This window comes from Heliconius melpomene, chromosome 12 (assembly GCF_056956725.1).
Source record: "Heliconius melpomene rosina isolate 202511_hmr_F chromosome 12, ASM5695672v1, whole genome shotgun sequence".
In the NCBI taxonomy this organism is placed as follows: domain Eukaryota; kingdom Metazoa; phylum Arthropoda; class Insecta; order Lepidoptera; family Nymphalidae; genus Heliconius; species Heliconius melpomene.
In genome coordinates, this window is record NC_140400.1 from 11,366,504 (window position 1) to 11,510,682 (window position 144,179).

The 144,179-nt window shown below is 32.7% G+C and overlaps 1 protein-coding gene across 2 annotated transcripts; it reads left to right on the forward strand.

Moving 5' to 3' along the window:
- Positions 1-25,960: 25,960 nt before the first annotated feature.
- LOC146533881 (uncharacterized) lies at positions 25,961-91,299 on the forward strand. Of its 2 annotated transcripts, none has more exons than XM_085194606.1 (13): positions 25,961-26,341; positions 60,459-60,820; positions 68,893-69,029; positions 69,735-69,935; positions 75,436-75,672; positions 77,493-77,599; positions 78,548-78,767; positions 80,242-80,391; positions 82,781-82,927; positions 84,001-84,162; positions 88,560-88,774; positions 88,861-89,781; positions 89,925-91,299. In XM_085194606.1, exons 2-13 carry the CDS (start codon positions 60,511-60,513, stop codon positions 90,466-90,468), a joined length of 3,351 nt encoding a protein of 1,116 aa, XP_085050732.1. In that variant the 5' UTR covers positions 25,961-26,341; positions 60,459-60,510; the 3' UTR covers positions 90,469-91,299. The 2 variants fall into 2 exon arrangements, with proteins under 2 accessions (XP_085050732.1, XP_085050734.1); XM_085194608.1 differs by having other exon boundaries at positions 60,463-60,820.
- The last annotated feature ends 52,880 nt before the right edge of the window (positions 91,300-144,179 follow it).

Sequence of the window (144,179 nt, forward strand, 5' to 3'; positions counted from 1 at the left end):
GAAGATGGAGACTAGTGTTAAGTCCGCCCCCCATTTTCCACCGATATTAGGAGGCATTGTGACAAGAGGCAGTCTTTTATTAAGGCTGGATTCTTGACCGAATAATTTGACCCTTAATATCCAGGGTCACATTTTTTTCAAAAAAAAATTTTTTTTAAAATGTATCCCACGATTCACGCTGTATCCCGCACACAGCAGAGTAGGCAAAGGGAACCTACTGTTAAGACACTCCGACACACTGAAGTGAAGTTTCGAAATAAGACTATTATTATTTTTTCATCCAAGTAGTCATATAAAAAATATATATAAATATATTACACATTTTACAAAGCTAAATCCTAACCTACTTTCTTTTCCAATTCTAAAACTAGCGATTAAAGTAATAGTGCCTTTACTGAAAAGTTTCTACGTAATTTGAACATCAGTCTCACATTCCCAACTAAGGGTCCTCGAGTTAATTGAAAGAGATCGACCGTCAAGGGTTCCGTGTCGAGAGAACAAACAGCATCATACCACTTTTACTACGTACAAACAGAGATAAATTAGGAAAACTCCTTTGGCAAATGAAAAATCTTTTGAAAGGTAAAACTGAGCTGGCATTTTAGTGCCGTAAATAGAACACGAACTAGATTATTTTGTTATATTTCTCGCCGGAGAGTAGGCAGAGAGAGTCGAATATTTAAATATTCCGTTTTCCACTTTCTGTCGAAGTTCGAAATATTTTCGTTAAACAGACTGAAGTATAATCAATAAACTTAATAAACAAAAGTAAAACGTTGAAGGCAGCTTTCAACTAGAAAAAAATATATTAAATAAAAACGTAAGTAACATTTCTTAATAAATATAAACTGGAGAATAGAGTCACTGGTTTCTCTAGGTCTAACCTAAGTTAAAAGTGGAATTACATAATAAAACATATTTAGTGAATTTGTGGCAAAGTAGGTATTTGTCCCTGATTAGAAAATTTGTTTCTGATAGTAAGGTAGTCAGAGGAAATTTAGTGTTAAGACACTTCGTTCCCAACTTTTCGAGATTGACAAGCCTTTTGATTAGCGGAATTGCCTTTTGTCTTACTCGAGCAGAGAAATGATAATAATACCTACATTTGAGGGGACGAACCCAAAATCTTCGCAGACAGCTACAGCCAGAAGCTGTTAATTATAGTTTTTTCAGTGCAAAATATAGGTATTAATAATAAATAATAACTTTTTCCTTAAATTCCTACAATATATTGAAAAATTCCATTCATATCGCAAACAATATTAAATTATTATGCTTTAACGAAATATTAACTTGTATTAAGTGTGCCTGAATTAATCAATTTTAATATATTGAATATTTTCAATTAAATACTTCCTACTCATTGTTGAGTCGTTTTAATTAAACCTTTTATATAGATTCAGATATAAATTCAATTCACGTTTTTAATTAAAACTTTCTAGTTCTTTTACGATTTATTGCAAATGTTGGAAACTAAATTCTTTTTATGTTTAATACTTTAAAAACCGTTTTTTGTATTTAGCTTACCTTTGTATAGTGTTTTTCCATTATACATATCAAATTTATGTATGTTCCTATATATAAAATATTAGAAAAGTTATTTATGTACATGAATGATTTTAAAAAATAGTTATCGATAATAGAATGTAAAAACTTATCACCAGTTCTTTTGTTTGTCTGTTAGTTTGTTCACAAGTAATGCGGAAACTACTAGACAGAAGTTTTGGTGTGCCAATAGTCTGGAGTTATATCTTTTTCAGTTTCTATCTATCCTGCCGTTCAATGCAATTTCCGTAGAAAAAACAAATAAAGAGGTATAATTATTTGAAATACTACTGGTTATTAGGTGATTTTAGATTCGTAGCAGCTTATATAACAAAGACTATACAGGTAATTACGTCGATTTAATAAAAAAATGTAATATTTAATTTTAACTTATATTATTATTTAAGTGTCATAAATTACTTAATAATTATTACGGTCGCTGGTAAAAAATATACCTAGATAAGTTAAAATAAAAGTTATATTAGATACTTATATATGCCTAGGTTGTGTTTCTTATTTCGAAAGAAACAAATAATAATAAAAATAATACATTGAATATTAAAAAAAGCTTATAAATACATATATGCACAAGCGTAATTCAGTATTTTAAAGATATGATCTTATATCTGAAAGCGGGCGAAGCCCCGAGTTATATGTATTTGATGATTTAAATCGGATTTTGTCCAATTAGACCATGTTAATCTTTCTATACTATGGCCGTTAATAGTCCCAGTAAATCGTATTATAACTAATTGGAGTCTTTTAGGCTTAACTCAAACCACATACGTATATAAATATCTAGTTCAATATTTGTATATACATATATGCAGCTTCACGCTGTATCCCTCATGTAGCAGGGTAGGCAGAGGGAGCCTAGTGTTAAACACTCCGTTTTCTCTTTCTCCCACTTGACGCCAAATTCTTAACTGCATGTTGAATGGATGATGAGGTGGCGAACCCACAACCTCTCGCGCTTACAGTCACACATCTAAGTTCCTGCGCCACGACTGGCCTCAAATAAAGTACTTACTTTATATAACAGAAAATCTTACATAGTATGAGAGAGCACAACGGTGAAACATATACATCTGTTGCCGGCCAAATTACCTCTATATCGCAGACCTGAAGGCCGTAATCGTCTAGATTTTGTACCAGCAAGGTGTTATATTACTTAGAATATACCAAGCGAGACTCCAATACGGTTGCATTATAAATAGTACTTGACTTAAGTAATTACTTAAGGATTTCCATAGAAAGCTTATAAAAGATTTCTTTCCATTTTATTTTATAATAGTGTGGAGCACTTGGAATGAGCTAGATTAAAGAGTGGTCGTGGATTCAAATTGTTTTGACGTAATATAATTAATATTAACTGTACCTACCCCACATGCGGAATACAGTGTGGAGCTGAAAAAAGAGAAAATAATGATATTTAACACTAACTGCCCCAGCTATCCTGGGGCTTATACAAAAACAAGGTACTATATTTTCGTTTAGAGCCCCATTATTTTCGTTAAGCACATTACATAGGAAGAGAACGATTTAAAAACTATCAGATCACAGTGGATTGCGCAAATGGCGAGCAGAGGATACAAATTGTTTTTTTCCCAGCAACATTAACCAAATAACTGGTATTCCGCTCACGCAATCTGCCCCTAATGGTGCGTTAAGATGTGACTTAAACAACTCGATGACTAACGATTTCTTCCTGAACTACTCTGATCCTATGCTCCAGTAAACTAGCTGTTCGGAAGTGGCTTTCTAATTTTTACAATTGAATTTCTTTTTCGATATGTAAGAATGAAACTATTTTCTATTTCTGTGTTATAAACGCTCAAAAAACTATTTTTTACTCTACTTTACTTGTTATACGATTTGGAAACCTTTTGGAAATACAATTGAAACATACGCTAAGAAAATAATATAGATAATACGAGTTCTTACATGTTCATATTAAAACTTTATATATATACATATATATTTTATATATATTATATAATTTTATTATACATATAACGTCAACATCACAGCCCTGCCTTCCCTTTATAATAATGGCGTAACAACGAGATTGGGCATTCACTGACTGACTGAAAGAAATGAATGCTCCCCGCTGGCAAATGGAATGATTTCAGCTTTGCACATCTCTAATAACTATTAGTTTTGAATTTTGGTTACTAAGAATTGCAGCATACATTTTTAATAATATTCAATTTCTTATTTTATTTATTTATATGAGGCCACTCGAATTCAACCACTAAGCACGCAATGCCTCCAGAATTTGTGCGAAAGTGAGGAACGGAGTGTCTTAACATTAGGTTCCCTCTGTAAATACCAATTACCAACTAGACCAAAAAAAGCTTCATATTACTTCCAATATATTGCTTTACCTATAAGTTAAAGAATACTGAAACAACAAACATTTGTAATCTTCATTCTACAAAAGTTAATTGCACGGGTGTAAATTCAACAAAGTTTTTAATATAAACTCGAAATTCGAAAGTACATTAATGAGAAAATAACATAGAATTACTCGACTAAAGTTGGATTGAATAAACGATTCTGTTCCGACATTAGTGTCACAACTTTATGATTTAATTTTATGTTGACCATGTTTAAATTTAGTTTGTATTTTTGTTTTATATAACATATAAAAGGTGTTACCATACTTCCACATGTATCTCGCATACAGATTGGTAGGCAGAGGGAGCTTAGTGTTAACACTCTCTATTATCTCCGCACTATACAATTTATCAGACATTGCGAGTTGAATAGTGAATTCAACGCAGATTTTTTTCATTTTACCAAAGCAAGGAAATGAAAATAATTTATTTCTCCGTTTGGAAACCAAATTCGTAACCCTCAGTTCACGCTTTGTCACTGCACCACGACAGTCTCTAATTTTTTATATACTTTTTATATAAAGTGGGTACCGGTATTTGTAAAACAATAACAATTTACAAATCAATCCTCTAAATCAATAAATAATTTAATCCATAATCAAATCACGAAAAAAATCTACACCATCAGCAAAAATACCATCAAAACCTGAGCACCCAAGCCAATTATGCTTAGTTACGAAAATTAATATTTTAGTCACCCACGAATCGCGATGGCAAACTGCCACAGTGTCTAGAACAACCAGGATCTAGTGCTTCAACCGTGTAGACCGTGCAGACCGTGCAGACCATGCAGACCATGCAGACGGTGCGGTAAAAGCGTTAAAGTGATATATTATAGCACGAATACTAGTGAAATTATAAATACGACGTCGGACAAAGCTGTATCGCCGCCTGTTTTAATTTACAGCAGATATTGAAACCGCAGGCAGCCTCACGCGTCGTATCGTTGGAGTCCAAATTGTTGGCATTTGTTACTATAATTTCTTTGTTAATATTTTTGCTTGTTTTTTTTGTGTTTTTTATAGATGTGTTTATTGTATTTTTTTTGTATGCTCGGTATTCTAAAACCAATAGTAGGTTTTCATTTTTTTTTGTGGTACCGATACATTTTAACTTATTCAAGGCAACACACATATTATTATTACACGAATATAAAATACTAACATAACTTAAGACAGGTTTTTTACATAAAGGATTTTAAATATAAATGAGTCCACAAAATAAATGAAAACGTAGGTACATTTAAAAAAATATACGTTTCATGAAATATATTTAAAAAGCGTTAAAACATTAATTTCATGCAAATTAAGGTACCTTTTGACCGGATTTCCTTAGCCTTCGTGCCCCATAATGAGCCGAACGACCTCTTCCTCAAAAAAACTCAACTTTACATAAGTCAAGTGTTACATTATGCATACAAACTCGACATATTTAGCATCTTCTACTATGTTCACTTATTTCGTGTCAGTAGCCAGCCTTACATAGTAGTATAGTGTGTTAAAAGAACATGTAGATTATATTTATGTTGCCTCCAAATGCAATACCCAGATGGTGTTACATAGAAAACTATTAAGCTAAATTATACCTTAATAACTCCCACTCGAGGAAAAGAAATATTTATTTAAATTTATATTTCTTCTTTTTTTTTTCTTTTTTTAAAGAAAAGTTACAAGTATTTTCTCTATCGATTCTCTATCTCTATCGATTCTCTATATCTATTCTCGTCGAGGGCCACACGTCGACTCTTATTAACTCGGTCTGGTAAACACCTTATCACAAGTGTACGGTAAAGATAAAACAACACCACGCACCAATGACCATGTCTAGTGATATGCACTGAGTACAGTCGCATGGAACTTAGATTATAATATTATATAAATATTTTTAATATGTAACATTCAATCATCGACCACGGTTATTTAAAATACTTTTTAACTGACTTCTGTTGAATGAGGTTCAATTCGACTGGTATTTCTTATGTTTGTCACTTCAGAACCTTGGACTTGGACTGGGTGAACCGATTTTAATTATTCTTTGTTATTCGAAAGCTGGTGCTTCCCGTAACTTGATCCAGTTCTGACAGAAAATCACATAAGTCATAAATTTGCATAGTTTAAAATCGGTGTTTTTGTTAAAAAATAAGTTTAATAATAAACTTTCATTCATCATTTCATACTTTCCGTTCATTGATTTGTTATAAATCGTAACGCCTATATATAATATTTATTTTTCAGATTAGAAATAAGCTACGTGTTAAAAAAAACACTTTTGTCATTCACTGTACATCAAATAGGGTCGAATAGGAGACAAGCTTAAAGCGCTAGCTTCATTGCATGAAATTTGACAGCGTACTATATATACATTTAGTTGAGCTGGCTTTTATCAGCGCTTCGCCACGCAAATGAATACAGGTAATTGTGGTTCGCTTTAAATGAATAAAAACTGTTCTGGACACCCAGTGAAATTATTCAATTTGTAATATGCAAATTGGGTGATCGAAAATTGTAATTGTCTCCGATTTTAATTGTTGGACATGGATTGCTTTCATAAAAGTTTATGAAGTTATTAATTCATATATATCAGAAAAAATATCTGAGTAACCGATATGAACAAACAAAAGAAGTAAAAGTAACTAAAGGAAATTCTTAATATTAGAAAAAGTACCTAAAGTTTGCCGTGCGCGCTTACTAAACATTTTTCTATATTAAATAATTATTCATTTTTGCGAACAATATTAAATAAAATCTCAAATGATTAAAATTACGATATTTTAAGTGTATAACATCGGTATGGATAACCGAACTGAGATAAATTAATTATAAGCAGCAAATAATTACATAAAAAATAATAGTAATTCGAAAATATATAAAAATTTACAAAATCATCAAAGTCTGCCCGTTCGCGTCGGTCATACTATACCACTCGTAGGCTAGGTCATTTAGAATCATTGACATCTTATTTATTAGAATGTTATACAGTAAACTATAATTTCCATTAAGATGAAATGCTAAAAGTGACTATTATATTTATTTTCATAAGGATGAATATCAAATTATAGAAATCATCTAATTTTTGTTAATGTATACAAATCTATATCGGCGCGCGCCAAACTCACTTTGGGTGACGTTTTCTTAAAATAACAAACTTTGCAAAGTCGTTGCTTAGCAACGCGTAGCGACGATTGTTATTAACATGGCGGAATAAATTGCTTGTCAAATTAATTATTTTAATATTTTGGTATATATCGAAAATATTATAAATATGGGGAAAAAAAGTATCCTATGTTCATCCCGAGACCCTCAAGTATCTCTATATGAGTATTTTATCACAATTAAATTAGCGGTTTGACCCTGATTGCGTAAAAGACAGACAGACAGACAGACACACAGACAGACAGAGTTACTTTCCAATTTATAATATAGGTATGGATAACTTAATGAAACTTTAAGAGTGTAATAGTCCAACATCATGTATTGTTCTATTATTTACTTAATCATTTATCATTCCTATTCGCGATGGTCCCAGCCCGACTACGATGAACCCATAGAATGCTAGGTTATTTCCTCTCTTTCGTAAACGTAGAAAATCACAATTTCAAACAATATATGGATATTTTATATTGTACTCATTAATTTTACATACAATTCTAATAACATATTATACCCCTGAAAATATTATACGCTACAATATCGTAATACAAAAATGAAACATCGCAAAATATTATACTTCCCAAGTATTCTATTACAAAAGTACAAAAATTAGAAGATTAGGTGGAAATTAAACTTTTTCTATAACAATCCTCTGTAATAGTAAACTTTTGAAGAAAACATTCGGAATCAGCACAAAGGGGACTTCATAAAAACCCCGCAACTCTATTCGATGTACTGTAATCATCCCGAATTCCCAATCTCGAAACTTTTTTCATCTTCATCCACATCTGCTTTGCTTGCCGTATTTTGATTTGAATTGCTGTTTAAATTTACTTTGTATTTTTATTATTCTTATACTATTGTAAAATATGTATATTTTATAAGTAGTGGGCGCCTGCAACTTCAATTGAGCCAACTTAAGGACTCTTTTCATATTATTTCTATTAACTACCCTTTATTTTTAAAATTTAGAACCAAAATCTTTGCGTTATGTTTTGCGTGGTGGAATACAACGCCACACGCTGTTTGTCCACATTTCTAAGTTTCTAAAAATTTTATTCGTCTATAAAAAAAATAAGTTTATTATAATGTACAAAGAATAAATTTTGCTAAAGTGCCATTCTCTTATTTTTTTATAAGCCGGTCTATTATACAGGGTGAGTCATATTGAACTTTCCGGTTTTGGAAGGACGTTGCACGAAGAAGGGAAGGAGTAGAAGGGTGGGGATGGTGTCATTAGACGCGCCATGACATGCAGTTTTAGTGTGAGCAATGGCTTGGTCGGGACAACATCGTGCGTTCGTAGTTGAAGAGTTTATTAAAAATGGCGGCTCCGTGATCACAACACAGCGTGCGTTCCGTTTACATTTTGCTATTGGTCGACGTGATCCCATTCCCACTGGACCAACAATCAGAAATTGGGTATCAAATTTTAGAGCAACATCATCAGCATTAAAAACAAGACCACAAGGCCGAATTAGGACGTCAACGTCAGCGGAAAACGTGGATAGAGTGCGGGCTTCAATTCAACAATCCCCTCGGCGTTCTGTTCGGAAACATGCCGCTTCACTAGGATTATCTTTCAGTAGTGTCCGCAGAATACTGCATAGAGACCTTAAATTTCACCCATACAAGATTCAGGTAGTGCAAGAATTAACAGTTAGAGACTTAGACACACGAACAAATTTATGCCGCGACATTCAGCAGATCCCCAGCACTGCTGTTTTGATCTTCAGTGATGAGGCACATTTTCTTTCTCTGGGGTTACCTGAAGGAAAAGGTGTACACGCATCGTCCCCGAACCATCGATGAACTGAAGGCTGCAATCACGGAAGAAATCAATGCTATTCCGCTGAATATGACTCGACGAGTAATGGACAACTTCCGGGAAAGGCTTCAGCAGTGTGTGGTCAATGGAGGTAGACATTTACAGGATATCATTTTTAAAACCAACTAAATTAAAACTGCATGTTATGTGCTTTCAAACAATAAAATAATTTTTACTGCATGTCGCTTTGTTTTTAATACACACCTTATTGAAATCGGAAAGTTCAATATGACTCACCCTGTAGTTCTTCACGGGATGTTTCAGATCTTCAATTTTTATATGTCAATGAGAGATGCCTATCAGGCTTAAGAACGTAAGTGAACGTAAGTGGCATTTTTAAATAGGTGATCCAGATCTTTAATTTTTGCATGTCGTTGATATGGTACTACGTTAGATATGCTAATATTATTAATAAGTAAAGTAATATAAGTTTTATTAAAATCCATAGTAATGTGATTTTTTTATAAACAAAAAACACGCATACATTTTTTAAATATTATAGATTTGCATCTTATTACAATTGTCACTTCATTGTAAATATTTTTTTTTGTAAAAAGAAAATATTAAACTACATGTTGACACATTTTTATTACTGTTTTATTATCTAAATAGAATATGGACAAAATAGAAATCAAAACTACTTTATAGTACTAATCATAATAACAAGTAAATGTAACATTTTAAATGTGATAAACTCAATCACTAAAATTATCTAAAAAGTTAAATAGGGAACTAATTAGGTATTTTGCTATTGCAATAAATATTCCCAAAGTGTAGAAATTGGATGAAATTATAAAAGGAGCTGAGATAAAAACTCATAATTACTTAAAAAATAAAATTCTACTAAAATTAGATTAAACATGCAGTGAATTGCGCAAAGGAAATGAATATTGCACTTTGCAGGCAAATTGTGGCGGAATAAAATATTTTCAGTATCACGTATATGAGTATTAAAAAAAAAAAGAAAAAACAAATTTTTGAAATATCTTATTGCTTTCTCTGATAAATTTTCACTAATGTTAAATTTTCGAGTATATTCTTATTAGGAATTATTAGTAGAAAAAGTAGCTATTCATTGCCATACATTCATTTCGTTTTTTACCACCCAAGGCCTATGTATTACCAATATAAAAATATTGATTTATACCTAGGACATATTGAAGTTAGTGGTGAGGACATTGCGCCAAACGTAGCGCGTGAACGGCTCACTCATCATCAACGTGGGACGTAGTCTACAACAAGAGCCAGCCATTTATAGACATATTTCTGAAATAGAACAACTTTTCACACTTTTTATATATTCATGACAGACTTGTACCGTCAAAATAAATATATCAAAAATCCATTCTGGATTGTATTTTCAACATTAGTGTTAGGATTGGCAATTGTAAAATGACAACAGACAGTGTCTCTAATAATTAGTCAATTAAAGCATAGTTAAAATTAAGATTCCCATTATGATAATCCTTACCATTATATCAAACCATTATTTGAATAAATTATATAATAGTTTTTAAAGTAATGTTTATATTAATTATATTTTTTAAGACTTCCATTAAGTTAGACAGTGACACATCAATTAACCTACAAAATTCATAGAGCATTCTAGTAACCGCCTTTGTTTCTAAGGTAAGTAAAACTTCGAACTCGCCAGATAGCAGCAGTCGTTTAAAAGAGAGATGAGATATTCTTGTAATACTATATTCTATTAAAACTTTCCTCTTTCTTCGTTAATGACTTTTTAAGTCGCCTAGTCATATTCAAGAACAGATTAGGGTAAAATAGATCATTTAATAAATTTTATACATATAATGTCTTTTGTAACTCTGTTGGAATGAGAAAAAAGAGAAATTGCTCAAGTTTATTTAATTTATTAAAATTAAATTACTACGTTTCAGGTTTTGTCCTTATAGTAATATAAATGTAGTACTTTTATAATGTAGTTATTTTTTATTCACTGTCAAGAACAGAACTTTTTCAATTTGTTTTATTTTCAAAGCTCCACTGTAGAAAGCTTATCAACTTGTTGATATAAAAAAATGTTCAAGATTCATCTAAATCATTAGTTGTAGAATAATTTGCTTGATATTTCTTTTACGTCTCTATTTATTAATTATCAACTGTTGATGCAGAGGCCCCTTGGTACAGCGGCACATCCTCTGATTAAGTAAGACTGTTGTGAGTTCAATTTCGATTCAGGGATTCTTTTTTTTGGTGAGTATCACCACTCACACGGACGATTATTTATCGTAAGAAGATAATTATAAAGAATTTTAAACTCCTAAATTAGGGACTAACAAGTACAGTATATAACATATGATGTCGAATCAAACAAGTTGGTTGAAACATATTGTTTGTAACTTGAGATTAGTTACGTGGATTCATTCAGATACTCGTATGTATCCAAGACGTCCAGTGAGACGGGTCCTGGGTTGCCAGAATTAATTACCAAAGTTGTCCGCCAGTTACCTACACGAACTAACCTTCGAACGTACCTATCTCATTACTAGTTTATTCTGCTGGCTTTATTAATTTATATTGTGAATCTAGTGTTAAGACACTCTGTTCCCCACTTTCTGCTTAATTTTGGAGGCATTGTGTGTTTTGTGGCAGAACTCAACGCCGCGCTTTGCCTCGACACGAGAGCGAAGAAATGTAAATTTAAACGTAAATAAATATTTTACTTCCTCGATTGGGGATCGAACCTATAACCGTCGCGTTACAGTCACACACTTGTGCCACTGCGCTACATCGGTCTACATATTAAAAGTTGAAAACTAACAATGTAATACTAATATCACTTAATTAGCGAGTCGAGACTGGCTCTTTAACCCAGTGGAGGTAATTGCGCGGGTGTGGATCCTTTGGGAGTTTTTAATATAACCTCGAACTTCGAGAGGGCAGTAATGAGGAAATAACATCGAATTACTTGGGCCTATTTCGCTCACAAACTTAGATTAAATCAACGATTGTATTTTTACGTTAATATTATATTTTTGATAGCTTTTCTTGTGGAAAGGACAAGGCAAACGAGTGCATGGGTCACCTGGTGGTAATCTCTTCCTCCGCCTCTCCATGACTCCGTGGCTAGGGGCTACAGGTGCGTTGTCCGCTTTTCAGGTGGAGATAGCCTCACATATTGAAGGAATACTAAAAATGTACTAATATGAATAAATTTACTTAAATTTTACTTTAGTTAATTTTACATCTATGTCTATGATATCGTTATTCTATTGTCACAGGGATTACAGTCAACGCATATAGTGTAGAACATATACAAGTAGAAGAACATATAATAAATAATAATAATAATCAAAAATTCTAAAACATTAATTAACCATTTGTTTTTCCCATTACATTTTTTAGTAGAGCATAAAAATATAAGCACGCGTCACTATTAAGCCTCACAACAATGAGAATGAATTCAAGTGACCTAAATAAGACAACAATTGTTTTCATATAGCATGAAGCTCGTAATATAGACCAGCTCTTAATTAGAACTAGGTGGTATATTAAATATGTTTAAAATGGTACATTATTATAATTAATATTTAAATTGCATTGTTATTTATTGTTATCGTTATTATAAGCTGTTTTCTATGGCAACGATTGTGGGTTCGATTCCCATTGGAAGGACGAAATATTTTAATAATATGAGGAAGGAAAGTATATTAATGGGAGTGTCTTAACACTAAGTTCCGAGGTTTTTAGTGCTGAAGCTAAAAATAAATAATAATTGACCAAACTGTTAAGAACAATTTTATAGTGATCCAAAGTAATAGTCAAAATACGATTAACGATTATAAAATAGTGAAATAGTTTGTATCTTTAACCTTAACTTCTACTCTTTCTTTATATCTTTAACTTTAACTTTTACACTTTCTCTTCTTCTTATATTTATGTATGATATCCGGATTTGTATTTTATCTGTAATTAAATCAGTTAATTTTTCATACAACTAATGTCGTTTTCGCACTTTAAATTATCTTTTCATTAAAACCGCATGCGTTACGAGAACAATAAAGTAAATTTTAAAGACTGTTTGTTCCCTTTTATGTTCTAATATGTTATACTCCAGGCCGTTACGGTCACACACATCTTATTAGCATTTATATAGTTAATTAATCTTATGCGACGTGGCTAATCTAATGTTATTATTATACCCCTTTAAGATGAAATGGCTTTGTTGTTTACTCATCTTATTTAAACAACTTTATTATATCTTATAAGTTTAAATCAGCTTCATGCCGTATCACACGTATTGGAAGGTAGGCAGAGGGAACCTGATGTTAAGACACCTCGTTACTTTCCACCGAATTCTGGAGGCATTGCTTATTGAGTGGTGAGAAGTGCGAAGAAATGAAAATAAAAATTTAAATAAATATTTCATAACTCTGAACTCACTGGAACATATTATGTATATGAATTTTAAGTTATACACTCCACGTAAATGAAGTTGCGGACTATAGCTCGTTCAAGTATTATATTCTAGTTATTTTATAATAACTAACTTTAACTAAAGTTTTGTTTATGCAGAGTTGTGTTTGTTTGATAGTTTAACCGACGCGGAAAGTTTATTATTATATCGGCTACTAATTAACCGTTACTAAATGATTTATTAAATAAATACATATTTGTATTGATTTAGTTATAACCCAAATTTCGGGTGTAGTATAACTTTAACGAATCAAGCACAATTTGCTAGTACACTATGAAGAATAAACAAAAGTTTCGTTACTTTTTTAATATTTACTATAATGATTTCTTTGAGTTAGATATATTTATTGAAGATATAATAATGTATTAAGTTTAATAACTTTTAAAGGGCTTTCAATTTATATCAAGCTTAATTAAGTTTGATTACGCGTAGACCCTTGACTTCTGTCTGTCTACAATATACGAATAATTTTATATATATGAAATAAAGTTTACTTAAATACATTTTAATAATGTAGATAACTTGAAACAAAAAAATTAATTAAAACGTTTAAAATAATTAAAACCAATAAGGCCAATGTCAATATAATTATCATTTTGGTTGAAAATGGAAATGATAATATATGAAAGTTTCAAAAAGTAGCTTAAATCATTCTTAAATGGACAGAACTATTTACGTTAAATTTATTACTAAGCCTGAGTTTTTTTCTACTTCACACTCTATGTCTTTAGGTAAAATATTTCTCTGTCGTGTCCACTTACATATTTCTCTTTTACCGTATTAATAAGACTTTTAGAGATATGTAATATATTTTTAAATGCATTAAACAACTATTAACTTACATTGTTATATACAATTAATTATTACATTATATCAGTTTAATTTACTTATACACGAAAATATCCTCAGTAACTCGTCCACTGAGGCTTCCATACCAAATTTCAACGTTGTAGGTTAACGGGAAGTAAAGGTACTTCCCGTCAGTAATGGTACTGATCGCTTATTTAATAATGTAACCTTATTTATTTATAAATCTTCTTTAAACTTCAAACCCTATGCCATATATTGGTTGTATATTCTAAATTGTCTTTAGTAAACAGTGATATTTGTATTAGTTACAAATGTGTGCTGTGAGATTTTCGTTAAGCTTAATTTATGCTTGATCTTATAGTTAGTTAGTTTAACTGTATGCGTAAGATTAAATCATTGATCCTTATAAGTAAAAAGTTAAACCAGTGAACTTAAAAGTTAAATAATTTGAGTGTAATAGTACCTAAGTATGAAATTGAAAGGAGGAGACAACTTATTTAATTGTCTGACATTTTTAAAAGTGTTATAACACATTTAGGAAAGATATAGACATATTAAGAAAACGTCTAAAAAATGAAACGTAGCGGGAGTTCAAAATTGACACAGAACTTTTTTTATCCATCTTTTTTATCGTAAAAATACTCTTTTTCACATTGAAACTTATAAAATCTATGGACAGATTTACTGTTAATTCTTTTTATATTAATTATATAATAAAGTAAGATAAGAAGCCCAAACATATTCCTGTTCCAGACATTGGTCGCGATTGGTCGAAAAACACTGCAAGTGACTAGAGACGTGACGAGAATGGATCTTCGCTACGAAAACTTGATGAAGCTATGGGTTTTACGTCCGGGTTTACGACGTAACTTTATATTACGTGATATGTACTAAGAGTAACTGAGTAAGTGGGCTGCATGTAAGTCGAAAGTTTATACCGCTACACATAAATTATTATGATACAGAGTTAAGTAAAACGCGAACTTGGGATCACTATACGTTGTTCTAGTAATATAGGACTAAAGAAATTATTTAGGTCAGTTGAAGTTCACCTCGGGAAATGTTGCTTAGGTATACGAGAACCCTCGTGATGAATTGAAATTTTAATAATGTCTTAAGTATTTTACTCATATCTTGAAGGTCCCCACGGAGCTCTGTTAATTCTAGACCATGTAAAATAAATTCTTGCGAATCGCCACGTGTGCGCCTGGTACATGCACAATGTAGCTTCAATCAAGGAGCACTGCATGTAACTGTCATCCGAATCCGTCAGTAGTAAAAGCTTGCAATTATGGTCTACCCCCTAAAAAGGCCTACCATGGACCTCGTAACGTTCTATTCGATGAAGACTACAAACGGTACAATATAACAACAGCATGTACCAGCCGAGGGCTGCGTATCACAGGAGATGCTGTGGCGACTTCGTGGCATCTCTTTTTTTGGCACCCATTAAACTGGTGACCAAGCTACGGTCAGAGTTCTTCTTGCTACAAAACCCGGTGACGCTGCAGGGGCCATCAAGTCCAACTCTATACTACACGTTCGGAAAGAAAGAGACTGACTCGCACTTGACCGGTCTTTTTAACGTTAGTAGTACTGTAAATCTCAATCTCGAAAACATAATAAAAATATAATAACAGTTACGCAGAAATTCTTTCATACTAATATTATTTTGAAAATATTACTCAATGCAAACATGTTAACGAGAACAAGCTCTTCGACTAGAAACACCTATATTAAACCTTACCCTGGTGTATTATGAATAAATTTGAAGTACATACATATATAGATATATATTTTATTAAAATCCTTAAATTACAAAAAGAGTTACGAAAGGCCAAACCCAGAGGTTGACTCTCAAATTTCTCTCAACGAAATTATTTTGGCAAATTCGTATAACCTTCAATGGTTTTGTATTAAAGGATCCTTCCTAGTATAATTCCATTTCGGGTTTCTTTTCATCGAGTGAGATTAGGCTATAACTCCCTTTTAATATAACTTGGGATCAAAAAACATAGCAAATTAGCTATACATCAAAAATATTTTATACAATCAGTGAATTATGAATGCAATATCTGAAATATTTATTTGAAAAAAAAAAAAAAGAATAATTTTTAATAATTTACCTACTTTAATTAGAAATATTTAATGAAAATTGTGATTCATTAAAAGTCATAAAAAGTCTCATAAAATAATGATTAAATTCAGTAATAAGTTCTTGAGGCAGACGTATCGCCAGATCATATAAATAATATACGAGTGTAAGCTGAGAAGTTCGATACTTTTCCAGTTTGATTTATCGGGACTTGCCTCTAAGCTATTTTTGCTTTGTTAATGGAAGGGGCAACTCGGTGTCAGTGTTTTCACTTTCCTGAAATGACTTCGCTTAATGGTATGAAAAAGTTTAAGAATTCCTTTAAGATTTTTTTTCGGGTTGTTCCGGAGTTTATGTTTTAGGACGAAGGAAATTAGAAGTTAATGTACTGTGGGATAAATAGAAAATCACGAGAGAATATTATCACGAAACTTCTTCGTTCAAATACAATCTTTATTTTTTTATGAAATTAAAATATTTAAATTATAAGTACCTACTAGGCTGTTTTCCTTGCGCAAAATACTTACATATATCTTTAATTTTAATTAAAATAAATAATTTTAATTGAAATTTACGTCACTTTAAAACATATTGAGGCCATCGTGGTGCAATGTCACAAGCGTGTGACTGTAAACATGTCGGTTGTGGCTTCGATCCCCACTTGGGGGAATTAATAATTTTTTATTAATATTTTCATTTCTTTGCTGTGATAAGTAAATGCCTCCAGAACACTACGTTCCCTCTGCCTACCCTGCTGTGTGCGGGATACAACGTTTAGCTGATAATAATAAAGATACAGTTAAAAGCTATTTTTATATTTTTAGGGTTCCGTACATTTTAAGGCTAAAAGGAACCCTTATATGACAATATAAAGAACACTTTGTTGTTCGTCTGTCTATCTGTCAAGAGCCTTTATCTCAGGAATACTTGGAGATGTTGAGTTGAAATTCAATCTGTATACCTAGATCTACGGCCCCATGATTTCTTGATAAAAAGGGGCGATTCCGACTCGCGCTTGTTCCTTTTTTTTTAAATTATATTTCAATTTAACAAATATCTAATAAAAGTATGAAAAAAAAACGCGTAACAAATTTGGTAACACTCGAAATACGTACTTATAATATCGACTACTCTAGAACCTGAAGATAGGCTTAAAACAAGAGGTGTGAAGAGTAACATCAAAGTAAAATGTGAAAGAAATCTCTTCGTCAAATATTCAGGCCATTATGAGATGCATCTCAAAAAAGTATTCGTTTGAAGATGAAATAAAATCGGTCAAGTGCGTGCGAGAACGAAATTTACCAGCTTTATATCTGTGTGAAAAAAATATATAATATACCTATATATTGCATATGAAACATAATTTTATATTGAAAATCGTATTATATTGACATTTATATGGATACTAGTGGACCCGAACGCGGCTACGCCCGCTGGAACTATACGAATATTTATTAAATATATTTATGAAATTATTTTCAGTTTTCAATAGAGAGATGCGTTAAGCAAACTGATTTGACCCAAAATGATTTGGGTGACGTTTTCTAACAACAAACTTTGCAAATCGTTGCTTAACAACGACGGTTGTTATTAACATGGCGGAATAAATTGCATGTCAAATTAATAAGTATTTTAATATGTTGGTATATATCGATAATATTACAAACATGAGAAAAAAAAGTATCCTATGTTCATCCTGAGACCCTCAAGTATCTCTATATGAGTATTTTATCACAATTAAATTAGCGGTTTGGCCCTGATTGCGTAAAAAACAGACAGACAGACATACAGACAGACAGAGTTACTTTCGAATTTATAATATAGGTATGGATAAAACGACGAGATATAATCCGCAAGGCTTAGAGAAGTCTATATTATAACAGAATACTATGATACTTCACTAGTATTCCTTACTAACGTTATGAATAAAAATGATTTATGAAGCACTTATTCAATAAATAATTATTTTTATATTGAGTACAGCTTCCTGCTGGTGCATATCGTAGGCTAGTTATGGACGTACTTCACAAGGAGGTCAACTATCCTATAATTTCCTCGACAAACCACAAATCAGCCTGACCCCGATCGCGTATATTGTTACCAAGGGGTTTCTCATCCCTTTATTACAGAATAGTTCTTTTCTTATTACCTAGTAGGAACTTTCAATAGGAAATAGGCACTTCCATTACAAAGGGAATCAATCTTAGATGAAGTTTAAAAATACTTGTGCAAGTTTGTTTAGATCTTGTTTTGTGTATAATAAAAATTGTAATCCGTATAATCCAAAAGTAAGTCTATAATATATTTATCTCACAGCTATTGGTATTTGTGAAAAAGCGTTTTATTTCTTTAAATATAGTCTATATATTTGTTAAAAAACCAAAAATAATCAGTCTCCCTGCTTGTCAATCTGTCAACTATTTGTCAAGTAGGACATCGGGTATGCAAAAATATTTTTTGTATGTCTTAAAAGCAATTTTTTTATTGAAATTTCATGTTGAGTGGGGAATTCAGCGCCACGCTTTGCCTCAACCCAAAAGCGAAGAAATAAAAATATTAAATATTTCATTACCTTGAGTGAGAATCGAATATACAACCTGTCTCGTAAACAGTCACACGCTTCCACGACTGCCCTCTTTAGTCATAAAATTGTTTATTTAAAAATATATAGCCATAAACTTTGACACGTGCAGAGAATACAGTAAATTATTTTTTACAATCAACAGCAAAAGAATAAAAAAGTTAAGAGACGTTTTTTACATTTTAAGGAAGCAAAATGTCAATAGCGAATGTTGAATAACTGAAGTTGTTTAATATAATGTTAAAAGATTCCATCGAAAGTTTTTAAGACTGCTATTATTTATTCAGTCGGAGTAAGTTTAATTAAAAGGCACTCATTGTAGCTATTGAAGACCAAAATCAAGTATTTTAATTAATACAATCCTCGTCGTGTTCGTTTCAATTAATTTAAAGGTGGATTTGGCCTTTTTTAACCGGATTACATAATTGAGGTAAGATTGTGACAGTACTACAAGAAGATTTTAAATTATCATATTCTTATACTTGGATTTAAATTTGTAGTACAGGGATCTGGTCTGGTCTTGAGTTGGTCTGGTTGCTCTCGTATTCATGAGGCAAACGGAGAACGAAGGGTTTTGATAAAAAATCTTATATATATTATATACTTATTATTAAAACTCTTATATAATCCCGTAAGTTTTTTACCTCATATAGTAGAGATCTATTGACACAAGTTTTTATAGAAAAAAACCGTTTCTAAACAACACTTGGTAATAAAATAATTAACATCTTTGAAAATAATTAGAACGAGAAAAATAAAGTAGTGTGAAAGTAGTTCCAACGCAGTTTTACGTCAGTTTTGCCTTATAAAATAAAACAGTCTTAAGTAAATAAGTAAAGTAATAGTTTTGTATAAGCATTAACATTTTATTTACATAACCTTAAAATGTATTATCGCATACCTACATAAAAATGTACTTTATTTCAGATTGAATTTATGGTCCTTCTACATAATTATAAAATCATTTATACATGCAAAAAATATGTTTTAGCTTCACCATGTATCTCGCATGTAGTTAGGGTAGGTAGAGGGAGCCAAGTGTTAAGACACTCCATCTCTCAGGTTTCAGATTTCTAGAGGCATTGTGTGTTGGCGGCGATAGAACTCAATGCAACCATGCTTTGTCACGATACTAGAGTGAAGAAATGAAAATATAAAAAAAATCGGGAATCGACCCCAAACCCTGGCGAGTTTACAGTAACACGTTTGTGCCCCTATGTCACGACTGACCTTAGCTAATATAAAAAATGGTGACTTAAATATATATATTTTTTAATTAAATTTAATTAAATTATTTTTTTTTGGTGGATAAGAACTTATCGACCAAAACATAACATAATGTAATAATATCTTCCATGCGGGCGCGAGTGGAACTCTAGTATTGTATAAGAAAGCAGCTTTAGAGTTTCACAACAGGAAAATAGTAAGTGCCAAAGAAGCGGAATATTTTAATATTAATGAAGAACAATTTATGGCTAAGCTTTAATTCTTATAGTTTTCCTAATAAAAACTTTACTTAAATTATTAATCGACTTTTAATACTTCATGTGCTTTAAAAAGACGTTTTTTTATTTATTTTTTATTTTTTCTTTGTTTTTTTCGATATTATATGTTTGTATTACTCATTGTATTTTACTATAATGTTATAATCATAAAATATCGAGCTTGGTTTATATACCATCAGCGTACTATATAGATTAAGAGCGAAGTATAACACGTACATATAAAGCGTGACACCTTAGTACATACAGGGTCTCAGGGTCCAGTCCCTAATTCTATTTCTTTTTCCCGCAATGCACACTAACAAGTTCCTTCTTAATACTAAAATAAATAGCGTTTTACAATTCTTTTAAATATTGTATACACTTTGTAACAATAAATAATACCCAATGATGCAATAAAATATCTTTTTAAAAATAAAAACATAATATGCATGACATTTACAAATAAATAACAAAGTTAGTAAAAATTTATCGTTTATTACAATTGATATTATATAATAAGTATTAGAATACATGTTAAAACACTCTACTTTTTGCGCCCGACAACGTTAAATATCAATGACAGGCCAAAAGATTTATTACGTTTCGCAAGAAACGGAGTAAGTTTTGCTGCAGTCGGCTTACCGATAACTTGGCCGAGCTATTTAAGAGCTTTTAATCTGTCCGGTGTCAGTACAAACACTTCCGACTCGAATGTAAATTATATTTATTCACTAGAATTTATGGCGGAACTTTTGTTAACTTCCGGTGATAATTCTGAGACTGCATCCATGATTCATAACTTCTTTCGCTGGAAGGTTTTTATATAAGTAAATAATATTAAGTATTAACTTTTTTTTTATGATGATATTAAATGTTTCGCTTTAATTTGATTATTTAGAGTTTTTTTAATTTATATATTATGCATATATTTATTTAAAAGGAAAGATAAAAAGAAAAAAAATTTTAAGACATTATTAATATTATACGGGTAATTTTTTTAATATTTATTATCGTTTATCCTATTTTAATAATTATTTCTGAACCTTTGCTAATTTCGCTATTATTTACTTTTCCTTTATTTATACTGTGTAACTATATTATTCATATTAACAAGCATAAAATTAATAAACGATTAAATTGTACGCTGAGTGCCTGGTATGGTCCGTCATGCCATCCTGAACGTACAAAAACCTGTTTGCGAAAGGAGTGACAAAATGACAACTGATCTACATCGTAAAGCTATTGAAAATCGCGGCAGGTTTAATTATGAACTGGAAAAAATATTGTCGATTCCTTGGAGTAACGGGTCCGACAGACCCACTAGCACTCATAGGGTTAAAAATAAAATTAAACCACTTCATCTAAAGATAAAAAATCTTTAGTTTTCAATTTCTTTATTAATATTTCTATTTCAAGCGGGCGTAGCCCCGCACGGGCCCACTAGTATTAAATGAAATCACTTTGGAAACAAGCAATATAATACGTTTCATTTTCGGTAGCACTAAGCAGGTCATTCGAGTCACTAAAATCAATTCCAGACCAGCGACAAAGTCATTATCCGGTCAATATCTATTACGATTTCCCACAACTATAACGACAACATAATCAACCGATAACCAGTTAGATAATTCAATCCCTTAATCTACGAGTATTTCACAGTTGATCTACGAGAGCTACAATAGGTACAATACTAAGGATATTTCCCAACGTTCCCTTTTACGATAATTGCCCCGTGGCCTTCTGTTGCTTTGAACGGCACGAAAGCCTTTGATTTCTGTTTGCAAAACTATTTCTGTCGTGTTTTCCGTTAGCCAATGGCCCGTTTGATGGTCGTCATTGAATAGATTTCAATTTAAAAAGTTTATTAAATGCACCCGTTGAAAGGTTGAAAAAACTATAAACTTCATATTCCGTTTGAAATTATGCGTTGATTAAATGGAAATTTCTTTTTGTATTTGAAAGTTTTAATTAAATTTCTTGTTAAAAAAATATTGATTAAGTAAAAGATTTCTATCCATGCTTTTCTATTATTAAAAAAATTACAGAATAAAAAATATATTGTACATTGAGATTTTAGATACGAAAATGAAATTATATTTTTTTATTTTAAATATTGTTTTAAAATATTATGAAGTAGTATGGGTAAAATAACTTTTAAAATATTAAATGTTATTTTACCCATGTCAAGATTCATCTAATAACGTCCAGTTAAAAGAAAGTCCATTCGAAAAAGAATACCAGCGCATAGACGGTCGTTTAGCAAAGAAGAAAATGCGATTAAATTAAATTTCCGCCAGTAGGAAGTCTCAAAGGGTCCGATAGCCGCAATATCTTAAGCTGCCTTTATAGGAATCGCCGATCGACTTTCTGGACCGAGTGCTTTGGCGTTTTCAACATTATAGTTTTATTGGAAATTGAAATATTGCTTATTAGTAGTTTTGGTCATTACTCATGTTAACAAATAAAGAAAACATAGTAGCGCAGTGGGTCAGCTTTTGGTTCGAATGATACTCGTAATATAAGGACTTCGAATCCCATTCGAAGCTATTAATTATTTATTTCAAGAGCTATAAGTAATGTAGTTAAATGTGGTCACTGGTTCCTTGTACAGTTAACTATATTTCAAGCTTCATTAAAACAAAGCCAGGTTCTCGTCTCGTCAATCAACGTACTGTAGAGTTACGAGCAACGTAAACGATTCATGACACGTTGTCCTCGCACAAAGAAATTCTCAGTGTAACACGCTGTGTCCCGCTGAATAGGCAAAGAAAATCTTGGGTCAAGACACTCCGTTCTTCACTTTCTGTTTTTTTGCATATTAGGAGGTGGAACTCAACACCACCCTTCTGCTTGCTGGAACTAGGAGGTTAATATATTGCATTGCCTCACGAGTGGGTATGGAATTCACAGCTATCGCGTGTAAAGTCGTCAGTGGTTTCAAATAAGGTATTGATGACAATGTAAAATGCTGATGGAAACCATAAGAATATTAGAAACGAACTCCTTAAAGGGTAAGCACTGCCTGGAACAAATGGAACCTCCATTTGTTCCAGGCACTGGTGTAGTCTGCCTTCGCATAATACCAGCCAAGCGCAAAGGAGCTTGGACAAACAGAAAGACAGACAGAAAAAAAATTAAATTTTTGTTTTAGTATCATTTAAATAATTATATGTTTTTTATAATACATGGCTATTCTGAATTCACTGATAGACGCATCGATTTTATTTCTATTTACTTATCCATATACAACACTAGCGGCCCGCTCACGGTTACACCCGCGTGAACTATGTTATTATTAATTTCTGTCTCCATGACTACGTCCTAGTGACGTTCATGCAAAATTTGAGACTCCTAGCATTTAGTAACGAATGACGAAGACAAATGTCCATTAGTAACGAAGTTTCATACAAAATTTCAGATTCCTAGCACATGTAGTTTCTGAGATTTCGTGATGAGTGAGTGACCTTTCGATTTTATATATATAGATTAAAACATATGACATAATATACAGGTGGTAGTACAGACAAAAGCTTTTGAAATTATTGATTTTGAGTATAATAAGTAGGGTAACATTCATGACGAAGCTGAGAGGTGACTGTATTTTACTATAACTAATGATAATTGTAGGTTCAAGTTCAATTTGGGAAGACGTATTAAATCATTGCACTTGGCTTCATCGTGATGCAGTAGGACAGTAACTGACTGTAAACACGACGGCTATGGGTTCAATTTTACATTGAACGGACTGATTATATTTATTTTTCAATAATTAATTCTTTTCATTTCCCCGCTCTGACATGCAATGAGTTCTACTTCATGTGCAATGTCCATATTCGAATGGGAATTTGGGAAGAAAGTGGAAAATTAAGTTTCTTGACTCTGCCTTATTTTCTTCGTCTACGCCGTTGTTAGCAGAATATAGCGCGAGGCTGAAATAAAAGCGCTTTCATGATTTAGTTAAACAGAGTGATTCTCCACACAAAAGACGACTAGCAATAACGAAAAAACATTTCTCTCTAATATATCAAGATATATGAAGGTCTCCCTCGTATATACTATCTTTTGAAATACATTTTCAGTAATTACACATTATATTTGTGTATTCAATTTATACAATACGATTCGTTATAATGAGCTCGAAGGAACAGTTTCTGCGTAATATATGATTGAGATTGTGGCATTTCTGAATACCACTTTGTTATACATTCAATTGTATTGGAAGGGTTTCACTAATTCTGTTCAGATCTTCTGAGGCGCTCTCTCTCTATTATATATCAAAATTTCCATCTTATTTTACAATAATTACATTCACTTCAAAGTATTTATGTTTCTCCTTCAATTGGGTTAGTTAAGCCGATTTTACCTTGCCAGACCTAATTACGAAGTAAAATACTTGTTATTAATTACCAAAATATTGTTATTTTATAAGTAATTTAATAGTAACTAAAATTTATTACTGATTTCATATATTATATTATGTAGATATAAGACATTCTTCTTTGAAGTGTTTTATGCTTTCCCTTTGATATGAAAGTCCAATGAATGAAGCGCCTTAAGGCAATATTGATAAAAGAAGATCTTAGAGCATGTTAATACGAAATTAATAAGTATAACAAAAACAATTTTTGTATCACACAAAATTCTAAGTAAGAATCATTTTAAATAACAGCGAATAAGAATAAATAGAAAATAAAAATATGCAAATTTAACCATTATTAATACTCTAAAACAAACTTATAAATTTCAATTTACCTACACTAAATTTACTGTCCTAATTAACCCGTCCGAACAACTCAATATTTTGGGCGTCTAAGCATATTGATATACGCCCGGGGCAGATCGGTTCATGTTTAATGAAAAAACTTTTGTACATTTCTATTAGGGTCTTTCGAAGCCTGTAATTTTCGAACGTTAACGAGCTAAATTTTATTGAAAATTAATTGCAACATCTTCATAGAAAAGTTTTCAGCCAACTCTAATATCTTAAACATTTTCTCCTGGCAAAGTTTGACAATACTGTATATCTGACATGGGATGAGGGAGGGTGAAGGGAAGTGTCGGAGTAAATCTTCACGAATTTGTTCCGTCAAATATGAATTAGTGATGTTCATGTCTTATATTTCTGTAATATTATGTATGTAATTTTCTTATTGAATACGTGGAGTTAAATATGTGTACACTTAAAAACACACTTGAAGAGTAATAAAGCATGCGCGGCCCATAGTTTAGATATGATTGACAGTATAAAATAATAACATCATAATTGCTAATTAGCAAATGAAGAGAAACAATCTCAGTTACAAAAATTTACATTATCTTCCTGTTTTGTCCTCGAGGTTTGCAAACTGCTGCAAAATAAAATGTAAAGATAATACAAATCCTTTAAATTCAAATCATCGTTAGGGATTACAACTTAAAATAGCTTTCCTGTACAACAAGCTTATTAGTGTGTATACAAGACGCGCGTGTGTAAATGAATAACCGTTACTATATACATCATTTACAAGCTCAAAAATGTTACTTTCCCGCTTCCTCTCATGGACCTCCTATAGCGGCGTGTGTGTGTGCGTGTGTGCGCCTGTGTGGGTGCGCAGTCCGGGCGCTCGTAGCCCCCGCCAGTGGCGAGCCAGCCGTAGCGACGCTACGACGCGGCTACGGCGTAGCACCCCCGATCTACCCACATAATCGAACAATAGGCCCGGCGGCGAAATCAGTTTTGTTATTCTTCTCAAATGTGTACAAAAGCTTTGTGACTCGTAAAAATAGAAAGACAATATGCTACGAAGGGACACTCTTTGTTCTCTCAGAAAACAATTATTACGGTGCGTTTACGTAATATTTTCGTTTATTAATATGAAAATGATGTAAGAATAGTTCGGCCTGCCTATACTCGTTTAAAACTCAGTGCTCAGTACATTTCAGTGTGACGTTTCTGTGTTGTGAGAAAACTAGACGATAGACTGTTAACTAATAGTGTTCGGATGGAATTTTGAATTTTATTACAACTTTCAGGTAATATTTTTTTATTATTTTGTTTTTTTGGGTAACCAAAAATATACAATGAAAATAAATATATCACCTAGAAAATTCAGAAAAATAGTTTTATAGACAACTATTGAATACTTACTAGACTACTCGTGTATTTTATAAACATATATTTATAATGATTTCAGTCAGTTAATTATTTAATTAGTATATGTATAATTAAAAGTATATTAAAGTAAATTATTAGCTACTGTTCATAATTCATTTTATAGTCTGCGATAATTCTCACCGCAATTTTTTTTGTTGTAACAGTTGTTACAACAGATAACTACCTTGTTTCAATTTTACTTTACAACGTTGTAAGTAATTATTATGTATATTTATAATTTTAAGCTTTACACTTTTTGTCTATCATTATAATAATTATTATCTAGTAATCACGTAGGAAATAGTTCTATTATTAAGGATTTTCATAAATTTAAATGAATAAGAACACATTTAAAATTAAATTATCGTATTAGTGGTATTTTTTAACTTCAAATTAGATAATAAAATGATAATAATTACTATAATTTTATTATCTTATTTCAGAATTCTGAAGTTTATTTAAAGTTTAGTCGTAGGTAATTACCTAATCAAAATAAAAAAAACACAAATATAACTAATCAGATATATAATCACTATAAAAAATCGTCTTCTTTCACATTAAAATTAGGTTCCTTTTTAATTCGTATTCTGAATTTGAACCTATAGTATCTTCTGACTACTGGTCATCGTGCTACAAAGACGTAAGTTATAAATACTAGTACTTTTTTATCTATATTTCACTATATACCTGTGATTCGTTTGTTGGTTTGTCATAGACACATACTAGCTTCTCATTAGTAAATTCTATTGTTAAATTATATTTATAATCACTAGTGGACCCGAACGCGGCTACTCCCGCTTGAACTATACGAATATTTATTAAATATATTTATGAAATTATTTTCTATTTTTATTAGAGAGATGCGTTAAGGCAAGCTCATTTTGGGTGACGTTTTCTAACAACAAACTTTGCAAATCGTTGGCTAATCGGTCGCATAGCGACGGTTGTTATTAACATGGCAGAATAAATTGCATGTCAAATTAATAAGTATTTTAATATATTGGTATATATCGAAAATATTACAAATATAAGAAAAAAGTATCCTATGTTTATCCCGAGACCCTCAAGTATCTCTATGTGAGTATTTTATCACAATTAAATTAGCGGTTTGGCCCTGAGAGCGTAAAAGACAGACAGACAGAGTTACTTTCGAATTTATAATATAGATATGGATAACATATTTAACACAACAATTTGAACACAACGATATATCTACAAATAGAACAACACACAAATACATTTGTTAATTTGACATGAACGGATCAAGCTGCATACGACATTACTCAAATATTTATTCACTGAGCTAAACTAAATTAAACGTATTGCTCTAGCACTTTGAATTCTAGTTGTTAATTTAAGTTATTCAACGTTAGCAAAGTAACACGGAGCAGCCACGAATTAAGTTATGAAGCAAAGCGCGGTGTTGAGTTCCGCCACACAAACCCAATGCCTCCAGAACTGAGTGGAAATTGGGTAACCGAGTGTCTTAGCTACGTGGTTCCCTCTGCCTACCCTACTGTATGTGGGATACAGCGTGAAGCTGAAAAAAAAAGTGAGATCCTAGTGTCGAGATACTTTGTTTTCTTTTTTTCACCCAAATACGACACATTGCATGTTGAGTAACGTAACTCAACGTCTAACCAGTTCATAATATAACATTTTATAATATTTCCGCATTCTAATTCTTTATCCAAGCAAGGTCTTTTATTCCGTGAAATTGACGCTCACCGAAGCGAGCTTTACTATAGTCTCACCATTTTCGAAGAAAGCGTCGTATCTATATTTTAATGATACTGCGGCCCACAAAAGGCTTCCACTTACGGGCCGTGGCTATGAAAAACTTTTCTATGGACAAATTTTTATAATAGATGTTGTCATTTTAACGATCTTGGGCAACTTTCTTTTTAGAAATTTACGTTTTTATATAACCATTATGTTATGAAATATATTTTTTTTTCTTTAAAAAATTTAATTTAATTTTTAATTTAAAATTTAAAAAAAATTCTTAATCTAAATCTCTATTCTTATTGTGCGAATACAAGAGTTAATATTTAGAATGTTTATAATTTTTTGTCTTTTAGTTTTTGTTTAAAAGTTTTTATAACAATCGAATATTGTTACATGCTTTCATTAAGTATAATAAATGTTAGAAAATCTAAATTAAAATTTAACAATTAGAAAAATACATACAAATATATTATTCTATATTTATATATAGTAGCGTAATTGTAGTTTTATTTAAATTTTAATATACACTACCGAGTAGATATTGAAACTACAGCCGTCGCATTTACAATCACAGGCTGTGTCGTTGCACCTCAAAGGCTTCTTTAAGAGCTTTGTTAAAGTTTCTACAATGTTTTTTTTTGTAATTATAATTGTATGTAATAATATATGTATATCATAATTTTAAATATTTTTATGAAAAAATATCTGATGTTGTATTTCCATCCATCGTCCCTTCAACGTCCACTGTTGGACATAGGCCTCCCCTAATTCTCGCCACTCCGTCCAGTCCTGCGCCCTTTGAATCCAGCGGATTCCCGCTGTCTTCTTAAGGTCGTCGGTCCACCTGGTTGGAGGGCGGCCTGTGCTCCTTTTGCCGAGACGTGGTCGCCATTCGAGGACCTTTCTTCCCCATCGGTTGTTGGCTCTCCTGACAATATGGCCTGCCCATGATGTTGTACTTAATAAACGCCAACGCGGGAACTAACAAAATATAAAAATATACCACTCTATTTTACACATCACATACGTTTTTGCTTTTCAGTAAGTTTTTCAACAAACGAAAAAAGTTTGCATCCTAAAGCGAGAGAAAATTTGGCGTCAAGCCTAACCTTAATAAGTGTAAAATTGGCAGCGTCGACAAATATATGAAATGTGTTTTTTTTTTGTTATAATTGACATGAAAGGAAGCCCTTTAATCATAGACTCTATACATAAATTTTAAAAGTATATATTTTTAATTTACATATTTATTGTTACATAACTACTTTTTATATAAAAAAATACATAATAAATATTAATTACTATTTCTAAAACACATAAATAGAATATATTTTTCTTTAGTACAAACCTGCTTAATATTTTAGTGTATTCTGGAAACTTGTGTATTTTCTGTGTCTTTCCAAAGTTTGTGTTAGCCTGTGTTGGAACCTGTGTGTGTTCAGTATAAATAGTTTAGTACTTTGCAACGCTCACTTTGTCAAGGCTTATTTTGTAGTCCGTTCACCTGTTGTTATTATGCGACGTCTGTTGTCGACCAAAACTACAGTGTGAAAGGGAGTTTCAGGGAAGATTGATAGTTTACAGAAAAGCAGGTAAACTTATAAAGTATATTGAAAATAGAAACCTTTTTCTTGTTATTGTCTTTCTTTTTTATTTTAGGAAAAATGTATTGAGAATATAAAGGTATAAAAAGATAATATGAATAATTTTTTAGCTAATATTAATTTAAAAAAAAATCGTGGCTGCCTATTCTCCATTCTAAATAAATTAAAATTAAAACCTTATTAAAAAATAAACTATCTACTTTTTTATGATATTTGTTATATCTAAAAGCTTGAATTAAAAGCTCGTGAGAAAGGGTAAGAGTAACATTTGTTAAAGAGCTTTCCTGAAAAAGCAAGCTTGAATTTAGAGTTGACAGCCACACTCATGTAAAGAGGACGTACTAGAAGAAACAATGCCCCAAAGGAATTGCTAAGAATTTCAACTTAAAAATACACAATGAATGTCAAAAATTATGTTAAAAACAATGGAATCCTGGTGGAGTAGCATATACCGTCCAACTATAATGGTTGCGCGTTCAATTCCTATTTAGGGAAATGAAATAGTTTTTTTTTTCGCTATAGTAATATATAGCGGGGCGTTGAGTTGCGTAATGGCGCAAGGTTACAAGTGTGTGACTGTACACGAGACAGGTTCTGGGTTCAATTTCTGGATGAAATATTTGATACTTTTATTTATTTGCTCTGCTGACGAGGTAAGCGCGGCGTTAAGTTCCGCCGCTGAACATCTCAAAATTAGGCGGAAAATGGGAAGGGAAGTCTCAGGTCCCACTAGGATTCCAGGTTACCTCTACCTAAAAAAAGAGTTGCGTCTCTACGTTTCATTACGTTCTTTATGTCTTACAATACAATAATTCTAGATACACCGAAACAATAGAAAAATATTAAATTAATAAATATTATTTGAAACCTACGCTTTCTAAAATTGAGGGTGGTTTTAAGTTAAACAATATAAATTAGAAGCTCGCACCTCGTGCCACTCAACGCCCGCACATCGCGCTATTAAAGTATAAATTAATTTATGGCCGTATTATTGAAATAATGTAATATATGTATAGTTTAATTTGTAGTTAAAATATTTATTATTATTCAAATTCATAACTTAAATTAACGACTATTTTTAAATTTGACACTATTTAATTTTGTTGTTTTGAAACAAAATTGAATAGTACCGAACGAATACTATTTCATGTACAAGATATTAACCAATATACTTTCTTTACATTATAATATGATGAATGTTTTTAATAATGTTATTGCTTAAGAATAAAAAAAATATCACACGCCTGTTTAGATTAATATGTTTCAAAAGAACTATGGATAATTTTAACGCAGTATTTTTTTATAGCTTAACACTGTAACTCGCATAATATCCTGCTTTGGCAGAAACAGAGGAAGAGGGAACCTGGGAACCTAGTGTTAAGTTATCCGTTCCTATTAAGGCAATTCCGTTCCCCACTTTCCGCCAACTTTCCAAGCTCAACGCCGCACTTTGTCTTATTACCAGTGCACTCTTGTGCCTCTGCGCCACGACGGCCTCTACGTAGTACATTAGTTATGCCTAAAATGTACATTTATTTCTTTCTATAGAAAATATGTCAAACCTGGATTCATTAAGTTGTAAACAGCCATTAATTTTGAAAAATGTGAAATTAACGTTACCTGAAAAATGTGGACGAATTGCAGCTCAAATTAATTAGTTTTATTTGGGCCAAAACTTCTATATAAACAGGGTTTTTATGTGTTACGTTTAATAGGCTTGCAATTTTAGGATAGTATGAATTTGTTAAACTTATTAAAATTTTATTTCTACATTCCAATAAAAATGTTAACCTTATTTTATCATCAATTTTAACTATCGAGGCCGTCATGGCGCAGCGGCACTAGAGCGTGACTGTAACACGATGGTTGTGGGTTCGATCCCCACTCGAGGGAGTGAAATATTTATTTACGTTTATACTTCCATTTCTTCGCTCTGGTGCCGAGGCAAAGCGCGGCGTTGAGTTCTGCCATTCAACAACTTTCAGAATTTGGCAGAAAGTGGGGAATGAACTGTCTTAACAATAGGTTCCCTCTGCTTACCCTGCTGTGTGAGAGATGCAGTGTGAAACTGATCTATTTTTATTATTTAACTTTCGAAATTGAAATTGAAAATATATTAAAAATAACTACCATTTTTATTTTTAAGGGTGTATCGCTCTTACTAAAATAATCCTATACTGTAATCCACTTCGCCGCAACCCCCTTTGACTACTCGTACATACTAACATATAGCAACAAGCATTTGCATATTAAACTTTGCTTTGTTCGGTTTTGTATTGTGCCTCAATACTCGATATTCGATCCCTTATATTACTCTCAATACAATACAAAATTCAATAACGACTTCCGAAATGCAACGATAGTACTAGCGATACGTTTTCGTTGATATTATCGAAATATGCTTAAAGTTAACGGTTAGAATGTATGCTTTTAGTATTGTATAACATTTTAAAGCTATATATTGTCTTTATATAGTTTACTAGTAGTACAAGCGTAGCTTCGCCCGCTTAAATTTACTGTTATATTATAACCAAATTATACTAAATCTTTACAAAAACTGTATCCTATTATATATTATATATACTTATTCTGTTATATAAGCTTAAAGTTTTAACTTTAAAGTTTCATCTAAATTAATTCAGGAGTTTTTTGTGTGAAAGTGAAACAAACATCTATCTTCATAAACTTTCTCATCTATATGTATAAAATCGAAAGGTCACTCACTCATCAGGAAATCTCAGAAACTACATGTGCTAGGAATCTGAAATTTTGTTTAGGAGTTATTTATAGGACGCTAAGACGGGAATTTGCAATATTTGACTTCTAAGGGGTTATTTTTGGGGTTGAAAGTTTGTATGAAACTTCGTTACTACAAATGCTAGGAGTCTCAAATTTTTGCATGGACGTCACTTATAGGACGTAGGTACTCATGGAGACAGAAATTAATAATAACACAGGCAAAGCCGCGGGCGGGCCGCTAGTTTGTAATAATTGCAGGATAGTAGGATTGAACCTGCGAACACCGCATTTATGCCACGACCTCAATAGATCTAGGTTATGAACGAAGCATAAATCAATACCATAAGAAAATATATTGATGAAATAGCGAACATAAACGATGTTCCAACTTAAGAAAATACTACGTTCATAAGAAAAAGCAATAAGATGAAGAAAAATTATTCAACCATATTACGTATAAGAAATACAACACAATTCAGTTTAGTGTATTATTTTATTGTGTTTTTTTTTTTAATCTTTATTGTATTTATTTCATGTTATTATTTTTCACGTTTACAAAAAAAATTAATATGCATATATGCTACTAAACTAAAACTGAATGTTGAACATTTAAAACGAGGTTATTGCTAATATTTATCACCATGACGCAGTTGTACAGCTTAAACATATAAATGTGAAGGTTGTGGATTCAATCTTCATTTGACACAATTAATTATTTTTAATTGCTCTGCTCTGGTAGATAAAGTGCAACGTTGAACTCCACCACTCAACACAAAATGTTTTGAATTCAGGACGATTCATGGGGGGCCTACCTACCCTTTAAATCACAAAATAAAGAAAAAAAGCTAATTTTTTCCTAATTTTTCAAGGAAATTGCAACACTATCTATATTACACATCGTTCGTTCATACAAGTGTAGGCTCACTGACACGACCATACGAATACAGTTGTTTACGGAACAAGTGATACCTCGATGACTGAGGGCATTGTGTACTACGAACGTAACTCCATTGTGGAGAGAAACGTCATAGCCTGCCTCTATATCGAACATGTTAGTCGATATCGACTCTCAGTACATACATATACTAAGAGTAGAACTGTGAAACGAAATGCTTAGTTACATTTACAATAACTGTTTACTTTTTCTCCTTTTCTGTTGGATTTTGGGATGGAAAAGTTATTTTTTTATTTATGATGTTTTTTTTCGTTGAAATGTTGGTTTCTTATTCTGTCTGATAAAATGAGTGAACTGAGGCCCTAGTGGCCTATTGCAATTAAGAAATAACAAAGAAATATAAATATAATAAATGAATGAATAACTAAGGGAAAACAATTAATTTTAAGTTATATTTAATTAACTTAGCCTTAGCGTCCCGGTACTACCCCAATTTACAAAATATTAAAAAAATACGGATATAAAATATAAAAATTGGAATTGTTGATACATTATTTATATAAACTTTTATTTGTAATATCGATTTTGATATTTGGTATCACATAAAAAAATCATGTAACGAGTCGTTTTGTTTGCACATCCTTTTTCTGCCGTTTACAATATACATTTCAGCAATTACAGTCAATTTTCAACACTAAATATAGCTACTGATTTGAGAGTTTTAAATTAAAAATATTTTTACTCATATATATCTACAAATATTATTAATTTTATAGGTTTAGGTCGTAATATTTTGTTTTAGCTAATATTAGGGGACTTTAATTAAAATACCTATTTAGTTAGATATTGAATAGATAAATGAACTAATCTAATATTACCATAAAATATTTAGTGTTTGCAATATCTCAGTACTATCGTTAGAATCCCAGCTTGCATTTCTTCGGAGAGTCTTTGGCAGGAAATTGAATCGGATTTTCGAGGATACCACTTTTCCGAATGCTTCACTGAAAATGAGTCTAAATTGGGAAAATATTGTGACAGAACTCACGATATTTCTATGGAGCTTAGAAATTATATTGAGGAAATATAATACAACAAAAATAAATTCAGTTAAATTATGCTGTAAAATTACATTGTGTATTGTATTGAGAGTTTGAATTTTTTAAACTCAAACTATCGAATACGTACAACAAGTGGAGAAAAGAGTGCCTTAACTCTCTTCGTCTATACCGCTAAGCAGAATAAGCTGTGATACTGAAAAAAATTACAAATCTACAGTGAATATTTAAGTAAATTAACAATACTATATAACTTTATGAAAAGCAACTTTTTACATTTTGATCATATATACAACTTCGGAAATGTAAATTGATATATTTGAACGAAAAATTCATTTAAGCGTGCCCGTACTTTGGAAGGTAAAATACCCTCATGAATTTTTATATAGGCCGGGAATGTTTATGAGACTGTCAAATATGCCTGGCGGCCGAATATATCTTTGAACATAAATTATTTCTAAATTTTTGACTTAGGTCTCGTTTTTAAGTAAGATAACATAAAAGTGGACGAAAAGTGTGGAATTTAATATCTTAACAGATAGAGATTGAGAGGTTCACTCGGTATTTCAAATATAGTAGGGCAGATAGATATAGCGTGAAGCTGCTATTATAGTTAAATGTAAAAAAGTAAAATATATTATTATAATCCGTAGTTTGTTTTAAATTTATCTTCATATTTTTTAGCTAATTACGTTAAAAAAGAAGCCAGTCGTAGCGTGGCCAATTCAGATAATTTGAATTTCTATAGAATATTTATGTTTGTTACCTCTGAAAAAAGACAATAAATTGATACCGAAATATTTATTCATAATATTTGTTTTATCAAAACTACAAATATAGCAATTTATAAAACTTTTATTGACTCCTATAAAAAATTATATATTTTTTAAAATATTTTCCAATTGTATGAAAAATATAACAACCAGTAATAGCTTGTTATTAATAAATGTATAATTTTATTTCCCGGTTGAGGCCAGATACCCGGTTACGCAATTAAAGCGTATGAAACGGTCTCGTCCTCTGAGATTTGCATACAGATACGCCATTACAGTCAGCGGCGCTTTATGGTATGAACATGACATGTGTCATAAATGTTGACTATTTTTGTGTGGCACAGCTATGTATGTTAAAATGTTTATTTATCATAAGCATGATAGCATGCTCATTTTTAGGGTACCGTACTTCAAAAGGAAAAACAACGGAATCCTTATAGGATGACTGTGTTGTCTTTCTGGTTTTCTGTGAAAATCATTCAATATTCCGTGGATGTATCAATCTCAAATTAATATCATATATTTAGGTCTTTGGTGCCTTGGAATAGAGAAAAATCAAACTTTTAAGTCAACGCAATCAAAAAATACGAGGGGCTTATGCACTTTTTGCTGCATTTTGTAGGAAAATCGCCGCGTGTTCATAATATCCCTTGGACCGTTCTTACCTTTAGACATACGGAACCCTAAAAAATAACAATTTTATATTTATTATTAGTGTAGTTTGGAATATATTATAAACAGTCAAATTAATAACAAGGGGCGCGAATCGGACTTCAATTTTGACTCGCTGCTCTCGCAAAATCTCGGCAGTGTTCACATGTTGAGCGAAGCGTGAAATGAATTTTTGAATTTTTAGAAATATTTTTCGCTTAAAACCATCTACGTGGCCATATCTATATGTTTACAAATTTTCATCTTAATCGTTCAAACCGTTTGGGACAAAGAGTGTAAAAAGTCTCCAGTAGAGCGCTCCGTTCGCTTCGCTCAAATAATTTAAGATTATCTTAAAATTCTGTAAACATACGTATATCAATATAAAAATTAAACTCACAATCTGCCAAAAAAGCATTGATTACAAAATAAATCCACATTAGATTGGCCAGTTGGCTCCGATCGTAAATATAAAAACTGTGGAAAGAGAGCTATCAGAGGGAGATGCTATCGATTAACTGACCGTTCGGATCTCCCCCCGACCGAGGACGTGGACCCTGTTGTAATCAAAACAGTAATCAAACGCTATGAATTGGGGGCCGAATATAACTTTATTAGAATTTTAAACAAAACGGTAATAAAATTCGCATGTGAATAGTGGTTTTATCCGACTGCAATGAAAGGGGATTTGGATATGTATTTTTATGTTAATTTATTATTATTTATGCTTTTATTGTAAAAAGGATGCATTATAGTTATACTTTTTTCTAGATTCGCGTTGTATCCCGTTTATAGAACAGTAGGCAAAGGGATTTCCGCATTTGATTTGCAGAGGGAGCGACAAAATGAAAATATTTTTAATAATTCATTTTCCCGATTGGGAATAGAACCCACTACCGTCACTTTTCAGCCACGTGCTGTACCACTTCCCGGCCCGGCGTTGAGTTCCGCCACTCAACATTCGGCGGAAAATGAAGGTTTGGACTTATAGGAATACGAACCCATACATCCTATAAAATGAAAAAATAAACATAAAAAAACACGATTCAATACTTCTCTAGGATACCATAAAATATGCAGATAATTAAAGTATTTTTAATAACATATTCATACCACAGGCTATAGAAAAAAATGTGAAACATTCATAAATATTTACCATAATATTTTACCACCAAAGGGTTTGTTAGTGATACGAGTACACCATAATAATTTCCTTCGTTACCATCTGTTCAAACGGGCACGAAGCAAAATTATCTTCATCTCTTATTCTACCCGTTCATATTCTACGTCGAATTCAATAGATTTGACGTCGTATCATACGAATTGAATAAGTCATATAATTTCCATTTTGAGATTTAATATTTTGATGAAGTAGACCGCGGACGTCGCGTCCTAGCGGCTTCGTGGTTTAACAATGAAGTGTATATATTAAAGGTACTAGAGGGATTTGTTGAGATTTTATTTTTAAAGGATTTTAAAAGAATGTGAGAAACGCAAATATTGAATATAAGAATCAGTAATAAAAGAATCTATTAGTCTTTACGAACATTTTACCTTTTTTCTGGTACCGTACCTCAAAAGGACAAACCAGAACACTTTTAGGGTCACTTTGTAACTGTATGTCCATCTGTCATTAAAAATTAAAAATTAAATTAAATCAACTTCATGCTGTATCCCGCAAACAGCAGGGTAGGCAGAGGGAAGCTAGTGTTAAGACAGTCCGTTCCCCATTTTCTGCCGAATTCTGGAGGCATTGCGTGTTGAGTGGCAGAACTCAACGTTGTTGCCAGAGCAAACACACACACTTTTTCTCCCTACGCCACTAGCCTCATTTACCTCTATATCCAACTTAGATATAGAGGTAAACACAGTAAGAAGTCCAAGTACTATAACTACAGTTCCCATTCCGTTGTCGCGCCGGTAATCTGGACAGTGTTCGCTGGCCGACCAATTATCTACGTGAAATAGTGCCCTTATTACAGCTCTTACTTTGTACCAGCTTAAACAGGATTACGTCGGCGTAAGTAGCCGTCTGTATACCGAATTTAGTCGAAATAGTTTTATATTTTACTATTGTTTATGTGTGGTTTTTGCGAGCTGCAATTTTACTTCCGGTTTTTTGCAGGTTCAAATTGACCTATTTCTTATTAAGCAAACTATTTTTATTCTACAAATTATTTTTACTTCTGATGACGATGCAATTGCGTATTAGGTTGCGGAACTAAACGCCGTCATTTGCCTGGCAACCAAGCTAGGAAATGACAAAATGGGAATCGAATCTAAAACTAGTGCGTTTACAGTTGCCCGCTTGTGCTGCTATGTATTTTAGAGTCAAATTATAAAAGACTTTTTAACCTTAAACAACTATAACCACCAGCTTTTTCGGAAAATTTGGCTATTTCTCATTTGTTAGCGTTATGCGAAAAATTTTTATTCTAACTAATCTAAGCATACGATATCATAAAAAGTGATAAATGCGTTCTGAGGCCGTTCTGGCGCAGGAGCACAAGCGTGTGACTGTAAAGCGACGCTTGTGGATTCGATCCTACTCGGAGGAATGAAGTATTATTTATTAATAATTTCCATTCTTCGTACTGGTACCAAGGCAAAAGACCGGCGTTGAGTTCCGCCCTTCAAATGCCTCGAAAATTCAGCAGAAAATGGAGAACGGAGTGTCTTGAACTAGTATGCAGAGGCATACCTTACTATACGCTGTATCTTACAGTGTAAAGCAAGAAACAACTGTTATATGAACGAAACATTCCATTCTACAAGATTAATAAATAAATCATATATAGAATTTGAAAGCAATGAATACTATAATATTCGATAATTTAAGTAATACGAGTCCTTCATACACTAGACTACAGACTAGCCTTAGCACATGTACTCGTATTACGGTTATTACCGTGTTATTACTGTGTTATTACTTTTCAACATCATCTTGTGAGATTCTCGATGAATAGGAAAAGATTTTCTATTTTTGTTCTACCTGAGTGGGATATTTAGATTTTTTTTATGTACTTCCGTGTTATTACATTAATTAACCTGCATTTACTATGTGAGGCCAGTCGTGAAGCAGGGGCACAAATGTGTGAGTAAATGCGTAAGGTTGTGGATTCGATCCCCGCTCGAGGACATGAAATATTTATTTAAATTTATATTTCCATATCTTCGCTCTGGTGTCGAGGCAAAGTGCGGCGTTGAGTTCTGCCACTCAACACGCAATTATTGTAAACATGACATATTACACAAATACAAGAACTATCTACATGCAAGTAGTATCTATAATGGGCTGAAAGCGAAACCTCTGAAAAACGTGCCATTTTTTAAATAGCTGTCATTGAATGCAACATGCCTCTTGCTGCTAGTCTACAGTTTAGAGTAATGTGAGTAATAAAATACTGCAAGCAGTTCCAGTGTCTCGTCAGGTTGGCAGTTAGTGTGATGGTTGCCATTAGTTAGGTGGTGCCGCGCGGGTGCTACGCCGAGCTTACCACTTCGTAGGGCGTTAGGATCTGTTTTATATAAACTTTTTTTAGCTTAACTTCATAGGATTTCCCAATCTGGTAGACTAAAAGCACGGTGTTGGGTTCCGCTACTTAACACACTATGTTTCAAAATTGGGCAGAAATAACATTATACGAATAATAGCGTAAGGCTGAATTATATATGCAAGTTTGAGTAGTACGGGAGAAAGGTAAGACCTTTCACCTATATAAATACAGTGCCGATGATTATGGAAGAAGGTCATATGTACGGCTTGAGGACTCTATAATATATTGACGAAGGCGGACGAAACAGGTACCGTAACTCTCAGGAATATTGCTTAAACTGTGTACGCTTATATATTCGTTTTAAGGAATGTTTTTCTGTATATAGATACTATAAAGAAAATCGTATGACTATTAAGCAAGACAGGTGGTGGGTTCAATTCCTGCTCGAAGAAATGAAATATTTCATATTTTAATTTCTTCCCTCTGGTATCGAGGCAAAGCGCACTTAACATGCAATGCCTTCAAAATTTTCTTTATAAATATATAATATTCAGAAAAATCGGATTCTTTAATGATAATTTGGTATTCCTTAAGTTCCTCGTTATGGGTAGCATATAACCAACCTATTTTTTGGCAAATCAGGACAAAGATCTAATATTTCCCATAAGGCTCTTTACGTTAAGGGTTTATGTGATATAGGAAAATGTTTTCTTAAAATGATCCTTCCACAGTATTGACATAGATAATGTACTCTTAATCCTGTGAGACACGTTCGCCGGGCTCCAGAGAGGTTCTCTAAAACAAAGACATGGAAGGAGATTAGAGACTTATCAGACGGCCTCGCTAGAAATATCTTAACGGCGCGGTACAAATAAATAGGGTTGGATATTTTCGTATACCGTTTATCTTTATTATCTATAATGGTTTTGTGATGATGCTTTTCAATAAACTTTTTATGGGGTGATGGACTATCTAGAATCAGCTGTTGTTAGTTTAGTAAAATATCTTTGTTGATATTTTCGACCTTCATTTATTCTTTTGTTCTACAAAAGAATAAAAAAATATGTAAATTGAGATATTTCATATATTTCGACCTTGAGTTATATAAACTAAGCCTTGGTTATTACACGATTCTTAATAATGTTTTATGCTCTATATGACATTTTTACAAGAAACAATATAGCGTTCGCGTCGCCATTGTTCCTACATGTTTAAAGTACATATGAAGTCTGCAGACAAGTGAAAGTCTTTGTGAATAAAAACATTTCTTTTAGAGTCTGCGATCCAAGCACAAGCTCCATTGTAATGATAGACAGACGAGTGGAATTCTTGCATAATTCACGCGAGTGTCAGACAGAATGTACTATCCACGAATTTTTCATAATAACCTTCAAGTTTCGTACGCTAAGGATTATCATCCTTACTTTTATTTAATTACATATACTTTATTGTACGTCAGAGGCTACATGTGGCACAGGATCACAAAGTGGGTCTGTAATCACGACAGGTTGTGACATCGATTCTCACTCGGAAATTACATCTGTGATGTTTTCATTTCTTCGCTCTAGTGTCGAGGAAAAGTTCAGTTGCAATTGAACATGCAATGCCTTCAGAATTCCACGGAAAATGGAGTGGAGTGGAGTTTCTTAGCACTATGCTCTCTTTGCCTACGTTGCTGTGTGCGTGATGAAAAATATTTATTAAAATTGTATTTTTTTTATATTAATACAATTATATAATGACGTTGTAGTAATTTTTCGACTGCTTTACACTAAAATTAATTTTAACACTTCTTACGTAGAAAAAAACATCTTACGTAAAAAAAAACCTTGACAACAAGATTTAATTCTTCCTAACATTGACTAAAATAGTCCTTAAATGATGAATACACAAATTATCTATTGTTTAATCTATTTCATTTGTCTATGCTTGTATTGTTTAGGCTAGCGCCATGTGGCATTGTAAAAACAGACATTCGCTCTGGTCCCCTTAATCCCGCGCGGCACTTTACCCTTCACTCATTTGCATAAGTCCGTCCGTTACAAGATGGGTTGTTCACTTAAATAAGACCCGAATGTCCATTCACTCAGATTATTCAGTGTATTTAAAGTATCAATTGGGGAATTAATTAGAGAATGTTTTATGTATGAGTCTCAAATCTCTGGAGTGGTATGGTCGACTGAAAAGAAAGCTTACATTAAAATGTTAATGGTACTAAGTGAACTCAAGAAATGTTAAGTCAAATATTGAATATTGCTTACTTAAGAAATCTTTTTTTTTTCTATTTTCTTATAATATTAAACATATTATTTATTTTGAACGCGGTAATTTAAGGAGCTTCTGGATCGAATTGTAAAATTTGACTAGAGTTGCAACAGACACTATTTAAAATGTACGTATATAACAATACAGAATTCTTAGTAACCGTCGGTAAAAACCAGTATTTATACAAAATATATAATGTATGTAATATGTAGAAGCAGTTCTTATTAACGAAGGCCTTCTATATTACAAGAGATTTAATGTAAAGCTTAATTAGTCAACTTGTTTTATTCAATTTCAGTTTTCAATTTGTTTCTTGTTTCTACCTGTTACCTGTTTCTATTCTATATAAACTACCTACATATTTCTTAATACTTTTAGATATAGAAACATACAGGAAAACCGTTACTGAGATATCACTAAATTATTTATATTCCGTCCCAACGGAAATGGGTTGAGCCATAAATAAAATAACATTACAAAGAAAATAAGTTTTATAACTCTCACGAAAACAATGGAGCAGAACAAAAATATGCACAGAAGATTTCAATAGAAACGACAATTGAAGCTTCAGTAATGTTCGATATATCAGTAGAAAACATAAGACGGCGATACAAAAATGGCTACAATTGGCAAAAAAGCGGCGTCACGCCACAAGTTTACCCAATAAATATTCCTAACTGCCGTTTCGTAAGGAAGTGAATGCTCGAAAACACAATGATGGCCGCCAGCATAGTACAATACTGCCTGGAACAAGTGAGGCATGTCCAACATATTCTATTTGTTGAGAAAATTGCGGTCGCCTTGTTTATTTCTGTACATGTGTTTGTGTCTTTACGAATTTTGCTACCTTTGTGCGTGTTCACTATTTTATTAGCTAATAACTGATAAGTATTTTTAACCGACTTTATAAAAAGAGGAGGTTCTTAATACGTGGGAACCTTTTTTTTTTTAAAACTATTTAACCGGATTAAGGACGTATGTATACATATAACAAAGAAGTAAAAATGGCGTGTCTGTACAAATTAAATTAAATTAAAAATTCGGTATTTAATATACGTAAATAAGTCTCTACTATTATAACTGTACTGTTGTTATGTGAGGGGCATGTGAAATAACAGCTTATTCTGTTCAGATGTCCATATATAATATGTTGTGCGTTGATGAATCGGCCTTCTTATATATACTGGATGAATGTATGTCAGTCGACTTATCAACGGCCCATATGTTGAATTTGATACCTACGCTTGTTTTTGTTGTTCAGATATATAAAGGTTAAGGAAAATTTAAAAAAAAAATCGGATTCTTGAAATAATAAGTTTCCCTATTTTCCATAAAAAAAATGGTTTTAAGTCGCAAAATAGGGTCAATGTGTTGTCCTATCTCGCAATGTACTGATTTCCATACAATCTTCATCACCTCCTTCGCCAGATATTAATAAAAATATAAAGACTGTTTCTAAATATAAAATATATTAAAATAATCATTTTAACAATTATATTATTCGCTTTCTTATATTATTACGTTTTCATTCGAAACATAATTCATAATAGAAAAACTTTCTTACGGTACCGAAAAAAAATGAACCATTGCCGTAAATTGATGGCATCTAGTGTAATATAAAAACTAATAAAACTTGGAGTGATTTATCACAACTAAATATATTAGACACTATGAAAATTAACGTATAAATCTTTTGACAGGTAAGAAAAATTGGCAATATAGAAGACATGACTCTCAGTCGATAGAAGTTTGTGCCGTATAATGACAATCTATTTTTCCTCGTCTCTCCTATAATTTGGATGATGGTTAGACAGATAATTAACAAGTAAAGAAGAAGTTTTTATTGAATATAGGTTTTTTTTTTATAAATACAATTATACTTATGGCCGTCGTGGCGTAGTGGCACGAGCGTGTGACTGTAAACTCCTCGGTTGAGGGTTTGATTCCCACTTGTGGAAATGCGCTCAACGCACAGTGCTGCATTCACCCAACGGAAAGTGGGGAACGAGGTGGTATACAGCGTGAAGCTGAAAAAAAGTAGTTATATACTTACAAGACAAAATTAGAGTTCATTGTGGTACAGTAAAAATCTTGCTTTCTACTCAACGTCTTGCTTTTTTTCAAATTTTTTTTGGAAGAATATTTAATCTAGAATATAAATTAATTAACCCTACATATTTATCAAGAATTCCTTCCCAATTTATTAATTAAACCATAGTAAATGCAAATAAAAATAATAATTATAAATCAATTGATAATTATTATTAATCTTTTCGAATAAATTATATATAACTGCCGTCGCAACCATTAAACGCAAATTTAGGTTACCCGCAACGGCCGTTTCAGCATATAAAATAATATAGAAATATAACTATTTCCCATAAATTTGTAAATTACGCTTTTAATCTTTATTTCTATTAGTATATAAAAAAGGAAATCTTTAGTGATTTTTTTACATCACTAGTTGTACGCGGCTCATTTACATGTCAAAGGAGAATTAAAATTGAAAGCAAGCTGGGAAAAATGGAAATCAAAAATATCGTATATTCCTCATTAGCGCCCAGGGTACTTACTACAAAACAATATTCCCCAGTAGTGTGGTCCCCTATTTTCGAGATATTACGTGGCGGAACACAACGCCGTGATTTGTTTTTTTTTATTAGAGTGAAAAAATGGAATTGATTCATTCCTCTGAGTGGAAATCTAACCCACAATCGTCATATTTACAGACGTAAACTTATCTGTATATAAATCTATATAAAATAAAATAAAATCCAAAAAAAAGATTTAAATAACGATTTATTAAGCGTATAACGGCATAGATCCGTCTTACTGACTAGAATGTCTAGGTGAAATTGAAGAAGAACAGCTAAGGTTATTTATGCACATATTGAGAATGAGTGATGCTAGAATAGTAAGAAAGATTTATGTAGTAAAAGACAGCCATAAGAGAGGCACAGGGGACCTTGGTTGACCTACGAGTATACAGTATCGATGGCACTGTAGGAACGTCACGTAAAATGCATGAGGAGATATCCGAGATCATAATATATGTAGTGGTTAATGACAGTGACAGTGGACGAGGCGAAAGAGGTATGCAGAGGTCATAGTATTTGGCGCTACATTCTCTCTGGATATTCCGCAAGGGACAAAAAAATATAATATTTAAATAGTATAAAGATCTACACTGAAAGCAAATTACTTGTATGAAGTGAGTGCAGTGTATGCATGCAAAGACACGAGGAGAAACTAGTTAATATATAGTCCTTACGAAATTGTAAGCTAACAGCCCCTTTAGAATTCAAGGCTTTATGTAAAACATTTTGTCTTAATTATATTTCTAGATAAGAATTTTATAAGTACCTAGTTTTAACCTTTAATTTTACGTAGTAATATTTTTTCTTTTATCACTTTAGTTAACATAATTGTGTTAGAATGAATGTAAAATAACAGCAGTCTTTATTTAAGCATCATAAAAATACAAAACAGAATTGTTGAGCTTTTTAAATTATTAAAAATATAACTACAATTTTAATAAAATTTTTAAATGTCTAGAATATGTTAGTAATAAACTTACTAATACGAACCTATAGTAACCTGCATATTGCAGGGTAGGCAGAGGGAATCTAGTACTAAAACATTCCGTCTTCCATAATTCTCCCAACTCTGGAGACATTGAATATTGAATGGCGAAACTCAACACCGCACTTTGTCTTGATACATTCCCCAGCATTGAACTTATAACCGCGATGTTTGTAATGGTTTTTACAGTCACTGTGTTGCTTCGGCACGACGGCCTTAGAAACTTTTACTACAGTTGTTACATATGTATCAGATCTAACTGAAATGTTTCTGAAACAGGCAACTCTCAGTAGTTGCAAAGCAACCAATATAAACCTTGAGTCAGAAGGTCTATTATGCAGTTTTGTTTTGGAACGGAATACATTTCCTTAAGTAGAACATATTGCAATTGTTAACACCAGCAGTGCCTTAAAAATTTTTTTTATATACAAACGATAATTAAGTAACGGACAGTAGTTTCAAATTACTGCACTAAATACACTAATATCGCATAATTTCGTCTAAAGCTTATAATATGAATTATCTATAATAGATATAAGAAATATCATTTTTCATTTTCGTTTTGTTACTTGAGCGATAAAATAACTCATTATCTCGAATAGAAATTGAACCCATATCGAACAGATCGCTGTGATGTTGTGCCGCTGTACCACAAGTTAAAAATTTTCGGCCTTTATGGTCAACTAAATCACAAAAACTGTCTAAGAATTAATTCCCTAAATACAATTCTTGTCTAAACCTAGATATTTTTTACCCTTGTTACCATTTCAAAGGAGGATAATTGTGCTACGCATAATTTGGCTTTAGGAGAAAGGTACATCCCATCAAAAACATAAATGTAAAAAGAAAGCCAAGTTCTGTAATAAAACGTATGCTTTCAGCGATAAAAGAAGTGAGATGTAAATGTATGCCAAGTTCAATGGTCAGTCCTGAAATTTATTTTTAACAATATAAAATATTTTATAACAACTGAAAATGCCCATTCTTCTTACAACTTGGAGACTTTATTTATGTGTAATATCTGACTTGGCTAGTTTTCATATGAATTTACAATAGAATCTTAATAGAATAGAATAGAATTTGAATACATTCATTAATATCGATGTAAATTAATTTGAAAACTAGCCAAGTCAGATATTACACATAAATGAAGTCTCCAAGTTGTAAGAAGAATGGGCATTTTCAGTTGTTATAAAATATTTTATATTGTTAAAAATAAATTTCAGGACTGACCATTGAACTTGGCATACATTTACATCTCACTTCTTTTATCGCTGAAAGCATACGTTTTATTACAGAACTTGGCTTTCTTTTTACATTTATGTTTTTGATGGGATATCATTACTTTTTGTACAGAAATTATAAGTAGGAAGGTTCATAATGTTATCAAAATCAAAATATTCTTTATTCAATTTGGCCATTACAAGTACTTTTCCTATAGGAAGCTACTATAGCAAGAAACTCAAGAGTTGCTCTTTTTAAAACATAGTTTAGAGTAAGCGCTCCATAAGACATTTCTCTTCGCCGAAAAAACCAAGTAGGACACCATTGTGATAATACACTTCTATCTTAATATTGTACAAATCTACTGCAGCCTTTATTTCGGAAGTAGCTCCGTACGTAGTTAAGCAAAGCATGTCTTCTTTAGAAGAGTAAGGATTCCCATTTCGAGCGCTAGTGTAGATACTTAAACCATTCCAGTTACGACATACGTACTCTACTATAGTCTCGCGCAATTTATTAGTTTGTTGTATATCAATACGCTCAAAGAATATGCAAAAGCATGGAAGAGACAGCTCCCATCGGGAGGCATTGGAACAATTCGGTGTAAAGTTCTTGTTTCACCCACAAGTTCAATTCTATTGAACGACTCATTGTTCAACATGTCTTGGAAAAAATATAAACAATAAGTTTATTAAGTGCTGATGGTACCAATCTGAATTGATATGATCCCAAGGTTAACTTCGTTCTCTGCCGTTTTCACAAGTGTTCCTAAAACCAGTAAAATCATGAAACCCAGGCCAAAAAAACCATTAAAATATGAGCGCCTTCGTACAATAAAATGTATCTAATATAATTAGGTATTTACTTTTTTTATTATAGTCAATAATATTATGTTTTATTACTCTTAAGATGATATTTAATTATATATGAATTTAGATTATATTTATCTATGAATCTCGACTATAGTTTTTATTTTGTTGATTAAATGACAGTTGTCAGATTATAAAGTAATTAATGTATGCTGCGTTTAGAAATCTGATAAATTTATTATTATTTTTTTCTAATTTTATTATTTTGTTGGAATAACTCAACACGCAATGCCTCCAGAGTTCGAAGGAAAGAGGGGAACTGAGTGTCTTAACACTAGGTTCCCTCTGTCTACCCCGCTATGTGTGGGATACACCGTAAAGCGGATTTATTTATTGGAACGAAGTTCCTTACGGCAGGCTTGGAAGGGATAGGGATTTCGCTGCGTGAACGAACTGAAAAAAATGTGATAGTAAAACCGTAAGAAAAATGCGTGGAATAAAACCGTTAAATGAGACGTGCGCAGGCGCGACAGTCGCATACACAGACGAGTAGTGTATAATACCTTTCTCTTTCTCCCTCTTTCTTTTTTTAGTTGATAATTTGAATTACGATGTTTTTTTATTTTAAGTAATTTATTATTTCCTAAAATACTGAATTTTCTAAATACTTTCTTGTACTTAAATAAAAACAAATCAGCAAAATTTAAGAGAAAAATCAAGAAACCTACATAAAATTGAGCACGCCTTTTTTTGCAATTTGTGTCGATTCTACATTAGCCGAAGGACTCGTCGTTCGTCGAACTTCGTTCCTAACTGGTGTCCCACGACACCACATTTTGGTTTTTTTTATTATTTTGTTTAAGTAATTTTTAATTTTCTCTTTTTTTCTCTTATTTTTTTATTAACAATTACTTAAATTTTTACTGTTAATAATTACTTTATAATTACTTCTGTTAAGATAGCTGGTAGGCTGACAATGTTTCAAAATAAAAATCAAATCAGCTTCACTCTGTATCCCGCACACAGAAGAGTAGACAGAGAGAACCTAGTGTTAAAACACTCAGTAACTAGTAACCAGTAACCAGTCAGGTTTTACAGTCACACTTTATGCCCCTGTGCCACGACTGACCTTACAGATAGTATATTATTATTAAATTTTATATATATTTCTATCAATATAATTACTTTTTAAAAGCTTTTATTTATATTTATTTTTTAGTGTATTTTTTTCTGTTTTAGGATTCTGTACCTCGAAAGCAATAAAACAGAACCCTTATAGGACTTAGTACTTAAATATTGTAATAGTAATTTGTTATAATAATTTGTTATTTGTTATCATTGTGCCGATAGTGGTTTCGGTTAACGGTTTAATAGCGAAAAGCCTCGACCAACACCTTAAGAGACTATCGCTTAGCTGTTGGATCAAGAACCAGATACAGAAGGCAGTATTATTTGAGACGGCACGTATTGTGCGGAGGTTCCTCTCTCTGGAGCCCTAGCCACCGATGGCTTGGACCCTTGTCCCGCCCTCAGAAGAGTGGTTTTTTTATATTTTTAAATGTATCTTTTTTATAATAATTTATATTTAAAAATGTAAAAGTGATTCACTAATTTAATAAAAGTTCTTCAGGTATTTAATATCAAATACGTTAATCGACTATGCAAATGCTCTTAGTATAATAAGTACTAAAATGTTTAAATTATCTATATATATAAAAGGACTTGTCCTCACTGACTGAGATAAGACGCACGCACAGCCGTAACCGCTGATGGTAGAAACGTTAAATTTGGACAAAAGTTTACTTTCGTAATCTGGACATCCACTAAGAAGGGATTTCGAAAAATTTTAACCTTAAAGAGATGAAATAGCAGTTCAAAGTTTTTATGGAAAAAAATTTAAATCGGCACCGATTTTTATAAAATTTGAAATTTAGATTTTTAAAGGTATTTAATTGAACACGTGTTTCATCGTTTTCTAGAATTCTCCCCTCTTATTATTCCCCCCCTAGAGAGAACCTTTAGAGGTGCAAATATTCATAAATATTCATAAAATTTGAAATTCAGACTCTTAAACGTATATAATTAAACATATGTTGTATGGTTTTCTAGAATTCACCCCCTAAGGGTGCAAATAAGGGGTTGAATGTTTATATAGAAAAATTTTTAAAACGCCACCGATTATTATAAAATTTGAAATTTAGACTTAAAAATATTTCATTGAACACATGTTTTATGGGTTATTAGAATTCACCCTTAAATAGGCAAGCGAAGCTGCGCGCGTCCGCTAGTAATAAATAATAATGAAGGATGTTAATCCATTTATTATATTTTTATATTTTTACGTGAAGCCCTTGAAGTCCACATGATGACAGGCTTTCTCAGGACATAAATTAGAGTCATTTTCAGCTACAAATGGAGACATATCTTATCTTAAAATATACTTGAAAGCATCGTGTTGTTTGAGATGGCTTACGTAAGTAATAGTGAAGTTAGTCTACAAAACAAATAAAATATTTACTAACGTGTGACATAAATAAAAGCAAATATATATAAATAATGCATTGCTCTTATTTTGTTGGCAGGCGCTATGCCTAAAAATCAGTTATAATTAACTTTGATTGCTATGCTTTCATTACAGGTGCTATAAGTAAATGTTCCTAATTGAATCTATTTATTGAAAAATTATAAGAAAATATTTAAAAAAATACTAGTTTCGGATTTTTCCCTTGACATACACCCAATTACTTAACCGGATGCTAAATTTCGCCATTCTAGATCATCTGGAACTTGGTTAACATTAAGGTCTATAGGTCAGTCACCCCCCTAAAAATTTACGATTTTTGGACGTCATTATCTAAATAACTGTTTGAGCTGTGTTTATGAAATTTTATGCACGTATACAGGTAGGGGGTCTAAATATTTGAGCCAAATATGACAGCTTTAGGTGGAATAGTTTTTGAGTTACGAATAGGTAAAAAGTGGCTTCAAATGGTTCGTGTAAAATAACACACGGTGCTGCTCGCCAGTTCTGAAACCCAGAAACTTGGCACGCGCTCCGCGCGTTTTAAATGAAAGTAATTAGGCCTATTTATCACGAAGCTATTATACACATGCCGTGAAGAGGTCCCTAATGTTTAAAAATGAATAATTAAGGTAAAAATGAATGGTTGTGAAGATGATGTTTTTAGCTGCGGACGTTGAAAAAGGTCTTGGCTCGTATATTTTGTTTGATGAGAAATTAGTATGTTCGTTGTTAGTATATATGTATTTTATAGTATGAATTAATATTTGAATTGCTAATCTGCGTTTACATATTTCTATATTGCATCTAATATGTGTATAAACATATAAATTTGTTAATTTGTAAATAATCTTTTAAGCTTTGTGCTAAAGTTAGCTAGTTTATTTAGTTTTTGGCTAAGGCTTGGCTAAGTGTCTGACTGTAAATTCGTTAGATTGTGGGCTCAATTTTCACTTGAGGGGATGATATATTTTTATTTTTCCCTCTGGCAGGTAATGAGGCAAAACGCGGCGTTCACTTCCGCCACTAAACACGCAGTGCTTTCAGAGTTCTACGGAAAATGCGTAAAATTATTACATAATTATAAAATTTTCTGCGAATAATAAAGAAAATGAAATATTTTTATAAATATAAATATTATATTATAAGATTGGGGCGATCATTGATATATTGTTAAGACTCAAGTAGGATCCTCACTGAGATGTTAGTGAACTACTATGAAGCCACTTTAAATTAGAATTCAATGCATAATATTAATTAAAGTATTATTCTCTTTAAAAAAAGTAAATGGTGTCGAGGCAAACTTGGTGGTGTGCTAACCCTCTGCTTACTGTGTGAAGCTGATTTTAAATTAGGATGCATATTTATAAAGGAAAATACGAAAATATAAAAAAAAAGTATTTAAAAAGAAGAAAAAGAAAAATGATTTAATAGTATAAATGTCTATAAACTGGCGGAAGTGAAATATTGCCTCAATTATTCCAAAGTTTTGCAATAAGAAAGAAGCAAGGAACTCGATAACTTCAGCCAGCGAGTTGAATATCGAAATTGCCCTTCATGAGGGATTAAAGTCATGACCCTTACAGTTAGTTTGTCTACTGATATTTACTTTTGCCTAAATATACTCTGGGGCATTTGTAGATTTTATATTTCATTAGTTCTGGAAACAAGTTACAAAAGGTAATTTTTGGGTGATTTTCTATTTGGAATATTATTATTATAGATATTTATTTTTGCTTTATTATTTTTATATAGGCCGGGAATGTTTAGGAGACTGTCAAATATGTCTGGCGGCCGAATATATCTTGAACATAAATTATTTCTAAATTTTTGACTTTGTCTCATTTGTGAGTACGATAAAAGAACCAGAATTTTATTTATTCTTGTTATGTTTTCATTTAGCTTCACGTCGAATCTTTCTCAGTGCAGGGTACTTAGAGAGACTCTGGGAACCTAGAGAACCTTTCGCTGAATTCTCGAAGCATTGCATGGTGAGTGGCGTAATTCAACGCCGCGCCGGTTACCAGAGCGAGAAAATGAAAACATTAAATATATAATTCCTCCAAGTGCTCCAAACCATCACGTTTATGTTTTGTAAAACATTATTGTATAAAAAAAATAACAGACTTGCAAAACATCTGAAAAGTAAAAAAAAAAGATAAACAAGCATTCGTCATTTACTCAGGTTTAATATCTCATTAGTTTTATTTGCGTTGTCTCCAAAACTGCCGCAAACTTTGGCTCGGTTGCTATCTATTATGAAATTCAAGCTTCAAGAGCCTTAAGAGAAACGCAACTATCATGGAAGTCAAGTTTTCCACTCAACTATCTTTTAACGAGCGAAATGAATATAATTCAAGAATGTTTTATGTTCGGGCACCAAGTTTCATCTGCGGGTGCTTCTGAATAATGTGGAGCATTAATAAACAGGGTCGGTTCCACTGCAGTGAGACTGGAAGAGGATATAATTAATTATGTCACCCAGATAGCAACATCTACAGCGACCAGACACTAGGATTCAGATTATGGAAGTTGGTGATATGGTTAAAATCCTATGATTTTTAATTGCGATGGGCCTCGAATTCTTTAAAAATATTTATCTTCATACCCATAAATGTCATGTCCACACCAAAAGAAATCATCTGCACTCTATATCCCGCCTATAGCAGAGTAGGCAGAGGAAACATGTGCTAAGACACTCCTTTCTCCATTTTCCGCTGAATTTTTCGATGCATTACGTGTTGATTAAAATATTAATAAATAAAAATTAACTCCGCCGAATGGGGATCGTGAAATTATAATATTTAGATTTTGAATTTGTCACTATGCAAAATACACATAAATAGATGTATTTATGTGTATTTTGGTTTGAAATACAAATTTCAGCAAATATTTATGTTAATAAGTCAAATATATTTCTATCTAAATTATTCATACTAAATAGGTATGTATAACATAAAATACCTAGGCAAAATATATTAAAAAAAAACAAGAATAATGTCATTTTCCCGTTCTATAACTTTAATTTACATTTTAATACGAAAACCAACGTCCGTGAAATATATTTTTCTAACCCGCAAATAGGACTACAAGCATTACTGGTGTAGAATAAGATTTTTATTTCATATTGCAAAGTATTATTATAATACGAAACAACGCCTGCAATTTCATCGCACATGGAATGCAGCTAGGGATATTACGACCGAGTGTAGTGCGCCTAGAGTATATTGTTTTTCATAATTTTAAACTAGTATGTTGTTTCCTTTGTTCTGTAACAGTGAAGCTAGAAATAATTTACTACAATACTCTACATTTCCATTATATTTAGTTGTTATACTTGAATAATGTATTAATCATACTGAATATAATATACTGTGGCATAATATTACAGTACATTTATTTCAGAAAATGTCAGGATTTATTTCTAGAATTTATATTTCATTGTGTACGTATATATATTAGATAGTTTAGCTTCAAATATACTTTTAATTGTTATATTTATATTTATATTTGTTCGCTCTGGTGTCGAGGGTTGAATTCCGCCATTCAACATGCAATGCCTCTAGAATTCTGAGGAAAATTGGAAACAGAAGAGCCATAAATGGGAACGAAATGTCTGGGCCTTAGGTTTCTAGGTACCTGCCTACCCTGAAGAAAAAAGACATCTAAATTAAAATACCGTAGATAACAAATGAGAATAAGAAAATCAACACCACTAACAGAGTCGAATCTTAATATAAAGCCAATTTGTCTTGCTTCCGACATGAAAAATAGAAATGGAATGGCGACTTTATTTTTTCCTGGGATCACATTAATTTTTTACGTCATCATTGTCGGTCGGTGCGGACAGTTTCGCGTAGATCATTATCAACGTTTATTTAATCATTAATTTATCACTGCCATACAAATTATCCATTTAAAAAAACGGTCTCTTTGACAGGAAATAAATTGATGTGCGTTTTTTTAGTATAGATGGCTTAACTAAGGTTGTGAACGGTTTCAAAGCCTATAAGTTTTATGTAATGAAGCAAAAAGTGGCGTTAAGTTCCGATATTCATTATTCAATGTACCAAAGTCGATAAATGTATCGAATTCAGTTATCATTTATATGTGTCTACACTGTTATAAGGGGAAAAGGGTGAACATACTTTTTTTTAGCTTCCTGCTGTATACCTCACATAACAGGTTAGGCAGAGGTTTCCTGGGAACATGAGTGTGTTTTTAATTTCCCTCGAATTCTCGGTACATCGCGTGTTGAGTGGCGGAATTGAACGCTGCACTTTGCGAGGGATAATAAAATACTAAATATTTCTCTAATCCGTGTGGGAATCGATCCCACAACCGTCGCTATCGCCAGTCGATGTCCTCTAATTCGACGATTCGATTTAGTCGACGTTCTCTAATTTCGGCCTAACTGTTTTTTGATGTTGTTACAAATTAAAAATGAAAATATTGCAACTAATTAACTCGTATAGTATTTATCATAGAAATTAAGAACTTCATGTCACAAAAAAATAAAAATAGAGAAAGAAAACAGTGATATAATCTAATATAATTTCTTTGTCTCTCACAAAATAAAAGTGCGTAAAAATATGCTTAATTAGCAAATAAATTGTATAGCACCAGTTTGAATGCAGCTCGAATAAAATTTTCATTAATGTCACAGAGTGTTTGCCTTGTTTTTACTTCCTTTATGTTAAACATTGGCTTAAAGTCCACAATTAATGTGAGTTTTTCCGTACGTAGTAAAAAGTATTTTATAGTGGTATATTTTACGATTACGTAGCGTAATAAATTGTACTGGTGTCCATTTTTCCGTCCAAATGAAGAATTTGAGGATTTTATATCGCGTTTATTTTAATGTGCAAAAACATATTTTACGAGGAACGTTGAAGTTATATTTTTTTAAATGTTATGACTATTTTGATTTAATGGCACGTAAATTCATATTTATATATATTTCTCGCTGTATCCCACATGTAATAGGATAGGCAGAGGGAGAGAGAGTTAAGACCCTCTGTTCCCCATTTACCGCTGGATTCTGGAGGCATTGCGTATGGCGGAACTAAACGCCACGATTTGCCGACGCAAGAGCGAAGATATTAAAATATAATTTCAAATAAATATTTAATTTTCTGAAGTGGAGATCGAAACTACAACCAGTCGCATTCACATTCACACTTGGTGACCCTCCACCACAACTAGCTTCAAAAACAAAACTTCATTATAATAAATATTTAAAAAACATCACTTTGTTTGCAATACCCAGGAATGACCAGAGCTCCTCACCAATGGGCCCGATACCCGCAATTGCATAATGCATTGGAATACTAAATAAATTCTTCTCAAATACATGAATCTGTCGCATTTTATTGTAGGTAGTTACCTAGATTTAGTGATAACTCACTCTGTACTCTACTTACGTACTAAATACGTATTAAACATAAATATCTCGACATCCCATTACCACTACCTAAACAGACTACAAACACTATGAACATACTCATAACTTAACACAAATAATAAAATTAACAATACAAAATAGAAAATAAAAACTTTGAATGAAATTTCAATTCACAACAATTGTAAACAGATATATAACAAACATATATGACAAAGATACAGATATATAACAAACATATATGTATTTTCTATACTTAACAGCAAGTAGCTTAAAATCTGAATAACATCCACCCAATCAATTAAAAGCACAAAGACCAAATGAATTACTTATCATTCTCGCAACCAGTTAACTCCATTGACAGGAATGTAAAATGTAATACAGATGCAACTACATTCATCATTTTAATTAACTGAAGCACCGTTATACTGTATGGAATGTATAATAATATGACAAAACCACAAAAAAAAACTTTAATGGTATATTATAATTAAATATTATTGATTTATGTATTGGCGTATTACAAATAGATGTTAATGTTGACTTTTTAGGGTCCCGGATCTTTAATTAAAAAGAAACGGAACCCTTATCTTTAATTAAAAAGAAACGGAACCCTTATCGCATCTCTTTTTGTCTGTCTGTCCGAATGTCTGTCTTAACTTGCAATTCACCGAAATTGAAAGGCTGCGGGAACCTTCTCCTTCTCTTCTCTTCCTCGTATACTCGTATATCCGCACCTAGGTAGCCAGATGTCACCTTAAGATCTACTTTGTCATTTATAATATGCTTCATCGTAGGTATTTATCCCAGTGAGAATCGAATCCAATACCATCTCGTGTCAAAATTTATTTCAATTTACTTTTACGCTGATTCTATACAGATGCAAATATTTTTATTAAGCCAATGTGCGATCATAAACGCGACAGGTTGTGGGTTCGATTCCCACTTGAGAAAAAAAAATATTTTCATTTCCTTGCTCTGTAACGAGCAGCTGCTTGAGCTTTAAGGCAATGACGGATTCAGCGGAAAGAGGGGAAAGGAAATATCTGAATGGGAACAGAATGTCTCAACGCTAGGTTCCCAGGTTCCCTCTGTGTGCTCCCTACTATGTGCGGGATACAGCGTGAAAAAATAAAAAATAATAATTATAATAGAATACACAGTGACAAGGGATACATCACTCTGTTTATCATTTCATAATCTCTACACGTACTCGTAAATATCAAAAGAGATATTGTTATTTATCATTATATTTTAAACCAAATGCAGCAAAAATTTTAGGCATTTTTAATATAAAAATACAAGCAGTATTATTCAAACTGTTATTTTTATTACGTACATCGATGTCCCCGATAGATTAATGGATTCCATATATTCATGCTGGCTATAGAATAATATATAAATGTACATCTACTTTATTTACTTGCGTGTAATTTGTCGAGATATGTGGCTATAGTATTTACTATATGACCGACAAAAATCAATATCATTAATTACCTAATTATTATCATTGTTTTGTATGCTTAAAATGGATTGAGGCCAGTCGTGGCGCAGGAGCACAAAGTACGACTGTAAACGCAACTTGTTGTGGGTTCGATCCCCAAAGGCCTGATGAGCTCCGCCACTCAACACCTTTAGAAATCGGTGGAAAGTGGGGAACGGAGTGCCTTAACACTAAATTCCCTCTGCATACTATGCGCGAGATACAGTGTGAAGCTGATTTGACTTTTAAAATGGATATAAAATACATAAATAACTCATCACTCTGTCTACTAAAACCTTTAACACCTCACTGAACTGAACTGAACCTCATCGGACCAGCTAATCAGAATGCGAGCATCAAACTATCCACGATCTGCCATTCCAACGTATTATCTGCATCGCTTTTATGATAGAATTGCAAATTTAAACCCTTTGCAAGCACTTTGCATTTGGAAACACAAATTCGCTTTTACGCTTATTTGCATGCCGTGTCACAGTTGCGGGGACTTCCGAAACGTTGCAGCAAAATTGTCCACATCGTCCCCTTTATTAATATTATATGCTAACACCGTCCTCCTAAAGCGTCTGGTCTCGGCGCGAGATTTGTCCACTTAAATATTTATTTTACGTCAGACTTAGCTTAGCAGCAATTTACATTAATGGCTTGTCATAAATTCTTGCCTATCAAATGTTTATTGCATATTTCATTATAATGTTCATTTATAAATTGTCAGGGCGTAGGGTGCAGTCAGAACAGCGTTTGACTGTAAACGCGAAGGATGTGGGTTCCCAATCCTAACTCGGGGGAATTATTATATTAAAATTTATTTTAAATCCTCCGCTCTCACAATAAACGATGCTTGGAATATTGAACCGAAAGTGAATTCGCAATGTTTTGAAAATTAGGTAGAAAAGAGGGAACTGATAGTCTTAACTAGTTCCTTTCTTTTCTTGTTTTTAAATCATATGAAAAGTAAAAAGCATTCTATGATCTACACTACTGAGTAAGCGCCATTGATTCAGTAAATTCTAATCCTGACTAAAAAAACAATATGTTCCTAGAATTCAACAAAGTTCTAGGTGAATCAAATATTTAAAATGAGGAAGTAAGGTTTCTTGTAGAACTAAGTACTGAAACAAACACTAAAAGTTTTATAAAATCGAGCGTAAGAGGAATATCCTATTTTTTATTTCTACTACTCGTACTCTCGAGTGAGTATAATTACTTACTTACTATCCGTATATAGGATAAATTATATTTAAAATTGCTAATATTATGTTGTTTATGTATTTTATTTAATAAATGGTTTGTAGTGATCATCAGAAAGATGTTGAACGCTTCGCCTATGCAAGATTTTAAAATAAAGATTAAAGTAAGCAAGATTGTTGTTACAATATAATATTTTACTCCTAAGCCGTTTGAGGCTCTAAAGTGTACATGAAAACAATAATGAACAAAAACTATAACAAGCAAAATATTTAGAAACGTATAAAAAACTTAACAAGATAAAAAAATTAAAGCAAAACTCAAACCGGCACCTCTTAAAAATCTTAGTGCTCCAGCCAATTCAGCCACTACGTCGAAATGTATACGCTACGCTGTTACATAATTATTTTGCTTCCACTAAAAACATGCCACAGTATACATAAATCTGACCTTCCAACGCCAACCTAACATAAACATCTAGATTGGCTGATATAGGCACTCGACCCTCAGTAAGTGGGGCAATCCATTCAGCCCTTACCAGCATGTGGAGACCATAAATAATATTGCACACCTGTTAGTTGATTATATAGATAAAGAAATTTAGTGTACGCATTCACTACTTATATTTGGTTTATAGTAATGCTTAAGATTTCTCATAATACTGGTCGTGTTGTTGAGTCCAATATAGAAAATCGTGAAATCTTACGGTTCGACATTGTGCTCTGAGTTCTGATATGATGTCTCATTTAAACAGCATGAAGAAAATAATGTATTTTTTATATTCTGCTGCTTTTATGTGACAAAAAGCTCGAGTGCAGCTAAGAAAGCTAAATATTGTAAGCTAAGTAAGTGAATATACATTTTAAGTTTTAAGTAAATTTATATAAATTTTAAGAAAAGGCAAAATAACTATATATAGTATACATATTTATAATACAATTGTATTGTTTTATATATAATTCTCGATTGGTACATAATAAATTATTAAATTTTATAAAAAATAAAAAAATATATAAAAATAAAAGTACAAGTTCTGTAAATGCAGATGTATAGAATAGCTCCTTTACCTATGCTAGCCTTTAAATTTTAATTAGGTCCTTGCCGTTATGTTGCCTCAAGGGCGAGATCATTTACGTAGAAATATTTATTCGACTCAATGAGCCGAAGTAATTTTCATCTATTCTAGAAAATTTAAAGCTTCTTCGTGAATAACTCAAAATTTAATTTAAGAGCAATTTAATGTTGAAAGAACAAAAATTGACAAACAAATATTGGATTATTTGAAACTAGATTAAAATTTAAACAACTTGAATGATAATAGAAAATAAAAAAAAACAATTTCAAAACGCTTTATTAATATTTTAATATTTCTCTATTTTACACTTTTAACGTAACTCATATTCAATTTACAAAATAATTCTTCATTCATCTTAATGAAGTCTTCACATAGTAGAAATTAAATAATAACATTTTATTATTTAATTAATTTTTTTGTAGATCAACTCTACAATTTAATTTTAAATGTGAATTCTCACTCTCACAAGTAGCATTTCACCTTATACATCTTGTGCCTGTAAATTAACACGAATGTTTCTAGTTGCAAAAAATATAGTGATATCATAAAGAATGTTGTTGCATCAACCGCTGCGTGAACATGTTGTGTCCAAGTGTTTATAGCCCAAGATCTCAGGGCCCCCAGACCTACGTTTAAGTTGGAAAAATTTCGATAATCTTTGATATTTCACACATATATCATTAGTTTGAGTGAGACCTGTTCCAGGCATAATTTCCGTACACTTACAAAATCGAAATTTCTGTCGTAGTCCATTCGTAGCATTACAACCATGATATGTAGCCTATATATCACAAATAAGAATAATATTTTATTGGCATAAGCATATTCTATTTTATTTGTGTCTCTCTTCTTTCTCTAATATCAACATACTCGTACATTTAAAATATTACAATAAGTTAAACAAACGGAATGGATCATCCTTCAACTACAATACTCTATCAGACATGCATAGCCTCCATAAGCTATGGCGATACAGCCCATTGGTAGAGCAACAGGCTTAATGGAAAAGTTAATTTTAAACGAGCCAGCTTTACTACGCTTCAGTTGGGCCTGCGATTAATGGGGATTAACTATGGTTAATTGTTTTCGTGAGCCGGGTCACTGACGTCCCCTTATATTTGTAATTTGTTATGTACGTCCATTTGGCTCTCTCTGCTTTTGTAAATGTATTTATATACTTGTATGGTATAATAGGAATAATTTAGTTATCATGATGATAAATGTACTAGAGGTTAGTTGTGAAGCAGGGGCACAAACGCGTGCCTGTAAAAGTGACAGGACGTGGGTTCAATTCCTATTGGATGAAATTAAATAATAATGGTTATTTCATATCACCATTCTATTCATTTTGTTGAAATTATTTACAATATGCCAATTTCAAATTTATAGCTTTCAATAGCTTTCAAAATAAATTTAAGTCTTTAGTTTTCTGTTATAAGGATTAACTCTTTATTTGTATTAATAATAAAAAATATCTTGTTCCAGGTAGACTGTGAAACTGGATGAAGAATAATAATGTTGTGACAAAAGTGTGGCCATGTTATTAAAAATGAGTTTTTTCAAAATTTTCCATGATATATCAAATAATAGAACTATATTATTTATAATAGTGTTACTCTCGTTAAAACTGTGCAGCCCTCAGGACTTGAGCGAGGATTTTAATGAAGAAAACGTGGACTCAGATATAAGTATGGTGTCAGTGAAAACAAAGCTCCCTAGGAATGTAAACATTCCTTGTAGGTTGAGTGAACTGCTCTGTGATACGGGACAGTGCATATCCTTGGATAAGTATTGCAACGGAGAGGACGACTGTGGTGATAAGAGCGACGAACCGAAATCTTGTACACGTAAGTATTTAGTATATATAAATATTTAGTATATTAAAATCGTAATATCGTAAAGTATTTAGTATATTAAAATCGAAAGGTCACTGACTCATCACGAAATCTCAGAAACTACAAGTGCTAGGAATCTGAAATTTTGCATAGGAGTTACTTATAGGACGTAGGTGCTCGCTAAGACGGGAATTTGTAATATTCGACTTCACCATTCATCTTTAACATCCTCACACTACACTCCCAATATATTTACGACGACTTAGTATATGTGCATAAGAATATTAATAAATTTAATAAAAACAGTGACCTCCATCAATATAATTTAAGAAATAGAAATAAGCTTGCTGTGCCCTTCTCTAGGCTCCATAAAGTGTCTCACTCATTCGTAGGTCAAAGTATACACTTTTATAACAAACTTCCAAACGACGTGGTTAATTTATCACTGAACAAATTTAAAAAAGTGGTAAAGCACAGGCTCTGCCAAAAAGCTTATTACTCTGTTAAAGATTATGTTCGCGATAAAGATGTTTGGAAATGAGTTGCTCTATTTCTAAGTTAAAATTGTTAATTGTGATTTATAACAAATGTTGGCATTAAAAAAAAAGAGCGGCCATGAGTTTCTTTGCCTGTATCTTCTCATGAGCTCAACCATTTGAACGGGCTTTTTTGAAGTCAAAATTGCACATTTTTTTTTGGTTATTTTGTTTTGCATTTTTTTATCTTTTATGACATGTCCAAGTGAATGTTAAGCATTTTTATGGAATAAAGATATTTTGACTTTGACTTTGACTTTAAGGGGTTGTTTTTGGGGTTGAAGGTTTGTATGAGACTTCGTTACTAATGACATTTGCCTTTGTCATTCGTTCGGTTCGGTTCTTTATTTATGGCGCTTCGAGCGTGCCAGTTGAGCACTATTCACTTCGCCAATGTCACGTTGTATGGAAAACACACAAAGGAGATTGTACGGTAAAAAAGAGATTATATTACACAATAGGAGAATAATTGTCATTCGTTACTACAAACGCTAGGAGTGTCAAATTTTGCATAGACGTCACTAGGACGTAGTCATGGAGACAGAAATTAATAATAACATAGTTCATGTGGGTGTAACTGCGAGCGGGCCGCTAGTTTAGTATATATGTATTGACTTATTATATATAGGTTAGAGATTAAAAACAAATCTAGAAAGATTTTGATTTTTTTTGACACCGAAATATGACTTTGTAATTTTTTGTCATTTTGAGTATGATTTAGGGACAAGAGTAAGATTTATTAAGGCGACAAAAGGGAGATATTTTCTCTGAAATATTTTAAAATAGAAAACAATGTTTGTTATTTTTTAATAATCCATTTCTTTTTAAAGTTAAGCTAATTTTAAATAATATTGGGCAGAACTAAATGCAAAAACGTATCTCATTATTAATTAAAAGTAATATAATACAATTTAATAAAATTTAAAAATCTTATTTCTTTACTTAAGCTATACTTCCGGGCAAAATGTGAACCCAAGTAAACAAATAAATGTAATAGTGCCTATTATTGCTTAAACTTATATCCAGCATTGTCAGTAGGATAGACTCGCTGCGGTGGCTTTTATGTAATATTCATAACTTCTTACAATATCTCTGCCAAAACATATTAGATTTAACGTTTGCGGATCTCTATATAGAAAAGTTATAATTGTTTTTTGGCATTCAGCAGTATTCGTTGAATAGTCGATACTTCCTAAGTGAATATATACATACTCGTATATTTTTTGTTTCGTTCATTATCATTTTGGGCGGTTTTCCAATTTTTGTTATAACCAAAGTGTTAAAACTAAAATTTTATATCGGATATTGTATTGTATTGTTTTTCATATTGTAAAAAAATATCTTGTCGTTGTTTTTCGATTGATACCGTTATGCTGTTTTAAGATCTGTTCACTCTACAGATACGTTAAAAGTGAAAAGTTAACCTTCAAGTAGGTGTCTGGCTTCTTCCAATAGTCAAACAATATGAGTTATATATGCCTTTTCTCTAACTTTCATGTGATGTACAAATAACTTTTATTTTAATTATGGCCTAGTCTCCTAAAGGTAAATTTGTTACTATTTGAATCAAATTGGAGTTAAAAAAATATATATGCGACTTATATACCAACCTCATGACAGTAAAACACAATTTTTAAAGTTTAATTTGATAAAGCATGTAATTTTGTTCTGTACCCTAAGGGACTGTAGACCTGGACATTTGATATTAATTTCAACTTTATACCTTTACGTAATCTTGAGATAGATTACGTAATTTTTACGTAATCTTGAGAAGCGTGGCGTTAAGTTCCGCCACTTACACGCAATGCCCTAAGAATTCGGCAGAAAATGCAGTAAGTAATTAAAACAGAATGTACAACTACTGTTAACTACTAGTACTGTAAATACTAGGTAATACAATATTTCGTCTGTCTAACCTGCTATATGCGGGATACAGCGTGAAACAAAAAAAATATAATAATTAATCTACTCCTTTTAATTTAACGAACTCTACAAAAAACACTGACTTGTAAAGCTTTGCAGCCTTTAAATACGTTTCTACGCAAGAAACGTCCAGCGCGATAATTGTCTTACACAAAAGACTGCGCAGATGGCCTCACAAAGGGGATTGAAAGAACTAGATTATTCCGTTCCCACTGTTCTCGGGGGAACAACGTCGTTTGGGAAGATGGTAGACGTGATGGCCTCACTTCATTATCTTTCGACCTTTGATAACAGTTATCTACTACATTATTTATATTAACTGGTATTTTAAATAACCTGCTTTATAGATAGAGTTTGAATGTTTTTTTCTTAATATATCTCCTATGTAATTTATATAATTAACGTTGTACGTAAGAGTAGATTCTGAGATAAATTGTCTACCATGTTATATATATACTCTGTTATGTGAAAGAAAATATTGAATTGGAACAGCCATAGTAAATTATAGAAAGCCCTCTGTCAAAACTAACCCCGATTGCAATATTAGGTTGGGAATTTAATATTTAAGACGAAGTTCTAATTGGTGCCGTCTACACGGAAGCCCAGGTTCATTGAACGTTTATTTCAAGGAATATGTACTGGGACTGTTTCAATTCTGTATTTTCTTTCACGTAAAATAGTATTTTGACGTGACTTTAAGACAGAAAGAACAATGAACAAGTAGTAAACTTGTTAATAGATAATTCTTAAATACTATACAAAAAAAATGAATGAAGTTTATACACCTATGTAAGAAAAAATTTAGGTGGTCCAATTCCCACGATTCATTTCACACTTCGATTTTCATTTCCCTGGCTTGGCAAAATGTGATATTGGGTTTTGCCACTAAAATACTTCTCTTTTTCCATGCAGAACAAAATGCAAATAAAAAGAACCATTTATGTACCAACCACTTTATTTTAACGACCCCAATAAAAACATATTATATATTTAACATGACAAGTCCATAACACAAACATATCCGAGTATCACATTCTAAGCACTCAAAAACGAAGAACAATTAAGCTCCTTTAATTATGGCGGCAGGTGAAAACGAGCTTTCGCTTTTATCGTCCCCACGTACGTAGTCATTAGCCCGAAATGTGGCTACAATTAACGGAAAAAACGCCGCGTACGTTTAATAAGGTGTTAAGTTTGCTGGCTGTTTCCGAAACTGTTTTAATTTGTCACGATATCCTTTTTGTTATTTATTATTTCATTTTTTGTATATAAGGTTTATTAGCTGTATCCCACATATAACAGAAGGCAGAGGGAACCTTGTGTTGAGATACTCCGTTCAACATTTTCCGGAGGATTCTGGAGGCATTGCTTATTGAGAGGTGGAACTAAACGCCACGGTTTGCCTCGACACCAGAGATCATTTCCTAAAGTGAGAATCGAACCCACAACCTGTAGTGTTTACAGTTTCAAGCTTGTGCCCCTGCGCCTGGAGTGGCTTTTAACATCTTACATATAAAAAAATATACTATATTACATTAATTTTTTTAGGAACCGAAATTTGTGAAAATTTTAAAGCCAAGAAAACTTCCCTTCCCTTAATTAAAATTATACCAAATAACAATTCTAATGTATTTATTTATGTGACATTATCTTTTTTTATCAATGAAAACAATTCGTATATAGAGGAGGTTTAAGCCCTGTAAACCACCTTCAATTGAAAATGCATATTTTCTTATAATTTTGCCAGAAAGTAAATATATTAGGAACAACAAAGTCTTTAGTTTCGTTTCTTAATATTAAATTTACCTATAAAAATATCGATTTTTCTATATATATGACACTCGAAAGAATAAGAAGAGAAAACTCGTTACTTTAGTTTAGCTTTTGTCTCCAACTCGACACAACTCTCGACATAAGCACACTATTGTCTATGTAAGGCTTGAAAAAACTTTACTTGAGCATAGACAATTGCATTTATAAATGTAGAACCTTAGGGAGTTCCGTATTACCTAAATATTAAACATAAATTACTATCAAATGAATAAATTTACGTAAATTTAAATACTTCCATTTATTCACTCTGATGTCGAGGCAAAGCGAGATACTGCGTGCAACTGAAAAAAATAGCAAAAAAATGAATATATTTAATTTTAAAAAATAAAAATACAGAATACAGATTTTTAAGTCCATATTTCATTAGTATTTTATTCTACTAGATTATCCTACTTTACAGGTATTAGGTGCTATTTAACTATCATATTTGAATATTAAAGCCGTTTTAATCACTGACACGTCAGCGCTGTTACATATTCAGGCGCATAGTTTGCACGTAATTACAGTTGGGGCTGTTTGTAGTAGAAAGTAACTTTCTGATAAATTGACAGATATACTATCGCTTAGAATGTTGGTTCGATAGTTTATCTATAGCTCGTTTAGTATGTAATATTTATTTATGACTCATATTGTGGCTTAAAAAATGCTTAATATTTTTTCTAGGTGATGAGCAAACTATGACTATGGCTGTAATTTTGATAGGCGAATGAGAAATTACTTTTGCTATTTTACCATGAGCGCCATTACATTCAATATCGTTAAATATAAATTTAAATGTATTAATATAATGTTATTCGTAGTGAAAATGGTGGACAAATACACTTTATACTTCCAACAAAAAAAAAAATATATGATTGAGGCCAAGCGCAGGGGCAAGCATAAATGTGATTTAATGTAAATTTTCGATTACTTAAAAGGTTCTTGGTGGTAGATTGGCCCAGCAACAACGAAAACGTATCTTAAATACTAAATTATATGCAAACAAATTTAAATACTAAATTATATTAAATAAGATTAACATACATTTCTTTTAATATATCAAAATCTACAGGTACAGGTACATAATATATAAAATCTTTTTTTTATGTTTCAGTTTATCTTTCAGTATAATAATAATTCAATCACGTGCTCAGAGCAACTTTACAACGTGCTAATCTTAACTTTTAACAAACGTAATAAAAGTAAGATTTATTGCAAAATAAATGAGCGGGATCATCATTGTGTGGTTTCTACATAGAATTTCTCATTTCGTTCGTTCAGTTATTTCAGCTTTGTAGGAGGAACGAAAGTAATTTTGTATTATATATTTGTTTTCAATGTTTTATATAGTATTGAAAACAACCATGTAATTACGAAGTATAAAATACGTGGTTGTATTGGAAGCTTTGTATTTCTTTAGATTTTTGTGTAGTATTTTTTTTTAATCATGCTAGAAAGTCTTATTTTAAAAATAAGTTATTAAACCGTTCCTAACATATACAATGAGTTCTATATGTTTATTTTTTACTTTTACTTAGTAATACCATGTAGATTGGAATAGGGATGGAAAATATAAATAAAAAATATAGAAATATATTCAACATTAATTGAATAAACCATTAATTTATAATGAACTTCAAGTACGACACTTGTTCCATGTGACGAGTGCATTTACGAAGCAAGTACCTACTTATTGAAATATGCATTCCACTTTATAGGTATAGTTTGCATTAAAAATTTGATTTAATATTATATTTTATAAAAGTATTATAAATGCGTTTTATTATAAAATGAAGGAACCATTTTAAATTGTACAAAAGTTTAGTTTTATTTGCTGTTCAAATGTTCTCCGTTGTAAATTATAAGCATTCCAGTTTTTTATATTCCCGTCGCATTTTAGTTATGCCAATTATGGTCAAAAAAAGAATTTTATTTTCTCATTTCAATAGTACAACCATATTGAATTACTTCCATTTATCTAAATATTTTAACTAACAGTGTTGAACTTAGTGATAAGATATTCCATTGTTCTTTGATTGAGTTGACTAAAAAAAAAATTTTTTTCAGGTCATTTTAACTCTAATATTGGTTATAATCATATTCAAAGGCTCATCCAACACTGGCGTTAAAAATTAGGTAATATATCGTAAAAGAAGTGGTTTCTAAATTCAAATTCAAAATATTCTTTATTCAAATATACTATTTATTATAAGCACTTTTGAATCGGCACAGGAATATATAAACAAAAAAGCTATCACTGGTTCGGAAGGCAGTTCTGCTGAGAAGAGCCGGCAAGAACAGTTGCTCTTTCAAAAAAAGAAAGAATAGAAATAATAAAATATTATTTCAGTTTTAAAATCATTGTTTTATTGAAGCATATACTTGTAATGCATAAATATTGTCCATACAAATTTAATTTACCTACCCAAAAAATATGAAAATTAAAATAACATTCACTAATATCAAATAGTAGAATAAAATCATAAAAAACTAACAACTATAACATTTTTAATGGTTATAGCTTGAAAAAAAATAATATTTTAAGACAAAAGGACGACAACGGTCTCCAATAGCTGCATTTGTGTTAGTAGGTCAAATTGTTTCAACATTAAACTGTAGATAAAATGATATCACAAAATCGTGATAGAAATTTGGGCCTCAAGAACAAAAGATTACAATAATGTTCCACGCCGAAGTGAACACTTGTCTTATGCTGTGTACTTAATGCGCTGTCAGGACAGACAAAAGGCTTTTTTAAAAGATTGTAAAAATATGGCTGACTCCCCATTGTGCGCCTCGCTTTATTCAAATTCTTTTCCTGCTCATTTCCCTATTTTTGTTGAAAGGATTAACAATAGTACAGGTACTGAGTGGTATTGTACGAAATTTGATAGCATTTTACAAGTAAAATATGCTTAGTGGTTATTATAGGGAGGGCTTTTAGGAGGTATTTGTGATTATATGTACATATTTACACATGTTTATTTAGTTATTTAGTACTTTTGTATAATCAAGCTTGAATTTTATCCCGAGCCACATATATCTTCCAATATTCTGTCGATATAGTCGAGAACGATGCATTAGTTAACATTTTAATTGGCTCTCTTATCACATTTACTTTTTTTATGTACATACGTACTATGTGTCCTCTCGCCTGTAATAAAAACTACAAAATATATATTATACAAACCAAATTTAATGAAAATATATTTTCAGCTAAAAATATGAAAACTTTTTAAAAGACTTGCCTAAAATATATGATATACGTAAATCACATTGTTATGTACAATATCGTAAATCGACTGAGGGGAACAATCGAACCCCTGTACCTAACGGCTGGGCAGTGGCTAACATAAAGGCTGTATTTAACGATCGTCGCTTGATTTCACAAAAGAGCGACCGAACTACTACTACTTTATCGCTTGAATGTGTGTAATAACAGGTTCATAAGTCGGCTCGAACTCGCACAAAATTTCAAAGGAAATGCTTGGTACAAGCTCACATAAAACTATATAGGTGCAACATCTAGGCGAGTCGTGGTGCAGGGGATCAATGTGGTTGTAAACGCGGCAAGTTGTAAGTTCGATGCCCTATCGAAATTAAATATTAAATGTTTTCATTTCTTCGCTTTGATATCGAGGCAAAGCGCGGTGTTGAACTCTGCCATTCAACTCGCAGTCCCTCCAGAATTCGATGGAAAATAGAAAATGGAGAGTTTTAATGCAATAATAATTAAAAACCATACATTTCTTTCTTGATTGTTATAACGATTTTTGTAGGTATCTTTTTTAATATGCTTTTTTTTCACTACAGCATGTAACAGAACGTATATGGGGGATGTCGGAAGAACATATGAACTAGAAGTTAGGAGGCCGAGGGAAGACCACCTACCTTTCGTGTGTCATCTCAACTTTACCGCAAACGGCGGAAACTATGGTGATATTATTCAAGTAAGTTTAATTTGTACATTTAGAAACAGCTAACCCGAATTTACATTAATATCATAAATTCTAAATGTTTTTGAGAACAGAGTTTCGAACTAATACTGTATTTCGTTGATTTTTCACATAAGTTTTATTTTATCTAATAGAGTATATTGTCTAGAGTTGATGAAATTGTTATTTTAACTTATAATAACAATATATAAAAAAGCAAAAGCTTACAATCTTAGGCAGAGCATTCATTCATTCAAGGTGACTAAGACCTAAACTAAACAAACTACTTTTCAGCTTCACACTGTATCCCAACTGTTTGCTACTGAGCAGAGCAGGGTAGGCAGAGGGAGTCTAGTGTTGAGACACTCCGCTTTCCATTTTCCGCCTAAATCTATAGGCATTGCGTGTCGAGTGGCGGTATTCAACGCCGCGCTTTGCCTCGACACCAGAACAAAGAATTGAAAATGTTATATATATAATTTCCTTGCCTGGGAATCGAACCCATACACGCTTGTGGCTGTGTGCCACGGCTAGCCCAACTCTGCTACAGCTAAATAGTTCAATACTAGCGATATTGTATCTAATATTAGAAGCATTATATCTAACAGATCGTACTAGATCTATATCTAGATGCCTAGATATCTACATAGCCCATTCATAACTGATATTACGGAATGCCTATAACTCCTCACAAAGGCTAACTGCAGAACCTTGTTACAGCTTACCTTCGACACGTTCACAGTTGGCAAATTTGTATCATTTACATCTGATGGATGTCCAGATGGACATATGACTATTGTTGAGAAGAGTCCGTCTCCACCCACTGGGCAATGGTGTGGTTCAGCTTGGGGCTATACGGTGTATTTCAGTGAATCTGATTCTATCAATATGACGCTCAGATTGGATAGATTGAGCCAACAGGTATTTATTGCATATATTATATTAAGAATTGTTATTATATTTTTATACGAATTAAATTTTTAATTAATTAATTGTTATTAGAATCGGGCGAAAATGGCTAAATATTATTTTATAATATAAAAATAGGCCACATAAAGAAAAATCTTTTTTCACGGTATAGATAAATTATGATATATTTAAACGTAATAAAATGATGATATTTAATTTTTATATTGAAACGAATTGAAATAGATACATTCAAAAGCAATTATCTAAAGTGGTTTTTATCTAATAATATTATTGGTAGGTAAATAAATAATTTTATAGTAAATAAAAATTAAACTATTAAAAAAACAAATAGTCAAGTTAATATAATACTTGTGAAAAGTTGATGAAAATGAAGTATCTCTATTTTTTTTAACTCTAACAATATTTTATTGATATTCTGTCTCTTCATTTTTGAGATTATTTTGACATTTTTATGTTTATGTTAGTGTATCCGCCCAATTTTGCAGATATTATGTATTGGGTGGTGGTTTAATCTCGCGGTTTAATTTGTTTCAAGAGAGAGAAAATAAAAAAAAATATTTCTCCAACTGAGAAGCAAATACACAATCGTCGCACTTAAAGTTACTATGCTACTAAAAAAAATCTGCTTAATCCCGCGTACAGAAGGATAGGCGGCGGGAATCTTGTGATAAGATACTCTGTTCCCCACTTTTCACAGATTTTTTCGAGGCAAAGCGTGATCAGTGTCTTTCGCCTTGGTGCCAGAGCGAAGAATTAATAATAATAATAATTAATTCCCACGAATGGGGATCAAACCTACAACCATCACACCTTGTGCCTGCACCAAGACGACCTGAACAACAACTAGACAACGACGACCCCATTACAAAGACCTTGGCTAATGGAAATAAATCCATAATATCCACATGCTATAGATGTTTTAGTAACATATTCATTATTATCATCGAGGCTCATTTTGTTATTTCTCCGACCCATCATTACTAACAACTAAGCATATAATTCAAAAGCTTTTACATTTTCTATCCGTGAACAAATCGAAAACAACAATAAAACAATGTAGTACAGAGCAAAGATAATTTGTGGCGGCCATTATTTATTCGGCTGCGTCAACATTAGTAATTATAAAGTAGTTATGTTGGTATAATTAAGTTCGGATCGATGGGATAGTGCTGGTTGGGCCGAAGTTTTGTTATGGAAAAAACAAACTTTCTACGTTTGTTTGTTATTTGTTTTATTAGGTAGTTTTCGTTGTGTAAATATCCATTTTGATGAAGAAATATTTTTGTATTATATTTATTTAAAGTTAAATATTTCTGTTATTATAAGCTTCTATCAAATATAAGTAGAATATCCGCTCAAGAAATTAAATAAATATTTACATTTATATTATCATTTCTTCGCTCTAGTGTCCAGGTAAAGCGCGGCGTTAGTTCCGTCACTCAACACACAATGCCTCCAGAACTCGGTGAAAAGTGGGGAACGGAGGTTCTCTCTATCTATCCTGCTGTGTGCGGGATACAGCGTGAAGCTGACTTTAGTTTCCTCGAACGGAAATCGAACCCACAACCTATCGCTAAAATCGCACACCTGAATTCTAATTAGTATGCATAAACATGATAACACTAATTAAGCATTCACAACATACACTTATATCTACGAGTATATCCATACATCTAGAGCGATCCTTGCACCGTCGGCGTCTAATTAACAGTTTCGGCATATCCCAAAGTTAATCCTTATATAAACGAACAACAGTATTTATCTTCATTAAGAGTATCTAAGCACCCTTTTATGTTGGAATGACGTGACGCGACCTAACTAACTACATGTTTTCGCTTGTGACTTGACTAATATTCCACATCGCTTCGCTTTTAACGCTCCGTTGCGTTTATCTCGCTTTAGCAGCCGTATTATCTGAACCAAGGGTTGAACTTTCGATCAATTAATTAAGGGATGATTACGGACACCCTCCGCTCGTCAGATACGATCAATTATGATAATGAATATTATTATGGTCTAATTCAATAATTTTATAATGGGAATTTTGGTTCCCGTCAAGTTCCTTTTGGTCAAACGTTTCAATGTCATTTCTTATTATATCAAATGTTCACAATGTATTCCACTCATAGCAATAATCGAGTTTTTCATATAATTATAGACATAATCATTTACACTATACTATACTAATAAAAAATATAAACAAACGATTTTAAAATTTTTTGTCTGTCGGTCTGTCTTTATATTTGTCCAGGCTAATCTCAGAAACAGCTGAACCGATTTTTATTCACTACAACCACAGGAAAGACTATAAGTTTATTAAAAAGGGATATAGAGAGTCAGTAAGTGTTAGTGTTAAGATAGTAGTATAGTAACAGTAGGAAACCTTACTTTCCGAGATATACTCGTAACTCTACGCCAACAGAACGGGGATAGAAAATTATCTCGAATTAATAATAAACCCATAACCAATGCACTTGCAAATTGCAAACAATTGCGCCACGATGGTTTCAAATTAAAATATTTTAGGCTAATATATTAAAATAACTGCTATGTATTTTTTTACTCACTATATTAACTAAGTTTAATTTTATTAATGTTTATGTTTCATTAGCCCGTTATTAGTTATATTTTAGTAAGAAGCGTTATTGTTATCTTTTCATTAGATAGCAACTGAATTTGTGCATGTAATTTCATGACAGACAATAATGTTGTGACAACAGTTTGTTGAATTACTAGTATATTTAGTTTAATTTAGTTTTATTAACAAATATAAATAATTTATGTATATATTACTGAGAATATTTATTTATTTTTCATTATCTGTATAAGAAATTAATGTGCTTTTAAATTATAATACTTTATAAATATTCTTTAATTTTTGAGATTTACCGAAAAATAGGAAACGTAATCATTTAGGAAATTGTATATTATATGAAATAATAATTACTTATATTGAAAATATTTTTTGCATGTAAAATACCTACTAACCCATGAATTTGAAAACAATTCAGTAGGTACCTAATCGAAAGAAGAGGAATTCATCTTTACCTAACTCGTTTCCTTTATCAGCTACGGAAGATATGTACATAAATAATAATATTTCACTGATTTTTAGACAGAGGCAGTCCAGTGTTAAGACATTCCATCCCCCACTTTCCGCCGAATTCTGGAGGCATTGTGTGCTGAGTAGCGGATATCAACCTCGATTGTCGTCGACACCAGAGTGAAGAAATGAAAATATTAAATATTTCATTTCCTCAAGTAGGAATTGAACCCACAACCTGTCACGTATACAATCACACGCATGTACACCTGCGCCACGACTGGCCTCATATTTCACTGAATGATGCTTAAATACCACAAAAACTGCTTTTACTCAGACAGAACATGAAAGTAAATGTTAAATTAAATGGGTAAAGCTGTAATTACTCTGACAATTACAGGACCGTGCAACAAAGACCAACTAAGTTAAAACATTTACATATTTATTTGTACAAAAATTATTCAAATACCTTAATGTAGTAATTAACAATTAGACTCTTATATATGAGAGAAAGAGTAAATACTAAAAGTACCTAAGTCAATTTTAGTAGTGTTTAAATTATTGTAATAGGTATATTTTATAGAGACAGTCGTGCTGTAGGGACATAAGCATGTAACGTGAGTTGTTAGTTCGATTGCCACTCGGGGAAATTAATTATTATTTATCCTATCCTATATCTTATAAAACAAAGTCGCTTTTTGTGTCTGTCTGAACTTTCTAACTCTTCTTCTTCTAAACCACCCAACGGATTTGGATGCGGTTTTCACCATTAGGTCGAGTATTTCTCAGGGACAAGATTTATATATAGTTTATTATTTGTACATTCTTATGTAAATTAACATAAATACGATAAATGTGTATAAAGTCCTACCCGCTGAGACACTTTGGCGCATGCGCTGCTTTAATGGTAAATACTACATGAAAAAAATGTACTGGAGTATTGTTCCTCTTAATAAGATCTACAAAAAAGTCTGCGATGGCATATTCGTATCTTTTAAGAATAACGTGTAGTGATCATATTTCTGTCTAAAAATAGTAATTTCAATATATTTTTTATTGTGAGGGATATTTCTCCATAATGGTATTAATCCTTATCCTTTAAAATACTTTATTAAATTTCTACGTTAAACGAAGATAAAATTTGCTTTTTAAACTATTTCGAAATTGCGAATAGTTTTAGAGAAAAACGCATTTAATTATTGACACATCACGCCGTTCACACATCAACTGTATCGAGTCAAGTTTCACTTATCCCTTACTCTCAGCATATAAATAAGTATATTAGTTGGCCATTTAATGTAGATCAAAACTGTCTTTTCTGTTTTTCATTTTAATAAGTACTTTAGAAGTTGTTACAATATCAAAAAATCCTTGCTGCGAAACGCGCCTCGCGACGTTATGCTTATACAAGCGAGTCCGCCGCGCCCGCCTGCCTTACACGCATCGATGGTTCAGTGGTAGAATGCTCGCCTGCCACGCGGGCAGCCCGGGTTCAATTCCCGGCCGATGCATTCTATTTAATTTTCATCACAGGCAGCCACGTAGTGCTTGCTTTTCATCAGGGACAGAAGACCCTCTTCAGCATTAACCAAAAGCTCGAAAAAAAAAAACCCTGCCTGCTTTTATAGCAACGAAGATTTGGATGCGTTTGCACGTATTGGATAATCGAATGTATTATTTAATGTCATTTAACTATCTAAAAATAGTAATTTAAATATATTTTAATAAGTACTTGAAAAGATTAGTATCACAGATATAAAATTACGGTACCTACTAAAAAATCCTTGCTGTGTAAAACAATTGGAAAATCCTTATTGAAACTACGAAAATGCGGGTTGCATTAAGGTTTAATTAATTTTCATATTATCTTAAGTGCTTTGCAAACATACATTATATGAATAATCCAGTAGTAAAAGCGGGCGAAGCCGCAATAGGGTCGCTAGTTATTAATATGTTCGTTCTTCGCTCTGGCACCGAGGCAAAGCGCGAGTGAGTAGCGCCACTCACACGTAGTGTCTTAACACTGTCGTAACCCTTTGCCTATCCTGCTACATGCGGGATAAAGCGTGAAGCTGATGTAAAAATGTATATAAATAACACGAAGTACGTCACAAAAAACTTATATTAGGTCCTTATTTTAGGATCCATCATGAGATTGTTCTCATGATAGCCGATAGAATAGCTGTTATTGCTTATTGCGATGATATAGAAAGAACGGACTTCGAGTTTATAGCCATAAGAAGAACTTATGTTTCTCAAATATTATAAGTGCTCTGTTACTGAAATTATTTAGCTTTAAGTGAGAAAAAAATAATTAAACATATAAGAAAAAAAATTGTTATACTGTCCTTACATATCAGAATATATACTCGTATGTATATATTATAACTTTGCCATGACATCTACGATAGACTCTGTAGCAATTAACAGTTGGACCTTCTATTTTAGGGTGTTGGATACAATTTCGACTTCAAGTTGGCGTACAAGTTTCTAAGGCGGAGTGAGGCTCGGCTGCGGTACGGTAACGCGACACTGGGGGCGTGGAGGGGAGAGAGGGTCCCGGGAACCTATTGTGATAGGATACTCACCGACTGCGATTTACGCGCCTGTCGTATACAGTCACCTAATTTTCCTGGGGTGTATCCTCGAAATGCTACTTGTACGTACCGGATTGAGCATACAAAGGTGAGTTCTTATAATTTTTACAAGAAAAATATATCTTTTCATAAAATCCTCCAATAATACTTGTATTACATATACACATATACTTTATTAATGAGAAAAATATGTTTGTTTTGTTGCTAATTACAGATTATATGAGATAAGTTGTTCTTGTTGTTATTTTCTTGTTACTTGTACTAGTGAGCTATATTAAAGAAATAATGACAGTAAGTCTTGGTTATAGTAATATACAAAAATACTTGTTTGCATTTCTTAAATAATATAGGCCAGTCACAACACATATGAATATAAACGCGAAAGATAGTGGGTTCGAATCCCATCCGAGGAAATTGAATATTAAATATTTTCATTTCTTCGATGTGGCGTCGAGGCAAAGTGTGTTGAGTGCCGCCACTCAACACGCAATGCATCCAAAATTCAGCGGAAAGTGGGGTACGAGAGTATCGTAGCACTAGGTTCCCAAGTTCCCCCTGCCTATGTACGAGATACAGCATGACAAATAGCGTTTTCATACATACAAAATACAATATTACCAACCCCATATAACTTATCAACAAATTTCAAAATATAATATATCAACGTGTCTCTATAACAAACTGAAGCAATTACAGTGATAGATACAAGTTCATACAAACTTTATACAAGTTTCCAACAAAATATGAAACACGCTTGTAGAATATTTGCAAGAATCTATGGCTGTGGGCGTTGGGGGGGAACGGCTTAGTAACAATGTGTATGTCAAATTATTGTGGTTATTGAACCTGAAAATACTTATATAAGTTATTAATTGTCTAAATTACTATAAATTTGTAATTATTCAAATCTCGCATTCATTGAAATGTAGGTAATATATATATCGCTTTTTAGTCTGGGGAAATAAATTTACTGTACAGGTTTCCAGCAAGCAGAATTACAAGAATTTTGATAAAAACAACAACTTTTTTAGTGGCAATACTTAATACGGCTTCAGTACGATTTATCTAAGCTTTCTAAAAACAAAAAAAAGATATTTATATTTTAAGCACGAGGCCAGTCGTGGTGTGGAAGCTTGTATGTGATTATAAACGCGACAGGTTATGGGTTCAATTTTGACTCTAGAAAATGAATTAATTAATATTTCATTTGCCGGACGATTTCGACGGAAAGTAGAGAACGAAGTATCTTAACACTAGGTTCCCTCTGCCAATCCTGCTACAACAGGGATACAGAGGGAAACAAGAAAAAAAATTAAGCATCTCGAACTCTCTACACCATAACGATGTCATTAACATTACCCTAAACACACTCCTAATGTTCCCACACTGTCTTTTAAATTTCTTATATAATACCCGTAAAATTAAGAGCCGCCCCTAACAGACGTACAAAATTACGCAACCCTTTACATCTGGGTTAAGGGTGTCGCGAATTTACATTAAAACGGGTTCACACGTCGGGTAGGCTCGTGTGGTTGTTTGTATTAATATTTAATTTAAAATTCGCACCAGACCCCGCCATACTCGTATGTACGAGTACAAACAATGAAGATTATTTATGAACGATATCACTGTGAATACAAATGGAAAAAAGACTATAAAATATAAAAAGGTCAGTAGTGCCGCAATGTCACAAGCGTGACAGGTTGTGGGTTCGATTCCATTCGAGGAAATTAAATATTTAATATACACATTTCTTCGATCTTGTTCGATCCACTTAACAGCAATGCCTTCAAAGTTCGGCAGAACGAAGGGAACGAGTGTCTTTACACTAGGTTCCTAAATTTCCCCTGACTATCTTCAAAATCCTCACTCTAGCGTCCACAGGCTAAATGATAAATATTTTTCCAGATACCCGCCGACAAACACGTCCTGTTGGCGGTGAGACAAACGAACAGCCACAAAATACATATCAAAGATCAGATAGTGAAGTATGATAGGAGTCAGCGAGTACTCAAGTGAGTATGAGAAATAGTGGAAATGTACCCAGCCAGTTGAAGGGAATAACTTATTCTGAAAATGATTTTATAGAGACGCGTACGTTATAATAAAACCAAAAGAAAACTTATTGAATTATTTACATTTATTTACTTTTTGTTTATATGTATAAAGCCAATCATAGTGCAGTGTTACAAACGTGCTAATGTAAACACGACTGGTTTTGGGTTCGATTACCATTCGAAGAAATGAAAATATTAAATATTTCATTTGGTAAAGAGGTGAGTTCCGTCACTCAACATGCAATTTCTCCAAAACTGTAAAATGGAAGTGTCTTAAAGGGAACGTATTGTCTTAACAATAGGTTCCTTCCATTTCCCACTGCCATCCCTGTTATTTGCGAGGTACGGCGTGAAGCTAAAAAATAAATTACGTCATATATATTTTTCATTATATTTCTTTACATTTTGAGTAGACATATTTACATATTTTATGCAAAAAATTGAACAGTAATTTACTTCGACAATTTATTACGTTATTCAATAACTATTATATACACGCTTTACGAAGCACCGAAATGTAAAAAAAAACACTATTAAAATTCAAATAGAATTTTAATAGTGAAACGAGAGAATTTTCCACGTGACCATATCATGAAATGATAAAATATTCCACATCCAATATACATTGATTTGCATTGCTACGTATTCGAAAATAATATTTGACCCAATTGGTTGGTTTGGTTTTATAATATTCATTACTTTTTATTAGTCGCATTTTGGTTAAAACTGAATTATAATGAAATATTACTATTATTATAACTTAGATATGGGTTTTCATTAAAAACTTTTAATTAATGTATTCTATTTGTTTTCATATAAGTAATATGTATAAATACATATAATAAATCGTCACTGATCTGTATTAACGTTTATAACCAAAAATATTAATAGTATTTAATGTTTTAGGATTTGGGATCAGTGCAATGTGGTACAAGACTATCTTACAGTATGGGACGGTCCCACTCGGGACTCACCAGTGCTGGTACGCCTGTGCGGAGGAGATGCTGTACCAGACATAGTTACTAGAGGACCAAATATGCTGCTTGAATTTCATACATCACCGTACGACAATCCATTTCATCCAGTTCCCTTGAGCTATCTGCCTGGATTTGAATTAGAAGTCCAGGTAATATATTTTATTAAGCTAAAAATAAATTATACTAACTACTATCCAAACGCGGCTTCGCCCGCATAAATTTATTATTTTATGTGTGTGTATTACAGCCAAATTATCCAAAGTTTTTACATAAGCTGTAGCCTATGTGGTATTCTAATTTATAAGCTGTACTACTATAAAGTTTTATCTAAATTCGTTCAGTAGTTTTTGTATGTAAGTGAAAGAAGCACCCATCCTCCCAAATTTTCACATTTATACTATGATATATATAAAAAAAAATATGCCACATACATGCATGCATGTACTACAGCTGGAGTCATATATATTGATATATGACTCCAGCTGTAGTTGTTTGCTTTAACATATATTACATGTATGTGGAACATGATGTAGAATAGTAAACATGAACTATACTCGTATCGTGTTTCTATAATACACAATACTTTACATTTAATAATAAAGACCAGTAACTCGTGTTCTATTTTACTCAGCTGTGAAACTTTGTAAATATATATCTTCAATGTCTCTTGCATGGAAGTATTTCGATCATTTTTTTATCAGCTTCACTCGTTATCTCGCATGTAGCAGGGTAGGCAGTGGGAACCTAGTGTTAATACACTCCGTTCCCCATTTTCCGCCGATTTCTGGAGGCATTGTGTATTGAGTGCCATGCTTTGCCTTGACACCAGAACGAAGAAAATGGAAATATAAAATATTTTATTTCGTCGAGTGGGAATCAAACTGTCTACTGATTTAAAACAAAATTACACTAGACAACTGTTTGGTAGTCAATATTTTTGATACAAATCTAATTCAAATTTTAAATTTACGCAAGCCATTGAAAGTTACTATGGAAATTTATATTACAGGAAGCGATCTAAAATATTTAAATATTATATAAGATATTAGTCTAACGAAGGCTTTCAATCTCTGCCTCTTGGATATCGTCCAAGCGCCATAATCAATTACGTTCAAATTTTTATATGAAATTTCAATATATTCATAATTTTACGTACTATCAGCGTTTAAAAACATGAGACCATTCCTGGAGCAGGGGCACAAAGTGTTACAGTAAACGCTACAGGTTGTGGGTTTGATTCCCACTCGAAGAAATAAAATATTTATTTTAATATTTCCATTTTCTCCGTTCTGGTGTCGAAGCAAAGCATGGCACTTAGTTGTGCCCCTCAACAAGCAATGCCACCAAAATTCGGCGAAAAGAACGGAGTGTATTAACACTAGTTTCCCTCCGCTTATCCTGTGTGCGAGATACAGCGTGATACAAAAAATAATAATAAAAAAATAGAACTAAAATATTTATTTTACCTGTAACTTCACATAGCAGTACATTTTTCACATAAGACATTGCAAAATCACCAATGAATACAAATAGACAACTTGGCAGACGACAAAATAAAACTAAAAACTACCTTCAACAAATCGCACTCACGAGTGTTTGTATTACCAATATAATTCTTGGCAGGTGCTGTACGTGGACAAAGATTCACATTCGTACGTGAGCTCGGATGGCCGGTGTCGCTTCGTATTGCGCTCGTCTGACAAAACCAGTGGGGTGCTGAGGAATCCACGGCACTCCTTGCCACCGAATACCTCTTGCGTTTATTATTTTCAAGTAAGTCTATTTGCTATTAAATGTATATCTATATGACTATGGTATTTTTTATAGAATTATGTGTTTTTTATTTTTGTTGTAGGAGGCAAAATTTTCTACTTTCAGCAAAATTTCAAGATATTGCGTATTTAACAGAAGACTTTGTTTTGTCTTAAAAAATCAAATGATGTAAATATAATTATTCTCCGTGTAAATCAGAAACATCATCATCATTTTTAGGGTTCCGCACTCGTAAGGGTAAAACGGGATCTTATTACTGAGACTCGATCCTCTGTCTGTTTTCTCTACGAGTATCTCAGGAACTAGAAAAGCAGAATTTGCTGTTTTTATAGATAACCACGCCACGGAATCCATCGTGCCTGTGACCAACTCGCACTTGGCCATTTTTACACTCAGACGCTACGCAATCCCAATGATTGATCGAATATCGTTAACAAACAAATAATAATATTTTTCGCTTATTTTCTCTACAAACAAACATGGAAATTAATTAATCAAATCGACCTCAACTTTTTGTTTTAAATCTATATGTATAAAATTATTCTAAATTAACAAATATTCCATTGTGTACCATTTCGTTAATTGGGGATAAACACAGTATATTTGTATTTTTATACATTTTATTTATCAATAGGCATCATGTTATACAATTAATTGAATCTCATTAAACGAAATTATTATGTCTGAGATATCAATATTTTTTTTTATTAATTAATGTGTATATTTAAAAGCAGCAAATAATAGCTATGGGCTCAAAATCAGATAAACAAGGCACAATCGAAACCATTTGGTGTAAGAAGCTGGAATTTAGTATTTTTGTTTCCTTGATTCCTTTCTTAGACTCCAGATGGACTAAGAGATTCCTAGAATATGCATATAGATCTCGTGGACTTTTTACAATCCAAGCATATTATGAACCTTAAGCATGTTTATAAATATGAAAAACGAAAAAAAATTAAATTATCTGTGACACCGAGTTTAGAAATATCTATTTATATTTGTGTGTAAGACAAATATATTATCACAGTTGGGGTAACCCTGACGACGAACAAGCTGATGAGTAAGCTCATAGAAGTAATACGACGGTGAAAGACAACAAAATCATTTTAATTTAAATTGAAATTAATCTATCGGACAAAGAGATGCTTTCGAGGAAAACATTTTCAATTATCGGGAAATTACGTGATCTGTTGTTTCGAAATTAAATTAGTGAAATTATGGCTTCTCAAATAGATTGTATAACGTATACAGTTCATGTACTTCTAAGTATAACTGTGAATCATTTTAATAATACAGAAAGATTAACAACTTATTTATCTGTCATAATTAAAGATATTTAATAGATAAAAGATAAAATAATCTCATAGTATGAAATACATACAAAAATTTTATATTCTAGTTAACAAAGATTTATTTTTTTTTATTCACGCTGTATCTCGCGTATAACGGAATAAGCAGAGAGAACCTACTCTACTATATGCAGAATACGTTCGTAAACAAATATATGTAATACTTATAATTAATTTCGTAAGTACATTGACATATAAATAAATGTCAAACTCTATTTCCTGCGTTGGAAAGTCCAAAATTAAACGAAATAACTATTGTACAATGGTATAAATAAAGTACCTCTAATAGTACCTGATCGTGAAGCAATTTACAGGATTTATGTTTTAAGGGTTGAAACGGAATGGGTATGGGTTTCACTTGTAACGTAATGCGCGGGCACCAAATTGTAGGGTTCGAACAACATAAAAATATATTTTTATGTTTAGTTATATCACGTCAAGAGCAACCATAGAGAAAACTATCACTTTTTTTATTTTTATAGCTTGGGTAAATTTTAAGACCACACAAAAAATGTACTTAGATTATATTTATTATTATTTGATTATAACCATATATTGTAAATATTATAATATTCAAAATATTTTATATTTCACTGCGTTCCGCACACAGTAGAATAGGCAAAGAGAAGCTAGTGTTAAGACACTCCGTTTCCCGTTCCATATATATTTTTTTAATATTATATTTCAAATATTGTTAATTTTATGTTTGCATATTTCATTCATTTCATGCGATGGGCAAACAGTCTAGTCTTGTTGTCTCTCGAGCTAGCAGATTCCGCTGCACTTTGCCTAATTAGTCTGAGCAAACGTTCTTAGAACAAATATGAACATATCTCGAGAGCAATTTGGATTAAAAATCATCGCGCTTTAGATATACCATAAAATTACAACGTATTTAGGACATTACAGGTTTATATAATTATATCATTCATTCATCATTAGGTCATTGAAGTAAATAAGAAGTGATAGCGAAGTTCTTTTTGTATAAGATTTTTCTTAATAAGTGTGAACCTACATTATATAATTTCTTATGTTATTAGGGTCGCCCAAATGAAATAGTATGGGTGTCCTTTGTGAAATACCACGCGGCTGGGACTGAACCGGCGGGCTTCGATCAACAAAAGGATTGTTCTTCTCAACTGACCATATGGGATGGGGCGGCTCCGGATGCTGACCTTGATAGAAAGGTAAGTCCTTTATATAAAGTTATTATATAAGTAAATTTAATGTATTTTGATTCAAGATAATGATGATTGAAGAGATCGTAATGCCTGCTAATTATGTTATTGTAAATAAAAAATTGTTGCAAATATTTTAATTGAAGATATGATTTCAACTTTCATTTTATATTTTAGCTATTATTACTGTTTTTCAAGAAAAAAATGCAAAATTAGACCGCAACCCAACAAAAAAAAACTTTGGAACCGATAAGGAATTCCAACAAACTACTCTAAAATAATAAATAGAGAAATAACTTAACGCACAAAAAACTATAGAATACAAATATAAGGAAGGAGCTATATAAAATTGGGTGGCGTTCCCGCTTTTATTCGTACCATTTCACTTCGCCAACTACCCGGTCCCACTTGACGTCGGGAGCCAAACATTAATTTTCTTTAATGTGTCTGAGTACTCTCACCGACTAGTGACTTCTCTCACTGCACTGCGGTGTTTCGTTCCATTCATTCATTCATTCGTTCCACCGTTTGCATTAAGAATGGATGAGCTACGCTGAAGTTATTTTTTGTTGGCACTTTAATCAGAAAAGTTTCCTCGCTACCAGATAGTTTGAGCAAATAGTGCACCTGGAGCAAATCACTTCCTGCCCGTAGATTGTGTACTTCGGAAGTGGGTCACGGCTTATTCTTTGAGAAAAACATTATTGCAACCGTGTTTAAATATAGCTGTTACAAATAAAACTGTGTTGCAACGTTTTCTTTAAAAACTTTTAAATATTTATTAAATGTTAAGTGGTTTACGTTTTTTGAAATTTTGAAAAGGGCAAGATGGACCTTTTTGATAACACGTTATAGCACTCTGGCCAATTAAACCCGAATTGAAATTTTTATACAAGCGTTACAATTTTATTCCTCCGTATACTTCTAGTACGAAGATTTATATAACTCTGCTTAAGAACTCTTACCTATTAATAATTTACAGTTTATTGAAAAATTAACATACGTCAATACATTCAACACGTCTCGCCTCTGAAATATAATAAGGTAAAATAATTTGGTTAATTCTCTTCTTTTGTTCCAAGTTGGAGATGACAGACAAGAAGTCACTCTTGGGCTCATTCTGCAGAGAGGAGTCGCCTCGCCTATGTGATCATGCTCTGTTGTCCAACGCCACTCGAGCCACCCGGCCGTGCGCGCCGAGCGAAAGCTACATTACTACAGGTTCCGCATTAACTATATTACAGGTAAATACCATATACAATGTTTGTGTAAAAAACAATGTTTCTGTCATTAAAATTATAATTGTCATTATTATGATAATTATTAATTATCATTAAAATTGCGTAACCCAGAAAAAAAATGAGAATAGATGTTTTTAATTGACATTAGCTGTTTTATAATCGTTGCAGAAACTAAACTCAGGCATATGAATTGAATTTTGACTGAAATATGTTTCGGAACCGATCCAAGATAGAGGGATTCTAGTGCGAAGACACTCCGCTCCCTACTTTTAGCCTAATTTTGTAGGCATTGTGTGTAGAGTGGTAAAAATCACCGTTGCGCTTCTACACCAGAAAGAAAATGTTAAAATTATTATGAAAATATTAAATACTTCATTTCCTTGACTGGGAATCGAATCGACAACCTATCGCGCTTAAAATCACACGTTTGTGCCTGTCACTTATCGATTTCATGTAATATTACTGGGGCTTTCAAAATTCAGAGCAGCAACTTGTATCAATCATATATATGTCTAATAGCGAATTGTGGCTGACACAATTAATGTGCTTTCGATGTATTCGCACCATGTGTTTCTAATGTGAAATTTGTATTCCATTTAGCTTTACTATTATTATTTTATAAATACGTATTTTGCCTCTGGAAAATGTGTTATTATGGAATCCTTAAATAGGTTTTGGTCGACTTCGTTTACTATATGATTATTTTATATATAAAATATTTGTTTTTCAAATGAAAACAGCAATATTGTAGATATTACCATTAAAATTTCTTATTGTTACGTTTCATCAAAATTAATTCTTAATTTCTCAAGAGACACTCAATATCTCCTTGTAATTAATTTCAATATTTTCTATATTTCTGAGAGAATATCAGACGAGGTCAACAAGAATATTTATATATTTATCTAATCTTCTATTGAACTTATACACTAATTATACCATATATTTAGTAGTTCAGTCTTTTTATTTTGTTTCCTAAGTGAATATTATGAACCCACGTACCCTATTTACAAAGTGACACGGTTGTCAACTTCTTAGCCACGGCGCTATAAAGATTAATATCACGTTTACTTCTTAGATTTTGAAGAGAATCCTAAATAAGCTTGCTCTTGTGACTCAAACAGGGTCGCATAGAAATCCTTTTCTGAAGGTCTTTTCGGTCTTTTCATTACATCGCAAACACTACGCTTCTATTTTGGTTCGCTCAGCTATGCATAGAGGTTGATGCTGCTTGCACTCCATGAAAAATGTAACGCACAAACACGAGACGTGGATGTCATTAGTTTCAGAGCTGCTGCGAGTTGTACCATGTTCCGTATAAACGTAGCGAAAAGGAGGATTTTTTTAGAATCACTCAGCGAACTTAGTGTTAAAACACTCTGTTCTTCTGTCCATTTGCCAACGAATTCTGGAGGCATTGCGTGTTGAGGTCGGTTGTCGGGAGTCAACGCCGTGCTTTGCCTCGACACCAGAATGAAGATAATATTAAGTATTTTATTTTTCCGAGTGGAAATCGAACCCACAGTTTGTCACGTTTACACTTTGTGCCCTCTGGCCACAACTGGCCTTATGAAAAGAAAGATTTGGTGAATTTTATTTCAGATATAATTTAAGAAGTGTCTTGTTGTTAACTTGCTTGAACTTATTATTGTCACTCGTTGCAGGTGGCATTGGTCTTATTTAAATTAACTATAATTAACTATACATATAACATGAAAGTATAAAATAATAATTATTTAGAGTAAGCTATTTAAACTAGGCTTTTCCATAATACACAAACGAAGGTATTTTATTACGTTTTATACGAATGCGTTTTAGACTAATTTGAATAACATGCTCATATGAAATTAAATAGCTCTCAAAAAGCTTATTTCCATACAAAGGTACCACATTAAAATGTTGTAATTAATTATTTTTATTGCATAAAAGCAGAAACGGTGCAATTAAATCTTCTTCTTGCTAAAAGTATATAAATATGAAAAATACTATACAGATCTTCTGCATATATTATGTTAGTATATTATATCAGTATGTATTATGCTGTTTTCATTAAGATCAAATGTTAAAAGCGAGCAATTACTTGATTAAAAATAACATGAATGAATGGAATGAACGGAGCGATTTTTAAAAAGGAGAAAAGAAAACTAATTTTTAAATTATCTCTCGTTCACTTTTTTAACTATAATATTTTTTTACTATAAAATATAATATATATATATATTTACAGATATACCATATACAGATATACCATATATTTACAGATATAATGGATTGCCTCTGGAAAAATTAAGAATTAATTTTAATGAAACGTAATAATAAAAATCTTGCTGATAGATGCTAATGTAGGCAATATTGCTATGTTTTCATTAAAACAAAAAGCAACCGTTTTATATTTTTATATAGAAAATTATATAGTAATAATAAAGCCGAATAAAACCTATTTAAAGATTCTACAATAATATATTATCGCTCGCTTGCTCTTTTAACTGTATCATTTTTGCTATAAAATATAATAAATATAAGGCCATTCGTGGCGCACAGGCACAAGTGTGTGACTGTAAACTTAACTAATTGTGGGTTCGATTCCCACTGGAGTAAATGAAATATTTATTTAAGTGTACATTTTTATTTATTCACTGCGTCGAGGCAAAGCGCGGCGTTGAGTTCCGCCACTCAACACACAATGCCCCCAGAATTCGACAGAAAATAAAAGAAACAAACGTTCCCTTTGCCTATTGTATTGTAGTGTGTGGGATAAAGCGTGAAGCTGATATACTAAATATACATTTAACGCTTCCCAAAGTTTAATAGTAATTTCTATATTTGCTGATCCATAATACCCGGCTTTCACCGATCCACGCACGAGACAAGCCACAAATCGCTCTCGACGCTGACATATTCCCAGCTTTTGTCGATTACGTGAACTGAATACTCGTATAGTATAATAAAGGTTTCGATACCGTTAAACTCGCTATAAGGTTACGCAATCGTATAAAATTTTCTATTATAAATATATTTTGTTCAGTTTGTTTAAGAGAAATGTGATGTTTTAAGAAAGAAAGAAAAATATAATATTAACAATTTATTTTAAATAAATATTATAATATAATAAGAAATATTTTTTTCTATAATATATATTTGCGTATTTGTAGGCATGGTTTAGTAAGACTTTGGTGCGTATAGCAATAAATATAAATATACAGCAATAATTTTTTAAAATATGAATATATATATCTCATATTAAAAATGTTAAAACTACAACATTCTATTTAGAACAAATATACTTAACTTTATACAGCTTTATCAGATTTATAACCATTAAAATATCACAAAAGATAACTCCATTGAGCTATACGAGTGTACGCTACGACTTCCCTCATACAAACATCCATACACAAACATGAACACAAAATTAGCTGTCACACCAAAGCACGAGACGGATGACGCGAATTTTTCAAGTTTTCATTGTGAGTTGAATTTTTCCGCTGTGCGACATATTCAGTGGGAGTCAGATAAGTCACGCGCAGACTTGCATCCAGGGTGAATAATGCAACGAGCACGTGCACTCTCCGTTTTCTGCTTTCATACGTGATGGAACGCCTTACTTGTGTTAAATTATTAGAACTAGATTGAATGCAATATATGCATTTCTTTTAAAATTATTTGGAATTTGTAAGAAACAATTGTGAAATCGAAATGTCTTTGTACATATGTTTTACGGGTAGTACGTTTTAAAGGTATTAAGAATTTATTTTTCTTATAATATGTATTTGTTGTTAAGGTTTAGCAAGACAATAGATATTACATTTTTATAATATACTCGTATGTCAAATTTTATCTATGACTGAACTATCTAAATTATTACAGCTTAAAATATATTATATTTAGTGAAATAATCATAGATGTTATAATAAAACAAGCTCATTAACAATAGTATTCTTAACGACTGACGCGTAAAGCAGCGCGTCCCAGTTAATACGGGAAACCTGACTTTAAGTAAGTTGTTAAAGTCACAAGCCGAGAACTGCTTTATTATTCAATATTAAATTCCACTCTGAAGGACTGTACCAAGTTCCTTAACTAAATATTTGAAGTTTAAAAGTAATTGCTCACAATTTTGTTTGGCATAATTATTAACTTTTCATCGACCTACGTATGGTTTCCTGATTAAAAAGTTGCAGCGTAGTAAGTTTTAATTATCGCAAATTCTATTGTGATGCCGACATTCTTATTTAGGAGTAAATAATATAAGACCAAAAATGTTTAGCTTTAGCGTATTTTGTTGATTTAAGGGCAAATTCAAAGTAAACAGCTAATTTACTCAGTAGAAGCCCGTTAATAAACTTTGCACAGATGTCAGCCAGACTAACAAAAGCTAAGTAAATAATATTTTCCCGCAGGAGCTGCGTCAAGGATCAGCATTATATCCTGTCTCTTTCGTACTACGGTACGAATTCGTAGATGTGAGCGAGCAAGGGCAACCTTTGGTGGACTCTCAGTCGGCATGCGACAGGGTCTTTAAGTCAGCTCTCACGTATTCAGGGAGATTTCAAGCACCACGTGCCATATTTTACTATGGGAGGGGTGGTTCACAAAATCTCACTTGTATTTTGAGGTAATTACGTTCGTCGCTACGAATAGTTGCTATTTCTTTAATATATATAACAGACAAAATGAAATATATATTACATTTTCTTACAGATTCGAAGCAAAACACGGCGAAAGAATACAACTGACATTTACCAATACGTATTTTGGCAATAAACTTTGTAGCACTCATAAAGATTCTCGCACTAGCCGTTGGAAATGTGACAGACCGGCGAGAAGGATAATTGGCGGCGAGGGTCTAGCCGAAATTATTATTACAGAATATCCCTGGGAAGGAATTCCAATTGAAAGAGATTGCTTATGTACAAACCGTTCTGAACCTTTAAACATTCATACATTAACGGCCCCAGTGGTCGAAATAAATTTTACGGTTACTATGATGAATATAACGGAAGATTACGATGATTTTGCGTTTGAAGGTGAATATAAATTTATTCCGATTGGGCCGGGAGACGAAACGGTATGCTCTACTGGCTGGGGGAATAGACGGCTTAGAGGAAGTAGTGGCGAAATAAGGTTATTTGATAAAAGAGAGGCTTCTATAGCACCAGAAATCGTTGGCGATAGAAATGTTATATCTGAGAGTGTTAGAGCTGAAGTTGCATGTGTTCATAGACCATGGCTAATTGAACCTGGAGGAGATGGGGTAACACCTGTACAAGGTCGCTATTTATATGTTAAAATTCCCGGCTATGATATAAATTCAGCGTCTCCTTTTTGTCCAACACCTAACCGTTTATTTATATACGAGGCTCGAGATACTTCTTCATATAGAGAAATTTGCCCTGATATTGCTAGTACCATTGAATTATATTCTCCTGGCTGGAAATCATCACAAACAACCATAGAATCCTCGTTAAAACCACATGCTAAAAGCTATGTTATAGATTTCCTTCAACATGAGCAGGCAGATTATTCTATTAAGTGGATAGAAGTAATGAAAAAACCGTCGATTGAGCATGATCCCGACTCAAATATACTGCCTGCATCTGCAACTCTCGACTGTAAATACAAGTAAGTGCTATTAACTGTTTGTTGTTCTTTCTCCAATTGATTATCTATAAACCTGATGATACTGACTTTTTTCTTTTTTATATATGTGTTTATGGTTTTTATTGACTCTAGGAAATTAAAATACTTAAATTATTTTTTTTTAGTTGCCCGGAACTGAATGCTTGCATTCCTTTGACATTATGGTGTGACGGCAGTGCTCATTGTCCCTCAGGATATGATGAAGATGATTCCAATTGTTCATTTAAATTATCCTTACCACCACCTTATGTTGCTGTAGTTGCTGGAATCGGCCTTCTTATATGCGCCATAGCCATAGCGCTTTGTGCATGTAAGAGAAGGAAAAGAAAAGATAAAGAATTTAAAGCCAGATTAGATGGTGCTTTGCCACCTGAAGAAAGGCCTTATGATCGTGCTAAAGTTAATGGAGGCCCAGATAATACACGACAATATGCAACTGTGCAGAAATATGCAACAATAGATAAATACAGCTTAAGCCAGAAGTACAGCGCTGGTTTAAATGATGCCAGATATTACGATGAAGTTGCACAAAAAGATAAACTCGATACAAGATACGCTAGCTTAGGAAGAGCTGGTCGTGGTCTCCGAATGGAAAACAATAGAGGTAACGGTTCAAGGAGACCTATGCCAGACCTGAGTTACCCAGATTTAAAAGACGGTTTCTGTTGACCCTCACCAGACCTTTTAGAAACAACTTTATAATATCGAATCTGAACAAAGATACCAACATTTCATGTTATGTTCATTGTATAAATATATAATGAAGACTGAATTTGGCAGGAGTGCCACCTTTAACATTTCAATCCATTAATATTAACAAAACATCATGTGCTGTTACAGTGTTATATCGTTATGCAGTAAAGGTTTTTATCCTTGGCTTCGAATTCAATGTCGTGAAGATGGTATTTATCAGTAGTCGATATATTCTACTCTTTATTATTTTGTACATAGTTCACTAGTAAGTTTCATACGTTGCCTCCAGACGACATTGTTTGTAAAATTTTCTAATTTTTGTACTTGGTATGGCGAATATAAATATTTCATCAAATAACATATCTGAATGTACATAAAATGCTTGACAATACAATTTTAAGATACAAGTTAATAAAAAACATTATAAAATGTAATACTACTAGGAGTTAGCGATTAAAATGAACAGAACGTTTACAAATTGGAAACACTACAATCTAACATGGTACTAAACTGATTATTTTGTATGGCGATATTTCTTCGCAATTCCTTTGTAATATTCACGAGTAATATAAATATTTTAGCTATAAAATGAAATGTGATATAGGTTGTAAAAAATAGATAAGTCAACAAGAACTGTGTAACTTCAAATGGTTAAATTTCCTTGTGTATCATATAGTTTCTTGAAATGTGTGTAAATGTATTAAATAGGTATCAATAATGTTAATTGTAAATAAATTATTGAATAAGAATTTTTAAAGTCTGTAAGTAATTTCCAAATAAAATGAACATTAAAGTCATTTCTAAAAATATTTTTGTTTATTTTCCTTCTTTTCTTATTTAATTTGAATATTACCAAAGACAGAATATGTCTAGGTTTTACTAAACTATAAACGAAAATACACATCTAGTGTGGCATATACATAATTTTGTATTTATTGCTTTGATTAAGTAATAACACAGTAATAAAAATCCCGTCAAAAACATAAATGTAAAATGAAAGCCAAGTTCAGTAATAAAACATATGGCTTCAGCGATAAAAGAAGTGAGATGTAAATGTATGCCAAGTTCAATGGTCAGTCCTGAAATTTATTTTTAACAATATAAAATATTTTATAACAACTGAAAATGCCCATTCTTCTTACAACTTGGAGACTTTATTTATGTGTAATATCTGATTTGGCTAGTTTTCAAATTAATTTACATCGATATAAATGAATGTATTCAAATTTTATTCTATTCAGATTCTATTGTAAATTCATATGAAAACTAGCCAAATCAGATATTACACATAAATAAAGTCTCCAAGTTGTAAGAAGAATGGGCATTTTCAGTTGTTATAAAATATTTTATATTGTTAAAAATAAATTTCAGGACTGACCATTGAACTTGGCATACATTTACATCTCACTTCTTTTATCGCTGAAGCCATATGTTTTATTACTGAACTTGGCTTTCATTTTACATTTATGTTTTTGACGGGATATCATTACTTTTTGTACAGAAATCATAAGTAGAAAGGTTCATAATGTAATCAAAATCAAAATATTCTTTATTCAATTTGGCCATTATAAGTACTTTTCCTATAGGAAGCTACTACGGAAAGAAACTCAATAGTTGCTCTTTTTAAAACATAGTTTAGAGTAAGCGCTTCATAGGACATTTCTCTTCGCCGAATAAACCAAGTAGGACACCATTGTGATAATACACTTCTATCTTAATATTGTACAAATCTACTGCAGCCTTTATTAAGGAAGTAGCTCCTTACGTAGTTAAGCAAAGCATGTCTTCTTTAGAAGAGTAAGGATTCCCGTTTCGAGCGCTAGTGTAGATATTTAAATCATTCCAGTTACGACATACGTACTCTACTATAGTCTCGCGCAATTTGTTAGTTTGTTGTATATCAATACGCTCAAGCAAAGAATATGCAATAGCATGGAAGAGACCGCTCCCATCGGGAGGCATTGAAACAATTCGGTGTAAGGTTCTTGTTTCAACCACAAGCAATTCTTTTGAACGACTCATTGTTCAACATGTCTTGGAAAAAATATAGACAATAAATTTATTAAGTGCTGACGGTACAAATCTGAATTGATATGATCCCAAGGTCGACTTCGTTCTCTGCCGTTTTCACAAGTGTTCCTAAAACCAGTAAAATCATGAAACCCAAGCCAAAAAACCATTAAAATATGAGCGCTTTCGTACAATAAAATATATCTAATATAATTAGGTATTTACTTTTTTATTATGGTCAATAATATTATGTTTTATTACTCTTAAGATGATATTTAATTATATATGAAAATAGATTATATTTATCTATGAATCTCGACCATAGTTTTTATTTTGTTGATTAAATGACAGTTGTCAGATTAGAAAGTAATTAATGTATGCTGCGTTTACAAATCTGATATATTTATTATTATTTTTTTCTAATTTTATTATTTTATTGGAATAACTCAACACGCAATGCCTCCAGAATACGATGGAAAGTGGAGTTACTGAGTGTCTTAACACTAGGTTCCCTCTGTCTATCCCGCTATGTGTGGGATACACAGTAAAGCGGATTTATTTATTTTTTATTATTTTGTTTAAGTAATTTCTAATTTTCTCTTTTTTTCTCTTATTTTTTTTATTAACAATTACTTAAGTTTTTACTGTTAATTATATTAACTTTATAATTACTTCTGTTAAGATAGCTGGTAGGCTGACAATATATCAAAATAAAAATCAAATCAGCTTCACGCTGTATCCCGCACACAGAAGAGTAGACAGAGAGAACCTAGTTTCCATCGGATTCTGGAGGCATTGCGTGTTGAGTGGCGGAACTCTAGTCCGCGCCTTGCCTCGACACCAGAGCGAAGAAATGGAAATATAAGTTTAAATAAATATTTCATTTCCTCGAGTGGGAATCGAACTCACAACCAGTCAGGTTTTACAGTCACACTTTGTGCCCCTGTGCCACGACTGACCTTACAGATAGTATATTATTATTAATTTTTATATATATTTCTATCAATATAATTATTTTTTAAAAGCTTTTATTTATATTTATTTTTTAGAGTATTTTTTTTCTGTTTTAGGATTCTGTACCTCGAAAGCAATAAAACAGAACCCTTATAGGATCTTATATAGCACTTAGTACTTAAATATTGTAATAATAATTTAATATCAAATACGTTAATCGACTATGCAAATACTCTTAGTATAATAAGTACTAAAATGTTTAAATTATCTATATATATAAAAAGGACTTGTCCTCACTGACTGAGGTAAGACGCACGCACAGCCTTAACCGCTGATGGTAGAAACGTGAAATTTGGACAAAACTTTACTTTCGTAATCTGTACATCCACTAAGAAGGGATTTTTATAAAATTTGAAATTTAGACTTAAAAATATTTCATTGAACACACGTTTCATGGGTTATTAGAATTCACCCTTAAAAAGGCAAGCGAAGCTGCGCGCGTCCGCTAGTAATAAATAATAATGAAGGATGTTAATCCATTTATTATGTTTTTATATGGTTACGTGAAGCCCTTGAAGTCCACATGATCACAGGCTTTCTCAGGACATAAATTAGAGTCATTTTCAGCTACAAATGGAGACATATCTTATCTTAAAATATACTTGAAAGCATCGTGTTGTTTTAGATGGCTTACGTAAGTAATAGTGAAGTTAGTCTACAAAACAAATAAAATATTTACTAACGCGTGACATAAATTAAAGCAACATATATAAATAATGCATTTGCTCTTATTTTTTTGGCCGGCGCTAAGCCTAAAAATCAATTATCATGAACTTTGATTGCTATGCTTTCATTACAGGCGCTATAAGTAAATGTTCCTAATTGAATCTATTTATTGAAAAATTATAAGAAAATATTTAAAAAATACTAGTTTCGGATTTTTCCCTTGACATACACCCAATTACTTAACCGGATGCTAAATTTCACCATTCTAGGTCATCTGGAACTTGGTTAACATTAAGGTCTATAGGTCAGTCACCCCCCTAAAAATTAACGATTTTTGGACGTCATTATCTAAATAACTGTTTGAGCTGTGTTCATGAAATTTAATGCACGTATACAGGTAGGGGGTCTAAATATTTGAGCCAAATATGACAGCTTTAAGTGGAATAGTTTTTGAGTTACGAATAGGTAAAAAGTGGCTTCAAATGGTTCGTGTAAAATAACACACGGTGCTGCTCGCCAGTTCTGTTTGTAAAAACTACTTGGCTACGCGCTCCGCGCGTTTTAAAAATCATGAAATGCTAAAAAGAAATCAATTTGGCAGTTTATTTACTTTTAAAACAAGTGAAGAAGAAGAACAAATGAGAACCGAATAGATGTCAATCAAACCATTAAAAACTCATAGAGACGTCACCCGTAACTCGGGTAATTTGTATTTGTCTCGTTTCATAATCAGATTATAGGCTCGGGCTGCATTAGTCTGTCCACTTCGCCGACGTAACGAGCGCTGCGCAAACTGAATTATCAGATGAACTAATTAAAGCTGCGATGGAAACAGACTTGGGAATAACAAGAGAAACATGTAATGTCATTTTTGCCACGTTGTTCCTGAAGTTTCGATGATCTATTGTAAGGTTATATTTTATTAGTTAATATGTTTTGAATATAAAATTAAATCAGCTTCACGCTGTATCCTGCACATAGCAGGGTAGGCAGAGGGAACCTAGTGTTAAGACACTCCGTTCCCCACTTTCTGCCGAATTCTGGGGCATTGCGTGTTCAGGGGCAGAAGTCAACACATATATAATCTTCTATAATATAACAACTAACTAACGTTAACGGTAAACTACTCTAAAAATAGAATTAATGAGGAATTTTTTTTACTATTACTATTTTTTTATCAAAAAATGTTACTTATTTTGTGTAAGAACATGTTTTATAATAGAAGCAAATCAAATAATATTCTGTATACGGTATCTTGATCTTGACTAGAGGTTAAATAAAGCATAACCCTTTTGTTTGCTACTTTTCACATACTTAACGATAGTGTACTTTGGATGGCGGCCAACATTGTACCTTAATCATGGAAAGAAAAATATACGTTTCTCATGGTTTTCCATAAGAGACGTGTAGGAAACTATTATTTATATTTATAGTTTATTTATTTATCATTTATATACATACATATATTTAATAGAATTTATATATTTTATATTAAGTATTAGCATAATTATAGTATATTTATATGAAAACACTTGCTGTCGTCGACTGAACCGGTACGGTATCCTAATATTTACGCCTACCCTCCTGTCGACGGCATATTTTTTTATAACAGTCGACGCTTGCCACTCGATGCGTTTTATAACCGTTCCGTTGTTTTCTCAGTTATTTGTTAATATTATTGTAATTATCGTGTTTTCTTTTGTATACATATATGTTTGTGGTTGACTTTTGTATAAAATGTGTGTGTGTCTATTTGTGTTCAAACTATATGAACTTTAAAGTGGTGTTGAATATACGCAGTGTTAACTGTAAGTAGACTTTTTATTATTAACCATCAACACTACAGACGTATATTTTTCTTATATACCATACCTTTTAATGGTATAAAACTCTAACACTATCATTTATTATTTTGGGGAATTATAGTCATTATAGTAACTCTATTGGCATATTAACTGGATCCTCACTAGAAAGATTGGTAATTTTATTTAGAAATATTTTTATTACTCAGATTTGCATAATAGCATATTAAAACGTTTATTTAGCAGGATTTGAACCCACGCCTTCCGAAAACCGTTGAAATCTAGTGATAGAAACATTTGAAACTACCTACAATCTGCTTATATGTTATTTATTGTTTATCAAGACTTTTTACTGTCGAAATTATTTTCTTACGTTGATTGATTAAAACATAAATAGTGATGTTTTACAACCGCATTTAATATTTAAAAAGATAATACAATATTTAATATTTTTTTTATAAAAAAGTACATTTTTAAGCTTCGCGGCCTGTCCCTAGCGGAAGAGTAAGAAAGAAAGGAGCGCCAAACGCCACGATCTCTGCGTACCTCTTTCACCTTTTCCTCTGTCAATTACCTCTTTAAAATAGCCCTCCGTGGTGTTTTTATACTTCTTACGTGCCCCATCGATACTGTGTTTTTGAAAATCAATCACTTATAATAACTAAAACAATTATATAATAATCAAACTATAAAATAAATAATATATAAATAAAAAAATAGAATTGAAAGCAAAGAGATAAATCTCTCGCAAATGCCCGAGCACAAATAGCTATCGAACATTTTTAGTGTCTAACACACCGAATGCGGTATACGACAGTATACACGATCTAAATTTCCATATCTAAATGGAAAACGGCCCTACACAATCAATTTTGTTCCCACATTCCATTTGAAAAGTGCACCTGTATCTACTGAGGATATACGCTTTTTTGTTTTTGCACGAATTGGAATTGAGGCCTGGATTCTATATGTATATATGTATAATATATGGCTTACAATATCGCTTTTTAGAAAAAATGTAAAAATAAAATATTCCTTTTTTCCGATTATCTGAAGATGATATCTTCAGAAAGCGATGGTGTATAAGGGATTCGATCCCAAATCGGGGGAATTTTTATTAATTTTATTTTTATTTCCACGCTCTAGGAAAATAAAGCGGAGGGTTAAATTCCGTTTTACAATATGCTGTTAAAAATTTTGGCAAAGATTACGTTCTTAATGCTTATACCTACCCTAATATGCTGGAAAAATGTAAAGATAAAAAGAATGTCACGCGTAATGTAATACACTAAACTTTTGTTAGAACATCCATATTGAAAATCAAAGTACCTACATATTAAAATGATTTCAGTACAGCCTGTCTCTTACAAATTTATTATATTAAAAAAATTGTATAACTCGTACCGACAGCCCTATAATATGAGACTAGTCGTGGCACAGGGGCACAAGTGTTTCACTGTAAAGGCGATTGGTTGTGGGTTCGATCTTCACTCGAGGAAATGAAATATTTATTTAACTTATATTTTCATTTCTTCGCTCTGATTTTGAGGGAAAGCGCGACGTTAAGCTCCGCCAATCAACACGCAATATCTCCAGAACTCAGCAGCAAGTAAATGGAATGATTGAACACTAGATTTCCTCTTCCTACCCTGGTATACACTACACAAACAGTCCTATTAAATACCTACAAATACTGTGGAGTTTACAAATAAAACAACAATTTTAGTTATTTATTATTTCATCAATATTTTCCACTAATCAAATAAATATAATAAAACATATGTTCACTGCAATAACGTTATTAGTGTTCGATACGCATAGAAATTTAATCAACAAAGTGCTTTTATCGTTTATTGCTTAGAGTGCACGTAAAAATCAATAAATAATAATACACGTTCAATAGCTTTATGTAGGTTTCTAAATGAATATACTTTTGAGATGAAGACATTGATGTTATACCAATTTCAAGACAGACAACTTAAATATAGATTCTTATTTAATTAAATGCTTTCTTAATACAATGTGAATCAAGATATAGTGGAAAAACGAAGACCTAACACCACCTTGAATAAGTAAGAATTATATCATTTTCCACGCAACTCAACACGAAATGTCTTCAAAATTGAGCGGAGATTGGAGAGCGGAGTGATTTAACACTATATTCATTGTACATACCTGCGTAGGTACGTACTACGCACGTAGTATACAGAGTAAAGCTAAAAAAATTCAATAATATTTTTTTTATTCTCCATAAAACCAAAACAAATTTATTTTTATATCGAAAAATATTTTTTGAAAGTTATTCTCATAGAAAAAATACTAGATTGAATGTTTTAGTTGTTAGTTTCATAAATAACAATTAAAATATAGAGTTCACGCCACCGTTTTGGGTTTTCTCATTTACAGGAAACGACTTTTATGCTGACAACTGCGGTACAATAACCATGTTCAAAAATAGAAAGTTAAAAATATTATATAGTTATGAATATTTGTACTGGTATACATATATATATTTTTATTATTTTTAATTTCACGTTTTATTAGGGCACAGACAATTTAGTGCTGTGCTGTGAAAAGTTATCACTTCAAAAAATCCGCTAAGATGGGGTCATACGACAGGACCTCTTGCGACAGGATAGATTTATCACTGGTAGTATCTTAGAAAATAGGTTCCCAGGTTATCCTGAGAACCTAGTTTTAAGATACTTGGTTTCCATTAAGACACTTTCGTTCGCTACTTTCCACCGGATTCTTGAGGCATTGCGTGTTGAGTGGCGAAACTTAACGCCGCGCTGCCCCGTAATCACAGACAAGTGATGATAAAATTAAATATTAATAAATATTCTCTCGATTGGAGATCGAATCTGCAACTGTCGCGTTAGCCTTGTGCCCCTGCGCCAGGACAGCCTCAGCCCACTTAAACTTGGTACATAATATAAAATTGTATATAGTGCATATATAATAATCACATTTATTTACGAAAAAAACTATGACAATAGCAAACAGAAATACCATTATTGCTTGCAATAAATCGCCATAATTAAACGTATCACCCAATCGAGTGCGCAATATTTCCCTTTGATGTTACAGTTAAATGAATATTTCCATGCATTATTTGTTAATTAAAAGGCTTATACTCTTACTGCCACTGTAATAACTTATTATGTCATAATTACAAAGAAAAATGAGTATTTATTTAATGTATAATCCAAAAGAAATAACTGATTCAGTTCATCATATTTCTCAAACTTTATATAAAACTTGTATTAATTTTATACATTAATGAATATAAAAATCCTGAAATAAATTATATTTTTTTTAAAAAATACAAAATAAAAAGAGAAGGCACTCTCCGCGTCACTTTTGCGTGTCAAGTGGCTGAATTCAAAGCCAGACTTTGCCTTATCAGAATTTGAAAAAGGAATCAATATAATCTAACTAATCCAGTTGGAGATTGAATCTAACCTTTTCTTCCAGCGTTTACAATCACGAACTGTCTGATTGCGCCAGGAATGCCTTATTCTATGTCAGAGCTATCGTGCTCGTTTTTTCTTATACTATTAACAAACAAATATAATATTTCACTAGTATCCATAATCTAAGGCTTCCCTTAATATAAACTAATTAAACTAAATTTTTTAATAATTAATCCTGAAAAAAAATTCCAAATCATTCCCTTTCCATTACATCACTATTAGATACCGTAGCATAGTTTTTACTTAGTTCGAGTTGAGCCCTTTGGCGTTAATAACAAGTTATTCCGGCGTAACATGAACTTTCGACTAAATGTAGCATGTGTTTAACCACGGCCATAATTTTAGAGTAACGACCTTCTACGTGAGGGAGATAAGTCGAAGTTTTCGGCGGGAAAGGTATTTGACTGGTTTATCGCACGAACGTTTGAAGAAATTTTAATGAATGCCTTATATTATAGCTTGATAACCCTGAAATTTCTGTTAGCGTTGATGATATAATTAGGGTTCATAGATTTTTTAGGGTGCAAGATCGACTCGCACGGAGCAGGGAAGGCAGAGGGAACCTAATGTTAAGACACTTTGTTCATCAGGTTTCATAGTTATGCGCAATTAATGATTTGGGAAGATAAAAATCTTTTACTGAGTGAAAAAAATGAGTAACAATTTATTATAATAATAGAAATGATTGAATATCATTGAAATATCTACATACGAGTACATAATCGTGGTATATGAATACGACAATCATGAGTTGGAATCGAGTATTTTTGAATATTTGGAATATTTTTTATACTAATTGGCTATTTCAAAGACGTTGCCTATTGAGTGGCGTAACTGAACGCCACGCTTTATCTTATGAAAGCGGGAAAATGAAAATAACTTACATATAATCATTTAAATCGGGATCAAACTTAGAATTACCGCGCTAATAGCCTGATACTTGTACCACTTTGCTAGGTTGGCCACAATTGCAAAATAATTGAAATTAAAATAATTTTGCGGAATCGTCAGTATTTTAGCTTTGACAATTAAAATATAACCATAATTTTTATCTACACTCTACGAACAGTTAGAATACAAAGGTAAAAAAAAACCTATAAACCATTAATTGAGTTTCAAATTAATACCAACCAAAAAAAAAAATCAACCATTACCAATACTAGCACCTATACAAATTAAATAATATATATCTAGGTAATAAACCAAAAATTTAATAATTCTCCCGCTTCCAGCAGTAAGGTGAACCGTGCGTTTTCCAGCACAGTTACCGCAAGATTTATTACATCAGGCCGTATTGCGTGCTACTGAATTAGCTACATTGATTTATAAATGGAAGTTAATGGCATTATTATGTCTTTATTTAAATAAGGGCCCCGAGTTTTTGGGTGGGGGAGCAGGTATGTTAATATTATTTTTTTTTGTGTATCTATTGACCCTGTATAATATATTGTACCGTATTGTATAATTATGTGGAAGTAGCGTTGAGTGTGCTTATAATTAAGATAATTGTTTTGTGGTTTTATAATTGAACTGCTTTGATAATTCCTCGTGGTGTAGGGGCACAAGGGTGTGATTGTAACGCGACAATTGTGGGTTCGATCTCCACTCGGGGGAATGAATTATTCATTTATTTTGGCAGCAAGGCGAAAACCCGGCATTTGACCCGCCACTGGACACTCAAGGCCTCGAAAAATTCGGCGGAAAGTGTGGAACGGAGTGTCTTAACAATAGGTTCCATCTGTCTACCCTGATGTGCGCGGGATAAAGCGTGAAGCTGATATTATCATTGCTTTGATTTTTTTTTGATTTGGATATATAAAATGGATGTATAAGTCCAAAAAATATTTTTTCGTACATGTGAACAAACCCATAAAGAGGTACGTATATACTCTTGGAAAATATTAAAAGAGAAAACTTCAATACTTTACAAATTTTTAATACCTCAATAAGAGGTTTACAATTTCAAGCTTTTATTTTTAATGTATTATTAAAGAAGCTTGACAAAGCGTTCGAATTCTTAAACCCCCCACAAGTCAATAAGGAACGCATAAAGCGCATCAAAAGTGATAAATAATGCACGAACATAAGTGAAGTAAGCACATTCACCCCTCCATTCAAAACGGAGGGTGGTTTGAGTACTTTAAACTTTTAGTGTGTCGAAATGTCCCCAATCTATTTGTTAGGCACATTTGCTCTATACTCATAAACGATTAAATAGTATTTATTTTTAGTCTTTTGTGCCTTTTGTTTAGTGTAAATTTTCCCAAGTTTCTAAGAGGCGCGGGTTCGAAACCCAGTATGTTAATTTTTTATACCATTTTAAAAAAGCATTTATCTTTTCTTCGTGTGGAATACAATTTAAAAATGTTAAAAATATTAAACTATCTGAATAGCACCAATCGAGCTTAGTTCCTTTGTTGGAGAATGTCTCATATACTTTATCACATCTTATTAATATTGTCAATCTTTACTAAGACAAATATTATATTGTCTTTGATTATAATTAAATCAAAGATGTTTCTTAATATACAAGATGTATAATTTTAACGGTAAATCCTCGAGTGGGAATCAAAACTACGCCACGACTGTCCTTTTTCGTATTCCATTGGCTGAATAAAATAAGAATAAATTCTTCATTCATTCGAATGCTGTTAAGAATGAATAAGAATATCAATTTGATGCGAACGCAAGAGATAATTTCTCCCCCTAGTTTTGGGGTTCTAAACAAAAGTCAATTTCAATTATCTATCCTTACTTAAACCTTAGGGAAAACGCAAGTATATTTATAATAATTACGCATTCCACTTCAATTATTATTTAACAGTTGAAGTGTAATATCTGACGTGTTATTCGGAATAAGTTTCGAGCTTTCTGCAAAGTTCAATTTTGATACTACGGCTTTTACTTAATATTATTATAATTGTTAAATATTCAATGTAACTGAATAGAATAAAGTAAAATATATTAATTATATATGTTATATATAATATTTTAATATGTTATTGACACCAATATATAAACTGTTAATATATTTTTAATAGAAATAGATGGCAGTTTTGGGCATAGTGTAATGAAAAATGTTATATTTTCATTTCACTTTGCTGGAGGCATTTAAACGTGGCGTTGAGTTCCACCGTTCAACACGTAATACCTCTAGACTTCAGCAGAAAGTGGGGAGCAGAGAGTTTTAACGCTAGGGTCCCTACCCTGCTAATGCGGGATACAGGGAGAAGCTGGAAGACAGACAAACAGACGGACAACAAAGCGATGTTATAAGGGTTCCTTTTTTCCCTAAAAGGTACGGAACCCTAAAAAAATTGAAAAAAAAATCTACCTATTCTTTACCGGCACTAGATATATAAAAATATTCTATAAAACTCAGCAAACAAGACATAACATGTTATCTGAGTCTCTCTGACATCCAAAATGGTGAACGACACTCGAGTCCACTGTGATATATAATTGTAAAGTGACCCTCGGGTTTTAACGGATTACTGGCTACTGCTGTCATGGGCCCAAGAGGCCCCAAGAGTATTGAAACCTTCCCTTTTTCCTTTTCATAATATTTTGCGAGGGGACGAGAAATGAGTTTTACGGTTTTCGTAGAACATTTGTGCTCGCATTAGCAGTTTAATTGATAATTTTGGGGATAGGGTGTGCCATGACCGAATTTGTGCGTTTCCAATTGCTTTATGCTTCCATGTTTTATTTTAATAGGGTAGCAAATTATTTGTGTTTATCGAGAAATAATTATTTTGAGTTATATAGAAAATTTATTTTATTATTATTTGAGGTCGTCATAGCGCAGGTGTACAAGAATATCACTGTAACGTGATTGTTGTGGGTTCGAGCCCCACTGGAGGGAAATATATATAATGAATAAATATTTTCATTTCTTCACTTTAGCACCAAGGCAATAGCCCGGCGTTGAGTTCCACCACGGCGTTCGATTCGTTCGTTCGTTATTTCATCAAATAAGAAAAAAAAATACAAATATTAAACTTTTTTATAAGCTTTTTTTTACTTTAACAGCTTATCATTAATATATTTAATTAAGTCCTTTGAGAAGATCGTTGGTACAAAAACCATTTTCTAAGAGTAATTTAAGTTTAGCATCAGCCACAAGTTCAAATTGCCTAATTGGGAATCGGGCAATAAACTAAGTCGTTAAACCGCAATCCTTAAGGAGTATGTCCAAAGTTTATATTGAAAAAAAAATCTAAAGTCATTCAAAGAGAATTGTGAAAGGTCATTTGCGAAATACGCTCCGATGAACCGTCACTTGTTTTCTTGTAATATTCAAGTTGACCTTTATAAAGCAATCTTACAAGTCAAATCAAAATATTATTTAGAAAAAATTGAGAAAAGCTGTAGAAAAGAGTTGGTTTTTATTTTCTATCGACGTTATAGAAATTTAAATGATTCAAGATTTTTTACTTTAATTTCAAAAGAAAGAAGAAGAAAAAGATCTAGTTCCAATATTGGGGGTGCTCTGTTTAGAAGTCCAAATTTTTGAAGTTGATTTAGTTTTACCCTCGAAATGATAATAGAAATCAATATCGTTTGAAATATAGATATAGAGACGATATCTATTTTGTCGAAAGAGAAAGAAGAGATCTAATGCTAGACTATGCTAAGGTTTGGGTTCTTCGCGCTAAACCGCGACAGCGATTTGGACCTTACGCCTATCGATAAAACTGGCGACCCATTTTCAATGTTTCTCTGGGAGTCCATAAGATGGTTGCAAAGAAGTATCTTGTGTTAAATCTGATTAGCAAATGGCAATATGGAAAATTAATATATCGCTTCAGTTCTTATAACGCATACAGCAGGCTAGGCGGAATAAACCTAATATTATTCAACTTCACGCTGTATCCCGCATAATGCAGTGTGTTGAGTGGCGGAACTCAACGCCGCACTTACCACCAGAGCGATAAATTTAAATAAATATTTAATTTCCTCGAACCCACAACCAGTCGCGTTTGTTGCCGCTGCGCCATTACGGCCTCTTTTTCTTTTGTATTCAATTGAAACTGATTAATAATACTAAATAATTCAAGACGACAAAGCTTTTTCAATCAACAACACCATTAAAAAGCACAATGACGAAAATCTATTTGTTAACATTTCGTTTGACAATTGAAATATAGGCGTACTATTTAGACATAAAGAACTCAAAATACAAGAGAGAGGTACAAAGGGAAGTACAGGCGAAAATAAATCGAGGTAATAATTTTAAGTGTAAAATAAAAATGTTAACAAAATATGATTGATGAGACTGTGATGGTATTACTATTTTTCCAATTAATTAAGAAAAAATTGTGACTCGTAAAAGTAATAAGATAAAAAATAAATTTATATTTATGTAAATATAAATAAAGGCATCGATTTTGGAAAAATCTGGAATTGTGTTACGTTGTTATTGATAAGCCGTACACTGTATTCCATATAAAGCATAGAAGGCAGAGAAAACCTAGGAACCTAGTGTTCCCTTTTAAGATACTTCCGTTACCCACTTTTAGTCAAATTCTTAACATGTAAAATATCACACATAGGAAAGAAAAACAATGTTTTTTTTAAATAGCTAACAATATAAAATACATGAGGTATCTTTTAGTTTTCGAATTATAAAATTGGCGTTTTCAATAGTTGCTACTTAGAAGCTTCAACTAGATTTTCAAAGAGGGTAACACCTTGATTTATTGGCCTTGAATTCCCCGTCGTGGCGTCCGACCAACTTTGCTAATTAAGAGAAAGATTAATTTCCTTTCCTTTAAACAATTTCCCCAAAAAGTAGCAAATTCAATCTTTTTTAATTCGTAATATTAAGTTAATTTGACAGTCTTAATTAAAGCCTCTAGATTATAGATGGATTTCTTAATATAATAAACATTTTATAGTATGTACTAATAGTGATAATTGTTTTAGTTTTTGTAATTGTGTATACAGAGAAAGTTAGTCCATAACTGAATATGCGGGTAAAACCGTTACAAGGCAGTATTACTGTATACATATTTGGTGGCTTCGGTAGTCTTCTCGTATTAGTTTGCCAACAAAGTTTCGCTGATGTTGGCGCTCAATTTAACTAGTAAAATAAAAATATAATTTTTATTCCTTGTACATTAAATTTTGAAATCAATATAAAAATAGGTAATCTTTGTTTTTTAATTAACCTTTAACTATGGACGTGATTTTTTTATAACACACATATGGACGTCGGGTCTGTCAGACCAGTGTATTTATTGGTCATATTCCGTCTGTTTTTTAAAGGAAGAAGACAATTTTATGTTTTAGTTTACATGAATAGCCTCAAATCAAACAAAATCAATATAAATAAAATCGCTTTTTATTAAACTTTACGCATCACAACGATTTAAGTAACTTAAAGTCACAATTTCAGTCTTTGGCCACATGGGATGACTCTTAAGAAAATAATACTATAAAAAAAAGACAGATAATAAAATAAATATTTTTTTAACAAAATATAAAGTCTAACAAATAAAAAAAATAAAGAAATGACATCTTATGGTATAAAATAAAAATTTTGACAACACCTCAAGATAAGGTACAATTGAACATCGATACACAATGGCTTTTAACATTGTTGGCTAACAGGACGATTGCAGTCAACATAAGTATGTTTTGTCTTTCTATATATCTTATGGGGGCAAAGTATACATATTTTTCAAGAACCCTAAACTATTTTTTTAGCTTCATATTCAATAAATGATAGATCAGATCGCGAAACGCGAGTCAAAGTCATTCTCAATTCTTAGAGTAGTTTAGTATACGAAACGCGTCTTTTTATTTGATAAAGTGCTATTTTCTTTATAAAATGTCGTCGTCCAATTATTTTGTTTGATGTTGATTATAAAGTACCGATATATTTGTCCCTGACGTGCTTGGTCGATAATTTTTTTCCATTTTATCATAAACACTAAAAAAATCGAATCTTTTTTTAGGTAAATAATATCTATATTACTAAAATATATGACAAACAATGCAAAATAATATATGATATATAACAATAAAAACATTTGAATACAAATAATACAATAAAAATATTAAAGTATATTTTGTAATATTATAAAAATATATGGTTTTTGAAATCATTCATGTATGGGAAACATGGACGTCGGGTCTGACAGACCCAGGCCCCGTTTAGAAAGTTAAATACTCACGTGTTTTGAACCCAAAGACACAACCACTGCTATCTACATTCATTTTGTCATTAATACGAAAGGTACTGAGCGACTCAGTGGCGGAGGTCACCGAGAAGTGGCCGATTTGTAGAATTCATAGACCTAGATGGGTCTGTGAGACCCGACGTCCATACTTAAAGGTTAATATTAATTCCAATCCTTAGATTATCAAACTAAAGACAATCAAATATGACATGGCAGTCGTGGCGCTGGAGCACAAGAGTGCGAGTTTTCATTTTCTCACTCTCGTAACTCTCATTTTTCAACGGAAAAAACAACGTTTAAAAGTTAACAGTGTGAAATGAATAAAAATAATACAAATAAAAATTTATTATATTTATTTTCTATGAAATATCTATAGATTGTCACTTTTTCAATTTTTTCCTTTATTTATATTGTAAGTTCTCACTTTGTATCAAATTTCATACTTGTATGCTATAGGTTATAATTACAAAATGCAGCATAATCGATGCATAAAGCCTAGACCTAATGGCATTTTTTGTTCACCGGCCACCGGCCTTCACCTTTATAAATAACGTGTTACCGTATCGCCCATCGCCCTGGAGTTTGATAAAAAATATATTTTATAATAATATTTTATTTAACTATCGGCGCTGTAAAATATTATATTTTCGGTGGCCCATGAGTAATATTGTAAGCGAGATTATAACTTAAAGTATAAGGGAGAAGTTGGAGCTTATAAGATTTCGTATGTTGATTGTGGGCTTAATACAAAATGTTCATTGAAATGAAATTTATTAAATATTACTTTATGGAACTTTTTTTATATATAATAAGTAAGAGAAATACAAAATATTAAATATATTAATGCAACAAAAAAAATAGCATTAATTCCAATATTTTAATTTTAAACTACGCAGCAGACGATTGAGGATCAAATTCTTAATATTTTATACGTGAAAATTTTGTTTCTAACCATCGCAGTGTAGTAGGCACGTATCGGACAACACACACTACGGTGTGAATTCAAATCGTATTCCCTACTCAGCGTGCTGCACGGCGTTTAGTTCCGCAGCTCCAAACTCAGTCTACAGCAGGTGGAAAGTGAAAAAGATGACCTAGGTCGTAGGTACCTCAGATTTTACCATATTTTCCTGAATGCTAAACAAATAACAAAATACTAAATATAGCTCAAATAAGCAAGTCAATAACAAATAACAGCGTTAGGGTTCCGCAGTACCTAATAACACAATGAGGGCAAATTATTACCACGCTATAAACTCATTTGCTACCGCGTCCATAATCTTGCCTCGGAGTAGTTAGTTTCTCATTAAACGGAACGAACAGATACGGTGGCGAGCCAAGTTATCTATTAATATATTTTAGGTATACATTGACGACTCTGGGATATTTTATGGGATTATGTACATGTGTACTTTTTAACTGTTTTTTGTAAGAGAAGTTATCAATTAGACTAGATTTTTGTTATGTTGTTGCCTCAGAAATTTTTATTGGGTAAACCGATTTTGATGATTCTTTTTTCATGTGAAAGTTGGTGCTTCCCGTGGGGTTCCATTTTAATTTGGTTCATTTGTGACAATGTTATCCATGAGAAAAACAGATAAGACTTAAATTTGCATTTAGTAAGTGCGCGACAAATGGACGAATAACTCTTTATCACACCAGCTGATATTGATAATTCTTTTTTTATAGGAGAGGATACAAAAGCATACACACTTCAAGGATGGATTGTTGTAAGTTTGAGTATGATCTAATTATGAGATCCAATGAAGTCGCTTTTTTTGTTAAAAATTATAATTATAGAATCATTATATATATAACTTAACCATACCTTAACTAGTAGTCAAATAAATAATTAACATCAAAAAATATTATACATACACAACTATCGATGTATAACGAACATTTAAACACCGTCGCTCAAGGAGCAATACAGCTTATACTGTATTGTATTGTAAGAAGGAGAGTTAGCGTGTTACTTCCAAGGAATTAATATAGGCTTATAGCGTTAATGAACCACGAAACTCCATCGAATGTACGTGTTTGATTTAGATTACACGTATTTGTGCATGTGGAATTTATATTTAGTGTTACCTATTAATATTTGGATTAACGAAATTATTTGATCACATAATATGGCGGTGGCATATTGAGTATTAATTATAAGGTTATAAGGAATAAGTTGTACTTATATAATAAGTAATTAGTAATGTATATAAGTATGGGTTTAAACGATTTTCTTACTTAGGCACAATCATAACTATTGGGTTGATTGTACTCGTGTATTTTTAATGAACGTAGCAGGACTCGAACCTGCTACTCTGTGATACAAAAACAACGTTTATATTTCTATTTACGTATTTTTCTAACTTTAGTGTGGAATGTAACCATAAAAATAAGCAAAAAGTTATAAATAGTATTCCGTCTTCCAAATAACCATTCTTAGCACCTTTGGGTAACGCACACTTGCAAAAATCTCCCTCCAACGTAAATAAGTTTTATAATAAAAACGTATGGCTTAGTAGTTAGTGCGCTTAGTTGGATGGTTTCCAAGAGGCATGGGTTCGAGTCCCGCTATGTTCAAATCACTGTATATTTACAAAAATATTTTTCTTTCCTTACCGTGGAATAACATTTAAAAAATATGAATAATTATGAAAAATTCAATAACTAATTTTTAAAATCACCAATAGCCCAAGTAGCCTAACAAATAACAAACAAATATAAAACTATAAGTCCACCAGCAAAGTGCTATCTTTAAATAAGCATTTATAGACCATCAAGAAGGCTGTCACGTCCAAGTGGCTACGGAATTATTGCTTAACTTTCAAACTTACCTACTCCTGTCGTAACTTAAACTGAAGTGTCTCGATGTTTGAAATGTCTCGATGCCTGAAATGTCTCGGAACATAAATAACACATAAACGCCATTCGATAGTATTATATTTGATTGATCCTGATAATATGCGGCAGTAGCTGCTTTTTGGTCATTTTGCTAGTATTTAGTAATATTTAATTTATTAGGGTTCCGTACATTTTTAGGAACCATTATACAATCACTTTTCTGTCCGTCTGTCTGTTTGTCGGTCATCCGTCGATCTATCTAGAAAATAAGAAATGGTAAATGGATTGCATGATAAATGCACTTACATAGTGCTTCCTCGTTCACGTTATTCTTGATTTCTTAAAAAATACTAATAATATTTAAAAAATATTATCAATACATTTTCAACCTTAACAATTTTCTTGAAAAATTCTCATCTCAGCAGCACTTTTTCCAAGAAAGCATAAGAAAAAGGTATTTTCCATTTACTAAGATATTTGCATTCACCTAGAGATTTAAAGTTAAAAAAACTCTCCATAGAACATTACTGGATCTTAGAAAAAAGATGGCTGAGGGAAAACGATTTTCGTTATAAATGGATTTCCCGAAGGTTTTATTCTACGTATACGCGAACAGTGGACGTACGCACATCGAATTCAGATCACTGCCGCTGCCACTTGATGGGGTTTTGATGTCAGCATCGCCAGTACTTATTTCGAGCTCATTGATTATTCTGTTTCGGATATAACCAAGGATCTTTCTAGATATATAAATATTTAGCTTTTTTAAAACGTTCTATCGATTATTAGAAAGCAATCATGGGGTAGAGGCCACGATTGACCTCCTTATAATTTATCTAGCGTTAATGCGATTAATGTGATGGTTGTGAGTTCGATTTAAAGCGTGAAAGTAAAAAAGAAAAAAAAAATCAATAAAACGTAAGGTTTTTACACTATTGTTATCTTTGAAGATGATATATTATGATAATCATTATAAGGATAAATCTTATAAAAGACAAACTTACTAGAAAAAAAAACACTGGAAACCTATTGTTATTATTTAATAGTTAATTTATTATTTCAGCGAATGTAAAGTGTCTAAAACTTTAAGTGAAATGCTTGTAGTTTTTATTTTTACGGTTCCCAGAGACCAATCTCGGTTCTCGTAGTCGGCGGATAAGGAAGATATTTCAGATACCGCAGTAACAGTTCTGCTGAGTTTGCACTTTACTAACAAGATCTGAACAAAGTCGAACGTTTCCATTCAACTGGATATATTCGTATATTTCATTGAATAACGGTGGTTAGATAATTAAAAGTAATTAGTCAATATAGAAATGTGTGTTTGGTTTGTTCTCTTAATTGTTTTAGCAGAGAAGAAGAAGAAGAAGTAGAAGCCTAGTGCTAAGACACTCCATTCTCAATTATGAAGATAATATTATAATATTATGTACGTACTCGTACATTATATTCTAATGTTATTAAAATGTCATATAATTGTTAATATTTCCAAATATTTTATTAATTAACTAAGTTCTTACATTCTAAATAAACACCTTGATAAATGGTGTGTTTAGCTAACAGCGATTCATCCGCAGCCTAGTACCTACCTAATTACTAAATAGTCTAATGGATGAAATGGCCTCATTAGCGTTGAGTGGATGCTGCATAGAAGACCTGCATCGATGCAAAAGTATTAGAAATCTAGTTAATGCGTTAATATATTAAATTTATATAATTATAATTATATTTGACTGTAGTTGTGGTTTTCATTTCTGCTGAAAGTAAATAAAAAAAAATATTTGAGTAATTTTTATAATTATTACAATTATTAATTGCTACTAAGAGCGAAATCAACAGAGAAAAGAAGAACTACGAAAAGTACATTTTTGAATTAAGGCTTAAAATTTACATTTCTTACATACAGAAAAAAATGTTTGCAAAATTATTTAAGCTTAAAAAAATGTACAAATGCTTTTGAAAAATTTTGAAAATAAACATCATAATAAACCTAACCTCGTAATAGAATTTATTTTCTACTTATTTTCTGAAACAAAATGACCTTAAAATGCAATAATATTCTAAGTGACCGATGCAAGTAATAGGTATGTTTTGGTCACTATCCACTTAGCTCGCTGGATCACGTAACATTTTCATTGCACTGGAAAATTTTATATTATATTATACTAGCATATTATGGTTTACCTTATTTGAATATTATAGTTTTCTTTTCCAATGCTACATTGTAGCTGTTATTGAACAAGCTATGTCTTCAAAAAAAAAATGTTTTTAAGATATAGGTTAATATTAAATACTGTTAACTGTGGAAATAATTGCTAAAATTCAACTAATAATGTTGTAAGTAAGATTTTTTGAAATTTTAATAGCTTCGCACTGTATCCCGCACGTAGGTAGGCACGGCAGGCAGATGTAATCTGGGAACATAGCGTAAAGACACTCCGTTCCCACCTATACCGTACCATAATACTATATTTCTCCACTTTTCACCCAATTTTGAAAGAGTTGCGAGATTAGTGGCGAAAACTTACCTTGTCAACGTGTGACGTAATTTATGGATGACCCCTTACATATGTTAATTGTTTAACTTAAAACGAACTAGAAATCTATTTCTAATAAATTCTAATTATTAAAAAAATATAGTTTTAATTTAATTTTTATACATCAAAGCAGTTCTTTATATTTTAGCAGTAGAGAAGTTAAAACAAAATAACATTTCCCACAAAACTGGTCACCCGCTGAGACTCCAAATGCGAAACTTACACATTCTACGTCCGTGTTTTATCGAATTTACACATTTCAAAAATCCAATCGGCACTCGTGAACGAAAAATGTCACTGGAAAATAGGACTTCATAATACAAGTGGAACGTGGCCTGGGCAATATGCTGACGTAGCACTGTACGGAACACTCGAAACTCGATTTGCACCGTTCCAACGAAATAAGTAGTCTCACGGCATTGAAGAACGGGTTTTATTGTTTCAATTCCGTTGCAACACTACCCTTATTGATGGCTTAATGGATTATAAATTGAAAAAGTTTACTGTTATACCTTTACTTATTTTTGGTGTGGCAATATTTTTTATGAGTCATCATCAATTCGTGCTTATCCAAAATTTATTACGTTTAAACGTTGCCATAAAAATACAATTTAAGGTTTTAATTTTAAAAGTAGTTAAATATATGATTTATTACGATGTTCTTTATTAAAAAATATATTATTCCTCATTATTCAATATCAAAAACCTTTCTGACTGGGTTAGGTATTCTTAGTTCATAATATTTTTTTAGATTTAATATATAAGAACTTTATAAGTGCTATAATTTGAATGTATAACATATATCTTAAAAAAAACAATATCTTTATAAATAAGCAAATGTTACGACGCCATTAGCTGGTTTTATTCTATTTACACATCTCAGGTATTCCCGAATAGGCGTATAAAGTGTGGGAATTATCAGACGGCGGCGTCGTGAAGAACAGCTATAAATAAGAGAGAGCTTATTTCAGCTTCTATTTACCTGATGAGGGAACAAACGTGTCGAATAAATTAAATACACTCCTGGTATATTGAATTAGCACGAGTATCATTTGACAGTAAGTACATATTTTGACCAGTCGTGGTGCAGGGGTTGAAAGTGTTTGTAAACGTAGTTGTTGGTTCGATTCCCACTCGAGGAAATTAAATTAAATAACGTGCCACTAAACCAATAATTTGATGATAATATTACTTAACGCCAAGTTTAAAACAATATTTATAGCGGTTTTCCAGTTCAAATTTCCAATTATATTTTGTATGAAAAGACGACCAACAATTTTAAGCAACGTCGACAGTGCCCCAAATTTGGTTAGATACTCACTTGTCGGTTTTAAGGGTGCCAATACGACTCTATTACTAGGTCATCCATCCAGTCACTTATTCATTCATCTGTTTATTCGCCTTTCTTAGAAAATACTTGTATTTAGTAAAATACTTGTATGTATAATCATGATATCGTACTTATATTATAAATGTGAATGTAAGTTTGTTACGCTTTCACGCCAAAAATACTCAACTAATTGTCATGAAACTTTGGACACATGTTCTAGGAGATATTAAAAACGACATAAAATAGTAATTTTATATAAGAATCATAAAAATATATAAAACAAAATCCTTTGGCTATAAAATAAAAAAAGATTAAGCAAGCGAAGTTACGTTTCACTCTAGTCATGCATAAATATAGATTTTAAATCCAAAAACCACACTACAAATAAGACTATCAGTAACTAAAAGTAATATTACAAAATACTGACAACATCCCTGTTGATGTCCCCAAAATCTCATGCTGATGACCGATATTCATTACTTCATACGAAAATAGCTACTATCTGCGGCTTCGCATACGTGTTTTCAATTAACGCGGCGTTCACATAGCAAGGCTCGCTTATTGTGGATATGTGGACGGTCATTGCATCTTTGGAAATATTTTGTGTTTAGTAATAGCTTGAATATAACATTATTAAATACGTGACATATTTGGGCGAGACGTGTCATTACAACAGGCGAGAGAAGGATCAGAGAGAGAGATCAGAAATAGTGCCTTAGAAGTTGTTCATTGTGATTGATGTTTTGGTAGATATATTAAAATCAAGTTTAGTTTTAAGTTTAACTAACGTATGTTATATTTTTTTACTATTTAGGTGGTAATTTTACAAGGCTTACAACCCTTTTCACGCAGGCTTCTGCTTGGTATTGAATTTTTTTTAGCTTCACGCTTTAGCCCGCATGTAGCAGGATAAGCAGAGGGAGTCTAGTATTAAGACACTCCACTCCCCATTTTTCGCGGAATTCTAGAGGCATTGTTAAGTGGTGGAACTCAACGCCGCGCTTTGTCAACATCAGACCGAAGTAACAAAAATATTAAAAATGTCATTTCCTCGAGTGGGAATTGAATCCACAACCCCAACATATACAGTCACACATTAATTTAATATATAAGTTGAAAAATTGCTAAATATATAATAAATATCTACACAAATGAAGCTTTTAAAAGCGATGATCGCGAAATATGATCAGAACCCGTTAACTGTTATGCAGGAAGTTGGAGTTGAAACAAAGGAACTGTAAATATATGTCAAGCTCGCAGTGAGTAATGAATGCGCTTGAATGTTCTTTAAGTTTATACTGCGTAAAATGAGGGAATCGGAAAAAAATGTAGTCTGTCTCGGTGCTGTATGATTTATGTATTGCACGAATTTAATATTTTTAGGTTTTAAAAATGTTAAAACAGCTTTTTAACTTTTATTTTAAGTGCACTCACAAGTAATGCCTCTAGACGTCGGCCGTAAATATCAGCATGGAAGTGTGTTAATAGGAAAGTAGTGTCTTGACACGAAGTTCCCAGGTTCCCTCTGCCTACCCTGCTATGTGAGGCAGAGGCAGAGGCATCTAAAACATACAAAGTACAATCACACTAAAATACGATATGAAATTTTAGGTAGACTATAACAGTTTTTTTTAATAACTATTTTCTTCCATAATATAGAGCCCAAGATTAAAAAGTATGACACCAACATATATTTATACATATTTCTCCTAACTACAATAGAGAATATACTATGAAGCAAAAATACTGACACTCAAACGTCCCACCAAATATTTGCAGCGTGTTAACAAAAGAACAAACAGTATTTACACAAAGAATTTTTAGTTTGCTTTGAAATGTATTCTGTATGGTATTTGTGATTCCTTTACTTTGTTTTGTTTTCATATATTGTATATTATATAAAAATATTGACTTATTGGTTCGAAACAATACAAATACAAATATAATCATATTGAATTTCACATACTTTCGGTTGCGGGTTCGATTCCCCCTCGTGAGAAATTAAATGTTTAAATTTATATTTTTATTTAGTCACTCTGGTGTCGAGGTAAAGCGCTGTGTTGAATTTCGCCACTCAACTGGCAATACTTTCAGAATTCGGCAGAAAGCAGAGAAGAGAGGGTGTGAGTACAGAGATAGAGCGTGAAGCAGATTTATTTATTTTAATATTATTACCACAATAAATATTGTAATAATGACAATTTATAATATAAAGTATGTTATTAGCCTATAGAAACATTTCTATAACAATAAATAAAAACATTTTGAATTTAAGTTTGAATGCGATACGAAATTATGGAAACGTAAAACCCAAAAAAAGGCAGTGGAAGAGTAACAACGCTAACTAGATACTTCCGAATGCATTTCGTGATGCAAATACTAAGTACTGCACTCAGCAATTAATAAGCAATGCATTAAAAAATGAACTTTCACGAAATTTCCATTGTTTGATCCAGTAAAGAGGCAGAATAATAAATCACAAACAGATAGCAGCTCCCATTGAGATTTTGTCGAGAACGTAATACACACGCAAATGACACTTGACAGTATAGGAGCTGCATGAATCCAGGTCTCGGCCTAGCACAAATTATTTTTCTGCTTTATAACGTGCTATGCAAATAAAATCAGGGCGCAGATTCAGCGACCTAGAAAACGAAAAATAATATGTTGATTATGAGAAATAAAAGTGAATTGAAGGCGTGGACTAATTATGTAACCCTAGCTAGTAACTGCTAATACAAAAAAATATATTTTTTTGTTCCTGGATGTACTTTTATTAATAACGCGCGGCTTCGCCCGCTTGTGCTACACTATTATTTATTTACGAATCTGAATTATTTACATATTCTAATAACATTATTCTAATCAACATCTATACATTCGAAATTAAAGTCCAATCCATCCAATTTAATAAAAAATATTTACCAATTATGTCGAACTAAATACTTTAAATTAATATAACTTTTTTGCTTATATAATTTTCACGGATACATTATATGTAATACATGCTGAGAGCATAATATAATAGAGTTGAGTTGAGTTGAATATAGTAGAGTTGATATAATAGAGTTGTGGTGGCGAGAATTAGGGAAGGCCTATGTCCAGCAGTGGACAAAAGATGGCTGTTGATGATGAGGATGATGAATACATGCTGATAATAAAGTATTCTATTTTGGATCATATAGGACGTGGATGTGGCGCTTCCAACGCGTAAGTACTGCATGATACACACTAATGGAATTGTAGACCATTGTAGTAACCGTTATACTCCAGTTCTCCTATTCCATATATTTTTATATATAAAACTAGCGACCCTATTGCGGCTTCGCCCGCTTTTACTACTGGATTATTCATATAATGTATGTTTGCAAAGCACTTAAGATAATGTGAAAATTAATTAAACCCTAATGCAACCCGCATTTTCGTAGTTTCAATAAGGATTTTCCAATTGTTTTACACAGCAAGGATTTTTTAGTAGGTACCGTAATTTTAAATCTGTGCTACTAATCTTTTCAAGTACTTATTAAAATATATTTAAATGACTATTTTTAGATAGTTAAATGACATTAAATAATACATTCAACTCGAATTATCCAATACGTGCAAACGCATCTAAATCTTCGTTGCTATAGAGGCAGGCGGGTTTTTTTTTTCGAGCTTGTGGTTGATGCTGAAGAGGGTATTCTGTCCCTGATGAAAAGCAAGCACTACGTGGCTGCCTGTGAGGAAAATTAAATAGAATGCGTCGGCCGGGAATTGAACCCGGGCTGCCCGCGTGGCAGGCGAGCATTCTACCACTGAACCACCGATGCGTGTAAGGCAGGCGGGCGCGGCGGACTCGCTTGTATAAGCATAACGTCGCGAGGCGCGTTTCGCAGCAAGGATTTTTTGATATTGTAACAACTTCTAAAGTACTTATTAAAATGAAAAACAGAAAAGACAGTTTTGATCTACATTAAATGGCCAACGTAACTAATATACTTATTTATATGCTGAGAGTAAGGGATAAGTGAAACTTGACTCGATGCAGTTGATGAGTGAACGGCGTGATGTGTCAATAATTAAATGCGTTTTTCTCTAAAACTATTGCCAATTTCGAAATAGTTTAAAAAGCAAATTTTATCTTCGTTTAACGTAGAAATTTAATAAAGTATTTTAAAGGATAAGGATTAATACCATTATGGAAAAATATCGCTCACAATAAAAAATATATTGAAATTACTATTTTTAGACAGAAATATGATCACTACACGTTATTCTTAAAAGATACGAATATGCCATCGCTGACTTTTTTGTAGATCTTATTAAGAGGAACAATACTCCAGTACATTTTTTTCATGTAGTATTTACCATTAAAGCAGCGCATGCGCCAAAGTGTCTCAGCGGGTAGGACTTTATACACATTTATCGTATTTATGTTAATTTACATAAGAATGTACAAATAATAAACTATATATAAACCTTCCCTGAGAAATACTCGACCTAATGGTGAAAACTGCATCCAAATTCGTTGGGTGGTTTAGAAGAAGAAGAGTTAGAAAGTTCAGACAGACACAAAAAGCGACTTTGTTTTATAAGATATAGGATAAGATATTTACAAAAACTATATAATCGAGCTTAGTTTTAGATTTCTACACTTTTATTTTATTCATTTAACCATTTTATCTAAACTATCAAAGGTTAACTACGTTTAAAATTGAAAGCTAATTGATGCCGCCCGGGTGTAGGGGTTTAAGGGTGCGACTGTTAACGGGTTATGGGTTTGATTTCCAGTCGGGAAGTGAAATATTTAATATTTTCATTTCTTCTCTTTGGGGATAAGGCAAAGCGTGGTGTCTAAACACTTCCGTTCTCAACGTACCGCTGAATTCTCCAGACATTGTGCGTTGAGTGGCGGAACTCAACGCCGCGATCGCGCATTGCCAGAGCGAGAAAATGAAAAAATTAACTATGACCTTATGATATTTTAAAAACTGAAGTACCTATTAATCGAAATGTATTGTAACTTTCAATTATATAGTTTTTTTTCCAAATAACAGTTTTTTTAGTTTTACTTTGACATATTCTTTGTTCTCAAATTTTTATAAATGTCAATATAATATAAATCTAAAGATATTCTTCTAAGTCCGAATGACAACAAAAATGCAAATGGGGATCTCAGCTGACACGTGATCTCCTTGGAAATTAATGTGGCATGAAATTACGTATTTACCTACTTATCTAGTCGAAGGGAAAATTAGCTTCAAGACCCACTAAGTCCATTGCTTGCAGAAGGATTGGCACTTGACAGCCCGACGCGATTGTTTCTATTGCAAGAAATTGAAAAAGGTTTATAAGTGTAGAAGAAATTTATTCTTAAGTTATTTTAGAATTATTTCTGTGCGGTAATAAGTTTTTGGTTAAATGTAAAAAATAGTATATAAAACAATTAAATATGGCACTAAGGTTAGGTTTAGATATAATTATATCTTATTCATTTCTTATTTGCACGCATTATATAAAGATTATGCTAATAAAAAAAATAATGACTTTGTAAAGTAAACAGATGGTACCAAACACCAACCAAAAAATCCATCAAAAACAAAGTTCAGAAAAGTTAAATTTGAAATCAACCGCTTCATCCCCACGGAAATTAAATTAAATTCAGTGACGAAAAGAAAAAATATATTATTTTCTTTCATCTAAATTAAAGAGTAATATCGTGTTTTTCACAGGTCCTTTCCTTTTTTATAATAACTATTATTCGGTACAAAATTCGTCTAGAATATTTTTATACCTGCGGAAAATGAAAATATTAAATATTTACTCTCTGACGAGGACACTTCACCCCATGGAAATGGAACTCGAACCAGTAGTTACTGAGATTAAAGCGTTGAACCAAGCAAATGCTTCAAATTCATAATATGAGTATAGATACATCTCTCTCTCTCTCTCTCTCAGCTTCACGCATGTATCCCACATGTAGCATTACCCTACTACCAGCAAAGGGAGCATAGTGTTAAGGCACTCCACTTTCTAAATTCCAACGAGTTCTGCAACTCAACAGTTAACTCTTAACGCCACACATTGCCCCAACTGACTCTAAAATATTAAATATTTCATTTCCTCGTGTGGAAATCGAACCCATATCCAGTCGCGTCTACTTTTACACAGTTGTAACCCTGCGCCACAACTATGTACATATAAAACCGAAGAGCAATAAAGGAAACAACATGCAATGAATTACATTACCAGTGAGTGCTAAGATTAGTCGTAAATAACGCCGGCCCCCAGTTAAGCTTCCATTTGCTCGCTGACGTTCGAGACGAATGCATCTAATAAATTAAACAAACGGCATTTGATTTCCCCCCTTTTAATACTAAGATCGTAATAATCTATATCGCAAAAAATAAATAGAATAGCTAACCGGGCTGTGGATTCGATTCCCACTAGAGACATTCATTTCTTCGCTCTGGTGCGGAACGATGCAACATGCAATGCCTCCAGAATTCGGAAACGGTAACGGAAGTGTCTTAATGGGAACGGAGTGTCTTAATACAAGGAGCCAAGCTCTGCCTAACGTGCTGAAAGTTGAAAAAAATCTTGACAAATTATTGTTACTTATTTATATTTTTTTAACTACATACTATCCATGTTTTACTAAACTAGACTGTCAGTTTTCAAATCAAAACTGGTTATAAAATAATCTTATTTTTGTATACAATAAAACATTTTCAACTTTTTTGGTGCGCCATGTTGGCCTCGTCTTTTACTTGGATATTAGTTTAGTTAAATAAATAAATTTATAAGGATACTCTAAACTATTGACATAGTTTAGTTAAGATATAAGTTTGTTGAAAGGAATTTGCAAGTGTCTTGAGAGTACTCGAAGCTTCTGAGGACCGCAGTACCGAGGTCAGAACACCTATTTTCTCAGTCCAAATTCCGTGAAATTTCTGTAGTTGAAATATATATACTTTATAAAGATGTCTTTAGTATTTCTATTTGTTTACGTAAATATGGAAAAGAGAGAAAACTTAAATTTGTAATGATATAAAAATTTCAAGAAAACGAAATTTTCGAAAAAGTGACAAGTAACAGGCAGAGCTTTATGTTGAGACACTCCGTTTTCCACTTGCCTCTCAATTTTAGATATCTGTTATCAGAAAGTCATACCTTCAAGTAGGAATTGAACTCACAACCGCCCTATTTAAAGTAAGGCTCTATAATACTGTACCTGGACAGCTAAACTTCACATTAGAGTTAAAACGGTTTCCCATCAACATTAGTATCAACACAATCGAGATATATTCGTATGTACAAGTAACGGAATACAAGGAAATACTATACAATCGTAATCCGAGAAGATTGAGCATAATAGACCAGTGCTTAATGGAGTGTACATCAGCTGTTCTTGATATGGTTTGAAACAAGCCAGCCAATTAGATATTGATGCTTATAAACTGATATGAAACGTTAAATTCTATTTTAAATTATTTTTTAAGGTAGTACATTTGATTTTATAATGCTATGTTACAATTATGTGCTTATTTCTTATAATATGGCTATTTAAATTTGTAATACATTTTTGGTAATAACCTTAATATACCAGTATTCTTGTTAAAGAACTTTTTAAAGTTATTTCAATAAATTTTATGCTTACTTCCTTACGAAACTATAATTATTTTTATTTTTCAGCATCACGCTGTATCCCGCATGTAGCAGAGTAGGCAGAGGGAGCCCATTGATACTTCGCTCCCCACTTTTCCCCACACTACCCACACCGCCAAATTCTGAAGTCCTTGCATGTTGAATGGCGGAATTCAACACCGCGCTGTGCCTCGAGCGGAAAACTGAAAAATCAAATAATTCATTTTTTATAATTGACTTTTAGATCTAGCTTTGAACATAATATTTGTAAATCTTTGCCACTGATAGATGACGAATTCCCCCAAACATATATTCAATAAAATGACTAATAAATATTTTCTTAGTAAAACAGAAATTGAAACACGCACAAGCCTTACCAGTGGCGCTTATAATAAAATAATAGAAAATAAAACATAAGTACAGATTATGTCAAGGTGCCTTAAGTAAATGTAGAATAGCGTGAGTTGCTATACATTTGTTCTAGATTCGAATACTTTAGACTATGTACTAGGCTACGACTAGCTATTTTGTTTCTAGGTCGCCGGACCACGCTAGCTCGATTTATTTGCATAGTTGGTAAAAAAAACGATTAAATATTTTTTAATCTGAAACATTTGAATGTAGATAAAAAATTGTAGTAGATGAAAACTATGTTTTTATTATTCTAGTATTAAACTTAATTAAGTAAGTACCTATACAAATATTAATAAAATATATAATAATTAACGAAATAAGATATTTTTTATTTTATATTCCATTTCAATTTTATCCACGCTTTTGATATATTTTGTACGTTGGATTTGCTATATTTTGTATTTATATATAGGCCCTGTGACAAATTGGCACTTTTATCAAAAAGAGTAGTTTTTTACGTTTATTTTCCCCTTCAAAGCCAGGTTAAAGTTTAAATTTTAAAAATGGCTTTGCTTAAATAAAATTTCAACGTTTAAACTTTCGTTCATCGTTAAAAATAAATAAAAAAATATTCATGTAAGACGCAATTAATTGAAAAAATAATATGCTTTAAAAAATATGGGAAAAAAATATTATGTTATACCTACTATATTTTACTAAATAAATCATTATATTAATAACGTTCAACGTGTATTATTTTATATAAAAAAAATGCATTACCAATTCCACGAATGATTCATCTTCATTCGTATTCCCTATACGTTGCGACACGCGTCAAGGGTTTGTCTCGAACAGCAATTGCTTGAGACTGCCGACCCTGACGTAATTTCTTTACATTTTTATTGATTTAGACATTTTATTTCATTATATTAATATTATATCTTTTTAAGTTTAATTTATATATCAACTTCTTCTAATTAATAGTATAATATACGACAGATATGGCAAGCTATAAATTGAGACTTTTCTCTTCTTTTTCTCTTCTAGCTGCACGCTGTATCCCGCATAGACCAGGGTTGTAAACCTGACAACCAAGTGTTAAGACACTCCTCCGTTGTCATTAAAACACTTACGTTCCCTATTTTCCATAGATCTAAACTCTGCGCTTTGCCTTGTTAAATATTAAATTAATACTTAAAGAAAAAAAAATCGAAGCGAACAGAATATTATGATGAAATATTAAACAGGCACAGCTGTTATTTGATACACAAGTACATTATACTATCAAGGACTAGAGCAAGGGAAGAAGAAAATATGAAAAAATATTCTTATAATACCTATAAAATACTGTACCTAGGATCCATATCTATATATTTTCTTGCTGTTGCTTCGAAAAAATTAGCAAGCATCCAAGATTACGGGGAAAAGGTCATAAATTTGGGGGTGTTCTTGTCGTGATTCCATTCCCGCTCTGCTCTAAGGGGGAGCACGGATCGTCCATTGCGATAAATTATTCTCATCAATAATACCCGACCGACGCTGTGTCAACAACACTCCATTGTACTTATATTTGTAGGTATTTGTTGGGTTACAGCCCGGACTCTGTGGCATTATACCAACTAAATCAAAGGTTTCGGACAAGTGGAATTGAAGACAATAATATATTACAGTTAAATCGAAATAGTTTGCGTGTTTGTTCATCAAGATTTATTGCAAAATGCTGTTTGTAATATATTTAACTTTTTCTATGCTAATAACGATTCCAATTTCCCTAATATTCTGGCTTTTGAATAAAGTGAATAAAATCTTCAAATTGTGTCGAGCATTACTTCTGAACTTAAGCAAAAGTTGGCTGAAATCCACTCATCCTTTTACTTCTTAACAGAAACCTTTTTCCTTTCAAGTAGCTGTATGTTGTGCGAGTCGGTATGGTTTGAAATTTCAAGAGTACCCATTTGAGGGTCCAATCGAAATAACCACAAAACATTCCGATCCTATTTCCGATTCTCGTCACATAGCTTCCATCACGAAGGTCGGGTAGAGGTATAGGTAGAGGTAGGCACTTTACGCGAATTTTATATATGGATAACACTGTTAGAACGGGTCTCTTGCACGATTTGCTACGTGAAATTAAATGAAAATTTAATCCAAAATCAATACCAATATCGAGATATCATGTTTCCCGAAAAATGTATAAAACAGTCTAAAACATATATATGATGAAGATTTGGAGGGTCTAAAAATGATTTAATTTTAACTAAATAATCAACGTAAAATTCAAAGTGGATCTAACATTACTACTCGTAATTTATACGACTTGGATCGGCTCATGTGTCAAAGGCAAGTGGTTTTTTTTTTATTTATCTAACTCCAACACTTTCGCAATTTATGAAGCGTTGCAAAAAACGTAAAAGTAAATGGAACTAGTATATCCAATCGGACTTTTTATACGTGAGAACACTGTAGAGAGAATATTTATTTTTAAACGATACTGGTCTTGAATATTTTCCTTCGTATTGAATTGCTTTCCGTTCAGTGACTTAATAGGAATATAGTTACAATATTGTCCATGTTTGTAGATAAGTAATTTACTTTATATGAGCTATTTAGGGTTCCGTACCTCAAAACAGAAATACGAAACCCTATAAAATGAATGCATACATCCACAAATTTAAGTTTATCAACTCTAATATACTTCCCGTAGGCATACAATCCTAAAATTGGTACGGAGCCCTCAATATGCGAGTCCAACTCGCATTTGACCAGTTTTTTTTTCAGTTTGACATATAGTATGATACTCTGTTATTCGAATTCCGGTTGAAATCGTGACATTACGTGTTGAGTGGCGCAACACATCAAGTAATTTTTCGATAACTGAAAACGTTTTCCTCAAAAACATTTATCTGTCCGATAGATTCATTTCAATTTAAATTAAAATGATTTCTTGTATTTTACCTTCCGTAAGCCCTTATAAGCTTATTTATATTTATGGTAGGTAATTGCTTAGAAAATTGGCGACTCCACACGCAGCCTATTTTTATATTACAAAGCATATTGTTTTTTAACGGTTTATGCCTTCTACAGGGGCGAAGTTTATTCCCGCGAGTGGTAATCAAACTCACAACTCTTAAGTTAACATTCAACATTATTCCACTACAGTACGATAAATAAAATATATACTATGTTTTGTACTATTTTTGACTTTAACATTTTCCCCATATATGACTAAGAACAATCTTCCATTTCGAAAGATTATTTTCCATCCGAGATTTGAACCCTCGAAACTCGTCTTCCATCATGAGGGGCCTGTGACACTAAAAACAATAAGCTTCATGAAATATGGGATATACTTTTGTGTATTTTGATATCATTTGATGCTGAGATCACGTAGAATCGATTTAAGATCCGTTGGGGGTCAACAGATATTTATGAAGATAACTTCGATTTATGAACATCATATATTACAAACCATCTACCTCGCACTTTTAGTGCTTCCGGCGTGTAGTAAATACGTTTGTAATAAATATATAATGGGGTTATTTCAATTGATGAATTGTATTTTTTTACTTTTATTCGTTTCATTTTTATTATTTTTTTCTGCCAAATATTCATTTGTCCACGAGAATTATATTTCTGCTAATGAAATGGTAAAATGAAATTTTAAATTTGTTTATGCCCACCATATTGTGCTTATGTCCATAAAAATCTATATATATAAAAGGACTTGCCCTCACTGACTGAGGTAAGACGCACGCACAGCCGTAACCGCTGATGGTAGCAACGTGAAATTTGGACAGATGTTTACTTTCGTAACCTGGACATCCACTAAGACGGGATTTTAAAAAAAATTAACCCTAAAAAGGTGAAATAGGGGTTGTATGTTTGTATGGAAAAAAAATTAAATCGACACCGATATTCATAAAATTTTAAATTTAGATTTTTAAAAGTATTTAATTGAACACGTGTTTCACGGTTTTTTAGAATTTACCCCCTAAGAGTGCCAGGGTTGAAATTTTGTATGAAAAAATCTTTAAATCGCCACCGATTTTTATAAAATAATTAAATAAGCCTGTATTTAAAAATATTTCATTGAACATGTGTTTCTTGGTTTCTTAGAATTCATCCCTAGGCGAAGCTGCGTGCGCCCACTAGTAATAATATATTTGGTATTTGAATTCACAACCCATATAGCAACACTCCAGCATACATTCCTATTTAATAATTTCCACAAAAAGAAATGTGTATTTACTCCCATAACATCTGTCATTGGAATTTAAACACAGGGTACAAGCGGCACCATTAGTTACTCCGTACAAAAAATATTCCTGAAACAAAATACTCTTAGCAATGTGGTGCTGTAATGTGCGCCGGCCCTTTGAATTCTTCATTCCCTCGTGGCTCGACAACTAAGCATTACCGAAATTGCTTCATATTTCTTTTCTGAACACATTGTATGGTGGGAAATAGTTAGGAGATAGCTACTTTGTTAAATGTTTGCTTACTCAGATGGAGTGGCGATTATTGTTTATTGTTTTGTTCTGTTTTCTGTATATTTGTTACTGATTTAGACGAGCTTTTAGTAATGCAATAGAATTTTCTGTTAAGAATCGTTTCTATAAAGACATAGAGATGTTCAGACTGTAAACGCGACGGTTGTAAGTTAGATTCTCATTCGGGGGAATTATATATTTACTATTTTCATTTATTTCTGGTCATGAGGCAATCTGATGCATTTAGTTCAGCAACGCACGTTGGTGGAAAGTGAGAAATGGATGTCTTAATGAGAAGGGGATGTCTTAACATTAGGTAACTATTTATTATATGTATATTTATATATTTATTGTATGTATATGTATGTATATTTTACTTCTGCACACCTGCATACTTATTATCCTACATGACAAGGTTGGCTGGGAGAGAATGCTTTTAGCGTTAAGCCCGCCTTTTGTACATTGTTTTTTTGTAATTTTGTGCAATAAAGTATATATAAATAAATAAATAATTTCCACCTGCCTTATTGTTGTATTACAGCACACACTACATATCACGTTTGAAAACTTAGCCTCAGCAATAAGACAGGCAGTTTTGTTATAAACGACAAAATATCACAGTAGTTGATGATTTAATACAGCAGTCTAAAAGATTTCATCACAATGCATTTATTATATACTAGTGGACCCGAACGCGGCTACGCTCGCTTGAACTATACGAATATTTATTAAAATATATTTTCAGTTTTCAATGAGAGATTAGTTAAGCGTTAACCCAAAATGAGCGTTAAGCAAGCTCATTTTGGGTGGCGTTTTCTAACAACAAACTTGGCAAATCGTTGCTTAGAAACGGCCGCATAACGATGGAAAAAGAAGTATCCTATGTTCATTCCGAGACCTTCAAATATCTGTATATGAGTATTTTATCACAATAAAATTAGCGGTTTGGCCCTGATTGTGTAAAAGACAGACAGACAGAGTTACTTTCGAATTTATAATATAGGTATGGATATATATTAATTATTTATTTACTTGAACTTAATTATAATTTGAGATAACAATTACTATATAGCATTAGAACTGTCAGAATATCCCACCAAATTTACAATATTCATTCCACTAATCTATTAGAAATTGATTCAAAGCCAATTGAAACTTCGCAATGCTAATAAACTTTACATACAAATGTTAGTAATTGACATAAGCGTATATGGTTCTGGAATTCAGTGGAAGTGAACATAAATGCAAAGCTATTTTGTAAATAATATTACTAGGAGCACATTATCGTTAAAATTCCAGTCTCCTGTATTAATATTAATTACGTGTGATTATTATCTAAAACAGAATTTCCATTGTTGAAATAAAGTATGAAACTGCCAAATATATTTGAAGTATAATTTCTAGTATACAATAAATACTTTAAGTTGTGAACAATACAGTTAACGAAGTCCATTATAGAGAGAAATTGAAAATTTTAAGTTGAACTAGAATCGAAATTTAGATACCTAGATACATATCAGTGGCCACATAAGGTATTTCATAGCACAGGGGCTTATGTAATAAGTGTGTGACTTGGTTGTGGGTTCGATCCCCACTCGAAGAAATGAAATAATTATTTAAATTTGTATTCCGCCATTAATTTTATATGTATTTTGATAAAAAGTAAGAGGCCAGTTGAAAGTTGAAGCGTAGGGCCACAAGCCTGTGACTGTAAACATTGTTGTGGATTTCTTCGCTCCGGTGTTGAAGCTAAGTGCGGCGTTAATTTCCGCAAATCAACACGCAAAGCCTACAGAATTTGACGGAAATTGGAGAATGGATGTCTTAACACCAGGTTCTACCTGATTACCCTGCTATTTGCGGGATACAGTGTGAAGATGATTTTTTATACATATCAGTGTAAAAGTCGTTTCAAATATCTGAAATACAGTATTTATGTATCAAGTTTATTCGCATTTCTCATCTGGGCGAGTGCGCGCAACTAATAAATTACAAGTCATCAATAAGCAAGAGCTTTCACGTAGCATCCAAAACAGTTGTCAATATATCAATGTACACATCACTTTTGTGCGCGTCGACTACCGATGAATCGCAACTTAAAATCTAGACCGAGAGTTTGTAAAAATGTTTTATTTCGCTGTTTTAGATTCATTTTTGTATGTAAAATATTATATAATGTGGTCTTTAAAAATAATTAAAATTAAATAAGTTTGTCTTTATATTCATATTATTGCAGTAAAAATTGATAAAATAATGTTTTGTATTCCATCTCACAAAACTATGAATTGGAAGTAATATTCGGTATATAAAAAAAAACATTTTTATTATTATTTAAATAGATCAATAATATATATATATTAAATATAATTAGGTAATAATAATAATTAAAGATATTTGCGTCAAAACGTTCTGATCTTATGCGGCTACTAAAGGTAACTCAAACTTTTAGTAGTGATATAAGAATGGAATTTGGCGTCGACAAATGTGCTAGCATGCATGTAGTGCGGGGGAGTGTGATAAGATCTGATAATATTTGCATTTCAGATTCTGTTACCTTCAGAACTCTTGGTGAAGGTGAGACTTATAAATATCTTGGAATGTCTGAAGCATTGGGTATTGATGAGCGGAGCATAAAGCAATTGGTGAAGGAGCGTTTCTTTAGTCGCCTGAAAAAAGTGCTTGGCAGCCTTTTATCTGGTGGCAACAAGGTGCGTGCTTTCAACGGTTGGGTTATGCCGCTTTTAGCCTATACTTTTGGCATTGTAAGATGGACGCAGACTGAGTTAGACTCCGTAGATCGCCAAATACGTAAATTGTTGACGACATACCGAATGCACCATCCGCGTTCGTGTGTAGTTTTTTGCTGAGAATCAATTTGGTTTCCGGAGTGGTAGATCAACTGAGGATGCGGTTTTGGAGCTAACTAATTCTATAGTTCAACGATTTAGCTCTAACTCTAAACCTCTTGCCATCTTTTTAGATCTCTCCAAAGCGTTTGACTCAGTCTCTGTCCCGACCCTTTTACAGAAATTAGAACGCATAGGAATCAGAGGTATTGTGCATGACATGTTTAAAAGTTATTTGGTAGATCGTTACCAATGTGTTAAGATTGGCGATGTCATCAGTGACCTAGAACTGCTAGAATTTGGCGTACCACAAGGTAGTGTACTCGGGCCTACCCTCTTCCTAATTTACCTGAATGACCTTTGTAAAATGAAGCTGACGAATTGCAAAATTATAACTTACGCTGATGACATTGCCCTTCTTATACACGGTGAAACCTGGTCTGAAGCTCAGCATCATGCAGAGATAGCCCTAACTGCTGTTATGGACTGGTTGTCCCAAAATCTCCTAACCTTGAATGTTTCGAAAACTAACTTTATTACATTTGCCCCTAACCCCACATCTCTTCCCACGAACCTCTCCTTGTCAGCACACGCGACTTCTTGCAACCTAAGCACGTGTTCATGTACCCAGATTGCCTATGTGTCGAAAATCAAATACCTTGGTGTTTGGATTGACAACCACCTGTCATGGTCTGAACATATAAAACTTACGACGTCCAGAGTTAGAAAGCTTATGTTCCTCTTTAAAAATCTAAGATCGACCCTTGACTTGCCAACATTGAAAATTATTTATTACGCCCTGGCCCAATCGGTATTATCTTATTGTATAACCGTCTGGGGATGTACTGGAAAAAATAGGCTACTCTCTCTGGAAAGGGCTCAAAGAGGAGTACTTAAGGTACTGTCTTATCGACCGATCCGCTATCCTACCTTCGATTTATATTATGAATTACAATTACTAACAGTTAGAAAAATTTATTTATTAAATGTTATCTTAAGAAAGCACTCGGAATCACCATACTCACCAATCACCAATCTCAATAAACGTAGGAAAGACAGAATATTTACCATTGAATATTGTAGGGTGGAGATAGCCAGAAGACACTACCGTTACTTTGCATGTTCTCTGTACAATAAAGTCAATAAATTACTGAACATTGCAAAATTATAACTTACGCTGATGACATTGCCCTTCTTATACACGGTGAAACCTGGTCTGAAGCTCAGCATCATGCAGAGATAGCCCTAACTGCTGTTATGGACTGGTTGTCCCAAAATCTCCTAACCTTGAATGTTTCGAAAACTAACTTTATTACATTTGCCCCTAACCCCACATCTCTTCCCACGAACCTCTCCTTGTCAGCACACGCGACTTCTTGCAACCTAAGCACGTGTTCATGTACCCAGATTGCCTATGTGTCGAAAATCAAATACCTTGGTGTTTGGATTGACAACCACCTGTCATGGTCTGAACATATAAAACTTACGACGTCCAGAGTTAGAAAGCTTATGTTCCTCTTTAAAAATCTAAGATCGACCCTTGACTTGCCAACATTGAAAATTATTTATTACGCCCTGGCCCAATCGGTATTATCTTATTGTATAACCGTCTGGGGATGTACTGGAAAAAATAGGCTACTCTCTCTGGAAAGGGCTCAAAGAGGAGTACTTAAGGTACTGTCTTATCGACCGATCCGCTATCCTACCTTCGATTTATATTATGAATTACAATTACTAACAGTTAGAAAAATTTATTTATTAAATGTTATCTTAAGAAAGCACTCGGAATCACCATACTCACCAATCACCAATCTCAATAAACGTAGGAAATACAGAATATTTACCATTGAATATTGTAGGGTGGAGATAGCCAGAAGACACTACCGTTACTTTGCATGTTCTCTGTACAATAAAGTCAATAAATTACTGAACATTTATCCATTACACCCAAAGAAGTGTAAACTAATAGTTACGCAGTGGCTAATGGGCTTAACCTACGAGGATACTGAAAACTTCATCAGACGGGAGCTGTAAGCTGTGAGCTGAAATTTCTTGCAGCTGTGACATCCAAACTCACGATCTTGCACATTCTCACACCACATTCGCATATACTCATACATACACGCACACTCATGCACACACGCACATATACACACACATGCGCACACGCACACATACACACACGCATCCACAAACACCCATACAAACACACGCACAAACACAATCAACTACCTTTATTTGTACTGTTTATTTTATTAACCTTGCATGCACTTTAAATAAGATAGTATGGAACTATGTTACTACTTTGTCCTTCTGAGGTGGGCGATAATGGCTGTAACACAGTTCTCACTAATGCAGTCATTATCAATCTTCTTAAATATTGTACTTGTGTTATTTTTAGTTCCAAATAAAGAATTATTATTATTATTATTATTATGTAATGAGACTGTATATCCCGCGTAAGTGTGGAGGTCGTGGCTTTTTGAATGTCAAGAACCTCCATAACCACGAGGTATGCAGTCTTAGAGAATATTTTCTCAAGATTGACGTGGATATGCACAAGGATGTGGTAACAGTTGACAAAGACCTTACTCCTCTTTCCTTGGGCAAAGAGAACTGGCGTCGGCCTGTAGTATTTACTACTTCTGATCGCATGGCTGTATGGAAGAGCAAGGAGCTGCATGGTAGATTCCATAGAGCCCTAGTGGGCCAGGACGTGGATACTGCTTCATCATTATCTTGGTTACAGTTCGGGGATCTTTTCGGAGAAACTGAAGGTTTTGTCTGTGCAATTATGGACGAAGTTATCAAGACACGGAACTACCAGAGACATATTATGAAAGATGGCACTATCGACATATGCCGGGCGTGTCATCGACCTGGGGAGTCCCTCAGACATATTGTCTCTGGTTGTTCTCATCTTGCTAATGGTGAGTATTTGCATAGACACAATCAAGTAGCCAAGATAATACACCAGCAACTTGCTCTTCAATATGGCCTTGTAGAATTGGAGGTGCCTTACTACAGGTACAATCCCATGTCAGTTCTTGAAAATAGCTGTGCTTTGCTCTACTGGGATCGGTCTATTATTACTGACAGGTATATTGTTGCCAATAGATCTGATATAGTACTAGTAGACCGAGTGGCGCGCCGCGCAGTGATTGTTGGCGTTACTATCCCACATGATGAAAATCTCGTGAAGGCCGAAAAAGAAAAACAATCTAAATATTTGGACCTAGCCCATGAGATTACCGCCATGTGGGATGTCAATGCGACTATCATTGTGCCGATAGTGGTTTCAGTTAACGGTTTAATAGCGAAAAGCCTCGACCAACACCTTAAGAGGCTATCGCTTAGTTGTTGGATCAAGAACCGGATACAGAAGGCAGTATTACTTGAGACGGCGCGTATTGTGCGGAGGTTCCTCTCTCTGGAGCCCTAGCCACCGATGGCTTGGACCGTTGTCCCGCCCTCGGAAGAGTGGTTTTTTTATATTTTTAAATGTATCTTTTTTTTTTTTTTTTTATAATAATTTATATTTAAAAATGTAAAAATAATTCGCTAATTTAATAAAAGTATATGCTGTTTTATAATTAAAGAAATAAAATAAATATCAATCAAACAAAATGGCTGAATAAATTCCTTGAAGGCATTGGCAGTGATTATCTACGGAAACCGGCTTAAAGTTTAGGATACTTAACACTTCAGTTCACTTCTGAAATTGAGAGATATATGCCGGCTGAGTTGCTAAACTTCCGGAATCGACTGTTATGCCAGTCTTGATATCGACTTATAAAACGTTCTTTGGCATGCCATTTTTGCGTTTGAGTTTTATAGAAATAATTATTTCAATTTAAATTTTAGTTTAAATATTAAATGTAAAATAATACAGTAATATTTTTAAATATTTATATCTAAAATTATTAATGAAAAATATAAAGTAGGTACAAATACAAAAGTACGAAAAAAATAAGAAATCGATACAATTTGAGGCCTCTATGGCTCAGCGCGACAGTTTTGGGTTCGATTTCCGCAGGCAGAGTATTGTGAACCCTATACCTATATATATGAAGTATGAAATGAATAATAAACGGGGTGTATTATACATAGATACTACCTAAAAGGGGAACGTAAGTACTTTAACAGTTTCACAAATGACAAAACTTTCCCACCATTCTGTAAAATTCGCATAGAAATATGAAGTTTACAATAGTTACGTAAAACGGAACTCGCTTTGGAGCACCTCTTATGTCATTGTAATGTGTACGGAGTTGAGGAATAAGTTTATAATAAGCTATGAATGGATTCTAGCTAATATGGATAAGTATAGTTTCTTAAGTGTTATGGAAGGAGCTGTCGCATGAAAATTCTCTTTGTGTTAAAAGCGTGGGATTAGAGCCCTTTAGTCAAGGGTAGGGGAAGACATACCAAAATGTCTTTATTGTCTTTTAATGTGTTTTTTAAAATTTCTATATAGACTTACTTTACTGTGACTGTAACCGCGACAGACTGAGAATTCGATTCCCATTCTAGGAAATGAAATATTCAATATTTTTATTTCTTCGCTCTGGAGTCACGGCAAAATCCGGCGTTGAGTTTCGTCACTCAACAATGCCTCCAGAATTCGGTGGAAAGTAGAGAGCGGGCTCCATCTACCTACCCTGCTGCATGCGGGATATAGCGTGAAGCTGAAAAAAAACTCAATCACAACATTAGACATACTTGGATCTCGGAACTGCTGTTCAGTAAATAAAAAAAAAATCTTATTTCCTGTAAATAAATACAAATATATATATCAAAGCGAAGTACAAACTTAAAATTAAATACACCGTAGCAAAATTTTATTTTTAAGTTTCTTGTGCATTATATTTGAGTAAATACGTGCTGCAAGAATAACAAATAGTGTATTGGCAATGGTCCGAGTCTGCAGCGGCGCCACTTACATAAAGAGAGTCGGATAAGGTACCTTCGCTCTGGGAGTAGGTACGAGCAATCTCTAGTAGGTAATATTTAATTAATTAGAATATGTTTTAGCTAACGTTATACTAGTATTTCAATATAAATTTACTTCTTAGCAGGATAGAATTTTGTTAAAAAATCTTTTAATTTATTATAGCCGTAGCGCGTAGTAAACTCAATAGTTGTGGGTTCGATTCTTCTTTGAGGGAATTAATTATTTCAATTTCGTACATCTAGTAACAAGAAAAAACCCCCCATTGACCCAACCAAACCCCCTATTCAACACATAATGTCTCAAAAAGAAAATTAAAATGGTTATCGAAGTGTCTCGACATTACTTTCCCTCTGCCTATATATTACTAAGTGACATATTAGTTTCAATGAAATATTACGAGACGATTATCTAAAATCTGAAAAATCATTTTTTTATAAAGAAGAATTTATTAACATCGTAAAAACGTTTTTATCTCACGGTGACGCAGAAAATTAATCTTTATATCTTGGCCATTACAAAAACTGGCGGGATTTTTTGCTTATTGTCTCTCAAGGAACCTTTGTTTCGTGAAAATTAAAACGATTTTTCGAGGTGAATGATGTTTTGTGCGGTCTGGGATATTTATTAAATGAATATTAATAACAGTTACGGCTATAAACTAGTTTGTGTCCGTGATTTCATATATTTAGCAAGTATCTTTTATAATATATAGCATAATTTAAGCACAATTTTATATCGTTAATATATATTTTTTTATATTTTTATCTTGTTCATCTAAGAATTTAATATAAATAAACATAGATCGTGAACTAATATTTAAATTTGTTTATAAAAAATAATTATTGAGGCGCCTATCTCTAAATTCCCCAACTTTTGCCTCATCGCCAGAGTGAAGAAATGAAATTATTAAATATTTCATTCCATTCACAGATAGAATCACTACATCAAATAATTCTAACACTAATATATCTATAATTTAAACATTATTATAACATTTTCGGTACAGACAGACGTATTGACGATTTAGCATTTCCTACGTACCTACTCCTAAAACGTCGACAAATCCACGTCTCGCGTCGGTTTCGATAACGAATTGAAGCACAGCGACATTACCGCACAGGGACTGTAGCACCGATGTGGCACTTGCACACAAAATGAAATTTCTATCGATATTATTAATGGCAACTCTTGCACTATAGAAATCTCTTATTAGTGTATGTTATATTAAATTATTGTAGATTTCTTCGCTTCGCTTAGTTGTAGAGGCAAAGCGTGGCGTTAAGTTTCGCCATTTAGTACGTAATACCCTCTAGAATTCGGTGGAAAGTGGAGAGTGGAGTGTCTTAACATTAGGCACAAACTTGTACTTCGTACATCTAATGACAACAAAATAAGTGTTTACGTTTTTTTCGTAGCTTCCCGCTGTATCCCGCATACAGCAGGGTATGTAGAAGGAACCTATGAACTTAGTCTTAAAATACTCCGTTCCCATTTCCCTACTTCCCATTCCCGTTTCCCACTTTCATTCCCTACTTTGTATAGTAAAGAAGTAAGTAAAATATATACGTACATACATATATCAATTATTTCTTTGTCATTAAAAGATTAATAATACAAGACATTGATCATATAAAATCCGATTATAGGTTTCATGCCATTGTGCTCCATTTTATTTTAAGTAAATAACGTTGTTTATTTCCCGCCATTCAGTAATTTTATTATCTACTAACGAATATTAATTGGAATTAGCACTTATTTTATCTCATTCATTTGATAATATTGAGGCATTTTATTAATTTTATTAGTTATATTTTAAATATTAACAAAAATGGAGGATATCATGTCCCAGTGAAACAACGTCTGATTGTCATGTCATGTCAACGGGATGAGAATAATTATTTTCATTCCCCTGTTCTGGTAGGATGAAGTTTCAAGTTTTTCAACTCTCCGTTTGAGAAGTGAAAGCGGAGTATTTCGACACTAGGTATTTATATAATTTAGATAGAGACTCGATGTTCAAACTAATCAATTAACTTTTAATTTCAATTTAGTCTCATAGAAAGAAAGCTGACTTACTGAAATACTTCACATTTCTTTTTAATTTACACATAAATCATTGGATATATTATTACTAACACTCGAATGTATGTATATATATATACCGAGTAATAAATCTTTTATACTTGAGCTTCACGCATAAGTTCTTTAGAAGGGAGTTTTTATTACACTCCGCTTAAGTAACATTTTCTACCAGCGCTAAACTAGAATACGCTTTATGTGCTCGGTAAAGTAATAAATATGTGATGTTAAATTGACTGGGAATAGGTTACGGACCTGAAACTTAAAGAATACGTAAAAGAATAATTGAATTTAAAAATGTTTAACTTAATGTATTAGTTTAGTTAATAATCATTAAAATTAATAGGTATATGTTATATATTCTTCAATTCGACTTATCTTTCAAATTTCACAGAGTAGGCAATTTGAAACTTGTGAATACGTCGCTTTCCATATTTCCGCAATCTTTTAAGATTTTTTGTCGGGCGGTCAGGCTAAACGTAAGAAGCGATGAGACAAATATATTAAATATTCTGAATTAAGACCATTTATGAAGACAAATATTGCACAAATACACCAAGATTATATAAATACTAGCGGACGCGCGCAGCTTCGCTTGCTTATTTAGTGGTGATGTCTAATAAACCACGAAACATGTGTTCAATGAAATATTTTTAAGAGTCTAAATATCAAATTTTATAAAAATCGGTGGCGATTTAAGAATTTTCCCATACAAACTTTCAACCCCTTATTTGCACCCTTAGGGGGACAATTCTAGAAAACTATGAAACACGTGTTCAATTAAATACTTTTAAGAGTCTGAATTTCAAATTTTATAAGAATCGGTGCCGATTTCATTTTTTTTCCATACTAATGTTCAACCCCCATTTCACATCTTTAGGATTTAAATTTTTCAAAATCCCTTCTTAGTGGATGTCCAGATTATGAAAGTAAATATCTGTCCAAATTCCACGTTTCTACGCACAGCGGTTACGGCTGTGCGTGCGTCTTACCTCAGTCAGTGAGGACAAGTCCTTTTATATATATAGATAAACATTATCCTTTCAAATAAAAAAAGAATCATCAAAATCGGTTGGCGCGACATTGAGTTATTCGGCTATTAGTCGCGCACATGCATAATGCAAATTTCAGACTTATGTGATTTTCTCATGGATACCATTGTCAGACATGGACCAAAAAAAAATGGGACCATTCGGGAAGCTATACCTTTCAAAAAAAAAAAAAAATATCAAAATCGGTCCACCCAGTTAAAAGTTATGAGGTAACAAACATAAAAAAAAAAAATAAAAAAAAAAAATAAAAAATACAGTCGAATTGATAACCTCCTTTTCTTACAGAAGTCTGTTAAATATATCATTAGGTACGAGTACTTACTATAAGTAAATATCGACTTGCTCAACCAAAAGGGCACCTTTAGGAAAATACTCACATCCCGCACATAGCAGAGTAATCAGAGAGAATCTAGTGTCAAAACATTCCGTTCCCATCAATATACATGGAAAATAAAACTGCAAAACAAAAAGAAAACATATTACACAAAATATAGAACTGGTAATTCGGATGTTCAGATGACGATGAATAGGGCTATAACTTTGCTGATTGCCACTCCAATTTACAACACACCACACAATAGTCCTGCGTGAAACGAGTTATAAATTCACATCTGATGTCACGTTGCTGCAGATATCGAAGTTTTTCATGATAAAATAGGAGTTTCAGTGTCGTCTTAATGGCATAAATGAAATACTAGGCCAGCCTTGATGTACGACCGTCGCGTAGTTCTAGCAAATTTAAATATTTAGGAACCTCGAGATTGAATCAAAGTTGACATTTCGCTGCCTTATGCATGGTGAATGTCAAGGAAAAATATTTTTGTATGTTTCATTTGCATTAAGTATTACAATTTTTCGTTTTCGTTTTTTTTTTGTTATGGTGTTTTAGGGCTTGCTGGGTGGATTGAGACATAATAGTGCCAAGATACGAGAGCATCATTATAATACTTGTTTTTTTTTGCCTACTGGCAGAGGGAAACTAGTGTTAAATTAGTTCATTTCTCAATTTCTGAATAATTTTCGAGAAATGTCTCATACAATGGTATGTTGAGTGGCGAAACTTAACTCCACGCTTTGTCTTACCATAACGAGAAAATTAAAACATTTTATTTCCCCGAGTAAGAATCGAACCCACACAACCCTCAATTGCACGAGAACCATACATAAAAGGAAATATTCATACCGGTCTCAATGAACTATTCACATTAGGTTTATATTTCTTACCTGGCAACAGAACTAAAAGCTAGAGCCAATTGCTTAGTCATATTAAATGGAGTGTCCTCTTAATGGCTAGAAATGAAGCACTGGGTCACACTTGATACATGGCGACTTCATTTCACCGAATTGAATAGCTTTTAAGGTGAAATACTGATATTTAAATAATTTCAGATTTTCTACATTATTTTCTGTGTAATTTCAAGTGTAAAATAAGGCATTCAGTAGTTTGTTAGTATTTTTTAGCTTTATGCTGTATCTCATAGTAGGGTAGGCAGAGGGAACCTGGGAACCTAGTGTTAAATGCTAAATTCTGGAGGCATTGCCTGTTATGTGGCGGATCTCAACGCGGCACTTGTCTCGTTATCAGAGCGTGAAAAAGAAAATATTAAATATTTCAATTCTCCGTGTGGAAATCGAACCGACAATCTGGAATTCATATTTAAATTACAGAAAAAAACGACACTAAGTTTGTCAAATTTTATAAACTGTAGTTCCCGTTGACCTACAATTCTGATATTGATATGTCAAATCGACATTGACATAGTCAAATCGTTATAATAATACAATTTTTTATGGTTTATTTTAAAATTAAAAAATAGAGAAAATTTTAGATTAATAAAAAAAAACGAAACCTGAAGCTTCTTATAAAACCTAAGATAAAGAGCCTCATAGAAAATAATTTACATAGAATAATCTTCCTTTCTATTCCATTCGTAATAATTATTTTTGTTTCGGACTGTTCTACTCACTAAGTATAAGCTGAATGATACAAATCGAGGAAAGAAGTATAAATATTTATTGTACAGGTGGTATAAACCGCCCCAGGATATTGTGGGATAAATTGATTGTGCGGGGTCGGTTTTCCATTTAGATATGGAAATTTCCGGGATTGTGTACGAGAATTCTTTGATTTTACCTTTTTTTTTTTCGACAAATCATGCTAAAAGCTATCAAGGATTTCGCTTAGACGTTACAAAGGTGTTGCTATATACGAACTTTTTTCCATTTTCGCCTTTTTTTTTTGTTTTTAGTGCTTTAGTTTATACATTCAAAGATATATAATGTTTTTAGTTTTATTTATGTATGTAGATATTATTATTTGACTTCTTTTTACGTTATTGTAATTGAGATTTAAAATCCGAATTAATAATAATAATTATAAAACAATGATGTTTTCTAAACAATGTTAGTAAAATAACAAATATATGTCCATAAAATTGGTTTTGTAACCTTTCATGAAAAATATTTATTATTTATTATATTATTTTGCGGTTAGTCAGCATAAGCAAGGTAAGCCCCTCAAAATTGATTTCTGGTTGACTTGACAAAAAAAATATTGAATTTTTGTACTGAACAAAATGTAATTCATAATAAATCTTCCGGAAAATTCGCTATAATCCGGAAAATAGTTTCTAAATGGCATTGGAACCTGTATAAAATATAATTCGCCGTTATTAATATTTTTGAATTAAATGTTTGGGCGTAGCATTCATTCATAACAGGCTTCAAATACAACTATCTTTTGTTCTCATACTAGACTACTCTTTCTATACATTATTTAATACTAGACTGATATGACTACTTAGATATCGTTTCTAAATTTTCTTTAAAAGAGCATAGTTATTTATTTGAAGTTAATTAATGGGATTTATACATTTGTAAACTGAAGTGTAAGTAAAAGTATTTTAAAATATACTAAACCAAATATTTACATTTTATAATTTAATTTTACGCAAATAAAAGATAACTTGGTTTGGACTCAATACGGTAACAATAAATTCCGATATTATATCATTTCAATTGCGCTGTAGATTACAGTAATAAATGATGAATAGTAATCGCTATTATCGCCAGATCTGTACCGATAGATTTACAACTGGGTTACTCGCGGCATCCGGTTTTGCAATTCCACTATATAACAACCCTACTACATAGCCTTTATATTATCGTTCGCCTAAAAGGCAAATTTTAGAAAGCGACATTTTGGCGCTACTTAGTATGGGTGACTCGGTCCTTCTGATCGGGGATCTCAATAGTAAACATACACTTTGGAATTCGTCGGTGACTAATGTCAGCGGCAAGAGGCTTCTAGCCTTCACAGAGAAATATAACGCTTGTGTTATAGGCCCGCCTTCTCCCACTCGCTATAGTGTCCTCGGCACAGGCGATGTACTCGATATTGCCATACTTTCGAACGTTGCATTGTCGCAACATTCAATGGATACCATTCTCGACCTAGATTCGGACCACCGTCCTGTCATTCTCAAGTTAGGTGACGAGCGCCCCTCAGGCCCTCCCACCAAAACAGTGGTCGACTGGAGGAGATTTGCAAAGCTCCTCCGTTCAAATAAATCTCCTCTTAAGGAGTTAATACCTGGCATCGCCGACTCTGCGGCGCTAGCGATAGACGCGGCGAATAAATTCACCGATTATATTCTAAATACAATCCAGAGTTGTTCGAAAGAGGTAATAAACCTGCCCGACGGTAGGTTTGATATCTCAGAAAAGCTCAGGCGATTGATTAGACGCAGGAACGTAGCTATGCGACGTCACGATACCTACCCGACTGACAACAATCGTAGGGAATTTTACAGATTAAAGAGGAGAGTTCGATTCGAATTCGAACTTCTGCGCGGTGAGTCGTGGGATAAGAAGCTCGAGGGGCTCGCTCCATCGCACCAGGCATTCTGGGCGCTGTCGCGAGCTTTTAGAGTCAATTGTCTCTCGACTATGCCTCCTCTCGTTAGGTCAGATTTATCAATTGCCGCCGATGACACCGAAAAAGCGGAATGTCTCGCTGACAGTTTAGAGGCTCAATGTACCCCGAGTAGTCAGCCCTGCGATCCGAGCCACATTGCGCGTGTGGATTCCGCGGTCGCAGAATGGGCGCTGACGCCCCCGCAAGGGGAACCGCTCCGCCCGACCTCTGAAGACGAGGTCAAAGTCATTATCAAAAACCTCAAAGATAGGAAGGCCCCGGGGCCCGATAAATTGTCTAATAGAATGTTCAAGTCCCTACCGGCTCAGTTCATATCTCTATTGGTCATTATCTTCAATTCCCTTCTTAAGTCGTGCTCATTCCCCGACGAATGGAAGGAGGCCATAGTCATAGGCATTCCCAAGCCTAATAAGCCGCGGAATATCCCGTCCAGTTATCGACCTATCAGCCTTCTCAGCTGTTTAGGTAAAATTTACGAGAGAATCATTCTCGTTAGACTCTCAGAGGTGGTAGAGGCCGACTCTCTGCTCTGCAATGAGCAATTCGGTTTCAGAAAGAAACATTCCGCCATACATCAAGTCCACCGTGTCGTAGAGCATATAGCTCGACACAACCTTAGGGATCCTTTCCACAGCAATACAGCTGCTATTTTTCTCGATATAGCGAAAGCTTTCGATAAAGTCTGGCATAACGGCTTGATTTACAAGCTGCGCGCCGTTTACGGCTTGCCAGACTGTCTCGTACACATCCTGCGGGACTTTCTCTCGAATAGGTACTTTCGCTATAAAGTCGAAGGCACTCTCTCTTCCCCCCGCCTCCTCCGCGCAGGCGTGCCACAAGGCTCTACGCTTAGTCCTATCCTGTACTCGTTGTACTCCAGTGATATCCCGCTCACTCCGGGTGTTCACCTGGCTATGTACGCCGACGACACAGCCCTCTTCACAACCTCGCGTTGTACTATCTTATTAAAAGATCGACTCCAGAAAGCGGCCCGCGCACTCGGTGAGTGGTTCCGCCAATGGAGAATCGAAGTCAATCCCGAGAAGAGTAAAGCAATACTCTTCCCTCTCAATAAAAATATTAGAGTCTCTACCATCCATCTCTTAGACAAACCCATTCCCTGGGAAAAACAGGTCAAATATCTAGGTGTCACTCTAGACTCTAGATTAACTTTCAAACCCCACATTACAAAAGTCTGCAATAAAGCAAAGTACATTCTCAATAGATTATATTATCTCATAAACAAGAAAAGTAAAATGTCACTTAGAAATAAGCTGACACTATACAAAGCTTGTATTAGACCTGTCCTTACTTACGCTTGCGTTGCGTTCGCGCACACCAAGCTTGCTCCCTTGCAAAAAGTGCAAAATAAATTCCTGCGTATCGCATCAGGTTCCCCCTGGTACGTGCGTAATGTCGACCTACATAGAGATTTTGAACTGGAATCGATTCACGAGCACTGCAAACGCTTAGCGAAGCGCTACTTTGAGCGCGCAGGCTCGCACGCGAACCCCCTCGTCGCCGAGGCGTGTAATTACACGCCTCACGCGATTCGTAGACGCCCGCGCAGCGTCCTCTTAGACCCCGATGACGCCATTACCGTAGCAAACGGCCCGTACGTAGGTAGGAAACACACTACACACGCACGACACACACACCGTCGTCGCCGGAACCGACGACGTAGTCAAGCTTATCTCACGGCCCGGCGGCGCCTCGGCGCCGTCGGGTCCAGCGGTTAGGGACCGTTAGCTCCCTTAGATTAGTCTAATTTTATCCCCCGGTCGCGGCTTCTGTGTCGCGGCCGGCTTTGCTTAGAATAGGGAAACTCCCAGTCCGCTCGACGACCGCAAGCCGAGGTTCGAGCCCCGCAGGGGGCGCCCTTGCGTCGTCGGCACTCCCCACAGGCAGCCACACAGTGCCTGCATATTTTCAGGGACAGAGTACCCTCTTCCCTACCCACCCGGTGTCGCTGTAAAGGCCAGTAAGGCTAACAGCATTAAACTCAAGTCCGAAAAAAAAAAAAAAAAAAAAAAAATAGCCTTTATAATAAAAAAATCAGCTTCACGCTGTATCCCGCACACAGCAGGTTCAGCAGAGGGAACCCAGTGTTAAGACACTCCTCGATCCCCACTTTCTGCCGAAATCTGGAGGCATTGACACCAGTGCGAAGAAACGGAAATATAAACGCAAATAAATATTTCACTTCCTCGAGTGGGGATCGAACCCGCAACCGTCGCGTTACAGTCACACCCTTCCTGGTTGACGGTCTCATCGCTATAGCCTATTACATATAGCTTAAAATATGCAGATGCAACAATAAATCTACGAAGATAATAGGATGGGTAACCAAACTTCATCTCTGTTTATGCCTCGAATGAAATTGAAATGAATAGACCAAAGTTATTTCTTAATTAGACGACGCGAGAAGTTTGTACATACGTCTCCTTAGAGTGTCAAAATGAGAACTAAACTAAACTTGTTTACCTTTCCACGGAGATGTTTGTATGGAACTTTGCAAATAAGCCGCCTAAGAGACGTTAAATTTAACAGAATGCGCTATAAAGAAACTTTTCCCGTCTTATTAGGCACAACGACTGTTGAAATAACAGTCGACATCACTGTATTCTTCATAATAAATCAGTATATTATCATATTTTGTATTAATATGAGATAGAGTGAATATCTAAACACGCTTTTATCTATTATATCCCGCACATAGCAGGGTATGCAGTGGGAACCCAGTGTTAAGATAGGTAATCCATTAAGATATTTCTTTTCCCTACATTACGCTAAACTATGGAGGCATTGCGTGTTGAGTGGTGGAACTCAACGCCGTGTATTACCTCATTACTAGAGTGAGGAAACCAAAATATTTCATTTCCTCGAGTCAGAATCGAACCAAGAACCTATCGCCTTTACAGTCGCTTGACGAGTCGCCTTGTATATTTATAAACCAATATGAAAAAGTAACACAACGTAAATAGAGGTACGAAGCTTCTTTTATATAACAAGACGAAGTTTACAGTTTACATAAATTCCAAGTATATTATCCTTTATTTTATTTTATATTACAAAGATGATCTCGTACTATAAAGATAGTGCCTCTCAGAAATAAGCAGTATTCCGTTTCTCATCATACATTTTCCTAATCTTGTATAAAATCTTATTTTATTTGAGCGAAACACCTTATGAGATAAAAGACTTTTAGTCCAGGTCTTTTTCTTATTTTCTAGTAACAGGTGGGAAAAATATTTATTTACAAAAAGTAATAATGGAGAATGAATTTTAATTTACTTTAATATAAAGAAGTAAAGGATTTTTATATTTTTTTTTGTTTAGGAATAGTATAAATCTAGATATTATATGGTATGAACAGGTGCTTCATCATAATATTATAGTGGTTTCTTTTAAAATGATTAACTTTGTTTTATCTTCATCTTTACATAAAGTTTCACTTAGCGTGGCAAGAGTTATAATATTTAT

Bases quoted from the DNA above. Each gene is read 5' to 3' on its own strand.
- LOC146533881 (XM_085194606.1), top strand. From the start codon at position 60,511: ATGTTATTAAAAATGAGTTTTTTCAAAATTTTCCATGATATATCAAAT. The intron at 60,821-68,892 runs GTAAGTATTTAG...TTTTCACTACAG, and splicing joins CGAACCGAAATCTTGTACAC to CATGTAACAGAACGTATATG. The intron at 82,928-84,000 runs GTAAGTCCTTTA...TTTTGTTCCAAG, and splicing joins ATGCTGACCTTGATAGAAAG to TTGGAGATGACAGACAAGAA.